Source organism: Diorhabda sublineata, chromosome 9 (genome assembly GCF_026230105.1).
Source record: "Diorhabda sublineata isolate icDioSubl1.1 chromosome 9, icDioSubl1.1, whole genome shotgun sequence".
Classification (NCBI taxonomy): Eukaryota; Metazoa; Arthropoda; class Insecta; order Coleoptera; family Chrysomelidae; genus Diorhabda; species Diorhabda sublineata.
The window spans coordinates 16,362,045-16,485,382 of record NC_079482.1 but is presented as its reverse complement, the minus strand read 5'-3'; the positions used below and the strand labels follow the sequence as shown (position 1 = coordinate 16,485,382).

The 123,338-nt window shown below is 32.0% G+C and overlaps 1 protein-coding gene across 2 annotated transcripts; it reads right to left on the bottom strand.

Moving 5' to 3' along the window:
• Positions 1–25,633: 25,633 nt before the first annotated feature.
• LOC130448703 (uncharacterized) lies at positions 25,634–115,983 on the bottom strand. Of its 2 annotated transcripts, none has more exons than XM_056786180.1 (5): positions 115,845–115,983; positions 48,185–48,313; positions 44,408–44,530; positions 33,380–33,652; positions 25,634–25,913 (listed from the first exon to the last, which is right to left on the bottom strand). In XM_056786180.1, the coding sequence occupies exons 2-5, from the start codon at positions 48,237–48,239 to the stop codon at positions 25,726–25,728; spliced, it is 639 nt and encodes a 212-aa protein (XP_056642158.1). In that variant the 5' UTR covers positions 48,240–48,313; positions 115,845–115,983; the 3' UTR covers positions 25,634–25,725. The 2 variants fall into 2 exon arrangements, with proteins under 2 accessions (XP_056642158.1, XP_056642157.1); XM_056786179.1 differs by lacking the exon at positions 115,845–115,983 and adding an exon at positions 66,199–66,292.
• Positions 115,984–123,338: the final 7,355 nt, after the last annotated feature.

Genomic DNA, 123,338 nt, shown 5'->3' with positions numbered 1-123,338 from the left:
CAAATCATTGGGGATATTCATACTGAATACACTATTAATTGCCACTACTGTAACACTCTCAATTAACTATCTGACTCTTTTTAGTTTATCTATTGCTCTCTCAGGACGATAACTTGGGTGTAGAAACTTGTGTCTGTTTAATTGTAAGTAGTAATACAGTAGCAGTAAACTGTGAGTTCGGTATGAATAAAATGTATTGAAAAAAAGTTGCAATACAGTCAAACACTCGATTGTGTTAAGTAAGTTTTAGTGGAAAAACTGCCATTGCCCATATAGTTTTCCAAAGGACAGCACCATATTTCACAATCTTTAAATAAAGTGAAGAATCAAAAACTATGCTGGCAATAGTTTTCAGATATTAGGTGCTATTTTTTGTCGAAATGTGTATCAAAAGTAGTTTTTTCTTTTTTTTTTTACAATTTTCAACAAATAAACAAGATAAATATGTTAAAAATAAATAAGGCTGATCTATATTCAAACTACGGTCTACCACTACAGATTTTCTTACATTAATGGCTTTAAATTCTGAATTTCCGTTAGAGTCACGTTTGAATTATATGAAATGGGCTTTTCTAACTTTATCCAGCGTATTTTAAGCTAATTTACTGCAAGTCCTGTAACGGTTACTTTTCTGTTAATAATTGATTGTTCTAAAGGTTTGGTCATTCGGATTAGATGAAATGGCGCTTTCTCTTTACATGTTTTGATTATATTTTACCAATCATCTGGTGAAAAAATGTTTTGATTTTTTTTCGCACGTGACAATAATGGCAAAATCTGGGTGTGTCCACTTACCAAAAATTTCATTACAATTGATTCAGTTCTGATTTCCGTACTTTGAACAAGTTTCAATAAACTTAAGGCGGTTGTAATATTTCTGTTTTGCCCAGTATACAATCCGAATGTGTTATGTATATATGTATAATGTATATATATATATATATATATATATATATATATATATATATATATATATATATATATATATATATATATATATATATATATAAGATCTTTCATATTCTGGCCCAACATTCATGTAGCTTATGTTTTTACTGAATTTATGACATCCAAAATTATAAACATATCCGCTCATAATAAGCTACCGATGTGGTCAACTTGGGAAAGGCTAAAGCTTTTTCCAGGTCAAAAGAAAATATGAACGAACATTTTTTTTCTTCTAAATGAGTTTTCTTTTCAATGTTTTCCATCAGTTTGAGAATTTAATTTTTATTTGAAAAGTTTGACACATATTCTTTGATGGTTGTTTAAAATGTAAATTGAATTGTGTAGAAAACACATTATAAAAATATTTTTCTTCCACTGGTGCTATATTTTTCTTTTCGCATTCTGTGACGTATAGTTCATACATCTTCTCAATATTTGAGTCAGGATTTAAATATTGTCGTCTTGGATTGTGAGCTCTGGTGACTACTGTAGGCTGGAAATAACATTTGTATCATCTATTTTATTGCAACGCGGCCTTTGCGCTGATCAACCAAAGATGTAACTTGTTCTTTAGAGCAACAATCATATATCTGCCCGTCACTTACCTGATAAGTATTTTTAAAATATTTTTTGCAAACGGGAATATGAAGTCTCTCTTTTCAAAAGTGATAAGTAAACGAATGTGATCTTTGTTCTTAAATTTATTTCGTAGGGCACCTTATTTTTATTCCTTTAACTTTGATACAACCTCTCAAGAAAATATTTTATTTAAGTTGACGATGCAAACTATAAAATGCCTTCATGGCAGTCTCTCTCATCTGAAATAATTTTTTGGTTGCACTTTTAACAATATATCGACAAATGTTTGTGGAGGTATTAAATTTCATCCCCTATTCCTGTATGCCAAACCTTTTGTTCTGTTATAATTTTGTAAATTTTTATTTATTTATAAGGATTACGACTTCTATTCTCCCAATCAATGTGCTTGTTGCAATCTGATAAATCCGAGGAAAACGAAAGACCTCTTCTTGAACCAGACTTTCTGTTGATAAATCGTATTGAAGAATCATCATTGTTTTCTTCACCCACATTGTTATTAGTCTCACTCATCTTGATTATAAAGGTATAATATTTATTTTTTAAAAAACAGTCTAAGAGTAATGTTGAAAAGACCAAGAAAATATATAATTCGATTGATATTGGTGAAGTATACTGTAGGGGTGGGTTGGATAATACCGCCCCATAAGAGCTAAAATTTTATTATAAGAGGTTATCTAGCAATCAATTTTAAATACAATATTTATTTTGTATACCTATATAAAATAAAGGAAGAAAAATAAAATTTATGAGAGCGCGGCATTATCAAACTGGTTTGAGAATAGCGTGCCCCGGTTTAATAATACCGTACATTCAAAATAATAGGCGATACATAGGTCAATCAACATTTATTTAGGCATAATTCACAGGCATTGTACATAACTAGTGCTTATCTTAACATTAAACTTATCAGAAGTCGCAGATATAATTTTCTGCAATTTCTTTTCCACTGCATTCTTTGTGGATCCAGGTTGAACAAGAGGAGCAACGAAACCAGACTTCATTATTACGTCCGAATTCACCACATAATTAACATATGTCATTAGTTTTCTCATTTTCTTTGTCTGAGCTTATCTCATCTTCACTGTCGTCATTATATAATTGTGCAAAAGGAATATCCTCGCTGCTTTCTTCACTGCTAGAAATTAACACTCTTCTCTTCACAGATTTTCCTTTAACATGTTTTCCATTACCTTTTTCCTTCTATTAATCTTCTCTTTCTCTCCTTATCTTCTAGCTGTCCTTTTGGTGGCTTGGCGGTCAAAATTTGCGAGTGTTGTTTCTTTGAACGTCTTTTAATTTTCTGAATTTTTCGAGGTACTGGGCTCAATATTCGGTTCGGTTTCATTTGCAACATGTGTAGAGAGTATTTCCGTTGCAATGTCATTGTTGAATGAATATTCGTTTCGAGTAGTTAAGTCTTCAACAATTGGGTCTGATATAAAATCATCATCATGAAACACGTTGGGGTTTATTGGAAGAATGCCAGTCACTTTGAAACCTTTTACTGCCTTGTCCATCGAAGCTACTCTCAAATAAGCTTTGATAAATATTGAAGCCAAAACATCATGAGTAATTTGTTCATATATATATATATATATATATATATATATATATATATATATATATATATATATATATATATATATATACGTTACACTCTTTATGATAAGCTATCTTCAATGGACCGTAGAAAGTGACATCCAGCGACTGCATCCTCTAGGAAGTGTGCAAAGATAGCATATGGATCCCGTTTTCCCGGCAAAAATGATAAGCCTTCAGTGACAAGTGACTAGCATGATTGTCAAGAATGAGTAGAGTGGGGTTTTCAGCTGTTGCAGTAATATATTTGGCAAAGTGACGAAGTCATTTCTCAAAAAGTTCTTCGGTGATCCACCCAGATTTTCAACACTCATATTCTGCTCCAATAGACCCTCCAATCTTGAGACTTGGTTTGATTCTTTGGCGTGGATATATAAACATGGGTGGGATGATTGAAGTTCTCGATGCATTCATGGCATAGACAACTGTGACATTTTGTCCACGTTCCCCGCTTGTAATTTTGCCAACTTGCTTAATTCCTTTAGATGCATTTTGCCTGCAACCATGTGGGCCAACTATACACCATTGATCACATAACCTTTCTGCCTTGTATACCACATAAGGTGGCAGTACTATCACTGGGGCAGTAAAAGCGAACATGATTGATATTGAGCTCTTGGTTGAAATCATTATCCTCTCTGAATATTTTGTCCCTCGGTGACATTTGTTTCAAGATAGTTTAGTATTCGTTCAGGTGAAATATCTAGAATGTGTGGCTATAAATTGTCAAAGTAGTTGTTTATTTCGTCTTTTGTTTTTTCGGCCCGACTTCTCTTAATATTCTGACAAGTCCTGTTTGCAAACCACCGTTTGTGCGTTTTAATAAAAGCCAGACACCAATCCTCACAAGAAGTATTTTCTTTTTAAATTTGTCTATAGATATTCCTTTCAAGTCCAAATAAGATTTTACAACTATGCGTAGGCCCTACATTGTCAATTGGCTGCCGTATTCTGCTGCAGCAATTGATACAACATCCAATGTTCTCTCCATCACTTGATATAGACTTGTTTGACTACCATCATATTTAGGACTGTAGTTCACGTAGCATCGAGAGCCCAATTTTCTTTTATATTCCTTTGACATGGCTGAAATAAAAAAAATACCTAGTACCAAAATACCATACAACATATTTGTCGGCTTAGTTTTTGAGGGAAATATTAATATTATGTAGATATATACCTAAAAGGCACCGTATTATTACATTTATTGAAATATATATTGAAAATGTGGGGTGAATTTACCATCAACGATTATTTAAAATATTTTAAACATGGCAAACATGGTAATGGCTTCAGAATACAAAATTACATAAACTTATAAAAATACAGCTTGTGATTATAACGCATGTTACCGCTATAAACCTTACTAATTATTATTAATACATACTATTTTATGGTAGCTTATAAACTTGCACAGTGTTTAGACACAATCCAGTTACCGTTCGCTCCAAATCTCCCGACAACATTTCTGCCAATTCTATAAAAATCTAAACATCTATAAAAATGTAAACATGTAAAAAATGGCAAACTTAACCACTTAAGCAAAGTGATTCCATTTTACGGTATGTAAGTACGAATATAATTTTCTATTTATCTATTTTCCTAGCTAAGTTACGAGAGCATAGACTAGTTCATATTTTATAAATTATGGCTCAAATATAAAAGTAAGTTTTTGGAAACATTTCTGCATATCCATAAGTGAGTAAAAGTCATAGATATTCATCTACAGGGTCGAATTAAGTATTTAGTTTTTTCGATAAAATCTGTAACCAGATCCAGAGCTGTTCTATTCACTTTTCTCCCAGCCCAAGCAGCACAGTGTCGTTACTATGACGTCAATTATAGGCCATTGGCGACCAATGGGAACGTCTAAAAAGACGTCTAAAATGACGTGATTATGACGGGTTAATGTCACATCCTACAGACGTCAACTAATGACGTACCTAGTCCGGCTGGTGAGACGTCAAAATGACGTACTTACTTTTGACAAATGACGTATAAGTAGGATTAAAAATATAAAAAAATGCGTTCAAATTAATACCAGTTTATTACAAAATCTTAAAAAACTACATACTATTACCCTTATAGAACATAAAAGTTGAAATAAGGAATTACTAATGATGCAATAATGAAAATGACAACCATTCCTGCTTGAAAGGAAAAACAATACATTTCGAAAAAACTTTGTGGCAGTGCAATAACTCGATATACTCTGATAAATTTTGGATGCGATAAACATAGAATTCTTTTGAGTCGACAGGGTATTTGTAAAATGAACGGTAATCCTGAAACCTCCTACCTAATATAAAAACTGCTCCATTATTATCCACTACTATATTTTCTATTTTGAAAACCAGTCCTTCTAAGGTAAGACAAAAACAATTTGCTTCTGAATATGATGCAATAGAAAAAATAAAATCTTTATAATGAAGCTTTTTATACTGCTTGCAAGAGAAATTTGGCGTTGGTCCTAAGAAATGGGACAATTCACATTTACAGAAGTGTTCATCATCAGGTGAAGTAGAGTCATGTTTTTCGTACACTGTCATTTCAATTTCTTTTAAGCGTCTATTAATCTGTTGTAACGGTTTATTCGGAGACTGAACTAACGATTTTAAATGGTGGAGATAATTTTCAAATGGAAATGCTGACGAATTGTCTAGTGGCCCGAAATTTTCAACGTCATCTGCCAAATGTAATAAGGAATGTACATTGTAAACTAAGAACTCTAATCCGTAGATCTTTTCACTGTGCGTTACGAATAAATGCAAAAGTTGGCGCGCAAATGGAACTCCGAATTTTTCAATATGGCGTTTAGAAATAAGTATCATAATTGAACAATGAAATAGCAAAAAATGCTCATATATTGCCAAATCGACATTCCCATACAAAGCAACTGGCCCAATATACAGTAAAAATGTTCGAAATTCCGTTGCTTTCCAATCTGCCAACTGAGACAAACTGCGCCCTTTCCGATTGAATTCTACTGGAATACATTTACTGAGAAAAACAATTTTTTCAGATACATTTTGAAATGCAGTAGAGCTCATTTTGGCTCGGCTTGCGCGTCCTGTCCAAATACGCAAAAGTTTTTTCATTACACCTAGACATATAGTCTAAAGAAAAGACATAGATCAAATCTATAGGAAGAGCTATTAGAGGAGATTCTCCATGATGATGAGATACATCAATTTTAGTCCGAAAAGATTCGTTGTCTCTCTTGTTAAAAGGTAAATTTTTGAAAATGACACGTCCCAGGTGTTCTCCAGAGTTATCGCACCTTTCACAGGAACTATACCCTGAATGGGTCTTCACACATTTCAGATATGCGCGCGCAGGAGCATCGCAAACAAAGCTGTGAACTTTTACTTCATGGATATTATTATTAATTTCAATGCCCGTGGTAAGTAAGTTCGATAACTCAATTAAAAAATCTTCTAAAAACGCTGACAATAAATTTGGTTTGCCACTTCCTAAAAAAGAACCAACAACAAACGGCTCACTCTTAAAATTTTTTACAAGTGCTAAAATGGGCCAGAGATCATGTTTCTGACCATTTCTATAAATGGGCAGTCCATCTACATTAAATGAAATGTTGATAATGCTGTACTGAGAAATATTAGGCACTGACAATAACTTTAATTTTAAAGCGTTAACAAGTCCAAAATGACAATATTCGCCATTTAACAACGATTTTGTTTTCGTTTCTCTGGGCGTTTTCAGCAGCGTTCGACTGTCTAACGGTAACTCATTATGGTATGGATGCAAGATATGCAAGAGATGAGTAACTACTGTACGTCGAACGTACCTTGAAGCTGCCCAGTTTGACAATTTCGAATGCAAATCGCTAGGCGGCGGTTCATTAGAAAATAAATCGTTAGGGGGCACGTTACTGGAATAGGAAGTCAAATGGTTGTATAACGTCGCATCATTGAAGAGCAAATTTTCATTAGGCGAGTTTACATTAAAATCTAAATCTCTTGAGGAACAGGTGTCATTTTCACTTTCACACATTGAATCAGCAAAAAAAAACGGATTCATTGGAATCATTATTAACTATTAAAGATGTATTATAACATTTCTGACTCACAGGTGCTAAATTTGCTTCTGCCACCCTTCTGTAGAGTTGTCTTTGACTAACAACACTTTTTTTCTTACGGGTTGCCATGCTGCTGCTTTTTCAATTTCTCTGGTGCATGTTTCAACCACACCTTGATGGTATCTTCTATTTCTTTCTGACTGACTAGAGGGGAGCTTTTTCTTACAGCACCTAAAAATGTTGTTTCAGATTAATAATAAGTATGCACCTACAAGTGAAAACACTTACCAATAATCACATCCTTTACGTTTAAGTTTTTAAAAGCCTTTTTCTCACCTCGTTTGCCACAAAAATTCCAATTAGTTGCAAGAGAATAAGTGAACAAAAAATTTAAAATGCGGTTTGTATGTCCAGTAAAATCTCTCCCTCCAAAAGTCGATAGATATGCCGACTGGAATCACATAATTTAAATTGTAAAATACATATTAAGTGGTACAGAACACCCACCAAAGCCAGGCAATTATTTTTTTCACTCAGGTATGTTTCCAATTTGGTAATATCCTCTTGAGAATTCAAAGGAAACTGTACGCCTATATCATCTGGTAAATCTGTATTACTGGCGTGATTGCCACTGCGATCTTGTTTTCGGATCCACTGCAAAATTTGATTGTTCTGTTCTCTAATGGTCTTCAATAAAGTGATTACATCATCTTGAGTGTTTGCTGGCATGGACAAAATATACCTTAGTACCAAAACAGTTTTTACATTATTTTTTGGTTTTTACCTCCATTACTTTCCACTACAGCTCTGATGTTGCTCTGTACATCAGTTGCTTTACTACTTGACGGATTATATGGTGACGAGTTCGAAACAGCAGCCTGGCAAAATGACTGATTTGACGCAGAACCTGTAAAATAGAGAATTAACAAATTCTCCTAGTAAATAATGGACATAAATAATAACTCACAGTTTAAAGTATACATTTTAAACAATTCATGCAAATGGACAATTATATTTTTTACCTCTAATAATTTGTCCTGAAGATTTAGTCAATTGAGTATCTTTTGCTGAATGTTGAGGTGGCAAATAATAAAGTTGATTTGTAGAATCACTATCCTCAAACGACCTTTGCGATTGTCCAGCTGAAGCTAATGGAAAAGTTTGAATTGGGCCAGAATAATCTAAAACAGTAGACAGTTAATAATTTATATGTGCCAGATATCTTTAAGTATAAATCTCATTACCAGATAATATGTTTGTAATAGACTTCCGTATTATTGGTTTTGGTCTAGGTAGGGGTTTCTTGTTTTTTGGAAAATCATCTTCTGATGATGACAGCACTTCTTCCTGCTCATCATCAGTGGAAAATTTCTTTGGACGTATTTTCCTTCGAGGTGAAATAATTGCTGATTCCTCAGCATCTGTAGTTAAATCTGAGGTAATTTCAGCCTTTTTAATTTTTTTCTCCGCAATCTTATAGTCGTCTAAAAACAAGTAATAAATACGAGTTTTTTGAAAAAAATCACAGATATTTAATAGAAAGTGATAAAGCAGTTTAGGTTTAGGCAGCAAAACTAACCAGTCTGGAAAAAAATTCGCTTAATTTGGTGAAGTTTCCAGCTGTTATCCTGGGGAGGCTCTTGTCCAGATTTTAATAATTTTATAAAATTTCCGGTTGTCTGTTTTGGCGGCCAAAAGACTTCTCGTTTAAGCGGTGTTAACCAGGCAGAGTGAACAAGAGAAATTCCACCATTGTTCTGGAATTCAACGCCAACGTAACAATTCATCTAAATAATAAAGACAGTTCCCAACACCAAAATTGTAATAAAATAATGCAGATTTATACTCACTTTGAAAAATTTGTTGCCACGGCCGAAATTAACAAGAATCACCCCGGAAATGCTAGAGTTACTTTTTGCTGCCGTCCGCCATTACGCGAACACGCGTTCACACCAGTAGTCCAGCACGCATGCGCCTGCACGTCTCGTATCGTATCGTGGCATTTCGATTAAAAACGCGCCAAAATTAAATCTTGGTCGACAGCCTCGACAGGAATCGATGCTAAAAATAATTGTTTCCTACTAATAAAATAGTTAAATAATTGTTAATTACAACATTCTCACTTCATCTTTAAATTCAAATTGCATTTCCACTTAAAACGTCAGTTTAGTATTTTCATTGCTAATTAATGAATTTATATTTATATCCATATTTTAGGTAAACAACAATTTAAAATGTACAATTTTTTATAAAGCACGTATAGGGCGCTTAGTTTTTGTAATAAACTTTCGTTCTAATTTTTTTTATAGTTGATTAAAAAGCACTTAAAACGACCGAAAACAAACGTACGAAAGACGTCTCTAGACGACGTCAAAATGACATCTGAAATGTCACGTCATATGGACGTCGCTTATTGGTCTACGACGTCGCCGACTAATAATGTCCAATAATTGACGTCATTATAACGACACTGTGCTGCTTGGGAGGTGTCAGTTATGATACTTTGTATTCAGCTAGTATGTAGATAGATGTTTCCTCTCTTAATCTAGTCGTTTTCCTCCTCTTGTTTGGGTTTCATGGGGTATCTATTCAGTCTTTAATAGCCTGATTGCTATTTTTTTACAAATGCAATTTTCGTTTATTGTTACATATTTATTATTATCTTCAACTTGATTCAGAATACCTGTAATCTTGTAGCATTACCATTTCTTAAAACACTTTCTCGTCTCCTAACCCTCATAATATTGATTTAGATGATAGCAGATACAAAATAACTCTCTGATTACAATTTCAATAGTGAAATTATTAAACATCAATGTTTGAATTACATTATTGGGGTTTACGAGTCATGCGGGTTGCATGGGCGTCTTAAACAAGCCAAAATGAGCATAGCACCATACATCTATCTGTCAATTATTTTTTTATAATTATTGAAAGTTGCTGAACTGCGCTGTAATGAGCTGTATTCATATGACAGATACATATTTTGTCAGACTAAAAAAAGTCGTGGGGCGCGTGAAATGTCTATCAATAAACCGACCGTTGGTGCAGAAAACTAGGTACTCCAGTATTCCAGTACTCCTTCCTCCATATCTTCGTACCGCACTCCTCAACTTTCTTCTGATGGCGCTCACAGTCATGACGAGTCAATTTCATATTTTATCCCCTCAAAAAAGCAATACTTTATCAAACAATAATCACTAGTAATGGCCCGGTATGTTCTCTCTCCTCGAAATGCATCAATAACATGACCGACCCCTTGTTGTCATGACTGCTCAATAGATGGTGCTCGCTTCGCTCACCCTGCCTAACCAAGGATAGTTCTTATACTTTGGATTTTATTTCCTTGTTGACTCACTAAAAATCATAAAAATTGATAAAATCTCTTTATATATAACATTTTATTGTGATATCACTATGCATTCATCATAATAAAAATTTGTGTTTTTATGATCTACTCCCTCTAGCTGTAATTCTGAAAATAATTTCCAGTAGATCCTCTTATGAGGCGTTTGTGTTCACATTTTCCCACTCTTGTTTGGAAACAATAGTTCAAATTTTTATTCATCGATCTGGAGTATTTTTGCCAGTTTGCTGTCGTCTACTTTTGTGACCCTAACTCATCTAATGCCCTTTTTGAGTATGAATGTACTGGCAAGTTTATTACATTAGCTTGTAACAGCTTTGTTCAACCGTTCACCTGATTGTATCTGTGGTACTATTATTGTAATTTGTTTCTTCAATCCCAAAGGTCTTGACAGTTTCACCCACAGATATTTTGAATTTGTTTTTCATGGGATTCACGAAGGATGATAGTCCCTTGAGAATATTATTTATAAATAGCTTTAACTTAAGCTAGGCCACTTCGTGTCACTCTCTCGCCACGCTGTCATAACGATTCATACCTTTGTCGGCGTTGATTGTATGTTCAAACTGCTTCGTCTTTCCCAATGTCAATCAGTGAAGTTCGCTCCGTTTTTTGCTTTTTAAATGCAAAAAAGTTCGTCTTGCTGAAATTCACTGTCGATTTGTGTTGGAGATTATGACTGTGCGTAAATAGTGTACGCTTCTCATGAAGGAAGGACAAATATTCATGATAAAGAACAATCTGAACCACCTAGTGTCATGAATAAAGATTTTACACAAAAAGTTGACTAGGAAATTCTTATAGAGTCCCGACTTACCACCTTCAGACTTTCGTGTATTTCAAAACTTAAACTGATGACAAGTGAAAATAAACTAATTGGTTTAACTGTTAGGCGGAAAAGTTTTTGATGATGGGATCTAAAAGTTGGTGCCAAGATATGACAAATGTTTGAATGTTAATAGTGACTAAGTCGAAAAAAGAAAAAATGTTCATATTTTAGTTTGTAATAAAATTCATAACTAAATTTTTTTCTATTACATTAAAAACATTTATCATATAAAAAGTTCGTATATTTATTCAATAAGATAAGCAGGGGTAGAACATTTGAAATGTTTTGAGTCAACAGACATCAAATATAAAAAATGTAATATATTTTGAATCAACAATTCTAAATATTTATTATCCGATCAGTAAATACGTATTTGCAATAAAATATAATGTTCTTACTTTTGTTAATTTTTTTGAGTGGCGTGTATATTTCATATGTTCTTAGACAGACATGGATTTTGATAGGTACAAATATTTATTCATATTGTCCTGTGTAAAATTATATTTTTGCAAGTTTTGTATTAGTACTTATTGTTTACAATGCTATTTTTATATAAATTCGTTAGTTTTGAAGTGATTTTTTTTGTCTATTTAAAAATTTCTGTTGTTTCATAAACCTAACCAAAAGAGGCCCAAAAAGTCAGTCCCAATATGTACTTTAAAAGAAACTTGGAAAATCTCAAAATGTTCAATAACATGGAATATTTTTGAACAAAATTAGTTAATAAAGACCCCCAATAAAACTTCCATTCTACATTAAATACTGACTAATAATATTGTGACAAATATTATCCTTGTCTTCATCACCACTATCGTTATGACTACTTCTAATTTCGACGTCAATGAAATCAATACTTGCTTCTTGAATTAATTGGAGGTTATGTTAGTATTGAACATTTTCAGTATGTTCCAAAGGGTTTCTTTGAATTATTCATCCTTATACAAGGGACAGTCTTAAGTGCTGGCACATATTCGCATTGATAGCTGTAAAAAAGTCAAACTGAAACATCTATAGTTAATAATAAGACGAATTGTGTATTTGAACTTATCCACAATTTTAACTGTTTTGTGTAGCAGATACTTGATATTTTACATGCTTCTCTATCTACAACAGATCTCATAGTGAATGTTCAAACAATCCCTATTTTTGTAAAAAAAAATTCCATTTGAACATGGCTTTTTAAAATGTTTTTTTTTTATTAACGCTAGAAGTACTTGAACTTGGAAGTAACACGGAAGGATGATATATTTAATTAGATGATCTGCCGTCTATATTTTTATTATTTTCCAATTTCAGTGTATTGAAAAAAGCATTGTTTTTATCAAATAATATATATTTCAAATTCCGCCATCATTTGAGTTGTCATGTTAGGAATTTTTGTACCCTAGGGCCTCGGTAATTCGGAGAGACCCTTTCCGTATTATCCGAGCGTCCGAATTATGGTATGCCATATTTAATGGTAATAAAACACATGTTTAACCTTAGCTTCTTTAATCAATTTTTTACATTGAAGCATACAGACAAAAATTTGCATGTACATTACAAAAAAACATTAGTTAATTCTTCTTGACTAAGTCTGTTATATCTTCTGTTTATAATTTTCGCACCTCATTTCAAATCCCGGTCTCTAAGTCGAAGCAGAAACAACTTCGTGGCTATCAAATTCATTATCTTCAATCCATTTCAAAGCAATGTTTAAAGCTCCTACTTCTTTGAATTACCAACTTTTTGGAGAGGAGAATAAGTTTGAGAATCGCGAATAACTCTAAAACTACGTAGAATTCGAAAAACAGTGCCGAAGCCAAAACTGTAGAACACAAAAGTCTGTGAATATTGAAATAATAATCAACCGAGAACGATTATAGTGTTCTTGATGCGTTTTTTACAAGTTAATTAATTTGAAACCAAGAAGTAGTTGATGTTTGTTATATACATGAAAATATTGATAATACCTCGAACAACCAATTTCTCGTTGGATTTGCTTGTTTATATGGAGAGTGATGAAATATATCCATTGAAACGTCAAGTGCTTATTTGATCAATATAACTCTTCATCTCGCATCTCGAAAATTATTCCAGCTTACCCGAGTAGAGAATAGAGATCTTAACAATCATGATGCATTTTGATTTTGTGAAAACGAAGTAGTTTTCCAATAGTTAGAGCAGTTTCCATGTGCGCCTGGAACGTACGTGGAACGTCTTGAATTCGCACTAGCTGGAATTCGCAAGAGGATGTTCCGGCTTTCGGCGTTGAGGGAGATTTCCTCAGAAATAGTGGCTCCAACGTAAAAATGAGCTGAGACCTTTTTTGTAGAAAATTTTGTGTTCTACATTTTTTTTGGGTTACAAGTTCCAAAATTATGAAAACCCGTGCCCGTAATTTTGTTAAGAATTGCTAGGCTTATTCAGTACCCGAAAACATCTGATAATCTAGAAAATCAGAAGCGCTCAATTCAATTTCAGGTTCAATCCATTTTACCTGTACTAAAATGGTTATCGGATTACCGAGGGTCCACTATCACTTTTCTTATTCAATTCCAAAATCTCCCACATTCTTCCAAGTTCAAGGTAACTTTTGATAAAATATACTATCTTGTTTTCATTTGGTGTGAGATTACGTGAAAACTCTTAATTTTTGCAAATTATTTGGACATATACTTGTAATTTCTCGCGAAAATTTAAGAAATTTCACAACTGTTTTATTACATTTGTAATTTCGACCAAGACAATTTGTACATAAATTTTATATACTATAGAAATAAATTTGTATAAAATCTACAGATGGAAATTCTCAAACTATTAAAAAATAGAATAAAAGTCATTCATCACAACCAATTTTTTATATGGTGATTATATTACCTCATGTCATCCCCAAATTCTATTTTCTTTGTATATTTCATATCATTATAAAAATTCTGATTTTATAATCGATTTAAGGGTTTATTGTAGTTGACATACTAAATTCTGCCCCTAGGCCCTAGAGCGTTGATAGTCGAATTCAGGATTCTAAGGGGGGCGTGGAGCAAAAAAGGTTGAGAACCCCTGCTCTAGGAGAGATTCCCTGGGTTAAATTATGCCTATCGGGAACTTATTTCTTCAAATGCATACTTTTCACGATACGAGTACAGGATTTTAAAGTTACGATTACGAGTTTTTGTCGATTTATTTCAAAAGGTGTGATCGGTTGCTATTGAAACTTTTTGATAATTATCCGGTTGATAAACTACTTGTTCTAACATGAATAGAAGATTTCTAGTTTTTCCCAGAGGCATGAAGCAGGGATCTATGACCTTTTTTCAACCTCTGAATTCTCTGCTAGTGGATAAAATGTTATTACTTTTTTACTAAGGAATGATGGTAGAATTCAAAAATAAAAAAATCACATCATCCAGTGGAATATACCGTTCTACCCAAGGCAACAATTCGCCCATAAAAGGTTAATAGGTCATAAAAATATATTGGAAACTTAAACAATAACAACGAAACAAGGTACGTTTTCGAATACAGAACTTGACATTGCCGTAGAAATGCAGTCAGTTGTGCCTGAAATGCAACCATAATTTCAGGGAAAACTGCTCGTTCGTAACAAGTCTACAGTACTTAAGATGTGCCTTCTTCCTGTAATTTTCCCTTTCAACATCTACGGCCTTTTTATCTTAACGGAAAGGGAATTTCAGCAATCGCAAACGTAGACATTATGGGTGGTACTTACCCATAACCTTTGAGACAAAATAATCCTCCAAATACCCCCCAAAACATCACGGATTTGCCATGATAGGGAACAACATCTCCGGAACAATTGAGTCGTTCCTGTCTACCTGGGCCTCTCCAGACCCTTTCTCGTCGATTATCACTGTGGGACTCGTCGGAAAAAAAACGTCACACCATTATTGTAAAACCTAATCCCTGTACTCTTGAGCCCATAAAAGACGGGCAGCTATGTGTCGTCGCGAAAATCTAGGTAGCCTTAAAGGTCTTCTTGCCCTTAGATTCGATGAATGTAATCTCCTTCTGATGGTACTTCTCGAAACTGTCCTTCGGTACGTTAGCAAAAAGTGGCTTCGAACGACCGTTACCGTTACAAAACGAGTTCTTCGGATGAAATTAGATATGTAACGGTCTTCCCTCTCTGATGTAACTCTGGGGTGACCCGTGACCAGTCTTCGCGCAACGCTACCAGTTTCCTGGGAAAGGGCCACTACCCGCCTCACCAAAGTCCATGATATATTCAGGCGAAGGGCAATGTGGTGATTAGATAAAACTTCTTGATGTAAGACCACTATTATTGTTCGATCAAACTCAGATATCACATTACCCAGTATTTTCAACAAAATTTTAACGAACTCGCTGTCAACTTAGAAGTTTACAAGGGAGGGCCAAGACACAACAAATGAACGTTAAGTGAACAAACTATTAGAAATTAAAATGTTCAACCCCAATACAGTTAAGTTGGAATTTCTGGAACCGTGGCGATATTCATACTGAATAAACTGTTTACACCAACATTCACAATTACACTGAAGGTAAACTGTTTACCTTCAGTCTCTGAAGACGATAACTTGGTTAGCGAAACGCGCGTCAGACAGTGTAATTGTGAGTGTTGGTGTAAACAGTATATACAGAATTCCAATACAGTGTTCAGTCAAAATGACAAGCGATATAAATGTGAGACAATTGACCTAAATATTTAAATTTTAATTCAGTTTTCGAATATTGGCACTAGAGAGGAAGAAAGGTTTACTAAAATCAATTACTAAAGACCGGTGCAATCGTCAACAAGATAAGCCCTCCTTAAATAATTAGACAGGCTTACAAAATCTTGGCTTATGTGTTAATCGGTGCAAATGACCCCAAGATATTGTAATAAACCAGAAGGCTTACGTTATTTCCCAACACAAATTGAAAATAAACAGAAATCAAAGCTTATAACTTTTTATTTAAAATTATGACTTTTTTTTAAATTTCCTTCCTCGTGTTGTGCGTACCCTTGAATCAGTTCCAGAACATTTTAGAACACCACAAAATATTTGCTAATTGTGTAATCTTATAGGCAAAGGCTCATAGACCAGTTATATTCAGTTGATTCACAACAACAATATTTCTTCTGATCAAAATGACTCCATCTAGGTATCTTAACATCAGTTAAGTTTTAGTAATAGCGCGAAATTTGAATGCTATTTTATGGTAGTTCATACTACTAAATGGATAATTTTAAATTTCGACAATATCATTCAATTTATCAGTCGAATTCAGTGGTTCTGAACACCGAGACCTTTTGCCTTGGTATTACAACCGTTCAATTGCCTAGTGGGAATGTTCGAATCTGTGCAATACGATCCAAGAAGAAAGTTTCAAACGACGAGGTCGTATCAAGAATAAAGGTAATTTATGCCGTCCTCGAGCTCTAGTTGTTGCCAAAGGGAACATTAATAAAAATGAGGAATTTAAAAGAATTTGAAACGAAAAAATACAAAAGATGGGAGCCATTGAATTGATAGAACGAAACGGTGTTGCTATACCCGATACAGGCTGCGGCGTTTTAGAATTATAACAATTTCAACGTTTCTTTGAAAACAAAATTGTTGTTTACGCATATGGGTCCAAGGGTCGCGATGTAATTTTTGGAGAAGAGGGCTATAAACTTACTTTGAATCTTCTTTATAAAGATGGACATTATGTAGTTAACCGAGGCGTTCGCTTGCTTATATTTTTGCGTATTCCTTTTGAACACAGAAAAAAATTCGTGTGAAGGAACCTGTCCTGGATGTCAATCAGCTTGTAAAGTGATGGTCACAAAACAAAGGAATTTTGAGTACCTACTAAATCCAAAAAGAATTGTTAATTTTTATTGCTATTCTCATAATTATATCAAAATATTGTTGATTTGACCGGTTTTTCATAGTGATATGATGATTTTTTGATTAATTTTAATAATAAATACAACAAAACATTAATGTGTGAAATGGAAAGTTAAAAGAAGAAAATATATTTCCAAATAAAATATTGTGAATAACAATGGTGAATTCAAATATTACATATAAAATGTTGGGACCCTAATTCAGTATTTATATATATAATACCTCAACAGACAATTTCACTGAATAAAATGTATTTTCCAAATCGATAAGGATAGCGTGTTCTTCATCTGTAAAAAAATAGTCTGAATTTGAACTGAGCAAGAGGTCAACTAGGTTCTTATCTACACACTGTTTTACTCTATTGTGTGTACTTGTCATGTTGCATACTTGACCAACGTGTCTTGCAATCAAGAACCAGCTGAATTATTCTGGCACTCTTTTGCTGAATGTAATTCTGAAGCATATCATTCTTGGTAAGAGAATTCCTAAAAAATTTGACGCATTTCCGTAGTTTCGATATCATCATTTGGTATTCTGTGGATATGTCAACATTTCTTAAAGTTAACGAAAAATATAAACCATCATAATTATCCGGATTGTCGTTGTCCAGTTCTTCTTCCTCCTCCACGCCTCGATTTATGTTCTGTTTAGGGTCTTCCATTAAGTGGGCTGACTCTTAATGACGGTGTGTGACATTAACATTTAAAAAGTTCCGATTTATTCCAAATGTCCATTCGTCTAAAGTGACTGCAATCCTACAGTCTTTATATAATTCTTCAACTTTAGAAGATCTTCCTTTACTTTCATTTTGAGCGTCGTTCCATAATTCATCACAATAAGCTGGCAAATGGCAAACCATTAACTCTTTTGTTATGTTGGAATCGGATGGAAAATAATCACTGATTTTTTTTTCTTATTTGGTGTTTGATAATTTTCACGATCATCTAGTGTAAATTGAGCCTCAATATTAACAGGTTACCGCGCAACTGACGACGACGTTCTGGTAGACGCTAACGAATTTGAAGGTAGATTCCCGCATTCGATTTTGCGGCAATTTTATGGATTGACATCATATAGACATGTAAACCTTTTGTAGACCCGGATGAGGTTTTAAGAACAGCTTTACATAACTTGCATTGAGCAGTCAAATTATTAACTGCTTTCTTGAAATATCTCCATACTGCTACACGAATGCCAAACTCCACGTGCACTTGATCCGAATTATTGTTCGACATTTCAAGGTTTTAATAACTTGTGGGAGTCCAGTTATGTTTATTTAACTCACATAAACAATAAACAACGTGTTATTTAAGAAAAAAAAATAATAACTACGACTGCACAGTCAAAACAAACAATGGCTGCCTGCCCTCACACATGTCACTCTTACTCGTCATAGTTCTGTATTACGTATCTCGCTCGTCACCTGTTGCTAATATTCGTGAATAGTTTTCTAACGCTTTCTGGCACTCCCCCGGCGACCGGCCGCCAGTCAGCATATCGCTCGCGCTCCGAGTGGATGTGTGTAGCGTCGTTAACCGCTGCCGCCCAAACCCGTCAATCTTGAACGAGATCTCTTCATATTATGCTTTGGAATTGATCCCGAAAAACAACACGGAATCCCGCGAGATCGGGATTACATTCCCTAGTTCGTATCCAGTAGTCAACTTGTGAAACCTTTCAAATTTATATAATGATATGGGAATAAATGCATTGTCAAAGCGTAATAAAAAATACTTATTTTCATAATTACTAAAAATACTCAAAAGAAACTCATTCATTCAAATCATTAACCAGTTTGCAATGAGTAACAACTGTTGTATTTGTATGGGGAACTACAGACGGGGTAAATGGTTGCCAACTATTCGGTAACGTGCTCCTAACCGATTTAAATAAACTCGACCTGTTGATTTGTAGACAACTTGAATCACTCACCTTTCAAAGGTTCCAATGGACGAGGTTATTATGTTTTAAATCTGATCACAACGTGAGTTTGTCACTTCAACAGGTAGTAAAATTACTGTCTTCATCTTATTTACCTTTTGTTTCTTGGAATTAGATTTGTTATTTTTTATGTAAAAAGTAAGCACAAGAGGGTTATTACACTCGAGTAGTTCTAGTGGGGCCGGCCATGGAAAGATGCCTGTGGATATTGGTCTTGATGTGGTATTCGGAAAAGACGTGTCTTGGTAGCTTATTCCACAGTCTTGCACTTCTCTAAAGGAAGGAGTCACGATAAATTAATATTCTGGGCGTCTGCAGGCGAACTCGGTGTTCATGAACCACGTTTGCCTGTCAGTCAAATAGTCAGGTCCGTGATATTTCTTCTATGCTTTAAGCTATCTAAGCCAACTCTCGATACAGAGTTGATCAGAAATTTGGACAGCTTAGAGCATAGAAGAAAGGTTTCTAACCTGACATATGCTCTTCCGAGCTATCTAACATAATTCCACCTATTTGACAGGCAGACGTCTGTAGAATCAGCTACCAAGGCACTTATTATCTTCAGAAGACAGGCACCATTCGAACCACTCGAGTGTAATAGGATTTACCCTTTTGTATTTACTTTTTACATAAAAAACATAGATTAGATTATTGTTAACCACGTAGAGGAAGAAATGACGACCTCGAAAAAGGTTTGTTTCATGTAATTGAATATACTAAACTCTGGGCATAAATAGAAGATTAGTAATCAAATGCTAATCATTTCCAAATGGACTGTAGCTATTTTAACTTTTGTTTTAACTAGTATTTTGACGCTTTTTCTCGTAGATTTTGGTGTGTTTATCTAGTTAACTATTTTTCTTCAGTTTTTGTTTTTCCCTCCAGTCTCTATAACATGGTGATTTAGACTCGTGTCAATCCGATAAATGTTAATTATTACATTTTTTTCTTTATGGATATTTGAACATACTGAACGTGGGGCATGAAAAGAAGATTAGTATCCAAATGCTGTACTTTCTTGAATGGACTGTAGCTGTTTTCAATTTCAAATTTTAATTATTTATATTCCTCCTTTTTATCGTAGATTTTGATGTATTTTCATCTTGTTGCGAATTAATTTCCAATTGTAACTTTTCACTTTGTTCACATTGTTTAATTTTTTTTTCAAATTCTTGATAGTCGGTATTGCTTCCATGGGCACGTATACTTACTTGATACGCACTTTGTCACATCTTTATTAAACTCTTCCACTTTTCTGGTTCATTTTGAATAATAGGAGAGATCATTTCGCTTTTTTTATGTGAGTGTTAAGAATATTCTAGATATGCTCTATTATATTGATATCTAATTCGCTGGCCACCAATATTGCTGTACCATCTTCTTTGCAAAAATGATACTGTTTAATGTAGCATTGCATCTGGAAATAAAAATCCTACAGATTCCAAAGCTTTGATGTAGATAGTATTTTTCTCAAAAAAACTACACGTTAAACATTTTTTATAAAAATATCAGTGTTTTGCGAAACATATGATGACTGAAATAACTAATCAATGTGTGTGAATTCAAATTATAATACAATATGGTCATTGCATACTTTTTTTATACCTTAACTACATTTAGTAATTTTTATTTTTTATGTAGTATATTATTTCATACAAAAAATAAATTTAAATACCTAAATGATGCGCCAAAACTCATTTGTTGCCACATGACTGAGTGTGACGTAGAAAGTAAGTAAACAGACTTAATATTATTACACTAGAAATGGTATGCACATTAAATAATATTTTCTGTAGACATGCTCAACATGAATAATGATAATTTTCTTATTAATTCGAATAAAGTCATCAGGAACACAGAATAAACCCCGTTTCGTATTAAATAAATGCATTTGCAGATGTATTTGTGCTTTACACTTATTTGGAATTAACCCAACTTTTATATATAAATTATATGTTTTTGCACTTGAGGGACATTTTATTTCCACTACATATACTACATATTGATCATTAATAGCATCTGGATATGCTCCTAAGTAAGTATACTGGGGTGATAGTAGTAATTCTACAGTAATTTAATTTTCATTTGTGCTTCTATGATCGGCAATATTTTTTCTCTTATGTTTTTCCTCTTTTCATTGCTACAGTTTCCTTTATTTTTAAACTGCTTCACTAACGTGCTCAATGGTGTTTTACATCTTACAACTTCATAAATGCAGGATGCCGTAATACGTCCATAACGAAGTTGATGCTACAACTTGTTATAACGGTTGCTTGTGACATTACAAGCTTCTCGACAGATTTCTTCACTCATGTGGCTTTTCGCATATTCCAGGAAAGCAACTGTAGTGCTGCTTCCTTCTGATATAAAGCCCATCAGAAGCTGGTGTACACCTAATTTACTACAGGATGTATGCTTTATAAAATCTTTTAATATAATGCAACTTAAATTTTTCTTCTTGGTAGTAGAAACAAATATTGCAGAAAGTTACCAGAGGTTGGAACTGGCAACATGCTAAGTTTTATTTTGCCAAGCTCCTTCAATGTTACATGTTTAATTTGGTTGCCTACTCCCAATAATTTTGGTTTAGTCCAATAACAGGCCACTTCAATAATTGTAGCTTCCTCAATGCGTCTATGCACTCACATAATAAACGCAACAACATGCTTGCAACTACCTAAAAAAATTGACATTAGTAAAATAAAGATTTATAAAAGTAATTTTCTCTTGTATACCTAAAGACGCTGCACAATCATCACATGCTGATTCAATAATGCTCTTATCTTTCTTATTAATCTCGAGGGAAACAATATAATCTCGGTTGCGTACTTTGTGCTCAGGACTTATTCTGTCTTTTACAATACAGAAAGCACTTTCGTTTTAATTGGACGTATCCAATGGCAGCATCCTCAGAAGTGCTTCAACCAGGAACTGAAAGATAATACAAATGTTTCAACATCGAAAGCTTTAACCAAAACATAACCTTCAAAGCTATCATCTTTATGACTACATTTTAATAAAGTTCAAGCAAACAAATGTGATAATGACTTATGAATTACTATAAGAAAGTCTAATTAGTAGTACTTACGTATCTGCTTTTGCTCCACGTATTTCAGTCAAAGTCAATAATTGATTATTAGCAAAGAACGTAGCAACCATGAATGCATCTACCTTAGGTAGATTGTCCCATCTTGCTTCGATAAATCTTATTCCGGCCGTCATTGCAATTAGAATAGTATTATAAGTAAGAATAGTAATATAATCGCACTAAACAACCAATTACCTCCACTCACAACAGAATGGCGTTTGAAAGGCGACACGCGGCGGCCACATTTCAGTTTTCAGTATTTACTTACTTTCTACGTCACAACTGAATTAACCAATAGAAACATGTTTTCTGTTACGTGTTATTCAAATTATCACCAATTTATATTTGCGATTTACAATATTTTAAGTTATAATATACACTTCAACCTAAATTCATGCATAAGAAATGTCTAAAACAGTTAAGCATCTTCATAAATTTAGTAAGCTTTTGAATTAGAAGAAGACGGGGATTTTATGTAAAAATAAAACTGGAATAAATCAAAACTATATCATAATAGCTTATCAGAAACAGATAGTTTGTTGTATAGTGAGAAAAAAATATATTATGTCTTTCAAACTGAGTGGTAAAATTACAACACTACATAGTAAATTTACTGAGTATCCTCATGGTAAATATTTGATTTAAAATGTATGTAGTAAAACAGCTAATCAAATTTTCTACTACCTCTTAGAAAATTTTATAAAATGTTTTATGATGTTTTCAAACTGAATAGAATTATTTTGCTTAGTGAATTTACTAAATTGTTTTGCGCTAAAAGCAGAGATGTGCAAAATAGGTTATAAAATGTATTTAAATGTAAAATGGAAATACTTTTTGTATTTTGTTATTTCAAATACAAAATAGTTTTTCATTTTATATTTAAAATACTAAATACAAAAAAAGTAATATCATTATATTGTCTATGTCAAGACTAAGATTATGTAACAAAAAATATCAAATTTGATTATGAAATAAAATTAACATGCTACTCACTTTTATATAATTTAAAAAAATTGTAGTTGAAATTATACTTCCATTTCTTGCAAACAGCCGATATATTATTACTCTCACTTCCAGCATAATTTTTTATATCTTCAAAACAATGCTTCAATATCAATGGTAAAGAATTTTATATTTTGCAGGTATATCTATCTATAAATATAGGTAATTGTTTATAAATCGGATTTGGTGGGTAGAGGGTAGCTAATGAAAAATAACATAATCACATGAGATATAATCATTCATTTTATGTACTTATATATTTTCAAGTTTAATTTACTAAGAAGGTGGTTACCAAATAATTTAATTAGTAGGTTAGGTTAGGTCACCGGTTAACCGAATTTATGATCGACTTGCAAACAAACTAGGAACAGTTTAACAATTATTTGGTTCTTTTTTTGGTTTTGTTATTATTTTATTCGGCAACCTAAGCGGCCTGCATAGATTACTACTATATGCGGCCTGATAAGAAAGCAGTTCAATTCAGTATTGCCAAAATGAGAAAAAAAGTACCATTTTTCATCACATTAATTATTAATTCTTTGATGTTTACAGAAGTTAGTTAAAAGTATTTTGCTTTGTGCAAATACAAAATATGTCCTAAAAGGTACTTCAAATAAAAAATAAAATGCTTTGTTAAAAAAAAGTATTTAAACACAAAATAGCAATAGGTATTTTGTATTTTGCATTTTAAATACTGTTATTTTTAAAATGGTACATCTCCGGTTAAAACTTTCTACACATTGTTGGTTAGGTTACCGAAGAAATATTTAACAAATATATAACGTTGCCTCCTTGAAATGAAACACATGGTAGAGATTCATTATATCGGATTTGTCGTTCTGAAGCCCTCCAAACAAGTGTACTGCGTGATTCAGAAACCAGCCCTATTTCGGTTTCATAGTAATTCCAATAAAAAAACCCGATTCACCATTTTTCTTATGCCCAACATACTTAGTACTGTCTTGCACTGCTTATTGCAGTACATCTTTTTCATCGATATGTTGCTTCTTAAAGTCATTGGTCTCTTGAAACTTTCTATTGATTCACGAAACAGAAGTTTTAGTCACTTTTAATTAAATGAATCCTTTATAATAACAAAATAATAATCCCAGAATAAATCTGTTGAAATATGATATTACACTCTTGGGCATTTTGAAACTGCTTTAATTAATAATTTAATAAAGCATTATTCACATTTCGGTAGCATTGATAAAACATTGTGCCAAAATCTTATTTGTTATTATTTTAACAAAATAATATTTTTTGTATGTATTAAATAAGGGTGTACAATATATTTAGTCATGTGATTTGATATCTATTTTAAATATTCCAATTTTGTGGCCAAATTTGTATATGTATCTTCAAAATCGGCTTCATTTGTTAGAAAATATTTGGTTAGCGCTTTTCATTTTGATAACTTTGATTATTATACACAGTGTTTTCCATTTGTAACACATTTCATAATATCTAATGCCAAAATCTAATTGCTAACATTTTACTATAACTGCTTAATTTCACAACGTGAGGTCACTTTATTTATGGATTAATTAATGTCTCTTTATTGAATAGATATGACGAAATGTGTTTTCTTTGAAATACTGTATATATTTAATAAACGCTATTAATTGTATATACGTTTTTTTTATCAATTTTTATTCAACTGTATAAATATAATTAAGTTATTTATATGAAATTTCTAATAAAGTGATTGTTTTTACTTTTCACTTTTTCATTTATTTTCCTTTTCAATTTAAGGTCCTATCCAAGGCCCTTACCAGAAGTATAACAAAAATATCTCATAAAACCTTTTCCCCAGTTTTAATCCATGAGTATTTCTGTCTTATGATTGTGATTTGAAGTTCTAATCATCATGGCCGTTAATTCAGATTTTTGATTGGGGGCGGGGTAAATTTAAAATATGGCAATAATATGTTATAATAAAATAAAATATCTTAATCTCATAGTTTCAAATCAATAAGCAGCATCGAAAAAAATTGTAGCATGAAAGGAAGCAAAAATAACTTGTTGATTGCGACAATATAACTCATAAATAAAAATATTTATATTCTAATGCAAAGAGGCATTAGAAGTATGACATGTTGTGTCATCTTGTTGAAACCATGTCGTACGAATATAGGCTTCAAATTGTTGCAGTTGCAAAAAGAAAAAATCCCTTGACATAGCTATGTACCGTTAAAAATTTACAGTGACAGATTGCCCCTGTTGGTTTTGAAAGAAATAGGATCCGATAATTCCGTGCGCTGATATGGCCGCTCAAACGGTTACTTTCGGCAAATAATAACAATTATTTCGTTCCTCCGAATTTTAAAAAAGGGTATTCATTATTTAATAATTAATAAGATAATAGAAAAAATGGTTTTATTAATATAATATACTTATTTTAAATTAAATCTAATTAGTCTATTTGTACATGTATGAATATAATCCAGTCAATTACACATATATAATTATTATTAATAAATACGAAGCAAACGAATATTCCGGTCTTAAAATAATGGATAAAGAGGTAGAGATACGTGGTAGAACTTGATTCTGCTCAGCTTGATCAATTGATTTATGTTTGTGTACTGTCGCAGTAGTCAAATTGAACACATCGGGTATATCGATATAAGCTGGATCCTCTGCAAAAGAACAATACATGAAAATGTGAGGACAAAATATAGAATGATAGGCTGAGTTGATTGTGCTTATTGAGTACAAATATTCATTTTCAGAATAAAACTGAATAATTATAAAAATAATCGTAAACTTGAAACACGAAGATTTGAACTAATACTATGGCTGGAGAGGCATTGTCAGTCCTAGTTACCTGGGTGTTTTATTTACACCCCCTTGGTTACCCTTATCCAAGCCCATGGAGGCTCTCAAGCAAGCACAAGAGTAATTGCAGTGGTGCCTGCCATGTGGAGATGCCTGAGCGAGCTCCAAATGTGCGAGCAATATTCCAAAGATGGAAGAATCTTGACCTTGTAGAGGATTAGAAGCTGTTGCGGAGTATATAGTTTTTTGGTCTAAAGTTAATGTGAAGCTGCCTAGGCTAAATCGGCCACGTGACGTGACGATGCCACAACATATTGCTTCCAATCTTTACACTCAAAAAGCGAATTTGCGGTGATGGTGATATTTTATGTCCGGACAGGACCAAATGCTGAGCTGCAGCGTCAGCCTTCTTTGTAAAAGTAGCAGCCTTGGTATTTACTGTATTAAACTCGTATTAGATTGCTGCCAACTCACTTCAGAATATCTTCAACATCGGTATTGATGGTGGTGAGCTGTTGGTACCTACGGATTTGGGTGCCAAATTTAATGGGGCGATTGACTTGAACGATGGCACAAGTGTGCTATCGTCGGAGAAGCTATAAATCGAATTTGCAGTTTTGTCGAGTAGATCGTTGATGTATCGGAGAACGACAGTAGGTGACAAGATGCATCCCTATGGAACATCAGCGTTGACCTCAAACTTTCCTGAAATGTGTCCATCGAGAGCGACCTGAACGGACCTTTAATAAAGCTACTAAGCCAGTCGATAAGTGAGGACCACAAACAGTACGATGTTAATGTGTTTAGAAGGTTGGCATGCCAAACTCTGTCAAAACCCTTCGATATGTTCAGTGCAATTGCTTTGGATTCCCCATATTTCTCTAGCTTGATTCCATACGTTGGTGCTGCGAAATTGATCTATGTTTACGGAAGCCGTACTGATGGTCGCTGATGATGTTAGCAGGCTCAAGAAATCTCTGGTTAATGACTTTCTCCATGACTTTAGCAATAGCTGTGACTAAAGCAGTCGGATAGTATTGGGAATCGTCTTTTCCTTTTTTGGTATGGGTTAAACCCGAGCAATTTTACAATCTGTAGAGAAGAGCCCTCTTTTTATGATGGAAAAAAGAGTTTGCACAGCGAACTTGTTAGTTCAGTTGCGCAATTCTTCAATTTGAACGGTGGGATTCATGTGTTTTCATAAGAGTATGATCGCTGCAGAGGATGTCTATTATAGTTTTCATATGATCAGACCTACCAGAGTCTCTTTCTTCCGTCTACTTAGTAATAGTATTTGTTCTACCTGAGGAATTTGTCTCACTAATGAAAGTTTTGTCTTATCTACAGCCTTATGATTGGATCGATGCTCCTTTGTTTTCTCCTGTTCTCACAGTTTGCGTTGCTCCTTAATTCGAGAATAAGAGAATGCAATTGAAGGTTTGGGTTCTGTCTGCTGTTAAGTGACTTCAATCATGACCAGGCCATCATTTTTTTATTGTCCTTTTGCAATAAATAAATTATTGCTGTGTTCTGACATCAAAATATAAGTACTTGTTTGGTTAGTTTCTTTCAGACTACGGGTTAGTTTTCTATCATCGTTGGTAATGTAGTCAAGCAAATGAAAATATTTGCTTTTTACTGATTTAGATAAGAATTTGCGAGATATTTACAGCTAGAGTAAAGTGCCTACAAGACCGTGAATATGAATCTTTGAAGATATGTTTCATAATATAATGTATTAGTTACCATCCGATTCCAATTAATTAATGAAGAAAACATTGTAATTTGCTGTTTAAGGTGTCAATAAGCACACTTTAACACATAACGATAAAAATGTAATTTATGTCCAAAAACATACACATTTGGATGAAACGTATTTAATTAGGATAGTATTTTGCTGTTTTAAAAAATTTTTGATATTAGCTCCCATCGAATCCCTAGCTAATTACCGCATCATACACTATACAGTACATCAAAAAAATTGAGTGTTTCCTCGAAGTCTCAATTCTCAATTATTTTTTATTTTTCTCACTGTATATTGAATCTACGTGTATTGTATAGAATCATGTGCATACGTCTTATCGAGTTCTATCATCAGCTCTAAATATAATCTTAATTTTGATAATATGGAATTGCTCTGAGATATTTATGATAGTTTTTAATATGAACAAAGAATGAGAAGGCAAACATTCAAACGGTTTCTGTTTTCTTTTGAGCGAAAAAGATTACATTTGAAAGTGGATAGATACAAGGTTGAATTAAGAATAGTACGTATTAACTTGTGATACATTTTTGGTCTCAGCCCAATCGCAAAAAAATTCAAAATATCCTAAAGGTTGGAAGATGTTTCATTTAAAAAATTATCAATTTCTCAAATAGACGATTATCCATCTTTTATGGATAATTTTTGTAAAAAATGTCAGAAAATAATTAAAAACGATCCGTTCCGAGATTTTTCTTCCTTTCGCTTATTTGGATAATGAGTAATTGGAAAAGAATAAAGATAACTAGCGATTTCGAAACACAGTACATAGTTGCTCATAATAATTTGAAGTAAAATATTCCTAGAAAAATTCGAATGTTTCCACTAATATTCACCCACATATTATATTCTAATATAACGAGGATGGTCATAGTCTGGCCTGACCTAGAAATGGCGGTAGTTGCTTGAAAAATACCACTGTATTAGAAAGTACATAATCTATACATTATAAGTTATGTTTCAAGTTTGAAGATGCCACGTTATTTAGTATTTGTTTGGTAATCATCAATAGTGAACGTTTTCAGTAAATTTGTAAACATGGAAAAATTGATCATCGTTACGTGATACAATATTTTATTTGAAAAGTCTGAGCCCAACCAATATAAAAGCTGAACTATATTCTACTCTAGGTGAAACTGCTACTTCGTTATCAAAAGTAAAATATTGGATAACAGAGTTTAAACGAGGCTTTATGACCTGCGAAGGCCAGCATCTCAATGGTCGACCAATTGAAGTGAAGACTCCAGAAATGTTAAGACAATCCACAAAACGGTACTGGATGATCGTCGACTGAAAGTGCGCGAGCTAGCAGGCATAATAGGTATTTCAAAATGTGGGATACATCGCTTTTTAACTGAAAATTTGGACACGAGAAAGCTGTGAGCAAGATGGTTACCGAGTTTGCTCATCGTGAAGATGTTTCCATCCGAATTTTTGCGCCATAGATAAACCGTGGGTCCATCACTTTACACCCGAAATAAAAGAACAATCAAAACAATGGACTGAAAAGGGAGAACCGGCTCTAAAAAAGGCAAAGACCGTTCCATTTGTAGGTTATGGCGTCGGTTTTCTGGGATACGCGTAGGATAATTTTGAACATTGACTATCTTGAAAAAGGAAACAATATCAACGGTAAGTTGCCAATTTATTGCAACGTTTGAGAAAAGAAATCAAGCAAAAACGGTCGCATTTGGCTAAGAAGATGGTGTTGTTTCATTAAGACAATGCACCAAGCACGTATCCGGTATGGCAATAGCCAAAATTAATGAATTAAAGTTTGAATGGTTATCTCATGCACCCTATTAGCCAGATTTAACGAGAAAAAATGACTTGTTTGTCAAAGATTTTCTAATAATGAAGAGGTGATATCGGTAGTTGATGGCTATTTTTAGGAGCTTGACGATTCTTATTGTAAAAAGAGTATCGAACTTATTGATCATTCATCACTGAGGAAAGTGTATGGAGCTAAAAGGAGATGACGTTGAAAACTAAATATATTTTTTTTCCTAAATTGTTTTGCTTCCTTTATAAACCCAGCTACTTTGTGGACTGTCCTTGTATAACAATCTTTATGCATTGATAGTCATCATTTAAATTTTGCACATTGGTGAAGCAATTTCAAGGTAATGCGTGAAAATAATGTTCCATGAAATTTACGGGAATGGAGTAATTTCGAGCATATTATATATATATTATATCAAGACATAAACATAAAGAAAAAGAGGTAGTACAGAGTTCACAATTATTTACTAAGAGTCATGAACACAAAGAATAAATTATTTCTTAATTGCAACGTAATCTTCTGTTAACTTTACAGGTTTCGTTTGCTCCTCAAATACTTAAATTTTTAATGAGTGTCACGCTTAATAGTTGTAATTATTGTGCATGTGGCTGGGAAATTTTTCACTACATAAAATAGATTGTTCAATAAAACTTATACTTGTTTGAAAAATATCCGACCGCCTGAGTAAAGATGCGGATGACAATAAAACAGATGACTTGTTAAATTGATGGCTTCAGCTTTCAGGCGTAAATTCAGCGAAAGTATTATATTAATTTTTATAATGTATAATCCATATAATCGTCCATATTGTTGAAGAATCCCGACTCTACGGATATTTTTATAACGGCTGTCGCTCGTGTTTTGTAATTGTTTCAAACGCTAAGCTCGATTTCGTCTAGATAACGGGAAAAAAATCGAATCACGGAAAGGTGCAGAAGATTGTTGGTTGGTTGGTTGTATGGTGCGGTCGGAATTGTTGAAAGTACCAGGAAAAAGAGTGAGTTTTTTTCTAAAATGCCAAGAAAAATAGAAAAGGCAGAACTCCAAGAGTATAACAAGTCTGCACAAGCATACATAATTTCTCCATGCGTCAGCGAATTGCATGTAGGCTGTCAGCTAAGGAAGCATGGGACATTCAGTATAGAATGAGATGATACCGAGATGCCCCATAATTTTTATTTTGTTTGAAAAATCAACATCTATGTCATCTTATTAACACTCGATAACACCATAAATCGTATCTGTCTGGTTTTGTTTGTATTTGAACATGAAAATCACATCATATATATCACTGTTAACTATGGATTTCAGTAAAAGCTTGGTTTCTGTTTTTCATTTCTATAATTACATTTCCCAGCAAAATTTGTATTTTCTCTTTTTCCGGCGTGCTTAGCAGACAAAGTAACATTCCACTAAATCATGTCGACCACTTATTTTTCTTTATAATTCAATTAACGAGACAGACAGTTAGTCCTATTTAGATTTTTGATTAGATTAGATTAGATTTGCTGATAATAAACACTATCACTACACCAACATCACAATTACACTGTCTGTCGCGCGTTTCGACGATCAAATTATCGTCTTCAGAGAATAAAGGTGAACTGCTAATAATATATATATATATATATATATATATATATAAAATTTTTCATTCATACACAAAATACAAGCTGAAACAACAAAGAATCTATAGGACTCTTAGAAGGAAGTTTCATTCCAGGTGTTCAGGTTTGTAACTATGTAAATGTTGGAAAATATGTTAAAGAATAAGTTTATCTACAGCTGGTCATTTTTTGTTGGCCAATGCATCTTATCAAAACAGACTTGTTGAAAAAATAACTACATCCAGGACCAAAAAGACCGAACCTTTTATGTAACTCGATAAAATTGTAATTCGAGTTATATCTTCAACTATCACATAATCTTTAAATTACTATGAGAGTATTGACAAATAATGACAGCTCTTACTTCTGTTAATTGAATATGATTAACAATTTGACTAAATCCTATTATTTAGTCATGTCAAAAGTTACGTCAAAATTAAATCATTGCATTGCTTTATTTGGGCGCAAGTAGGTGATGGGAAGCTGCTAAAACGACATTTGTTTGTACTAACATTAATTTTGTCATTTTATGAATTTATATCTTGAGTTCTGTATGTTTCATGTACAAGATGATTACTACAACTATTACAAGTGCTTCTGATAAAGTAGATGTGCGTAGCAGTGTTCTTCATAACTTATAAATTGAAGAGGAATTTAAATGCCGCATAAAAGAATTTTATGAATTGTCAGTCAACAAAAAAAGTCACTTATTGTTATTAGTACTATTCGATACTCACATAAACTACAGGGTGATTTATTTGAAAAAAACTGATAAAATATTGTATAAGCATTTTTATTCACTCTGTATCAGATTCAATGAATATTAACAAAATTAATTTTCGCTACTAATCGAATGCTTTGGATGCAGCTGATCTCCATTCTTGAATTTCTCTTAAATAGTACATATAACTTTTTGTATACCACGTAAAACACATCACAATCGTATATTATTGTAATGGGGATATCTGATTCAAAATATGCAATAAAAAATATAGTGTTTCATTTAAAAAATGTAACTATGATTTGGCACAGCATTCTAGAACACAAGAAACTGAACGGCTGCCATATACAATAGCTTGTATCGTGAAAAGAAGAAGAAAAGAGAGGAAGCCACCAAAGGATCGTCAACAACCAAGTTTCCACCTGTCATCAAAATGGTATGCCATATTTGTGTTAAAATTATAAAAAACAATGGGGTCACTTGCGATTCTCTTAGGAAGTTACTTCACCAATCGTGCATCTCACCAATTCACAGACAACATATTCCAGACTCTGATGATAACGATTCCTCTCTATGTCACATATGTTATAAGAGAGAATCCGAGAGTGACAATGAAAGTATAGAAGAAGAAGAATAAGAGAAGGAAAAGCATATCAAAATGCAATTAATGGAAATGGAAGGAGTTAACTAATCGAAGGATGATGTTGATAGAATAATAGAAATTGAGTAAGTAGTTAAATAGAAGAAGTGGAATAAGGGGTCAAACAATCGAATAGTGATGTAGGTAGAAGAGAACTTGAACAAGGGGACATACAATCTCGAAGGACTAAGGAGGCACTGAACTTTATCACACTAATTAATCACCATGTAGAAGATTACAACGGAGTGCTTATAGTCAATATAGCTGTCACCAAAACTGACTGTTATTGTGAACGATTAAAATGCGCTGGTGTCAGAAAAGGTGAGAACTAGGTTGAAAAAACTAAATAATTGATAGGTATATGTAAGTTGGTCGAGAATGAAATATTTGATGTCTAGCCAAATTCAGTATCTGAGTAGTGTTAGGGGAGTGGTAAGGGATGGGCAATAAATAAGTGACTTACTGAAATTCCAGACGGTGGTCCAGTGTGTAAGTGATATGGATTAACAGATTAACATAAAAATTCAAATCTAAAGTTCGATTGCTAAAGTCAAAATAATAAATGAATAATTCATTGATTCCAACAAGATTTGAAGAATTTGAAATATGAAATAATTATAAATAAAACTTTTATGTGTCGATCGAAATGATTGTTAGATATAATAGAAATAAAAGACCGATCAGTTGGCGACTACTACTATTATGAGATACATAGAGTAAAGTTAATAATATTGGAAAGCATAAGCACGAAGAAGTCCAGTACGTATACTATTATGAATTTGAAAGGAACCATCAAAATTTGAATGAATCTTACCCATGCATCTTCTGATTTTATATGGTTTGTGACCTGGTTTACAGGTGCAACTTTTGTGAATACAAGCAATTTTTGCTTGACATTCTGCCCCACAATAACATTGATGATCATGTTCGCATTGGTCGTGTAAATCTCGATTTTTTACACACTGTCCTTGGTGCAAGTGGTGGAATGGTTTACAAGCACATTGATTCTTCTTTGTACACATACTGCGTGGACCTAATAGCTCATGGCACTCTTGTTTTTTGGAACAGCGTATTGCTGGAGACGGTACTGAAAAAAAATGTAAAAGTTAGAATACAAAGGAGAGGAAGGAGTACTTTTAAAAAATATTGTAATCACTTCCAAAATCGATTAAGTTTATTTTATTACGCTATCATAGTGAGTGACCCTGAGCTACCAGATAGTATTAAAAAACTAATTGTACAGGGTATTCAAAGTGTAACGGATTCACAAGCGATATACATTATAAATAAATAATTATTTCTTTTGAAGACCCTGTTATTATTTAGTGTAAGCTGTAGATACGTATTCTAACGGGTCCTTTGTGGAAATACTACAGGGATTGAGTTATAAGCTACTGTTTCCTTGTTAGAATATTTTGCATGTAGAAGAATCTCATCATTAATGGAATCTTACATTATTATAACGAGATCGTACATTTTGAATATATTCTCGATAAATTTATTCATAAGCAACATTAAACACATAGTATATTCTGCCTTTCACACTATAAGTAAAATCTAAAATTCTGTTATTGCTGTCTTTAAAAAATTCTATTACTGATAGGATTGTTTGGAATTATGTCTTCATAGACGTGACAATCACCGCAGAGGACGCTCAAGATTCTACACTGGGACCAGATCTCTGGAACGGTCTATATGATAGTCTGTTTTTGGCGCGCTACTCGTTGCTTACGCCGATAATGTGATAGTTGTGATTACGCGCAGTTAAAATTGAACCAGACAATGAGACGGGTATGGGGATGGTTAGGTTAGGTTGGGTTAGGATACAAACCACAGACTTCTACTCGTTAAGGAAAAAACTTAATTGATAATTCTCACAAGGAAACGAATAGAGACAAGACTGCCAACTGAGATCGGGACAGAAGAAATCGAGTCCAGATGAGAAGTAAATACAGTAAATACTTGGATCCGAAGATTTCTTTCTAGAAAAACGCTCGTAGACAGGGAACGTAGTGACGACATAAGGCAAAAATACAGAGTGGAAAATATTAATGAATGGGTACTGAGTAGAAAGCGCGAATGGGACGAACACATAAGTAGAATGAGCGAGGAAAGAATAGTAAGAATAGCACGAGATGTATGGGAAGGCCACGAAAAAGATGGAGTGATAATCTTACCATCAATTGAGGCAATAGGCTTGCTGCGAAGAATGAACAGGCTATCTGCCTAAAATGGAGTAGGAAGAAGAAGATCGTAGATGTAAAAAGGCGTTTATCTAATTCTAAATGTGTGTTAGTATCAGTTCGAGGTTAGGTAGGAGAAAAAGAAGTAATTCAACTATAGAAAACAGTTGCGATTTCTTTTTGTACAAAACTTATCACAGTGAAGGTTTTAGAATGTAATCTTACTGGTTTTTTCGAATGTTGTTCGAGAAATAACAAAAGCTTATTCAAGTTGAAATGACTTCTCTCTAAAATTGTTGATGTTTAGCAAAATAGATATAGGAGATACCTTGAGTTGAATTATCTGTTTGCTTTTGATAAAGTAAAGGTAGGCGCTGTAAAACAAGTAATAATAGTTGAAATGATTCCAAAATCATCTTAATAGCGTTAACAAGAATTATTGAGCAAAATCAGCGTGTTAATGACAACCAATTAAAAATATAGTGGCATGATGATATAGAAAAAATTGGAATTTTGAAGAGCAGCTTCTAACAGAGTGGCTGGGTTTCGAATTCCATATTTTGCGTATCATCAGAAGTAGATTAGAAGTATTCCTGAATTACTGCCTTACTAGTTAAGTTTCCAGTTTAGGTTTGAGAACCATATTAGTTAGTTGGAACTTTATGGTACTAAGAATGCTCATAAGTACTTTAATGAGCTCCAAAATAACTTAACAACTCAAATTGAAGACATGAGTTCAGATAAGATTGAATGTATTTTCTAATTGTCATACTAAAAAGTAAAGGAATGAATGTCAGAAAATAATTTCCAAAATATCTCACAATTCTTTTCAGAGAGCACCCGTCTTCAAGTAATTTGTAGTGGTTCTGCCGGATGTGACTGCCTTAGGTTGGTTGATAGTATGCGGAGAGGAATAGAAGCAGTAATCAGTCGAAAAGATTACTGAGAAGATAACCTTACTTCCCCGGCAGGAGATTCTTCCTCAGGAAGTGATATTCAGTTAAAGTATATAAATAACTGGTACTCAGATGGGGTGAACAATAATAATATATAATATTAAATTGGATGCCACCAGCTTTTGAATGAACGACGTTAAAAATGTATAAGTAAAAGTTGGAAAAGCTGGAAACACCTTTTCAAATAAATTAATGATAACAATCAAACAAACTAAAATCCCCGGACACGATTATCCAAAGAAACGGGAACTCAGATGGAAATTCTTGAAGAAAGGACAGGTAGAAAGAACAGTTTTGATTAGAAAGCAGCTTATGCTTTTGTTCTGTTTGTTCTCTAATAAATAGAAAATACGAATTTACATGAAAACTATTATATTTGCTTAAAACACAAGAAAATTGATAAAAATAATTGGAATTTTTGTGAGCACTATGATAAAAAAGGTATTTGAGTGAATAAAAAAGATTATCACCACAAATTTATTGATTTACTTGATATTAAATAAATTTATTGGTACTTTGATATGAATACTGGAGTGTAGATAGGTAGAGGACGATTTAGAATACATTCCGAGGTTTTATTGAATTTCTCGATTGAAGTGGTAGATCGATAACAAATTATTTTCTTCAAAAGCTCCAATGTTAGAAGTAATAAATCCGAAATGACTTTGGTGCCACGTGAAAAAAGGAATATCAAAAATGATTGAAGAAAAACGTAACAAGCCGATTAGCATGTCACAACATGAAAACACTCGACGAAACAAATAGCGGAGAGTATAACAGATTTTTTTTATTCAAGGAAACGGTTACTCATGCAGTTTGGAAGTCAAGTTATATTATATTTGCAGCGAAGTACTTTTGAATATAACTTTTTCCAGTCACTGTTCATTGATTCATTGAATATAAGGAATAATGCGACTATTTGAAAACGAATTTCAGGAGATGATTTCGCATTATTTTTTATTATTGTTCTTTAGTGGCATCAACCTCAATAGTTTAATTAAAAGTTATTATCTGATAGTTGACTTTGTAATGTTTATGTATTTAAGTCGAGTGATTACAGAATTACATAGTTACAGTGTTTATCAAGAGTGAAGTCGTATTTATTATTAATTTATTTTGTAATTTTGTCATCTTGGTACTTTAAGCAGTCAACCACGCAATTTTTGTTTGTTATTAAATGTTGGAGATGCTGATATAATCTGTATTTGTTTATCCAAGAGTTCATTGTCGGTTTATTTTGTGTGATTGTGTGTAGAAAAATGCATTTTGTTTTGAAACAGGCCTTCTTATTTCTCAGTTGCTATATAATATATTTTGCCCATGTTTTTTCGCATTTTCTTGTTGGACAAAATTTAAAAAACCCAAGTGGAAAATATAGAATTGGAACATCGCAATGCAACGTTGAATCTTCATACTGAACTGTTTACAATAACACTCAAAATTACAATGAATCTTATTACCAGTCCCTATCTTTGTTAAATTATTTTTTCTGTATATTAAAAATTAATATCAATGACTCCTTCTCTACTTTATCTATATTCTATAATGTGTTTAGCACTTTAATAAACAAAAAAAAAACAGATGTTCGGGTAAAATTATGATTTACCAATTCTGACGATAAATGAAACAGTTGTATTCATGTAATAAACAAGACTTTGATTCAACATATATGAAGAGCACCTTCCTGCCAATAAAACGATTAGGAGGACTGTTTCGTTTCGCCCCTGATCAAATTACTGCGGCAGTGGAAAGCCTTTTAATAATTCAATTGGTGAGTAGATTAAAGAGATCATAATATAGTTTATCGTCACATCAATTACGTTAATTACGGTTCGCTGTTCTAAACAAGTGTCTTGCAGATTAATAATAGTGAGTTCTCTCGATAGTCTAGGTAGTCTATTATGTCTAGCATTCCGTAAGGGTTTGTTCAGTTATAATGCATTGGATGGAAGGATATTTGTTGAAAACTATTGAAACATTTATGACTTGTAGAAGATTCAGAAGAACTCAACCTGAACATGGAAATTTTCAAATATGAATCGATAAAATACTAGTTGGGCTATTTTATTATGAATCAATTGAGAAGAAATTATCTATTTATCTTTTAGTTTCCACAGTTTATTCATTGAGGGCAATTATGTATATTTTGACAAACCACGAAACTGGAGTTAAGAGCTGAAAATTTGTCAATGCTACTATCCTTAAGTAGCAAGCTTTGACTGCATTCAAGTCGCTGCTATCACAGAGAAAATAGTGATACATATGATTTACCATCGACATATGAATTTATCGATAGAACAACAAGTTCAGTTCAAATGAACAACGTCTTGAACGGTTGCAAAGCGTATTTGGTGATGAAAATAATAACGTTTCGCTAGTATAGGAAACTTAAGATGAGGCAGATATAGTTTAGTGATGAGGCACGTGATTCAGTTACTGTTGGAAGCGCTGAGAGAGTGAGACGAATTATCAGAAAAGATCTAAGCGATTGAGGCAACTTGGTATTGAAACCGCAGCAATCTTCTGTAACAATTTTTACTTATTGCGTGCAATGTTTAATTCTAGCGAACGTTATGTTAATTTCAAAATAGAAACAGGTATCCAAGCATACTAGTAGATTTACCAACTACAACATTAACGAAAATGCTAAGTTTTGTCAACAGCTTTCTTTTCGCTGTATAGAATTAGTTGTAGCAAATAGAGCTCTAAGATCAACGTATAATTACATTTACATGTACAACACAAAATTTTCGTAATACAGTCAATATTCACGGGTTGTATTGCGATAAAATATCGTAACACATTGCATAACAGACATTTGAATTTTTTCATGAAAATAATAGTATTTACAAATCCACTCTATTTGTCTGACTCGGCCCTTTGCTTCTGTCTTTTTTAACTTGAACAAACATTTACGTTGTTAACGTTCCAAGACAGAAACTATTTGAGAGTATTTGAAAAGATGACTAGCCTCAATATTTTAAGATGAGGAGGTTTCGCATTGATGTAGGTGATGTTTACTTTAAAGATAAATAAAATAATTTGTATCTCAATCTCTTTATATAGCGTCACCCTGGTATATATACAAATCATATGGAAGCTTATACAAGAATAACATACGAGATGTGTTCATTTTTAAACTTTTCTCGCATAACATGTAGTTTCTAATGAATCGAAGATACAAAGTTTTATTTTAAAGATGAACATTTGAAGTGAATACTTTGAAAGAAAAAATTTTCCTTTCAAAACTACATGATTTTCAAAGAAGCATTCTAAGCAAAGTAATTTGTGAGATGAGCTAACTTTTCATACATTAACGGCTAACTAAAAAAAAATTGTACAAACAGGTCGATGTATACAAGAAAAAACATGTTCAAAGCCTAATTTAAAAAAACAATTAAAATTACTGAGTTTAATATAGGTGGTTATACTAGCATATATCAGTAATTATTGTAATATAAAAAAAGTTTTTGGCTCTGATGGTCAATTCCGAAGTTAATGGCGGCAGTCAAAGTGTTATTTTGTAATATCAAACATTACAAGTAATATTTCGTTCATTGTTACTAAACATAAGTGAAATTTGTTCTTTCAATATCTTTGAAAAAAAGTGTCGCTTGCCATAGGACTCAACTTCAACTTTTGGTCATTATCTTGTGACGATGTCTTTGACTAATACGTCATCGATGATAAGTAGTTGTGGGCAGTCGGCAACTTATGCCCACGATGCAACTGTGTTGAAACAAAGGCTGCAAACTAGTTGATCTTGCAACGGGCTGGCAACCTCGGAAACGTATAACAGCGGGGAACCACACACGAAGTGACGTGAATAAAATTAGTTTGCAATCGTCGCAGTTGCGTTGCAGGTGTTGTTTCATTTGATTATCACATGTTTATTTTATTATTTTCAATATGAGTATTCAAGATCTAACCCCAAATTTTTGGGAGAAGTGAGAAATAGTTTTTTATTGACATGCGATAAAAAGTTATAAACGTTCTATCTGTCTGAGACAGCTCTTGTGCTGCTACGAATATTTTGACTCTCTATGGATGGATCCAATATTTTCTTTGTAGCCTGCGTTTCTGCGGTATTGATAATAATCAATGATGTGTTCCTTATCTGACTCTAAATACATTGAAAAATTACGTTTCACGTATGCGCTCCAAAGTTTTATTTTGATTGCAAAACTGTTTGCAAGCTTTGTTTCAAAACAGCCGCAACGTGGGCGGTCGACCTAAAAGTTCACGTTTATATATAATGATTTCAAAAATTAGAAATCAAAGGGAAAGTTTTGAATTGCATCGTATAAATCCTCGTATTAAAAATGTTAGAAAGGCGCGTTAATACTTCTGTTTCTTGTATATAAACATGTTTTGGAGATCTTAAAACTGGATAAAAATGTGAAATGAATATGCTTAATTTTATAGAGATCTGTTTACTAGTGCCATATTGAATGCTTCACGCAGACATGGTATTTACGTTGGATTGCATACGGAAGTAAGCTTTACATACTTATAAATAGACATACACATCTAATATTATTTGTTCTATTCTACCTTGGTACGAGAGTTTATTTGGAAATTCCTGGCATATTATATGAACATTTCCAAAAGTTATTTTCAAATGTGTAAAATTTTTGGAAGAAGATATCTTGAAAAATTTATTCTACTTAAAGTGACTGAAAAAATACGAACCGGTGAATCCGTTTTTCAAAAATGGTTTTTGTTCAATTTGAGATAATGCTATCATATATTTTAAAACTTTACATATCGTACAGTGAAAAATCTGTCTTCAAAGGTGCAAGATCAAAACAAATTCAATATTCACTAAGAATTGATACAAGCATATAAATAATCTTTAATACGAACAGTATCAAGATGGGGGTAGCTACAGAAGTGGTCAGACAAGTCTCTTATACGCTGCGTGTTAAGTATATGCATCAACACCATAACATGCATAGCACAAATATTTCTCCAGCATGCCCGATTAAGCAACAGAGATTTAGTAGAATTTTTATGCATCATAATATACAGGAAGTTATGGGACTTGATGAAAAAAATTGGTGACTGAGTAGATGACGTGAGAATAATGCTGTTATAGGCAAAAAAAAACTCTTATGCGAGTTATCAACGTTCAAAGTTGCAAAATCAGAACTTATAATTCTACACTACTATCTGAAGGCCAGAGGTGGCTCATGCCCAATGGTTAAGAATACGGCCAGGGACAAACTATACAATCCAAAGATAGCAGAAATGATTTTCAATCCAAATCAGTGGAATTGTCAACTGAACTTTTACGAACAAGGTATACTATGGAAAGTCATTAAATCTGACTTTTAATGAAATAAATAAGTGGTTAGTGGAAATTTAGCATTGTTGAATCCATAATCTAATTCGTAACTATTTATCAATAAAAATGAAAAATGAACAATTTTTTCTAGATCCTAACATTGCCCAATCTTAACGAATAAATCATTTACTATACAGAAAATGGAGAGAAGGAATATTTTCAAATTAGCAACTTCGTTGCTTGTGTTCATATAATACAAAGAGGACTGTATGTATGGGGTAAATTCAATTTTAGCGTTTTTAAAATATGTGAAAGAAACCTGAAACAGGTCGATTATTATTGTTGAATAATGAAAAATACCACCCTTACAAAGTTCAGTTAGTTCAGCAGATAAATGAAGACGATCCTGATACAATTCTGCGAATTGATTATGTACATACTGAACGCAGATTTAAAGTTCATAAGCAAAATAGTTTTTTCTGATAATGCGACGTTTCATTTAAATGGAACGATTAAAAAATCCTCACTGGATATGTGAGGCTCGCTCTCAATATCCTAAAAAGTGACCGTTTGAGCTGGTATCATTAAGATTAAAATCATTGGCCCTTATTTTTTGAGCGCACAGTTAATGTGTACGTACATTACAAAGACTTTTTCCTGATATTAATTAATCAAATGAGATAGATACATCTATTTAGTACCAACAAGACAGAGCTCCACTGCATTTTGCACGTACGTTAGAAATTATTTGAAAAAGGTTTTTTCCAATGTGAAATGATTGAATGGCCGGTTAGATCCCCGATTTGACTCCTCTCGATTACTTCTTAGGAGGTTATTCAAAATCTAAAATATATTTTGAATTTTTGAACTTTTATTTTTGAACTTTTAAAGCTGAGATAACGAAAGATATTGATAAAATAACTCCTGAGGTCATATAAAATGTAAATCCAAAATTGCCTCGATTATTAAGTGAATAGTGATCATTTTATTCAATTGTAATATGCGACATTATTATCTTCATTCTACGTGAAGTTTTGTGATGGAGAAATTATCAAAATTTTACTCAGTTATGATTGCACCAAATTCAGAAAGTTTTATATTGCTAAACAAAGGAGTAAAATCCCTTTCCAACAAGGTGCTACACGACCCCTTTTCTTGTTTAAAATTTTCGAGAAGGTGCTTATAAGTCAAAGGTGGTGCTGGAGGGGAATTATATTTTCATACTGTAAAATGTCAATTCAAGAATGAAAATCGACCTGATTCAGGTATTTTTTACGTAGACAATAATGACAGTAAAATCTATTTGTTTTGGAATTTTGATTTGCTTCTATGTTTACATTTCACCAATTAAAGTGTGAAATATAAGTATAATTTCAATGCTCACATCAGTAATTAATTTTTAAAAGTAAGCAATCCTATTCACCCCAACACTAATTTGTCTAATATCTGAAAGAATTACAAACTAAATTTAGAACATATTATTATTCAACAAATCAGACAAGAAAACTTATTTTAAACCCTGGAGTGTCACCAGACTCGGTAGGTGTCTTCGGTTATTAGTTTATTTTAATCCATTACAGGGAGAGTAACTTTTACGGTGTTGGCAGCCTAAGAGTCTTATCATACTAGCGGTTTGCGACCGGCTGCGGGGCGGAGTGGGCCCGCAACAAATGTGTCGCGAACACGCCGCGAGGATGTCGTGGACGCGTGGCAGAGATGCATCGTTTTCGTTGCGTGTTTGTAATATACCAAGAGCTAATGGACCCTCCGAGTAACGGTGTGTCTGTAAGGCTAGAAATTCTTATGGTGATGAGTCATAGTTTGCTAAGTACATACGTCTCAGCCCTGCACGTCATCAATCCCTATATTTTTGAAAGTTTAGGAAACATTTGAAAAAAAACTTGTTCCTGTAACCTTGAAATTTTTATACCATTTTGTTTATTCGTTATAAAGTTCGTAAAAAAATTGACAGGCGTATTCGATAAGCACAAGTACCGCACGAGTGAGCCTATGTATTATGTATAAATTAAAATAAACTTTATTCTGTGAAGTTGAAATTAATAGACATGTTTGTTTAAGCGATTTAAATCGATTGGTACAATGACAGGCGGTTCTGGCTAGCATAAGTTCTTGACAGGTGAGGGGAAAGATGCTATGGGAGTGCGAGTAAGAGGCGTAGCATAAAAACTCATATCATATAAGACACTCTTTAACAAGGAGGAAACACTACTGTTGGCTTTGTTACTTCGAAGACACTAGAAACGAAAACGAAACATCGACGAATTTGGTAGGAGCCATTATCATTTAATGGAATGGAGAGACAGCGACTACTTTTTTGTTATTTTGCAAACGAATGAAAAATAATCCAAAAAAAATTCGTACTAACTATCACGCGAATATCAAGATCTACATTTTATGAGTTGTTGCATCTGATGCAAACTGACTTAAGACAAGAAGACACACATTTAAGATTATCAGTGATACCTGAAGAAATGATCGTAATTACTATAAGGTATATTTTTAACATTAAATACTTAAGTACACAGTATAAAATGGCGTCCACACTGCTATCCGCTGGAATCTCGTTGCGAGCCCGCAACGATTTCGCTATGCATGCGCGGCGTGATCGTTGCGCGCCCGCTCTGTTTTGAAGAAACTCGCAATCCGCTAGTACGACAAGGCCCTAACGGAAACCTCATGTAAGCGCTAGCTCAGCGGCTACAGAGAAAAGGAATATCATCTCCGAAGAATTTTATGCTGTGTGCTGCTTTTAAGAGCGTATTTAAGAGAAATTAAAAGAAACTTTGTTATGAACAAAATAAAAGGAAGCGAACGGCTGTATTTGTACAATGGACTATTATATAATAGGAATGGAAATATTACAATAATCTTTCAATTTCATTTCCTTTACAAAACTTTCTATTAACAAATTTTAAATAATTCTATAGAACTAATCGGGATATTTGATTGATTTTACAAGATTGTTAAGGTCACTATAAGTTCCGTTATATTGTAAACTTTTGACTTGATCATTGGGTATTACATGAATATATATGAATATATTCAACAGGTGATACATGCGCTACCAAATAAATGACTTTTGAAGAAAATGACACGATAGTGAACTTACCTGAAGTCCAAGAGGTGGATGTACCTGGTTTATGGATATACCAAATTACGGTTTTGTTAAATATTTTTATCTACTTATTACAACTGATAAGAAATACATTTAGTACCAAGACCAAAATAGTATATAAAATTTGTATATTTACTGTTCTTATGGTACGTGGACTGTATTAACTTGAAACTTAGAGGGTTAGAAACTTTTGTGTGCAAGTTAAATCTTATGTTGACCACATTGAATTAGTTTATTATTATATCAATTTCGAACATAAATAAATTAAAAAAATACTTACGTTCAATACAACTGTCGTACCACACCGAAAAATTCTCTCTGCACACACATGTTTGGTTTCTACAATAAGTATCTATAGTTCCACAATCTTCAGTTGATAAACAAGCTCCATGAAGCGGAGAACCTTAAAAAATGGTAAAGTATATGAATTTATTTTGTGTATTCCAGAACTAATTTATATCGCTTCAATTTATCGTAGTGACAGGTGATCACCAAAATACGCAATGGGAATAGAAATTAAAAATAATCTGTATGAGAGAATCGATAGAGAATACAAACCCTCTAGCTCTATGAAATCTTTGCAGTAATCATAGTTAAACATGTCGGATTCTAATGGGAAATAAGACAAGCACTCATAACAGGAGTCATTGAATTTTAGCTAAACCACTTTCTGATAATATTAACATAAATTTATAAGCAAAAATAGACTTTTAACATCATTAAATCACAAAATTAAGAAACTTAAATAACAATGTACGACGGCGGTTTGAGGGATTTTTCAATAAAACGGTGAGTTCACCGTAAAAAATATGTTTTCTTTCAACATAATGTCTGCACTCTTCAGCAAATCTTCATGTTCTTCAAATCAGTCATAAAATTATCTTTTGGTAGTTTCGCAAAATAGGAAATTATTTCTGCTAACATCTTCTAATTCGTCTGAATTCGCTTTCCACAATGTCATTTTTTCAAGTATTCGAACAAAAAGTAAACGTTAATGAAGATGGAGGGAGAGGCAATAAATTGTCATATGGTTCAGCTATTTTTCTGTAACAATGCCGGATAAACAGGTAAGTGCAGTGTCGTGGTGGAGCAAACATCTAATTAACTGTGATAGTTGTTTTTGAGTTCTTCATCAAAATGTATCAGCAATTACCTTTCTCATAAATAATCTATAAGGATTATATCCTGGAAATCACAAAATAATATAGACATTACCTTATTTTTCGACACTATTTTCATTTTTGAGGTATAAATGTGTAGTGAAGTCTTATGTGATTGAGCTTTTGATCAGCAATAAGCAATCGTAGCAACAACCTCAGAGAAAAATTTTTCATATATACTTTTATTGTGATATATTGCATAAACCTGTTGAAATGAAATATTTCCGAAACTTTTCCTCGCTTTCTAATGGATTTGTTATGTAAGAAAACGTTAAATTAACAGTTAAAACTAAATTTTCCCCATAATACAATTTTCTTCGGTGGTTTTTGAGACCAAATGAGTTAAGAAGAAGTTATGTAATGATGACCTCTTGAGCATATCGAAAAGAGTAAGATAGAGGATAAACTTTAACGAAATGACACCGTTAAGAAACTTATTGTCTTAGAATTTTATACTAAACATTCATTTATAGTAAACAGCTGTATGGTGCAAAGTTCACCATTGTAATTCTGGGAGCTCGATAGTAGAGCCAACCAACCCAAGTTATCATAAATTTTTGAAATAAATTTCTTTAAGTAGAGTCTCCTAGTAAACGGAAGATTACTTGAAATTGATTCAACGTTGGCATGTGATAAAACTCTTGGATAGTTTATTTTGAGTCCTCAACCCTCAACATCATTCGAAATTATATACAACTTAATATTCTACAAACAGAGGGCCTAGTGGAGAGATGGAGAGATTTTGGATCGATAAATTTATAAACTAATAGCGCTTTTATTTGGAGGTACAGGAAAACCAGCAATAGAGCTTAGAAAAACGTAGTTAGCCTCTGGAAGTTGAACTAATGGAAGCCGTTTTTCCATTATCACACAATTATGAAGAAAATGAGAAAATAATAATAGGCATGGATTATAAGGGTTGCTACTTAAGTTTTGAGATATTGTGACACGATGTAATATCGCTGCTGTGCGTAAACCAATATTGCAAGATAGTCATGTGACATACCGTGAGATTGAGGCATACTTAGGCATTTGTTCCACTCTCTTACATTAAATATTGCATGAATATTTAGCTATAGAAACAATTGTATGCGTTGGATAGCGCATAATTTGACATTCACTCAAAAAAAGTTCGTGTCGATTCGAAAAAAGAAATGCTGAGAAAATTCAATCGCGGTGCTTCAAAAGACGTCTATAAGATCATGACAGGCGACGAGTGATGGATCTATGCATATGAATCCGAAACTAAACAACAATCGACTGTATGGGTCTTTCAAGACGAGCCAAATTTAATAAAAGTTGTTGGCGCACGAAGCACTTCGAATTAAATGGCCACTTGTTTTACGGAATAATACGATTACCGTTCCATTAGAACAGGGTAGGAAAGTTAATTCTGAATAGTAAACAAGCATTAGTTTTCCAGAATTGTTCGAAGAAATTAAGGGAAACAATCACAGAAGACGAATCATTCTCCAGCACGACAATCCGAGCTCTCACTCAAAAAAAAAACGTTTTTGAACAGGCAATACATCAAACTGATGGGTCATGCGCCGGACATTTTTTGTTTGAAACCCAATGATTTCTTCCTATTCCCGCAAATTAGAAATAAATTGCGAAGTCAACGTTTATCGACACTTGAAGAAGCAGTTGATGTGTTCAAATGACATATTTTGGAGGTATCTCAATCGGAATGGAAAAAATGCTTCGACAATAAGTTAAAACGCATGCAAAAGTGTATTGATCTCAATCGAGAATATTTTGAAATACAATAAAGCCATATCCAATTATAAATATTTGTTTTCATTTGCCTATCTCAAAACTCAAGTAGCATCCCTCGTATGGTATAATATAAATATTTAAATATAAATAAATACAGTACGATCGAATTGATAGGTATATCATGAAATAAGTACAATAGTTCAGTAAGCAAAATCAGCTACTTACTTGTATTGACATCAATCAATCATCTCTACAACTTTTTTGATTAATTTTTCTTATATCCTGATCATTGATTGAATATTCAACATCAATGTCCACATTGATATAGTGAAATATTGGAATTTCATATATTTATGCTAGTTCTCGATCATGCCCCAATTTTGAGTGTTTTTTGAGCGGTCTAGGTCAGGTTAGTTAACACTGATATTCGCTTACTACATTTATTTACTAAACTGTCTAAGACAGAATTTAAAGAATTTACTTGAAGCACTGAGAGTTATAAAAGATTTAAATAAGTAATTCGATGTTAAAGTCTATTGGCAAAAGAGTGAAGAATAGAAAACCCTTCGCGTCTGTAAAACAAAAGCAATGGAAGAGGAGAAGCACATATTTTTGAAAATTAATTGTTTTAAGAGGGTTTGCTAAATGTCATCACCACACTGATATTGAGTACTTTTTGCTTTTCTTTTCCATACATACCTATATTTATCAAAAACGTCTGATTTAAGAACATTCACCATTTTATTGTTGTTCCTCTGATAACCATGCTTACAGTTTACAGGGCATATTATCTATCTGGTATCAAATAATTTTTTCCTACAGAAAAAGATCAGGAAGAATCAACGGCAACTTTAGTTAACTGATTTAAAAATGACAGCAACGTAGTACAAAATACACAATCAGAATTTCTAGAGTAAAATTTTAATTGATTTATTTACAAAATAGTAAAAGTATTAAATCTATACAGTTGCAAAAACACAGGATAAAAATAAACAATTAAATTCGATCACATCATTCAAAAAAAAATTATAAGAGCAGAAAGAAATATATACTTTTAATGAACTTGAAGTGGCATCTGATTCTTGAAATAGATCACGAGTTTATTGATCGTTTTGTATTGAAGGTTATTGACATCTCTATCAATTCGATCGTAAAATTATCACACAATTATCAGTTACCTGCATTTTTCTGAACCAATATACAAGTAAAAAATATCGATAGCCGTAGAAACATTCTCTCTTTCGCAAGAAGTTGATAAATCTCCTTAATGAACGATCATATCCTGTAGAGTTTTTGTGCTGCAGTAACTGAAAAGAAAATAAATTGTATACTAAAAATTGCGAATGATAATAGTTAAAAAAATGATACTTGTAAAATTTCATTATTCCAAAATTCTATTATGCAAAATAATTTCTAAAAAATTGAAATTATGCTATACATATTGACAAAATAACAAAATAACAAGAATTTGCATTTTTATATTTTCCAATGTTCTTTATCCTGTCTGTGAAGCAATGTCACTAGTATAATTCTAAATATAATATCAAAGAATTATTGTCGAACAAACGCTATGCATTGTTATCAGCGCAATTCTACAAAACTTTTGGTCATTTTTGACACATTTACTTGGTAACTATAACATCCTGGTGGATGGAAATCTACAATTTTCAGTATTCTATTCATAATAAAATAAACTCATGAAAATAGAAGTTGTGGAAATAGTACTTCTGGACCAAAATCAGAACATTTTGCTGACACCTTCGACAGCAGGAATTAATACCAACAAATGTACAACTGTGCGGTTAATATTCATAATTTTAGATAAATAGTTCGTGCTAGGTTGTATAAATATTAATCCCATCGCTTTCATTCACAGTCTACGCTCTCAAGTTCAACTACATGGTTTTATAGTCATTCCGTGATCGATATCATTCTTCCAAGAGTAATGAATTTGATTTTTTTTTCTACCACTATTTCTTTGACTTGTTTTTGAGTTTTCACATACCATTAATAAATTGAACGCTGTATTGTGAACAGAATAAGACTCTAAATGCACAAAGTTGTGAAAAAACACATAATATATTATAATTTATGTTTTTGGAAATACAACGTGATGTAACATTGATTCCTTTGACCAAAATACAGGAAAAGATTGCATAATCAGATGGTATCAGCCAGAGTACAGTAAAATATATTATCAACTTAACGTAGTAAGAAAACTTTATTGCTTCTCGTATATTGAAGCTTTCTTATTTACAATTGTTAACTTATATTTGAACGTTCTTCACTTTATAAAATTATTGGTATATATCAAACAGTATCTTCATTACGAATAAAGAAATTTAATATCGAAAAATAAATATATAAATGTATTCATCTATACCTATGCCTCAATCAAAGTGGTATTAGATAAGGTATAAGTACCGTGGACAATCCTCATTTTTGAAAATTCTGACAGCCGGAAATGAATTATGTTCTCAAGATTCCTGAGATTAGGATCAGATCCATACTTTTCCTTTTTTCCGTCCTCGGTGAATATTTCAATTTTAGAAACCCATACCCATAATTTGGAACAAATACTCAGTTGCCAATTATACTCTGAAATTCAACTCGGTTTTAGAGTTTAGATAGTTAAAATTATCAGTACCTTCTCTGTATAATCATACTCCTCGCATTACATCCTCTATAGCTAAGTGCACAAGCTCTTCATCTGCTGGTTGAAAGCGAAATTTTTCATTTTTATTAAGCGGGTCAAATAAATTCAATATTAACTTGTATGAAATGTAAAAAATACGAAAAGAAATAGGTCTTCAACAAATTGGCAATAGACTTTACTACCAGTTGGAGTATACGCGTACGATAGTTGATCTTATCAATATTGTACCCAATATTTATATTTACAAATTATCAAATCAGAATTATGATTTTTTTCTAGATCAGAAGTGAGAAATTTTGAGAAAATTTAATAAATAATTATTGCCTCAAATCTATACAATCTCCTCTAAAGACTATATGAATATTTGGTAATTATCTAGAAATCATCCTCCACCTCCTATCGGCTTGGGGTTGTGGAAGGTGTTAGAGAGAGGTAATTACAATATATGGAAGTTTGAATCAGCTGTCGGTCATTGTCTTTGGGTTAGGTTAGGTTAGGTTACGGTAGGGTAGGGTAGATTAGGTTAGGTGAGGTTCTTCTCAAGAACACTTGATCCCTTTTTACCCTATCTTACCATAAATCAATAGTTATTGAATTTTCATTTTTCCCATATGTATTTTTCTATGGTAAAATAATAATTACTTATGGTTACGTCAATTAACAATTATAATTGTTCATAATTCCACTGAATTAATCTCATATATGTTTCACATATTATTTTCACTATTTAGCTGTATTTTCTGTTAATATATTTTCAAATAAAATTTATAATTTGTAAACCCACGTAATTCCGAAAATGTCAAATTTTAATTTTTTAACCCTCTCAATTTTTTTAACAAGAGGTGAGCGACGGCTGCAATAATTTTTTTGTGTTCAGTACACTTTTCTTCATTACCCCTCACAACCCCAAGTCGCTAGGGAGTAGGGAAGATTTTTAGATAATTACGAAATATTTTATTCACTTATACACACAACCTTCATGTCACTATAACTCTGGAAACGCATAAAGACATTTTTCCATGTATACGAACTGCTTTTACATATTTTTTCTCATATCTCCATAATTTAATTTGACCTCGGCGTTTATTTATCTCTAGTTGTCCAAGCAGGTGTTACAAATCTCGGTAATAAACATGTCTAATTCTACCAGTTTTTCCAATACTTTCAACTGATATTCGTATATATTATACACTAGACAATACATCGTATACAGATACGAGTATCGTCTTATTACATGGAATTCGCTTAACAATACGTCTCATTGCATTTTAATTTAAAACGTCTTTACCTAGGGTACATTGAATAAAATATTGTTACTTGTAGATAATGAAGGCTCCACCCAGTCCCTACGGACACAAATGAACCATACGTATTCTGAATGATACTGGTTGTTGAGTCGTAATGGACGAGTAAAATAATGAACTGATAATAAATCAACTTGTGATGAACTGGAACAAAAACAATTTATTGTTTTGAATATGTTTCTTGTTCGAGATAATATGGCATATTCTATTTTCGGAATATTTCACTTACTTTTAAAGCGTTTATGCACTTCATAGATTGAGTAAATATAAAGAAAATGGGTTATTGGAAATTTATTTATACAGGGTGTCTACTTAAGTTGGAACCATACGGAAAACTTTTTGTTAGTGTTTTACAATTCAGAAAAATGTTATAAAGTAAAGTTGTTTTGAATTAAAAGTTATATTCAAATATGCAATTAAAGCCATTTATTATTAAAATTGAGGTTTTGGGATTATTAACTAATATTGTTGATGTGTATAACATTACAATAAAAATAGCTGAAATACTAAATCAAGAAGAAAAAATAGAACTTGTGTTAATTGTTGGAGACAATTACAAAACACATAGAGGGGCTGCAAATATTTTTAATAATAGACATCCGTATAGAAATATTAGGCATTCAACAGTTTTACAAAAATTTTAAATAAATTTAAGGCTAGTGGAAATATATAAAATAAATTTAAGAATAAACGCCGAAAACAGGTTGCGAATGAAGACACTGAATCTAAAGTGATGCTTTCCGTCGTAGAAGACCCAAAAATGTCATGAAGATAAAGTGCGTCTGCAATTCAAACTACTTCAGTAAGTAAAGATACAGTGGCAAATATTTTGAAAGGTAATAAATATCATGCATACAAACCGCAATTTATATACACGTTACTACCAAGGGATTGCAATATTCGTTTTGAATTCTGCGCTCTGATCCAAGGAAAGTTGGACGAAGACCCGTTTATTACAAGAACAATAATATTTTCGGATGAGGCAATATTTTCTTCAAACGGAACTTTGTAATAAATACTCGGATCTAATATTCTTTTAAGACGGACGTATGATGTGGTGTGTAGAAAAATAAATTAGTGGACATTTTTTTTCGACATTCCTTAAATGCCGCACCATACTTACAATTATTAGAAAATCAAGCATTTGATTTTTTGCACGACCTTCCGTTACAAGAACGTATGACAATTTGGTTCCAACAAGATAATACTTTCATCTATAGTACATTAAATGTTAGAGTACTCCTTGAAAATATGTTTAATGACAAGGTGATTCACAGGTATTCAGATATTTTTTGGCCTCCTAGGTCTGCTGATTTGACTCCCCTTGTTTTTTTATGGGGTTATTTGAAACAAAAGGTTTATCAGCGAGGACCATTTGATGATATAGACCCTTTGGAGAGGATTATTTCTGAAGCATGTCAAAAAATTACTTCAAAATGATAGGGAAAGTAATACAAGAGTTTGACAAAAGAACAATTAAATGTTTACAAAGAGAAGCTGGATATGTCGAAGCTGTGAAATATACTATGTATGTATTTTTAAATTTCTACAATAAATAATCATTATACATTAATTTCGTATGTAAATTGCAACGTTGTTTAAAAACAGTGATAAATAGATAGGTTATCATATTTTTAACAGGTAAATTGTATTCAGCCAGAATAATTAATACGGAATGATTAGTAAATAATCCCAAAACCTCAATTTTCATAATGAATGGCTGTAGTTGCATATTTTAATATAACTTTCAATTCAAAACAACTTTACATTATAACATTTTTCTGAATTGTGAAAAATAAAGATACTTTACTCTTGCACAAAATTCAAATTTTTTGACAAACCTCGTATACTGTTTTAAAAAATTGATATCTGATGGTTGTATTTTAACTTATGGACTATGCATAACTTTTTATGAAGAATAACTTTTTTTCATAAAACCACTAATAAAAAAGTTTACCATATGGTTTCAATTTAAGTAGACACACTGTATACACATACATAGTATTAAAAAATGGGTCGACCCATTTTTCTAAATATTTTTGTAAGCATGGAGAATAGTTCAGTCATCGATGATGTGGAGAAAGAAAGGGAAATCGGAAATAATAACAAGCAACATGAGCCCAATTTGAATAGTACCAAACAATAACACAGAAATTTAAGAGGAGGAAAAAACATTGGAAATGCAAGCAAGGCGACAGTAACCATAAAAGCGATGTTAAATTTCAAAATATAAAGATCAGTGGAAACTAGAATTTTTAGTCAACCCAACTGGACTCTACTACTCTGATTCACTGATATGGAAAGGGGTCTAAAAAAGTTTGGAAAAGAAGAATGAAAGGGTAGGCAAGAGATAGGATTAAATGGCTACATCTAGTAAAAAATATTGAGCAAATAATATAAAGAAACTTTGAAGCCATAGGCAGAAGCGGCTTTTTACGCTATTATATTATTTTGGGTCTTGCTTCCACATCTATATATACCATAGCCCGAGATAGCTGGCGTCTTTCTGGAAACCTAATAAGATCTTTTTTATTTTTTAAATTTTGTAACAAAATGAAATAAGCCGATTCTTTACCTGTTTAAATATAATTGCAGCGCTGCTTCGACATTTTCGTTAGAAAAGTTTAAATATTTTATTACATCCTACTTTTAAAAATTTTGAATTACCCTATTTCCACCGTCAGCGCCACCATTATTGATTTGTATTGACTGTTTGTGATTTAGTTTCCATGTGTGCAATAAAAAAACATTTTTATGATAACTATTATTAAAAAACAAACACGAATATGGACTTGTCTAATTTTTGAGGTTGAAATTTAATAAAAAATTATATTTTAAAAATGTTTTCTCCCCAATCTTAAAAACAGTGCTCTAAAAAAATTTTTAAACACTACCTAAAAATATCAATTCTGAGTTTTAATTTTTTTTTAATATCTTATGGAAAACCTGAGAAATAATCCAATAATCCAAAAGTGAACATTTTTGATTTTGCTCTGTATTTCTATTATATCAACTACAAATGTAGTTGATATATTTCTGTTTATGGCTTTCAAAAGTTTACAAAACAGTAATACAGAACATTCAAGGGTATGCTTTTTCAGAGCTGTAATAATAAGATTTGCCAGACCGGATACTGAAACATCGACCATTGGAATGTACTCAAGGAACATCTCTTTGAGTCTATGGTGTTTATTATTTGTAAAATCAACATATCGAATACATAACGAGACATTCTACACGTCCGATGTCGGTAGTTTCGTTAGCCAGAAGCGCAAATAGTTTGGCTTTTTTTACTTCTTCAATTATTTTATATTAAATTAATTCACCTCAATAGTCAATTATTTGGTTTTAGATCTGAGGGCATTATCTCTATCTCCAGACTCATCCTCAAACCGCAACAGGGCTCTAAAATTACCATCAATCTTCAGTGGTTGTTCAGGTTCTGGTGTAATTTGTATGCGCCCCGAATTGTTTTTACCTCTCAAAGAGATGCCTTTATTGCTTTTACGATGGGGATTAGTTTCTTTCTATTCTCCTTTTGTTGTCTCTTTCTATCAGAAGACAGCTGTTGAGTGACCCAAAAAGCCTGCGAAGACATTACTTTTAGAAAGTTATCTGCCTGTTCTTAATTTCGCTTGTGGTATCCCGAAGTTCTTCAAATATTTCTAGGGCATTTTTCCATTTACAAAAAGTTTCGATTACCAGCTGTCCGATCCTTTGATGGCCGCCTTTACCTTCATCAAGGGTACGTCCCATTAGTACGCAAACTTTGTAGTATGTTCCACTTTTATATTCCGAATATGAGAACTAGGGTAATGTCTCCATCCATTTCAATTGAAAGCGCAAGTTTTGTGTAAATAGGAAACTTATAATCTCTCGAAAGGTTCCATGACGTTTTTAAAATTTGGACTTTAAAATATTCAATCAATTTTTTTTAATCCCGTAAAAACCAACATTGAACTAAGCTACTTTTGTAAAAGATGAGGTAACAGGCAAGTAAGCCTATTGCAGACTAGATGTAGATTCGGCAGTTGAAGATATCGAACAGGACAGGACACCAGCGACATGGCATCGATTTCGATATTCAGTATTGTGATTGAGTTCGAGGGCCCGCTTGTCATCGCATCGCATCTTATTAGCATGCAAGGTAGCTGAAGCTTCTATAGCTAAATCCAAATTTGTTTCTTTATTAGAAACCCCTTGACTACATTACTTTTTCCAGTAGTCTATGCCTTCAAGTTTGTAACCCTTCCTTTTTATCTCTTTAATTTTTCGACGGTAATGATCTATCCTTAACACTGTCACCGATTAACACTGCACTAAAATTCTTCACTTACACGACACACTCAATTCTCTTCATTATTAGTTCATAACTTTTCACTTTTATTCGCTTTGAGTTCGCATAGAACAATACTGCCATTAGCGCGGTCACGCGCCGATAATATAGCAGCCTAGTAGGCGTCCAGAAACTTCCACAAAGCTCCACTCATTCCGACCGAGGGCGTGGCGAATAATCGAGAAACAGCGCACAGTTTCCATAAAATACAAAATAGTTCAGCTACTCGATTAGAGATGACGTTATTGTGCGCAATGTCCACTAGTTCGGCTGCAACTGCGTATGCATCTCATGAAAAGATAGCGCCAGAAGCTACTTATATATTCAAATGTAATAATTTAACTCTTTACACTCCTCGTATTTTTTCTATATAATATTATAATATTTTGCTTATTTCGGGGGTGAGTGGTTTGAACCTCAGAAACCCTCCCCTTGGCTACGCCCGTGCACCCTATATATCTACACATTTCCTTCTAGATGTTGTTATGATTTCAATATTTTCCTATAAACTGAAGTAGGTATTTCAATTATCCTAACGAGGTTTTGAGTACGTGATAAAATATATTCTTTAATCAACAGCAATATAATTAAAAATAATATAATGAATAAGTTTATCAGTTTTAGAAGTTACTATTCTTTCTATAAACATTTTGATTCATTGAACTAATTTCAATATAAATTTTCATTCTATGATAACATTCGTAAAAAGTGTAAAAAATTTTGATAAATATAATTACTTACTTCATAATAATAACAATATAACGATATCTTTTAAATTAAAAGTCGCCCAACAATTACGCTTCATATATTTTTTTCCTATGTTGAACACATAATATTTCATAAATTGAGAATTCTGCTTAGGGTACTTTTGAATATTTCATATTATTCAACCGCATTTTTTGTTAAATAATATATGGAAGGCTCAGAAGACTTCTACATCCATTTTGGATTTTGTGGTATTATACTTTTAAATTTCTGAAATTGATTTATATCTACATTTGTATAAGCGTTTTTATAATTTATGAACATATGGGAAATATTGTAGAGTGCAATAATAGAGACTGTGAAACAATAAATTTTGGAGAAATATAGTCGAGCTGTACAACCCCAAAATATTCACTGATTAACGTGTTTGATTAATAGTTGATGGAAGAAAAATACCGTGTATTACAAAAAATGTGATTCCCAATATTATCGACACAAAAGGGTAAGATTTTGAAAAGTACAGTTTGTATATGGAATTGCCATCTTATCAGCAGTTTGAGATTGGTTGGAAGACACCAAAATCTGGTAGTAGATAAAACAATATATTTCCTCTCACCAGTAATTCATTCAAAAACTTCAACAATAGATATGAATAGATTATAAAAATCTTGTAATATCAATTTCAGAGCGTATCACCCTTTATATTTCGACTCCTATAGAAGATTGCTTCACGTATTTGCAAAGCCATATCACTCTTATTTATAAGGGGGTAAATTTTTGACAAATAACATCAACTTTGTTATGAGGGTGGAGACAACCACTAAAATTTTGAATATAGTGGGTACTACAAAAATATTCAAAAGAAAGTAGGATTGGTTATAAAAATAGCGTACGATAGGAAGGGAGTAAGTTGATGGATATTTGAAACAAGAACACGAAATTTGAAGTCAAACTTCATGAACCTTAATTATTGTTGAGAAATAATGTCAAGCCATAGTATGTTATAACTTGATCCAAGGGCAGCTAATTGAGAATCAATTTGAGCTATGGTTGACTAAAGATTGCAATTACAATTATTTTGGGCTTCTTAGGAGTCATACTAAATCAGCGGACAATTTGACACACGTTGGGTGATTTATAGCAAATCTATGCAACTAGTTTGGAAAGAACTATTGGAATATGGCTAGGGCAAGAGTTTGTTACTATCCTATTTGAGTCCTCAAAATAAATAAACGATACAAAGTACAATGAGAAATAATTTTATTAAAAGGAAATTCCGAATATACTAAAAGCATATCCAGTATACAATTAAACAAACTAATAAAGTATACGAGGTGCGGCTATTAAATAACGAGACTGGTTACGAAAAAGGGTTTTATTATAAAAATTATTCTACATCCCCTTCAATGCACTCCCCTCCCCTAGTCACACATATTTCCATACATTGACGCAAGAGCTTTTGATCAAGAGTCAGATTTTTTGGCACCAACTTCGCACAGACTTTTGTCATTGTAATTCCTCGTGTATTGTGTATTTTTCTAACCGTTTTTTATCGGCATTCACAGTCTGGACAATCATCCGGATGCTCATTCGACGATCTGCACGCACAATTTGGTTGATTTTGATCACTGTTTCCGGAGTTGAAACAGTCCTAGCGCGACTTAGGCATCGGTCATCTTCAGTGCTATCTCGGCACGTACTAAAGCGCTTACACCATTCAAAAACCCGCGCACGAGATAGATAATTGTCCCGTATGCAACAATTTATAGCACTCGGCCGGAGTTTTTTCAATTTAACGAGAAATTTGAGATTGATACGTTGCATCCGGTTTTCGTCACATGTGGTTTTCGGGACGAGAAAAAACACGTTCATTTCAAACTGCTATTGCACAAATTCTATAACAGTGACGGAAACGTGTTTTAGGACGTGCATGACGTGCATATACACGATATCTATATACCCAACCCACTACTCGTTTTCTATCCCACCCGTCTCGTTATTTAATAGCCAGACCTCGTATGATAATAGCAAATCTTAATAGGAAATTGGGAAAAAAGATTGTGGATAATGCCATTCACGTTGATTTGCGTAATCTGGAAATGGAGATCACTAATAGAACAATATTCATAGCATCTTTATGTCTATATAAGAGTAGTGTAGGAGATTCCGAGTAACATTGATAAATCAAATAAATAAAATACCTTAACCCCTTTCGTCCCTAATGGTACAAAGCTGTACCAGCAATTTTATGAAACACCTAGGACACCTATTTTAAGTTCTAACTATATGAGATTTTTACCAAGCCGCACTTTTGAGTTGCACTTTTGAATTGCACTTTAAGGTAAATATTAAAAATTGCAGCGTTGCAACGCGTTGCTGCGCCACTGCTCATCTAATTACGGGCAAGTCACTCATATCGATGATTTCTGTTTGTATGTGAAATTAGAATAGATTTTTTAATCTCATATTACATGTAAAAGCTTCCCGAATTTTGATATGTATGCAATTATTTTGTTCATTGTTATGTGGTACACATGTGTTTTTTGATGTTACATATGTGTACCAGCAAGTTTCACTGGATTGTTTTTTTTTAGATCTATCTAAAAGTATTCTGCACAATACAACGAATTCTATTTTGATTTAAGTATCAAAATGTCGGAGAAGAGCCGTTTTCTTCGAGATCTAGCTATAATATAATTATGAGCCTATTGACGCTGAATTCAGTGGTACATCCAACTCCTCAGATTGTCTCGACCAGTCATCCCTATCATTGCAAGAGTCTTCCGATTAAAATTTCAGGCTTTTGAGTTGAGAGGGCGAATAAAATTAATATGGAGTGATCTACCAGACACATAGATGTAGAGAAAGCGGTTTATGGAAGAAAATGAACAGATCTGTACAAAAGTACATACACGATACGATAATATTAGAAAGTATGAGAGCATAATTAGGAAAATTGAGTACAAAAAAAAAACAATGTTAACATAATAATTGAGGGTAACAAAAACTGTTACAAAGCTGGATGGATTTGTAGAGAAAAAAGTGGTGAATGGAATTATAAAGGCTCAACTAATTCAGAATTGCAATGGAATGATAAAGACAAAACGATATGGGCCTAGATATAGTTTTAATAGAAATACTAGGAAATAAATGATAAGACAGTAAAGGCTTTCAATGAATAGTGAATATTTATTTAGTTAGTGAATTTGGTACAATTGTGTTGAAAATATATTGATAGGAATGCTATGTGAAACATAATGAATTAATATCAAAATTAAGAGCTGATAAAATAAATCGAAGAGGTTGTAATCTGTCTCTTATGCTGTTCAACGTATATAGTGACAAAACGAAGGGAATTATACCTTAGAGAAATTACCACAGTGATGATATTGGAATGAAAATGAATTCCAAAAGATCCACAATAAATTTCAGAAAACAGTCACACTACAGGTTATTCTTATTTTCTGTATAGACCACAGGAAGACATAACAAACATATTTGGGAAATTTTTTATACTTCGGCTATATAATAGAAAGAGGTCACTACAAATATCCGAAACTAAAGAAATAAATAACAAGGCTATAGATAGAGAATTATAAAATAGTTTGTTTCGTGATTAGCTTCTAATAATGGAGCTATAACTAGGTTGATTTGGACCTCCACTAAGAACAAAGAAAATCTCTAGGAGAAGAAGTTGATTGGAAATTTATTGTCTATCAAATGGGAACAGACAAAACAGAATTTGAGATAAAGAGAAACTAACCTCAAGTTGAAACATGAGCTATTTGCAAATTCGGGAGAGTAGTGGAATGAAATATCGACTGAACTAGTTGAATTTAGTTTAGAAGCTGAATATTTGAGATCAACAATGATAATTTTGTGGGATAATTTCGAAATATAAGATCAGAGTTCTAAATAGTTATGAAAGCAAAAAGTTATAGTGACTTAGATACAAAGAATGTTGAGATCGTAACTATTAGATTCACACGTCTCTCTAAGACACTTCTTTGAAATAATCTCCTCTACAGCAAGTTTGTCTCTCAATTGGTATTTACAATCTATTCACATTTTCAAATGTCTGGTATTTCGAATTAGGTCCAATGTGTTGGAGCGTTCAGCAAGCATTTACGCAAAATGTACCACTAATTATCTCATCACTCCTGATGGAAACCATTACGTTAATTATATAGTTAAGTGATTCATAAGTCCCTTATTTTTTGTCTTACGTTAATGTGACTGAAGAATCACACATTTCGCTTGTCTTCCGAACATTTCTAGTTAGTATTGTTTACGTTAATATTTATTGCTTGAGGCAAGTTGTACACTGACCACTCCTAATAGGAACCAATCTCATATTTAAGTGATTCCAAACGTACTTTAACGGTCATAAATATCCATTTCTATGATTAGTTATAGCTATTTTTTGCACTAGTATTTAGGATTTAAGACTACTTGTACACGGATACTGGGTTCTTAATAGTTTGACATTCGTCAAGTACAATAGAATTATTGGAACCAACTTTAATTAAATATTTTTTTTCTGCTTAATGATTAGTTTTTATAAAGTTGTTAATTGAGTTATTCAACTCACGTAGTAACAAGAGCGCAAACATCTGCCCGGTTGATTGTTCCTCGACTAAACGTATTGTCTAGAGCTCTACATAGAGTCGAAAGCAGGTATTGTGCTCTCACATATGTCGTCTAGAATTTGATCATGCGTGATTTAACTTGAGGAATTCCTTGGAATACTACTATTTGAATTAAAAAAGAAAACACACACACGCAAGAAAATCATTTATGGTAAATCGTACCAAATGAAACTAATATAATTTGAGGAAAGAAACAAATTAATGATAAAGATAACATTACTTGCCGAATCACTTTTCCTTTTTTTTATTTTCCTTTATTAGAAGCTGGGCAACTAGATACTGTCTATTCTGACAGAATTTATTTTATCTTTTATATAAGGCTGCACACGAAAGGCCTATCCATGGCGTTTTCGAACAAAAATTATCGAGAAAAATGTCTCAATTGTTCCGAGTTGTAGCATATTTCAGTTTCAATAAATATTTTTCGCTCATTTCTTCAGAGGAACCAAGTTCTCATTGTGATTAAATAGATTAATAAATTGTTTGAATTCATCTTCAATAGATACTGTTGATACTATATTTTACTTATATCCAATTTAAAACTATTAGATGCATTTAGAGAAAAATTCATGCAAGACTTCAAGACATTGTATACCACTCTTCCGTTGTGCCATTTTGAGAAATAGTGACAGAACTCCAGCTTGTTTCTTATACAGTTGCCTAATTTTCCATTTTCACACGGTCTTAAACCATCAGCGTCGTATAATATAACAGTCAACATCTTTACATTTTTTTTTTTCCGGGTATAATACAAAATAAGTTAGTAAAAGTTCTTGAACAACTACTGTAGTATTATTTCTCTACTATGCAAACTTAACAAATGCGACAAAATTGTAAATTTGCCATGACTAAGAACAATATCTTTGAAAATAGGAACACATACAAAAAAATTATAGGTTTTATGACTTTCTCTTCTGCTTTGGCATCATTAGAAACAATTAACTGCTCCTTGATGTCTGCAAAATGAGCTTATCAATAAGTATATTGAAATTTTATTGTATTTGTATCTTTATTTAGTTATTTTTGTGTTTGTTTTTTAGTTTTTTCAAGGTTTTGTCTATAAATTGTAACAATTTTTTGACAATAAAGAATTTCTCTCTTTCTATCTCATCCTTTCTGTCACATAACCATCTATATTGGCATCTAGTTCGAGCAGGTCACGTATAATATGAGGGTAATATGTACTTACCCTATCCAGACAAGAGAAAGAATTCCTTTTTAGTGGAATTACTTAATAGGATCCTTTTAAAAACTGTCAAAACATGTTTTCTGTAGATGTACACAAATGAAAGCCGTATTTATGTGAAGGGTATCTTAAATTACGACGAGCTGAAAGGAACTATCCAATAAATTAATTTAGTTATTTACTCTTAGTTAATACCTCTTCATCTACAAACTGAACATTGCGTGTAAAACTCTCGACAGGTTTAAGGTAGTTAGAAAGAAAGCGATGAGGGACTTATGTATTGATAAGTATATTTGGATTAGTATATCGTGAAGTTTTGGGTAAAATATGACAGCGGAGGAAACGATGGTGTTATAAGAAATTTTATTTTTGGATCTTTAAGATAGGAAATCTGTTAGTTTCGAGTGAGATGTGAAATTTTATATCAGTAGTTTGAATATGTGTGGATATTAGGTATCACGAAACCTATATAAAAATTGTAAATAGAATTGAAAACAATTGTGAAAACACGAACGAAATTTCGTAATAAAATTGTAATATATGAGAAACTAGATAAGTAATTTAAATAATAAATTTTCAATGTTGAAGCTCAATTTTGGCTGAAGCTAGAGGTATTTTGTTAAACTAATATGCATACGAAACAGCTGTACAAAGTTTATAAAATTGATAAATATCGGAATCAGTCGACTTATACCATTTGCCAAACACTCATACATTTCAGTGATTGATGCTGTCATCTGTGCATACTTTTCACTAAACACTAGAATGACGATTTAATTTGTCATTCTTGTGAATGTTCTTTCACAAGTCATAGTAGTTAAGTGCAGTGGTATAGCGTGGAATAATATAGACGTGGGCAAAGTCGTATAAGTGATGCCAATTTTCTAATAAATTTAACTTAACAAGGTTTGATACGACAACTCACTCTTAGTGAAAAAATATAAATGAGTGATAAGAGAATATTGAAAATCTTATAGATTAGAAAAATGGTTTTTATTTTGTAACTTGAGTGACTTAATTTTTTATAAAAGTAATATTATTCGGCTTTTTGCTTTACTGAAGTCCTTGAATAAGGATTTGTAATTAATTTTTGCTACTAAATCTGCTTTGATTGAGAAATAAACCAGATAATTGGTTCTGCTTCATATTGCTTTTCAAATAGTTTTCGATAATTTTTAACTTAGAAAAACTTCTTTCTGTGGAAAAACATAACTCTAATATCAATGTAAACATTAGAGTAAATATCTTACTTGCGTTTTTAATGGGATTTGGATGATTACGCACTAAAAGTTGCAGTTCTTCGTGAAGCTTATAAGATGTCTTTGCTTTATACATCTTGAAATGATTCAAAAGCTCGATATTTAGTAAAGATTTTAAATTATTTATGTCGTAAACAAATACAAAATTGTTGTAATATTCAGTGAGTGCAGTTAATCTTGTGTTAATGTGTTGTATCTATGCAGTCAAATAAGAGTGGTCTATAGAATTGTATATAGAAGTTATGTATGTAGAATTGAGATTATTACTGTACTCCATCCTACAGCTACGCAAAGAACACAAATTCTCTTTAGCAGCCTAAGCCGACATTAACAGGCGAGTCAGTCGGGAGTAAGACGTAGATGGTAAAGGTTATGCAACTAAGACGACTGCCTAATGAAGACGATCTCCCGCTCATGCTCATTCAACGTACGACATACACGAATATTCTCTTATTCACATTGGCAAATGAGGCACATGAGGCAAATCTTTATTTACATTAATCTCCGGAGTCGGCATAAGGGGTAAGCGTTATCCTTCAACGTAATCATATACTACAATGGATCTGGTGACTTTCTACCAATCTAGCTAAATCTGATAAATTTTTTTTTATTTTTCATTTATTTGATTTTGAAAGGGCTTCTTTGCTCTGTCAAAATGTTCATCTTTAATTTACTTTTTAAGTTGGTTTTGAGACTTCGTCAACCACCCAACTCAGTTTTTGTTTATGTTGCGAAATTTTATTTCAATCACTTCAATAATATTTTGATATAGAATTTCCAGTGATATATTCACTCAGAATTTGACAGACATAATATGAATTTTCTGTACTAAAACATTTACGTACCATTTTCATATTAGAGGCCGTACTTTGAAATGAAAGTTAGTAATTGAATTTTCGCTATAACTCTCTTGAATGTTGACTTGATTTAAACCAGAAATAAAAAGTATTACAGTGAAAATAGTGGCTATTGTTACATTACGATTGGTCTGAAAACTTTGTTTTTACTCACGGACAGATGGACAAACTAATAATTATAAGTTGCAGGTGGCTAGATAAGTCGAAAAGACATTAATCAAATTAGACACAATCTGCTATGGAATATGTGGAACGCAACTAAAAGATGTAGAATAATAGCAACAAAGAATTAGTATAAATTATACAAGATTGCGCATTGAGAAACCGGTGAAAATCAAGAGCAGAGTGTGAAAACTGCTGCAAAATTAGTGCAAGACAAATATTTTGGTGAGTACCAGTAAAATATTAATCTTTCAAAGATATAATATTCAAAAACTGATTTCATATGGGCGCATTCGAACTAGTTTGGTAACTAAGTTTCTTGCATGTTACATTTTTTCAAAGAAGAATTAGTTAACAAAAGCTGTTTCAGAGATACAATTGGATATTTCCTAAAATCGAGTAAAAACTTTGGAGGCACCAGTTGAAAATTTCGGGTGAGATTATTGCAATAACCGATATTGAAAAGGGGAGTTATTACCAACAACTCATTCTGACGGCGAATGGCAAGGATAATAAATTTATGATAATAGTAACTGGTACATGAATTATTTGATTGCCATTAATACAGTTTCATTATGGACAATACAACCTGCAATATAGGTCTCTTATAGATCTTTTGTGATTTGGAATATTTGGAATAAAGCTAAAGCTTATTTTTCAGATGAGATGGATATCATTTCTAGACGCGAAAGGTCAGAACCTGTACTAACAGGACGCATCACTTGATTCAGCTTCACATCAAGAGTATCCACCGATGGTAGACGTGGGGCTTCTCAGGATAATGAAGATTCAACAGACCATTTAAATGAAACTCCAGGTGACCACATATCACCGATAAACAATTAGCTAGCAGAAGCTTTTGTTCGAAAACATATTTTAAATTATGTTGTTTTTGGTTCATTATCTCCATAGAATATGGGAAAGGAACGAATGAACTCTGTAAAACCCAACTTTTCTTCAACATGATGTACAATATGATTTGTGGTGCAGCCTGCATGGAGATTGACTATTACATAATGCCACTACATAATTACTGCTAGGGAATACGGCGTACGAAACCTCTGAAAAACTGGATATATCAGTTTGATGATGGAATATAGGTGGATCGTTTCTTCTGTTTTCTGTCATTAATTTGGGTTTTCAACTCTTTCACTGGACTGGATATATGACTTAAATTATTTTTCAAATTTCGCAAATCTTATTTTATCTCCTCGGATAAAGATTTGTAGATAGGATTTTTTTTTATTTCTACGCAATCATCGAAAAACATTGAAGATAAATTGAAAAGATTGTGTTTCATATCCCGTACCAATTTAAGCAACAAATCTAGCTTAAAGACAGTAAACTTGTTGGCTATTTTGTTGATATCACCTATCTTCTTTGCAATAAAATTCCATTTAAATTCGTTTTCTAATAACATATCGTATAGCTCAGTAATAGTTGGTACGCTATTGGTTAACTGATTTATACGACCTGCTAGCGATTAGATTAGATTAGAAGATTTCTTCAGAATCTGAATCTGAATCTGAAAAAACCCAAGTTGTTAAACTTCTGGGAAAGTAGAGTTTTTGTAGTAGCTTCGTTAGGTCCTGTACATTCACCGCTGCATCGAAGTTTATTAAATTTATCGTTTTTTAAAAATTGCTTAAAGCAATTGCCACATTTGTACCCAGTCATATCCAGATTAAGGTCACTGCCAATATTTAATAAGAACGCGCTGCTAGTTAACAATAACGAAAATGAAAAATATCAAAACAAACCACAAACACACGTATTAAGTAGTTGAATGGTCGGATCGCGAAAAGGAAACAAAACAGACATAACCGAACAGTACGACAGTCAAACGAAACAACATAATCGTAAGATTGTAGTGAGTCAGTGTTAGTGGACACACCATCAAGCTATAATGACAACAATCTTTAATACCTGGCGTACTGTTAACATTTTTTACAATTTCACAATTTATATTGATTATGATTAGGCATTAATCATGTTCAACAAGCTGAGTATAATGAATTAAATATAGCAAACAATCAAATTATGGGGTAAATTCAATATTATTAAATCTTTGCACTTACTCAGTCGAATATAAAGTTTTTCACCTCATAAAATGTAACTAAATTTATCTGTCTCAAGTTTTTATTTTGTGAATTGCTGATAAAACAAACTTGGTTTCGTCATGAACAATAAAACAATTACTATTGATGATAATCGGAGTTCACAAAAACAAATTAAAGTAATAAGCATTCATACTTATAACTCTCAAATAATTTAGTCCTGGCACATTGTACTCTAACTATCTCACGACAAATACTTGGAATTTTAGTGTAGAAATAATGAATATTGAAATATGAGTAGAAAATTTCACAGCTTTCTTTTACTAGCCACTGGGAATTAAAAAGTACTTGACATAGCTCAGCTAGTTATTTATTCCGTCGCTTTTTTACGACCTAATAAAAATATTACAAAATGTGGATTCCAACTTTTAAAAAGTGAGAAACTTTGTTGAAAAAATAAAGCCCTTGTTTATTATTTTAAGAATACAAAGGGTCGCTTATAAGCAGATGGCATAAATTAATTTGAAAATGACTATAAAATAAAAACGAAATTGAAACTAGTTTGTTTTTACTATAAAAATTACGTTGCTGCATACAAAGAGCCTTTTGTCAATTATGATACTGTTAAATGTTACACATATACACTAAAATAAAAATATCCAGTTTCCCCCTTTCTATCTCTTAAGATTTTATGTGAAAAAATATTTCAAGCAATAAGAAACTTAGTTTTTACGAAAATTTAGTTCTTAAGGCCGGTTGACATGATGCAAGACAACGTGCAAGAAATTGCATACAATTTATTACCAATATATTGCGGTTTAAAAATGAAAATAACAAAACTATAGATAAAGTAAACAAGAAGAATGTAGTCAGTGCATCACTAGCATTAATTATAACTTCTCTTACCCAATTAGGCATAGTTTTCTACGAATATCTCCCATTATGTATTGGATAACTTGAAAATCAATTTTTCTTGTCGCTAAGTCCAAACTATTATATAGTCTCCAACATGATGTTAGCGTATAAAGTCAACTAATTTACTGAAGCAGTTTCAGAATCTACAGCTCACTCCCTTACTGGACCTATATAAGGCCTGGATATATCTCTTGTCGAAATCGCACTCCGGACCAAAACTCTGTCAGCAAAGTTTGCTTTATCGTTATAATTTACATTGTTAGGGTACTCTGCTATAAAAACCATTGTTTCCTTAGATTTCCGGATTGGCAAGTGTGAAGTATTTTTCATATTCCATAACACTAATTTGCAAAATGTAGCCGTCTCAGTTGTCGACAGCATCTGTGCTAATTGGTTTGAGGTATATTTAGGGCACTTGAATTTTTCTGTAGTTTGATCATCTCTTGCCAATGGACGCGATACGATCTCTTTGAAGTATGGTATTCACACGCTAATTTTCTCACAGAAACTCCGACTCTGTTTCTTTACCAGTCTTTCTGCTTTTTGTCTTTTTGGCGAATCGGGAGGTTCAGAAATCGTCCCATCCAGCTTTAGCATGATGAATGCTTCTACTTGAAATATTTTGGTAATGAAACTAGTTAACTATGTCAGCTTAAGGATTAGTGCAACCACATTATAAATGTTTTTTTTTATTTTCAACTTATAAGATATTTTTATGCAAATGATATAAAAGAAAAGTAACTAATGTACATAGACAAAAGTAACAGCTGTGCAGACAGTCTTAGAAGAATATTAACATCGAAAGAGATAACCATGAAATTTATACAGTTTTCAATGAGGCAACAATCAGGGCGTTTATAAAGACAAAAATATTACAATGACTAGGTCACTTAGAAAGAATGGACGAAGACAGGCTTTTGAAACGAGTTAGAGAGAGAATTATCTAGAGCCGAAGGGAAAAAGCAAGAAACCGAAAGAAGAGAGAAATCACAAGGCTATGGACCTAGGGACCTAGATGGTCTGCATATAAGCCTATATATAAACACTAATGTTGAGAAAATTAACAATTTTTTGTGTACAAAGCCATATTGATATTGTATTATCACAACCTATTTTTAAACTCCTACACTTTGTGCAAAAATTATTGGGACATACATTATTTTTTTTTGTTCAAGTATATATTCATACTAATTTCTAATTTTTAATGTATGTGTTCCAAATGTTCTAAAAACTAATACATTCAAAGATATATTTAACTCTAAGAAAACTAACGGAAACATTTCAGTTATTAATCATATATACAAATGATATATCTTCAAAAAACAAATCATCCTACACATGGTTACATGCTTGTAATTCAAGTGATACCAATTTCTTGTGATGTGATGTCATATAAATCGTTTTTCATTCAGAAACAATAAACAATAAGCAATCATGAACTTAGATAGTTTGGAACAATTGTACATTAAATTGCCGGGAGTTTTGATTTTTTCCTCATAATAACTGACATACGAGACAGCGTTTAATGATAGAAAACAATAGTTTTTATCTGCATCGCCCAAGAAGTTTGACACTTAATCAAAACATTAAATTAAATAGTGCTTTTTAAAGGTGCACGGATATCATTGGTAGGGTTTTATTATTGTCACGTAAAAAGTTTGAACGTAAACTACACAAAATAAAAAAGAATTTACTAAAAAACATGGTAAATCACATTTACAGCTTATTTGAAAATGATAGCACAGTTTTTATGGGCAAGCCTCATATGCAGGATCTTGAATCACAAAAAAAGTAAGTGTATATATATAATATACCCAATTATCTGAATTTTTACTAGATTTCAGTACAACCACTTCAGGGAAGCTCAAATACTACCGTTGCTTGGAATGTTTTAGACCTAACAAAGAAACAAGACATTTTTTCCATAATCATTTTTATTTTTGAACAGTCTACTTTAAGTCTACAATTTCCAGCAATGCAAACTTTTTAAACCTTCCAAATATTAGTTAACTTTTTTCTCCTAAAAATAGGATGCAATAACGCCCTCGTCTGATGAAAATCTTGATCTCTAGAATGAAACTTGTAGGTTGAGATACAGGAAAATGATTTCGGGGTCCAGTTCTGGTGATTACAGTCGTGGTAAACTAATTCGAAATGCATATCGTGACGAACACCGAAATTTGGAGAGGTGAGTTCTCTTGATAAAAAAGCACTTTCTTTTTCTTCAAATGCGGTCGCTTAGTTGCAATTTCTTCCTGCGCCACTTTTTGTTTAAGCTGTTAATATTCGATGAACACAATCCCATGATGATATTGATGATAATTTATTTTGTTATGGTTTTATTATAGTCTACAAATAAATAAGTTCAGTTTTTTATTTATTTTCAGCACCTAACTACCACCTACCCACCAAAATGGCTTAAAGGATGCCAAAATCATTATTTGCACCAGTAGCCTTTATGGGGGACCTGGGTAGAGGAACAAAGTTGTGCTGGTTTTTCCTGGAACGTGCTACCATATATCGGGGAGGATTAGATTATTCGCATGCCGCAAGGAGATTAAGAAGGTTATAAAAGAAAAGTAATTTGGAATTTTCAAAAATGGTAACTTGGAATTCCTTGGTTCAGGCAAATAGCGAAGAAATATTGTTTTATTGAGGAAGGAAGGATGACAATATCTTGAATGAAAGTGTAGTTAAATTATGTGTTTTTAAATGCAACGGAAGGGATGCACATGGAGTGGTTGCTGTTGAATACTCTGTAATATTAAATTTTGATTAAGTACATCCAAGTACTTAGTTTGTCGAAGTAAATGAATATTCATCATATAAAAACAATCAAATTAATTCCCAACAAAATTTCCCAAATATTAGATTAAGAAAACATCATTCTGTTTGTAGTTAAAAACATAAATGGTTTAGAATATATTTTTTTTATTCGTGTTTGTAGATGAGCGCCTCCATCATTCTGTAGAAAACGGCCGTAGAATTTTTCAATATAGAAGCCTGCTTGTTACCATTCACTTCATCTTTTGACTTTCAAATGAAAACACAGTCTGAGTCTAAGTAGGAAATTATTGTGTACTTTGAAATGTATTCCCAGATTTTGTTTTTTTGTCTTCTACTACATTTTCTGTTTACACCGAAACGTAAGCTTTTAAGATTCGGGTAGACGAACTAGCTGTGAACTTGGATCTTCCGATCTAATTCATTTTAGACAATCTTATAGACAAAATAAAAACTCATTAATGTACTAGTAAAATCATAGGATAGTTGCACTGTCTAGGATTGGAAGGCGTTTATTATAGGCTGGTTCCAACCCGTTAAAGAACCGTCCTTGGTATGGTGACGATTTTGCGCAGTAGTATTCCAACAGGACAGCTACCTTTATACGAACGATTCTGTTTTGTGTTCCAACCGACTTTGACATCGTTCGTGAACCGTTTCCGAACGGTCTTTTGGATACTTGGTTGATAGCAAATGCTACCGAAAATGTGTATGGCCGGAGATTGCGCAGAAATGACATTTAAACTTTTCCAAAAATTGTTCCGAGAGCGGTTCATATTAGAAGGTTGGAAAAAAATTTATGTATGCTCAGATGTTTTACACCGATGCGTTAGACGAGGCAATGTTATCTGATTGAAACTCAATATATAGAATTCATTTTAGTAGTACTGAAGAGTAAAGAACAAAATACAAGCAGTAGTTTGTGGAGTGAATTGAAACCATAATTTCTGAAAGTTTGACCATTTTGAGGAAACTATATGAACTCCCTATTTCAATTAATTTTCTAAATTTTCTCTGATTCGTTCTCCTTATTTAATACCACAATTACCATATTTAAATGTTTTTTCAGTGATATTCATTTTAAGGATGTTACTGATTGATAATAACATTATTAATGAAATATTCATACATAAAAGTATAATTTATGTATGTATGAAATTTGCCCTTGTAAAATATCAATTGATTTCTTCAGTATCCGTGAGAGTGCGATTGCTTACGAAAAAAATTACGGTAAACACTGTCTAAATTATACCTTCAAGGGGTGAATTCTCTGAATAATTCATTCCACCGCTAGTTTATATGGAAATTTAATAAGACACAGATATGATACACATTTATCCAGTGATTTTTTCTCATGAAAAATGTATTATTACGCGTATCAATCATTTAGTGCATCAAAATGGCTCTGAAAGTGTGATAAAAGTCAGATTAACTATTTATCCGACCACATTTATCATTTCTTTCTCGTGGGCTATAAGCATACATATCATTTTTTATGATGGCAGACGTACATGTAATGCATCAGAATGTACCTTATAGTCCAGTAGTAAACAGCGCAATTTGAGGAGAATAATTTTCAGAAGAATTAAATTAATTACTCATAATTTAGTGAGGAAGGGTTTTTAATCACTGCTTGAAACAAGGATCTTATAGTCTAAAATACATTCAATTCCAACAGTTCGTGACGGAGGGATCTGAATTATCTAAATTAAGATAAGATATAATTTGAAATATTGGTTGTTGTTTTATAATTGACGAATGAAAAATTTTTATACTTAACAATTTTTTAAATGATTGAAACGAGTTCATCAATAGACTTGTTAAATAGAATTTCTTCTCATTAACTAAAGATTCAGAAATATAATGTAAAAACATATCCAGAAGCAGTCATTTCGGGACACTCTGGAGTAGATGGAAATGAAACAGCTGACAGAGTTGCTAAGATAGAAGCTGGTAAACCTGAACCCTTTTGTAGTAACAGCTATAGAATAATAGAGAATTCACTGATAAAGAAAGTGGATAAGGGTAAAATCAGTTACTGTAACAATCTACAGGAGTTGAGATAGGCAAGATACTCCTGAAAAACAATTAACCAGAAAAGATTTGTTAAATGTATCAACTAATTAAGAGAAATCTACAAATACTTGTAGTATTTCCGCCTCAATTGATAGATTGATAGCCGAAGATGCTAAGTATATCAGAGAGTGGAATGTGATTGTCCACAATATCTCGAGGTGTGAGAGACGGAGGAGCTCCAGAGCATTGCACTTGGGGGCTTATGAAATAGACGTCGATCTATAGTAGCTGGAATCAACCTACATCCTCAACTTTCTAAGAGTGAAATTAATAGATGCGCTGTAAACATTAAGGATCATTACTGCCATTGCAAGTAAAAAGGGACACATTAGATCCTGTGGATCGCAGTGTACATAATACCCTATTCACATACATAAAATGAATTTTAAACTGAAAAGCTGAATCATGCTTCCTACCCCACAATAACCTTCCTATGATATAAAACAATTAGAGGGAGAGGATAGAAAAAATGAGGAAAATAACGAGGTCTATTGGATAGGCCCTTGGAGAAAGACGGTGATATGGAAATGGACGGAAAGCGAAAGAACTAGAGAAAAATATTATGAATCCAACTTTAACAAGAAAATCGAACAGAATATACAAATACAAACATAGGAGACGACTAACGGAAGCACAGCACAGCATTAGACTCAGAAAACAAAAAAGAATTATGGACAAGTATATGGAAAACACCTTCAAAGATGCAGGGAGCATGAAAAGATTGAATTGAAAATGCAACGATGGATTTCCTATCACACCTCATGAAGTCAATTACATTGTTATGGTTGGTAAGGAATGGATTACAACAGTGGATAAATTCTTATGGACTGGGAGATATCGACCATTACACAAACATTCAAATAATGTGATTCAAAGAAATGTGACCTAACCACAGAATTATCAGCCTTTTGAAAACTTTTTCATAAGTGATACATAATATGATTTTATGTCTTTTATAACTGAAGCTTCGTTTCAAAATAGATACAAATTCTGACTTTTCAACCTATTGCGGTCTTTATCAAAATAATGGGTACAGAAAAAAAGCAGACATGTCACTTCATTTTCAAATTGAGTGAATACCAATTTAAAGTTGAAAAGGAAATATTTTTATTCTAAAATTAGAAATAATAATATAATGTAACTAAAGTTACATTATAGCAAAATCTTATGATTATAGTACTAAGCTTTGAGAAATCTTTTAACGAATTTGTTGCCAAAAAAACAAAAGAAGTTCATGTTTTCCAGGGAAGCTACGTCATCTAAAACAACAAGAACCATCCACGTCACAATTATATTTATAATAAAAAATATCTGAATAAGTGATTCCTTTAACAATTATTTGCTTATGCTTAAAATTTATACTTGTAAGTATTTCAAATTTACTTTTTAGTTATGTGCCTGGTATTTGAAAAATGTCACCGTTCTTGGACTACAAAGCCGCCTGATGGTTATCAGGTCTACAAAATTAGGCTTCGCTAGCGGTAAAAGACCTATGAAGTAACAAAAGATTTGAATATTTTTACATTTCGTTTTCTTATTATTCCAGATAGGGCTTGTCCGTTGTAGGTGGAACTAGTAAATAAGACGGTCATGTCCAGGTTTTGCCACTATTTTCTTTAAAACTTGAATTTTAACTGGACATTTTTTTATGTACCTATATAAAGTCTAAAAAAGATTTCCAATTCATAATAATGTTTTGTGAAACACTCATTACGATGAGAGGCAATGGTTTGCAGCGAAAGTTTCTCATAACTTCTTCTGGGATCTCAAAGGAACTTCTCAAATTTCAATTTTGTATATTTTTGTCACATCATTTTTTAGCGATTCCCTCGTGATAAGTATAAAATATCGACTGAACAGAATAAAGAGTTGAATGTTAAAACATATATGGATAACTGGGTTTATAATATACGTCATTTGTGGCAATTTTCAGGATGGAAATATTTTTTACAAAATCAATGCAGATGGTTTCTTTTTTTTTTAGTTTTTTTGCAGCTCTTTTTGCTCCCCACTTTCGACAATAAAACACCTCAGCCTTTCTCTTAAGCAGATCATTCATTAAAGTTAATTTTCTAATCTCATCCGTATACTTTTCAGCAGACATGCTTTTAATTTTAATCTGAAACTCGTCACATGTTGCGCAAATATCAGTTCGGGAATATCCAAATGATATATTAAACTTATTAAAAATGGTTCTGTATGTTTCATACGAGACTCTAACAATATTTGGATGCTTTTGATCAAAGTGTTTGAACATTTTTTTAATTATAAGCTCTTCAGGCAAATAGGTTTTTTTTGTATTTTTCAAACTATAATCGCTCCAACGACACTCAAAACTTTTAATGTGTTTACATACCAAACGTCTCGTTAAGTTGTCTATGAATTGGACTATGATTTCCCCGTTTATCTTTATGAGCGGCACCAGTGCATTATAGACTTTCTTTTATGTAAATCAGCTTAGTTTCTGTTATTCCATCAATCGAACAAAATACAGGAATACACGATTTAGGACGCCCATTCCGTACGAATAACATCATGGAGGGTAGCCGTGGATTCATTTTGACGGGGCCTTCTTTGTTTGACAGGTACCACCGTAACTAGTTGAGCTAGATTTGAATTTTGTTCATTGTGAGAAAGCAGAGAATTCAAATGTTTTGATATGAAGTTTGTTTGCTCCTCGTCAATCCCAACAAAACACTTTAATATTACTGACAAGCGTCCGGTTTACTTTTTTTTGTCCATAATTTTGTGTTTAATGGACTCATTTGAATCACTGCAAGCATATACGCATAAAAACAACAACACGTTAAAAATAAGGCGTTATTTTATTTGATATCGCTGGTTTTTTACCTGAATACTTGGACAAAGCTGTTCCTTTTCCTGTACGCTATAGATTGATTATCAATTATCTCAGGACTAAGCTAATTTATTTACTTATAGACTGATCTAAACTAAGCATCATTAATCGGAGGATTTAAGTGCGTCTATTCCTAAATATTGACTTTCATTTAAAGGTGTCTTTAACTCGAAAGCGACAGTCTCTGTGAAAAACATATTTATTTTATTTGCTAAAAGTATGAGCACACATTTGCTTTATAATAACCTCGGTTACTTAAATTCAAAACCATACTTATGTACGTATATTTTGCTTTAGAGATATAAATTTTCTTTGCCATTAATTCAAATTTATTATCGCATAAACGATATAACAGAGATGCATAAAAAATTCAATCCACATATTGATATCTCTCCTTGACCACAAAGCTATCTGCATAACCCCTTTTGTTTTTGTTTTATAGATTTAAAATGTGTAAATACAACATGACATGAATAAAGATCCACAAATTCACTAAAAACAAAAAGTGAAACGGGGGATGTATTATTAAACCTCATAATCAATTCAGGTACAAACAACAAATCAGGACAGGAATTTGAAGGTTATTTTAATACTCAGATCATGCTTCTATAACCGTCTGCAATATGTCGAAGAAAGAAGATTGAGTTGAGAGAATAAATTTTAACAGGACACTGATAAGATATGGAGGAATATGAATAAGACAGAGATATAAGGTGAATAAGTATAATTATAATATAAATAAACAATATGAGAGTGTAAAAAGTATTAGTCAATCGATCAATGTGATTGGATATTGTATCTAAATACCTTAGTCGGTAAATACTATCTGAAAATAAGGAATAAAAAGGGTACAAGATGGAAGGATGGAAGGGTAATAGATGTATAGTAAACATGTGTTTCATCATTCCTTTTAAATCTAATAAAGTCTACAAAATATCATTGTAGACTGTTGTTTGTGATCCACTATATATGGCAGAAAATTTATTGTTGAACAAGCAGGTTATAAAGTGAAATTTGGGTTAAATATACTTTGAACAACCGAACAAATATTCTGTTCACTACCTACACCAACCTTCACAATTATCGTCTTCAGAGACTGAATGTTTCCTTACATTATCTGAAGACGATAACCTGGTTGTCGAAACGCCCATCAGTCAGTGTAATTGTGAGTGTTGGTGTGGTGGTAGTGTGATCAGTGTGTTTGGTATGAATATCATTAACAGTTCCAGAAATTCCAGCTCAACTAAAAAAAATATACATAATTTTTTTTCCGAAACAAAAACGATTTGCATGCTAATTGCTACTATGGTTCAAACCTGTGATGTATTCCAAACGGATCATTTTGGAATACTTACTTATGCTAGAATCACCTATGGGTACAGAATTACTTATTTTGAACTATTTACCCTGATATTCTCAAGTGAACGAAAATAATTGACCATATCGAATTATAAACAAAGCAATAACAGCTAATACATCAAATAGAAATAAAATTGGAAGAGTTACACTTGTAGAGCAAGGCGCCAATTGAGACACGTATAGCACGTGTGCTGTAGCATGACACGAGAGATATGATTCGTACATGCTATACCTGCTATGTGGTTATCCGCGTATTGAGACACGCGTTTTAAAATAGGAAACGGTGGGGTTTGGATTTAATTGGCATTTCGCGACTAGCCAGTATTAAAACATGTCTGACATTTTTGACAATCGAACAAAACAATTGTTGTTATTGAACTTAAGTTCTGAATCAGAGCCCGATGATGCTGAGGAGAAAATGTTGTGTTATTACTTGTTGAGGAAGAAATTTGAATCACCCAATAAATTTCTTCCATAGCAGTAGAAAATTTACAATTCACAGTTTCATCTTCATGTAATCACCATTTTTTGTATCGTAAAGCTCTCTGTGCCCCCTTACCGCCCTATTAACTTTTCTTGTATCATTTTTTCGTAAAAAAATATAAAAATACTTGCTAGTTACCCACACGTGTGACACAACAAACTATGACTGAACTACAGCGGGACACGCCTGTGAGCTCACGCGTGTCGCATCAGGTCGCGATGCGTGGTCAATTTGCCAATGTATTCAATCTTGAAGATTACAAAACTACATGCTGTGCTGCGTCACCTCACACGTGCTATACGTGTCCCAATTTGGGCCTTGCCATAAATCATGCTGAAGGGTAGTAGAATAGGACGGTTTTACACAACACGTTCGCTATGGTGATTATATTATTAGTTTCCGTCATGTTCCTGATGTCATCTGTTGAAATTTTATATAAATCTGACTGATAAATGGTTGTTTAATAAATGTGAATAAATAATAATGTCAAGTGTTAATTAAACATTATTTGTTACGCGGGAAATCGATTAAAGGAACCAAAAAAAAAATATCCTGTACATCATTCATCCCATCCAATAATTTGTAAGTAGACCTCTGCTTTTAAAAGTAGCTATATGAATACGGATGATGTTGAAGTCTGAACACGGGACCGTTATTTTCTGTAACTGCTCCAGAAACTTCGGCGTACCCTCGTAAAATAATTGAATGAAAATACAGCTAATGAAGAATTGAACAAAGCGAGTTTGTGAAAAAATAATATGCAAAATTAGTGCAATTCCTTCAAGCTCCTTCTTAAAATGTAATTCGAGTACATTTTCCCGTAAAATTAAAATTGAGTGCCAGAAAGAAAAATACAATTGGAGTTATGGACTCAAATAATTTGAGGATATATTTACTGGACAGTGCCTTCTACTCTGTAAACAACTTCTATTCTAATAATAATAATATTTAATTCCGGGTATGCTGCATACTGGTTTATAATTTGCTATGGACATATATACCAGTTATTACCTATTACTATTACCTATAATTTTGTTACTCAATGTGGTTTCCTTTTGAATATTGAAATTTTATTTTATTTTTTTTATCTCTACCTAGTCAATTTTATGTTTGTTTTTCAGTTTTTACAAGCTTTCTTTCAAGAATTGTAACAATTTTTGACAATAATGACAATAAAGTATTTCTCTCTCTCTCTCTCTTTCTGTCTCAAGGACTGTACTTCTAAGAAAGCAGAAGCCGTTCTTTGAACCATTAAAGTCACCGCTTTTAGACATGTAATGCCGACTAAAGAAAAATGACTGCTCTTGTTGAAGTTAGGAGTTTCCATTAAAACAACGTCCATTGTTGCAAAAAAATAGGCTAATGACGTTACGATTTGTTTGTATATTCCCTTAATTTGAAAACCTCCCAATAACTTACGCAAGCTGAGAAAAATGGCTCGGTGAAAAGTAATTTCAGACGAATGAAGAGATGATGACAGACATGAACGCGTATTTATATAAAAATAAAATATTTTCCCATAGTAAAATATTTGTTTTATTAAAAATTCACTCCGGAATATCGCTCTCATATAACGTTATATGGTTATGACTGTATTTTGTATATTTGTATCTAAAGTGAAAATTCCAGAAAAAACAAAAGCGAAATAGTTGTTTTCAAGGGACAAAACCCTCTATATTTTTAATGTATGAATTGGTCTCTTTCTCGTCATAAATGTACATTCTTTCTGCATGGTAGAGAATTTCGAATGCAACTTTAGATATCATTTTTTTACTGTGTGCATCCATTTAGAGCGAAAATTTAGGGGTGGTGGTTATTTATTGATAATTTTCTCAATTATTATGGCTGGGTACAATTAAACGTAATCTAATATACAATGACATTTTGTCAAAGAATGTCGGTGAGTTTGGTATTTATGAAATTACAATATTAATTGCAAATTGATTGAAACTTTAAAGAAATAGAAATTGTACAATGGTAATTCTGTATATTTTGAGATGACTTGAAACTAGAGCAGAATTGACAGTATGGCATTTTTAGATACTACCATCCTTAAGTAGTTAGCTCTGCCTGCTATTGCACAATCTACAATGATTTCAAAGTGAATAGTCTTAAACGGCTGCAAGGCATTTGTTGTTGAAGGTGCTTCAGGATCAATAGTCCTCAGTTGGTATATCAAAGTTAAAATAGAACGGATATCGCTTGATTATAATGAACATGCTGTTACGCTTTTTTCTTCAGTTACTGTCGGAAACATTAAGATAGTGAGACGTATGTATTTTTAAAAATAAGTAATAGATGATGCAAAATTCATCCTATTTCCTGATATTCCTACATACTAGGAGAGGTATGTTCAGAAAGTTATGTACGCAGATTTCTTTCGTAATACAGTAATAGTTGAAGCAATTAAGCTTGGAGATTAACGTTCACTTACAGCAAACTGGCGATAATGCATTCACAAACCCTGTAGAGTAGATGATTGAGTTTTAACTTGAAAATAAAGTAACTGTAGTTGAACATTCACTCGATTCGTCTGGCTTGGCGTAACTCTTTAACCTGAAGAAATATTTACGTCGACGTTTCACGATGGAGGATAGATGAAGAAATTTATCTATTTTTTGAGAGCAGTCCAAAAAATGAATGGCTTCAAACTTTCAAGCTTCGATTATAAAAGTGCATTTATGTAGGTTGTGATCACTTTGAGTATAAATAAACATATTTCCTTAAAAAGATTTACAGTTTTCTGTTGTATATCAAAATATATAGCATCATCTTTGTTTCCATTATTGAAAGTATATGTAGATATATTTGCTAAATATTATTCAATTTTTTCATGCCACACTTCATTTGATACAGATTTAGTATGCATTGCAGGAGTGAGTTTAGTCCATATCCATACTTAGTATACACTTCATAAAATTTGACATTTCAATCTTTCAATTACGAATCTTTAAATATTTTTATCAATATCTTTGATTGATATTTTTTTTGATAAAAAAATAAAATCGTTAACAATGAAGAAGAACAAGACAAAATGAATATTCATAATAGCTTCATTTAAATGATAACATATTTTTTATCTAAAACTAATCCTTGATTATTTTGATTTTAAGTTCTATTTTGTATATTTATACTTTTATACAATATTATTCTTTTTATCCCAGTATCGTAGTAACGTCTTGTTTATCGTGACAGTTTGGAATTGAAATTAAAAAACTGAATTTAGAAGATTCTAGTGATAGTGATATTTAGAATACGTCAAGGACGAACTCTTCATCCCGGCGAGAGAAAAATAGTTTACTAACATTTTGCAAACGTTACAGGAGAGCAGTTTTAATGTTAAATTTTCCTTTTTATTGTTGTTCACGGTTTTCAATGATAATTAGAGGTCATCAACTTGTAATGTTCCTTGCTATTATTATTCTAACTGAATAGTAGTGGATATCACCATATGAGTTCTCCCGCCCAATTTCAGAGGGAGCAGTTACGACTTTTTACTTCTAACAATTTTATTATGTCACAAATCAAATTTTAAATGTCATAACTTATTAAATATTAGAAGAAAGTTATAAAAATTCATTTTATTATAAGAAAATTGTTGTTTATTAAACTGTACATACAAAAATATGAAAAATCCTTAGTGTTAGAAAAGAATAATAGTGCATTAATAATAATCTTCATTAATTTCGGTAAACTAGGGCAGCTGCAGAAGAATGTATGTTTTTATAAAAGTGGTGAAAACAAGAGCCCATGTTAGTAGTTTTTGTAAATCCTCAAATTTAGTTTTCATGATATGCCTAGACTTTGTATTCATAACTGGTAGTTCTGTAGGCCACCCTTGATGGGACTCCCTCCTCCGGCGATTAGTTTTTAGGTCCACAATTATATTCTTCTTGAACGTTGGTTTTATACAAAAGCTTATATGGTTCATATGATCTACTGCTTTACTTCTTAAAAACTTTTCTCTGTTGGTGTTAGATTTCTTGTTTTTATGAGGTGCTTTGTTTTGTTCATAAAGTGACTTGAATTTTTTAAAGTCTTTGGGGGTAATGTCATACACCTTTATCAAATCTTTGAATCGCCACTGGCGAACGAATTCCTGCCAGTCCAATGGCACCATCATTTGTGTCTGACCAATCAGCTTTTTGGCCCTTTTAATCACGGAATGAACCCCACCGACACTGCATATGGGTATGCCCTTTTAATAAATATTTGTGAGTAATCACTTTTAACGTAGGCATTGTTCTCAAAATCCACACGTAAGCTGATACTATCATAAAATTTCGATTTTGACATGCGCAATTATCTGACCAAACTGTCAGCTCCACTATTTAAGCACCTACATTTTCTTGTGCCCATTTAAAAATGTACGATGTTATTTCACAACCACCACGAGCACACACTCTTCCATCCCACATTGCGCAGTGGCTTTTTCATTCATTTTAGAAACAATAACTCAGCTGTTTTGTTACATATATCAATCAAATCATAAATAAAAGATTAAATAATGGATAATAATTATTAATATTTAAAGTTACTTATTTGTAAAACAAACCGGAAATATCATAAAACATGTGATCAAGAAAAGTAGTAGCAATTCCACCTATAACTGTTACCTTCTGGACACATGTCAGCTTTTGACACTGTGACCTCTTTTTCTAGGGTGTAAATTGTCTTAAAACACTTGCATCTCCTTCAAAATCAGTATTTAATAGAGGTATACAGTTGTTACTCAAGTTACTTGAGTTTACTTGTATCATATCATGACAGATACATTAAATTCACATTGGATATGACGCCATTCATTAGCTGTGTAGATACAACAACTATCAATTCAATAATATGCACCTCGATAATGCAGTTACATCAATAACCCCAAAATCGAGAATTTTTCAGTCACGACAGTTTACTCCTCAGGTATAGAATTATTACATGAAAAATCAAACTTGAGGTACTTACGAAATTATTTATAATTTATCCATGAAATGGATCGATCTAAAAAAATGCGAAGAATTATTACGGAGGACATTTTGGCATATTTGGCACAAAAATGATGTAAACATAGCCACATTTGGGAAAAGTATCAAATTTCTTAAATTTAAGAACATTGGATATAAAGCAAAGACAGAAAACAAATCAACAGATTTATTGGGGATTGCGACAATGAAAACTACTTAATGCTAAACGTAATTTAATAAAAAATCACAATCGTAGGAAAAAAGTTTCAACATAACTTGTTTTTAATTCCACCTAGCATTAATTATTGGCTAAACGGGTATGTGTAGATTGAAAGAACTAACATAGATGACAATTGATCGTATAAACGACAAGAAAGACATTCTGCTAATAGAAATATCATATTCGAAAATACACATTTCTGTGATTGGACAAGATTGATATATTATACAAGCAAATTCGTCATTACGGCCATCCATACTCACATACACAACAGATTATTTATAAGAAAGGAAAATGTTCAATTTAGCCTGCTGGTATTCACAGTTTTGGTAATTTGGGGTTAAAGATTGCAGAAATTTTAAACTACCATATCCTAAAAATTATACTGATCATTGTTTGTCGAACTTCAGCGACGTCATTTGATGATAATGGTAAAAATATCACAAATATAAAGAGACCCCGTTTATTATTGTTCAAATTTTATTATAAATATTAATATAAAAAAGAATTAGAATATAAGGATTAGAATGTTACTAATTTTGTTCTATAAATAAATATATGTTTCTAAGTGTTCTTGATTTTTGGTCTCTTCTATTTAAAATTAGTTTTTTTCAATAAGTTTTGAAAGATTTATTAAAAATTGTAGTTTCGACTTAGAGCTAACTAACTAACTAATTCTTTAATTTTTCATGGTTCGTTAATGCAGTTCTATTTTTTTATTGATGACCTCTTAGTCTATTTTCTAATTACTGAGATGTCTGCCCTATGTAGACAGCGTCACAATTAGTATAAGGTACTTGATATATAATATTACTTCTTTTGTTTTTCAGAATTTTTGATTTTAATTTAGTGAAATATTTGGATTAAGTCTTATGTCCTTTATGACTTATACTAATATCATATTTATTGAAATAATTCGATAATTGTTGGGAAAGTCCTTGTACGTATGATAAAGAAAAATGGTTTATGTTTTGATGTTTCGGTTCTGTTCTGTTTTTTAATTTTTTAATAAATATATAGAGAAATTGGCTTTATTGTTTTCATATTAATGTTAATAACTAATCCACACGGTTGTCGAAAAAATAATATAATCAACACGACTGGAAACTGTTTTTTCAGAGTCTCAGACTTCCATATCTTCATTTACTCGACCTAAAAAACAGTACTTTCCAGACTTTTTCGGCAATATGACTCAACATTGACAAGTGGATGAATTCATAATCATTTGCTCCATTAACCAAAGGTAAAGGAAAATTAAATGATAACGTGATGGGAAAAATATAATTAATTCGGATTGTAGAGCTAACTCATAAAAGCAAATAAGAATAGTTGAGATATTCTTGACATAAAACTAAATAAATTTACTGAATGCCATCGAAACAACACAATTATGATTTCAATCTCAAATTACATTTCGATCAGAGATATTATATTTATGTTTAATTCAATAATATGCTCTGTCATCGTCCGATTGAATTCTTTGAAATCTATAATAATATATTTCTCTTTAATTTTCTGAGAGATCCAGATAAGTGTTAAATGATGGAACGAGCATTTCTTCTGAATACACTCACTATAAGTCTTCTTGTAGAATTCAGATCGGTGTTTGTATCTATTTTTCATATTTATGCCTTCATTATCAACGAGGTAAATAGCAATTATAATGTCGATTCCGTATTTTTCCTTGAGATCTCTTTTTCCAATTCTTCTCTGTCGTAAATATTCCAAACATCTCCAAAATGATTGCCAAAATAGGCAAGATAAGCACGTTTCAAAATTCAGAAATAATTTTTTTTTCTTATTTATAAGCCACATATGTCTGCTTGCACTTTAGAATACTTACTAGACCGAGTAGCACAAGAAGGGATCGCAAAATAGTTGAAAAAATGGATGAAAGAAGGACGAGAACTGAAATTCCAATACTCTGACGTTTGAAAAGACATGAAGATTTCTATAGACGAAGAAGAGAATACTTTATGATAAACTAACTAGAGTACCTAATTACGATTTTTTTTTATTTTAAAAGTTAATTGTTTTTGAGTAGTTATAGGGGGAAAGGTCATAAATATTTCCAAAAATATGGGTTTGAAAAGGATTTGTCTTGTACGGGGTTCTGGATTTTAAGGACCGTTTTTTATCATTTAATTGAACTGTGTGAAGGAAATATGAATGGTTAGTAAACCATTATTTACTTCAAATAGAAAGAACCATTGAAATTTCTGTGACAACCAGTTCCTATCGTTTTAAGTAATTAATTAATTAAATAATTAATCTAACCACTACAACGCATAATCAGAAAAGAATATCGTTCCGAATGAATTTATATATTTCCAAAATTCTTCTTCTTCATTTTAAAGTACAAGTTTCTAGATGATAGGAAGAAACAGAGTATATTCTTGATAACGTGTGAGATATCAAATAATTTTTTATTTTATCATACAATTCCAGTACATTTACAAATATTTTAAATGATTGTCAAAATAATATTGATTAATTAAGTAATATTTTGCCATTGTGATCAATTTTACAAATGAAATATAGTTGGTTACATTTTATTTCACTCTCAACTACGATAAATGACTTCTAAATAGCAGTTAATTAAATACAACAACACAACGTCCAAGTTGTAATGCGATATTTCAAAGTTAACATTTTAACGAAGTGTGAAAATGTCATAAAGTCATCGTTAACTGCATATTAGCGCCCAAAACGTGTTAAAACTAATCTGAAACACCCTATATTTATTGCCACAACTGCCGTTTTGAAATGTTTTAAGATCGAAAAAAGTTAAAACAACAAATATAATTGATATGCATTAACACGTCTGACCCATTTTAAAATTCTGAGTTGACGTATTACTTAAGATTTATATCAGAACTTAGGACAGGTGCCTAATCAATTTTCTTATTCTTTGAATTCTTTGTTGTATATTAATTTTTCATTTTAGTTTAGTTGGATAAAAATAAAATAAATTGAATAAAATAGAGTTAAACCTTTCAAGTTGTACAACTCCCTATGTTGTACGCATTTTGATAGAATCAAATGAAATACTTTGACTCTTATGGGAGAATTTTTCTGTATTCGTTTGACCTCTCAAGTTGTACAAACCACCATAAAAAATGACAAAATCCGTAATTACGCTCAGAGTAGCCAAATTATATATCACTATTTTGTTGCCAGTATGTCAGTATTTCACTGTCTATAATGGATCGTCGCTGATCCACGTAAGAATTGAATTTTTTTTCGACATGGTTCATATAATAATAGGAAAGTGTGGGCGATTATGAGGTTTAAAAAATCTGTATATCTTTTACAGGTACTTACCTGTCTTGAAGTATATCGAAGTCACGAAGTTTTGTTTACACTTCACGGTCTGTGATCGTGGATAATCAACTATACAGCAACTGCAATATGAGTGCAGAGCGTAAAGCTGAGGCCGATTTGAGCAGCAAGCACATTAAAGACTCCGAATGAATTTACCGTCGACAAGAAAAAACAGGTTATCGACTTTGTTGACCGGGGTATGAGTTATAGGAAAATTTCTGAGAATTTTAGCATTGTAAGATAATTGCTCGGATGTTATAAGGCAAATCAAAATAAATAGATTTCTATATAGAAATAATATTACATTTCGAATTCTTTGTGGAGAGGCTGCAGTTATTGACCTCGAAGAAGCAAGTGATTGAAAAAAATTCCTGATTTGCTGAAAGCTTTTCATCCAAAAGACTATTTCAATGCTGGTAAGACAACTTTAATATATCGGCAGTATCTGCGGAAGACTTACACAAGAAGAAAGACTGATGCAAAGGAAGCAAGTTATAGAAAGAACGATTGAGCGTCCTATTTTGCTGCAGTTCGACAGGTGAGAAGTTGAAACTACTTGTGATTGTGAAAATGTTTTAGCATATGATTTTTCACGCAGAAATCGAGTCAACCCCGCGAGTTTTTGTCTCGATGGGTTAACGCTGTTTGGGATCAAGTTCCCACAACAACGATTGTAAAATGTTTCCTACATGTAGTATTTGTCAAACTTGATGATAATTTAATCAAACCACATAGTATACACTTTGGTCTTCACGAAAACTCCAATGACATTGAACAATATTTACCGGTTGATGTCCGACAAGATTTATTTTCCCTCGATTATGTTGTGAGAGCTGAAATGAACTTTGCTGTCCATGAAAGTCAATAGGCGTATCAAAAGATAATATGTCGTCAATTATACAAAACAATGAGAATGATCTTACTGACGACGAAAGCGAACGTAAGATTGAACAGAAATATGACGAAAAGATATCAGAAGTGCCTGCCTCTGTAAAATTCGAAAAGGCACTTTCTCTCATTAGAGAAAACTTGTTTCTGATATACAGCCTTCTTGGATGCCGTATATTTATAAAAGGAACAGTGAATATGAGGATGGTATATTTAGAAAGAATATGATACAAGTAAAAGTTAATGCTTTAAAACTGTTAATTAATTATTCATCTGTTGGAGAATTATTTTTTTTGTGACTATAAATTGGTTTTTTGTAGCATTGACATTTTAATTATTTTTATAAATATGAGCAAGTAATCATTTAATAAATAACTATTGAAGATAAAAACATGTTGAAATAACTTTAATGATTGCATACCTCCCACCCTTATCCCTCTAAATTGTACAGAAATGTTTGGTGCACAAGATTGAGAGGTTTCACTGTATGTGACTGCTATTGATTAAAATGATAGGCAAATTATATTACTTTTGACATATCGCGTAAGTTTCTAGGAATACTAACCAGCTGTTTTTGAGATCAGTATGGTTTATCAAATTTTTTCGTTTTGCCAATAATTTCTGACAAATATTTATATTATCAAATTATTGAATAACTATTGTAAATCATTTCAATATCTAATTAATTCCAGTTATATTATTACTTCAAGTTTAATGAAGTGAAAATAAATAATATTAGTCAACTACATTATCATTGCATTAAAACGTTCATTCAACCGCTTGATGACCATAGAGAAAAGTATTTCTTTATTTACGATTCATAGATATTGATATATATTTTGCAGTCAAACAGTTGAAGTTTGATTACTGGAGGATGATAATAAGAAATTCATTTTGTCATAGGGAAAAAGGAGAAGGTGAATACTTAGAATAACAACGTGATTGGAATACTTAATACGAATTTTTGGCAGTGCGTATCAAATGAAGATGAAGTTAAGAGTTATCGCAAACCATCAAAACTTCAATCAATCAATCAATAAGAGCTATTAGTGCTATTTGGTGAAATATATAATATTACAATATCAAAGCTTCCTAAATTAATGTAAATTGTAGTTGTTAGTAAGTTAGTTACTATTTAATAAGTTGCGCGCATGCTAGTTACTGTTTGCAATGTTTGAATACAACGCCTGCTCAGGCTCCACACACTCCCTTTACCTTCCCTCCTTCTACCAGTCGCCTACCAATCCCTACTTCTCCCGCCAGGTCTCTTAAAGGCCTCTTGATATCATCGTATTGGCACAAGCTCTTGGCCTCCATTGATCAAAGAAATGGGATCATACAAAGAAAAATAATTTCATTAAACACAGAAACTCAACTGATTGTTAACTGAGTGGTAGACCCTAAGAGATTCATGGGAAACCATCCTTAACGAAGAAAAGCAGTCGGCATTATACCAATTCTCTCTTAAAAGAAAATCTAATGCCAAAATATGCCCCAGCAACTTCAGTAACAAGCTTCACAGGATTTCAAACTTTTTGTTGTCTTTCCTGTTTTGGATTTCATTATAGCTGATTTGAAAACATTACTTATAAGCTGTGAAGGAATTTGTAACCTGTTTGCTTCAGTTCTAGTGCTCATGGATCGAGATAACGAGGGGCTGAAGCTTAAAACTGCCAATCTCGTTGCATATTACCCCTCAGATTTTGCTGATCCAGACGCGCTAGTTGAAGAACTCTTCATATGAAGAATGTATTGAAACAGCTTTCTAGTCAGTAAAGGGCCCGCTAAAGCTTCTTAACTCAATATAGGAGAAAAGCCTCCAGCCCATTATCTTGAACCTATGCACAGCTATAAGACTTTTCTGTACTATCCCAGTTACAGTTTCAACGGCTGAGAAGTCTTAGTAGATTGTCGAATTCACTGAAAACTTAACGAAGCACAACTGGCCGTCTAGAAATTTTGGGAATTGAAAGTAAATTGGTCAAAACTGTTGATTTTTCTAACGTCAAGAATGATTTTAGTGTAATGAAAGCTTCTAACTTTGTCATAATTTTATTATTTTGTCAACTTGAAATTTAATCTTCGTCAGTAATGGAAATCTATCTCAAAATGGAAATTTACTTTCAGTAGACTAAAAATGAATGATTTATTTTATGTTTGCAACAATTTTCTCAATGAAGTTTGATTTTTTGATTGAACTGATAGCATTAATTGTTCCTTACTATCAGTTATTATCAGTTTGAAAAAAAATTGTGATGGGTTAAGAAATTACCATCTGATTATTGAAACATACCATATCGGTAGCATGCTAACATAAAGGAGCTTGATCTCCTAATCTTAGCCGTGAAATCTTGCGCGAACAACTGCACAAACTTTAAATTTGCTTTTTCTGCTAAGTGTGGCTACCAAGCCACACACACACTGGAAAATACATTATATAGATTATACCCCCATACATACATTCACATTTCTAATCTTTCAACTGTTTTCCTGAACAACTACCTCAATAAAATAATTTTTCTCCATCACCCGACTGACCAAATTCTAAATTGTCTTTTTTTGGTTTCACTAATAACATTTTTTCTATAAGCTCCCAACTGCATGCAATTGAGCTAATCCTCTAAAATATATCTTGTACCAAGTGTCAGAGTAAACTCACATTGATGCCATAACATCTTGAATCGACACTTATTCGTGTCTAGCCGCGCTATGCTGCTGATAGAAGTTAGGCACGCGTGGGGGCATCGACTAAACTAAATTTGTATTGACTTAAGTTTTATGGCGGCCTTCGCCTTATTCTGACATCGAAGTATTTCTTGAATATATGAATTTTATGGATTTGATCGAACTTTGCTTATTTTAGAAGTGGCATAAATGGTCAGATGACAATGAAAGTTACTACTGATAGAATACTGTAGGTATACGCGAAAGTGTGTTAGTATCTGAAGAACCACTCTCTATCATCAAGCATCAAACTGTGGTTTCAGTTTTTTTTGTAAAGTGTTGAAGATCAGTCTGTTTTTCTACTTATAATGATCGAAAATCTGAAATTCAATAATCGCTGTGTGATAGTATATAATGATACTGCAACTGAAAAGGAGGAGAAGGCTACTACTATGAAGACTGTGGTATCAGAATTCATCTGGTGATTGTGATTTTGAGAAAAAATGTTTTTTTTTCTAATAATCACGTAACTACAAACCCTACACGATTGATCTCCACTTTTGTGGCGTCTTATTAGAAGAGCAGTTTTGTAATTGTGTACCGCTCACGGCTATTGCACATGAATAAAAAAATTTCAAATTAAGTGCTGGAGAAGTATTTCCTAAAGATAATTCTCATCAAGCAAATTTTCATAAAGGAATTATAAATGTGAAATCTCACAACATACCTTCTTATATTGACGTATTTATATTAAATTCTTTCTCAAAAAACAACTCAATTCAATTTGTACATATTGTCAAATGCTGGATGACGAGACAATAGTTTCCAAAAAAAATATAGAAATAGAAAAAGTGAAAAACTTTTTTGCCGGGCTGGAAATGATTAAAAATGAGCTCTAAATGGAAAAAGATGGGAGTTGACAAGTTTCCAAATCGTAGAAAATGGCGGGAACTATGATGGGCCTCAGGTCTCCGAGGTTGCCCGTACTGGCCTAACTCAATCTAGCCTACATATTAATTACAATATTATTAAATATATTAGTTTGATCCTTAGAAAGGTGAAAATTCGATTTTTTTTGGAAAGTTTCTGTATTATGCATTTATGTTGACTCGAAATAAGAGTTATAACTTCTGCGGTTCGACATTTTCGACATATTTTTTAACATTCTACGATAACACAAAAAATACACACACCAAAACTAAATGAGTGACAACTAAAATTGAAGGACTTTTTGGAAACTATAACCCGGGTTCAACTAGATCACTTATCAGCTGATTGCAAATCGTAACCCATAACAAGATTAGGGTCACATTTTTCGAACATCGCGTTTAATTGTCGGTGAAATTTTAAAATAGAGACTTTTTATCCTCAATACTTTTTTGAGCATTAATTTTTCTATGACATTAAATAAGTTCTATAATAGATTCTAGATATTTTATTATAGAGTTTAGACGTCTAACAGTAATTATCAAGCATTTATCAACGATTTACTCACTCATCCGGATTTTGTACTAAAGTTTAATATTCAAAGAACCATAGACAAATGAATCAATGTGATCGCATTTACCCATTGGTCTGCTAAAGTAGAAAGAGTCCTATCATATGATCTTACTAACTCGATAAGTATCCGAACAACAATTAACGTATTCTGGGTTAGTTTCCGATGATGATCAGGCTAACCCGATCATATTTTCAGAAAAGTCCTTATGATGTCACAGGCTCATAGGAATCAGTTGTCGACGTATTTTCGGTACTGAGTTGAAGGGTTAATTTTTAATAATAGTTTTTAATTGTTGAGCTAAAATAGTTTTGCTTTAAATTCACAGATGATCTTCACAATTGATGCTTCATAATCAAAAGATAACTATTTGATCATACATTTTTTCTCAGTATTATCCGTCAACGCTATTATTCATGTGCCATTAAGTATTAATTTATTCTGTGACACTCTTGCGTCTCTCCACAGATTTTAGATTCCCAATTCTTGTTGCAATATTTTTAAGCACCCGTAATTTATCTTTTCTTGGATTCATATGTACAGAGTGAGTTTTATGTACATTATCTATTTACTTCAAAACAACAAACCATGCGAATTTTAAAACTTTGCAATACATTCTGCAAAATCCCGGACTGCTCAATTCTTCGTATCTCTGTGGTAATCCTATCTTTTGATTCCTGAATATTGGCAGATTTTGTTATATAAATGATGTTTTTCAAGAACCCTCACAGTAAATAGTATAAAGGATTTATGTCGGGATAAAACCACGCCTTCCAATCTTCTGAGGAACATTATTTAGGTATAGCTTCACCACACACGCATAGTTAGGTAGGGCACAATCTTGTTGCAGACATTGTTATTGTCTGAAAATTTCTAATAAGGAAGTTTTTTTTAATGTAATTGAAAATACATACTTGGATTTGGAAATATCCGAGTCAACCCAGGTATAATACTATTTTCCAATAAATCTAAATACGCCGGGCGATTTGAAAAAAGGGACCAATTATTTTGTTGCCTATTATTCCAGCCCATACATTCAGTTTTTCGGGATATTTGGTGTGGGATTCACGCATCCAACGAGGTTTGTTACGTGAGCAGTATCTACAATTATGCCGAGTTACGTTTCCATTAATACAAAATGTGGCCACATCGCAAAACATAACATTACTTGAAAAATTTGGAGCATCTAAATATTTGTTTTCAGTTGATGCAGTTTTTCTGCGCCCTGGCTTAGATGAATCTTTTACTGAGCCAGTTATGTTCACTGATAGTAGATCTTGTTATGAGATTTCGGTTAGGATATAAATTATTAAAGATATTACACATTTCTTGTTGAGTTCTACGCCTATCACCATATCCTAATATCATTCAAATATTAATTCGTTCTTTTCCAGATAAACTATCCATTGTGACTTTCAATAAACTTTAAAAATAATAATTTATTGAAAGGTCAAATTTGTTATTGCACCAGTCACCTAAATGTATTTTGTTAAATTCGGTGGAGATAACGCAAATGTAGCTATAACTCCGAAAATATGGCATTTAGGTTTCAGGGAACGTTAGATAAAAAATAATAAGTATTTCTTAAGGATTTCGAAAAGTGAAAAATATACAGGGTGATCCATTAGAAATAAAAAAATTCATTATTTTTCTAGAAAAAGGTAAGGCAACAATGTAGATAACACCATAATACCGGCCGTATTACAAGACACGCAGAAAAAATTATAAAAATTTTATATGTATGTTTAGTTATATGTACAATTTTTTCCGTATCCTTTACCTCCATAATTTTTGTCCTTATTTTTCAATCCGTAATTGTTCTCTCTACCCACTTTGCCTTGAATTTTTCCACGCTAATCTGTGTTTCATCCTCACATCAAACCGTTCTATCATATTTTCTGATAATTTTAGTACTTACTGTCCCTTCTAACTTAATTTGCTAAAAATACTTAAATTAACCCCGCCATGACATAATCCAATTGTCGGTATTCCCCATATTTTTCCAGCGTAAGAAAAAGAACAAAGAAGTAAGATTTATGAAAAAAAAGGGAAAAAAATTAGCATCGATAAAAATGTAAGCCCAGTGCATATCCAACTCTGAGTAGACAAACTGAGTGTTCTCAACATTGCACTAGTTTTTTGGACACGTATACAAGAGAAACGAGGAAAATATATTCAAGATATGCTATAAAAAGAGTTGTGAATGTATAGGAAGCATATATCGTGACAGTAATATCGTATTTTTTAATGAACATCATGAAAGCGAGAAACAACTTACATAAGTAAATACATCGATCTGTTTTTTATCAAATATATGTAAGGTGGTATTTATTTTCTAATGTAGCTATAAATTTTAGGCGGCAAGTCAGATGTGAAGCTTGTAAATATTTGGACAGTGTAGTGATTGGCATTTTTATTTCCTCATGCTTTTAGTTTTTTTAATTTATTCATAAAACACGATGTATATATCACACGATGCTATAAGTAATAAAAAACGGTACAATTTGTATTGGATAAAAAAATGTTTATGCACATCAACATATTTTAGTAACGTATTCGAGAAATTAAAATCATAGTTAGATTGAGTTAACGACTAGTTATTGGGCAACATACTGCCCAGGAAGAGAATGTTTTGTTAGCGGTAATTTTTAATTGGTTTCAATCAAAAGCTGATAGCTGATTGAATTTTGTCGATTCATCAATAACCGTAAATGTATAGAATTTCATTAATCTTTGGGCACCTGATTAAAATTTTTTTTAATATATTCTATGGTGAAACTGATGAAGCTTATGCATTAACAGGTTGACTGTATTTCTGAAATATATAAGCATACAAGTATAAGTTAGCCATTGATTATTGTAGTTTGGAAAAGACAATTTGTAGAAATTTTATTAAAATTTAAAGAATAGAATAATGAGATAATAAGAAAGCTACTAGTATTTTCTTGTATTCTCGCTTTTAAGGTAATAGAACTTGGGAAATAAGAATTTATGCAAAAATTTATTTCTGAAACATTTTTTCAATATTCAATGATAATTTTTTCAATTGTTCAAACTATTTGTCAATTACATCCATATGGCAAAGTTAAGAAGCTAAGTTCTAAAAAACTATAAAAATAGTGATAAATAGTGATCATGTAATTGCTTCTTGTACTTTTTTAATATTGTTTTTATGTACTTCTAATAATTTCAAAAGTGCCGTGCATCTTTAGTACCACTATAATTTGATGACCACTATTAAACTGTCAATTTATTTTGTTTATGTTGAGTAATTGGGGCATCCGATGTTATTTATTATGTAGTTAAAATTTCAAAATACTTTGAGTTTATCTACAATTATAGTTATTCGAAAGAAAGAACATATTATAAAAAAGGTCTCATTAGATAGTATATTTTCGATAGTTATGTTTCAACCATTAAGATAAAGTTCATTTACAGCGTTTTCAGTTGATATGAAAATCTGAATTTAATGAGTAAAAGGATCACCTAAAGATATTTCATTCACAATTTCAGGACTTTTCAGAAGTAACTCTCGATAAAGGTTTGAAAGTGCACTAAAAATTACAAAATATGGTCAGGATAGAGGTTCGTATGACGTCGGAAGTTGGTAATAATAGAGATTATTCTATAACAATACCAAAAGTATGGTCGCTAAAATTTTACATATATATATTTAATAAGTATCAGAGATCATTACAATAGAAATTAATGCATATGATGACTATCGTTTTGCTAAGATTATTATTAATTTTTAAAAATTACTACATACAATGAAGTTTCAAAACTTAAAATATACTTTATTGAAATAAAAAAAAAACGTTAAAATATATTCATCGGTGAAAAAATAAATGATTTTGAATTGTAACAATTTAAAAAGATATAATAGATAATTAATCTAGGATATTTTTGTAGGCTATATTATAGTTTTTCTATCAGGTGCAAATATGTGTAAATTCCGGGCATTATACACTAGGGCTGGGCAATTATTAAAAAATATAATCGATTATCGATTATATAAAATAATCGATCAATCAAAAATAATTGTTCAACCGAAAATAATTGATCAATCAAAAATAATCGATAAATCGGAAATAAAACTTCAAAAGAACGATTGTGGTTTGATTCCTACAAAAAACAAGATAAAGAGCGAGTATACCACTAGGAACAAACAGAAGACATTATGGTTTGATTCCCAATAAAAACAAACCAAATAATGAACCTACAGAAGATATTTGGAAGTAAGATTCTGATATTGAATTATGTTGAAATAATTATTCAGAAAATAAATTTTTTTATCGTTAAATTGATTATTATATTATTTGATAATTTCAACGATTGTACGAAAAATAGTGTGTATGCCATAGTTGCGAAACTTTTTAACGACCTTGCTTCGGCCGCAAACGGACTCGGCGATAACTGGTCTTTCGGTACGTTAAGAAGGTATTTCGCAGCCTAAGCAAACAAATAACTATTTCAGTCTTTTATTTTGTAATAAAGCCACTTAAAAACTCTCTTTTTCAATTAAACTGCACCAAAACCATTATGCATTTTTGAGAATGAAAATAGGCAAGAAACATTGTATTTTATAAAACCAAATTCTCACAACAGTTGTCCACATCCATTAATCGATATTTTCCGATTAATCGATAATTTTACGATTAATCGATTATTTTGCTCACCCCTATTAGATACACGCGAACAGGCTACGTATATTTGATCATGAGAGAAGCATGGCTTGTCTAAATGTACTCCCGTTACCAGTAATGTCTGCCCTTGTGCTCTTTTTGTAGTAACAGCAAAGCGAAGCTTGACGGGAAACTGAATCCTTTGGATTGGATTTGAAAATTGAAATCATAATGAATAGCATCTAACCTCAAAAATAACTTATTACAAAATTCCTGCTGACACTGTAGTGAATTGGATTGGATATTGAGACGACCGTCGGTAATATAGTGTAACGCGGTATTGCAATACTCTGGGTTGGAGCTTCATCACTGGAATGCATTGAAGAACGTAGATTTTTAGAATTTTTGACAATTTATGGTGAAAATTTTTTTTTCATAAAAAGTATCCCAAGACTTTTCAACCTTGTCCGCCATGATTACTACCCTGTCTTTTTTCTTTAGTTTCCAGGACACTTTTAAAAATTTATAAATTTAAAGAGCTTCGAAAGAGTTTTTTCATAATGAATTATTTGGCAGAATTCTCATTTGAATAATAACAATTAGTCTCACACGTGCTTAATAGTTAATTCCAAGATTTTTTTTTTAAATAGTTATGTCCAATAATCAATTATGATTACTTATATCAAAAGTAATTGTTGAAAATATTGTAATAGAAATTTGTTTATTAATAGTGCCTACTATTTCCGGAAGGTGTATTTGTTACTATCTATAGGTGAAATCATCAACAAATTTATGGAATTTTAATTAATTGCCACTAATTAGTCAATTAATTCGTAGATTTCTCAATTGATTCATATATTGTCATTGGGAGTGAGTAAGCAAGCAAAATTTTAAGTTGATTGTTTGAAGAAAGTTAGTTAGATATTGATTACAAAATTAATACCAGACAAAAAATGTGAATTGAAAAAAGTGTGGTAAAAACGACATAAATTAAGCTTGGACGTAGACGTATTAGTTTTTGAATATTTCATTCAAAACTGAGAAAAATATGTTATAAGAGAGGTAGACTGCAGTGTTTTTTTGGACCATTCGTGATGCTTACAGTGTAGAGCTGAAGGTTTTTTCATCTATCTCCACAGAGTTGTTTTGCAAGCAGACCACTGAGATATAGTTAAGTAATCCAAAACAACCCTTTTCATAGCAATTAATTATTTATTATTATGAACTCTAGCTTCATTAAGTTATCGTTGCTATAAATTTGTCTGTGTTTACTCTTTCTATAATAATATAATTTCATAATTATTATTGTAGAAGATAAGAACTAAAATATAAAGAAGCCTGTAAAACTAATATTTCGTTCATTCAATTTGATATTCGTCTAGTACGCCAGTCAGATTGGTGTAACCACTTGTAACATTAAATTGTTAGTTCATTCAATTTGATATTCGTCTAGTAGATATGCCAGTTAGATTGGTGTACCTCTTGTAACTTTAAATTATTAAATCGTCAGTTTGCTAAATAAATTGTTTTTGAAAAGCAAGTTGGAGAATTTAGTTATTTAATTATATGTTATCCTTCCGTTTTACTTGTTCCAAATCTGGTGAGCACATCAGCCTCGTCGACACCCGAACGAACTGGAAATACTAGTAATCATTCGCCAAATCTTGTAGGACCTTCTTACAACGTTTCAGTTGATTTAGCTCAACTTTCTTAGCAGAGAAAGTCATTTTTGTATTTGTCATTTTAGAAATTTTCACAATTTTCTATTATTACGTTATTTCGAAAATATATGGCTCCAGAAGGTTGTTCAGCGCATTTAATCCCTTCCTTTAATATTGAGCAAACCGCTTTATCGCCGTTAATCAAAAGTTATAAGACTACTTAAAAATTAATTAATTTATGAGCAAAAATTAACTGAACCAAGTTATTAATGGAAACAAAATGGGAATTAATGAGGCTATTAGAAATTTTGGGGTACCGCTCACTACCCCTCGAAGAAGAAAATCAATAAAAAGTAAGAAGCTAGGTCCTCTTGAACCCTACTCTATATTAGGTAAAACTGCCTAAGGAAAGTTGGTCAAATACATCTTAAAAAATAAAATCGGATTTACTCCTACTCGATTGGATGTACAGAAACAGGACGAACGGGATCGTTTCAGTGAGGATTCAAGATTGGCTGGTTTTATGTGACTCCAGTTATTTTTGTAGAGAAATCCAAAGCTGTCAATAAGAGAAGCAGGAGGAGCTTCCACGAATGGATTAAAGGAGACGTTAATTAAATAAAATAGTCTGGAAAATATTAAAAGTAAACTAAAAAAAATCTAATAACATTTCAGATTATCTTCAGATGAGGATTTGGAAAGACCAATATTGGATGATCTTAAGATTATATGGATGATGGGTTTATGTTTTATCTTAAATGGGGTTTTTTCATGAACAAAACAAAGTGACTTGTTGGAGACGATACCTTTTTTCTAGTTGTGCCATTTCACCTCAGCAGTGTAGGGTAGAGGCGATGGCGAACTATTTTTTTTTCTATAAATTGTAAGTTTTATTTACTTTGGATTCTGAATAAATGTATTCATTACTAAGTTTAGTCTCGAAAATTTTAATTCGATACCTAAAAATATTCCCCTTCGATACCTGAAAACGTAAAAGTAGAAAGGAAAGTTTTTATAACTTTGTCATTTCATATATTTTACTAAAGAATGAAATTTTTATATAAGGTAGCTATCCAACCTTGACACCTTTAGAAATAGCCATCACAATTACAGTTTTCGCTTTCAATAAAAACAATGATGATGTATATGAAGAAAAAAAATATTTTTTGAATTATTGAAGTTATCTTATTGCAGACTTTCTCTGTATATTCAAATTGAGACGGTGGAGTATTATGTTAGGATATTATATCATTAGTATACTGTACCGTATAACTGGATTCAATAATTCCTTGTTACCTCCACGCCTGTATTATTATGAAACGAATGCATTTATTTCAAATGGTAATTGATACAAAAAATCTTGATTGCAATAATATACATTATAAAATCAATTATACATGTGGTTTTCTAGAAAACCGATAATTACTCCTTATTTCTTGGTAAGATATACATATTTATACATATTTTTGTAATTTTATACCAATTAAGAATATTTCGTTCAAACTATTCCATTTATTGTAACATAAAAATTGAATTTAGTTGCACAATATAAACTTTGATGAATGCTTTTTTCTAGTTTCCTGTATTTAGAATTTGTTTTCCCATATTACTTTGACTCTTTATTATCACTTCCTGATTATTGTTTTAAAAATCCATCATGTTATATATATATATATATATATATATATATATATATATATATATATATATATATATATATATATATATATATATATATATGATGGATATACTCCTTTTAATTGATCAAAGAAAGATCAACCTTAGAATGAAACATAAACTTATATCTACCACAATTTCGTTGTTCTGCAGTTGCCTCAAAATATATCGTTTCTGTATTTTAATATAATAATTAATAATTATCCGGAAAAAATGATAAATTAAATATTCAAGAAAAGAATAAACACTACAATCAATTTCAAAACAAAACATCAGAACATTTTTCCTTACCATTTGTACAAGGACTTTCCCAACAATTATCGAATTATTTCAATAAATATGATATTAGTATAAGTCATAAAGGACATAATACATTATCCAAATATTTCACTAAATTAAAATCTAAAACACCAAAACATAAAAGAAGTAATATTATGTATCAAGTTTCTTGTACTAATTGTCACGCTGTCAACATAACGCAAACATCTCAGTATTTAGAAAATAGACTAAGAGGTCATCAATACGATAAAAAATAGAACTGCATCAACGAACCATGATATATCAAAAAAACATAAATTCAATTATAAAGATTCAAAAACTCTTGAAACGGAATCTAATACGCGAAAAAGAGAATTTTTAGAAATGGTCCGCATTCATAAGAACGAAAAGCTATAAATGATAAAAAAGATCTAAATAATTTAAGTAAAATTTATAGCTCTATTTTGAAAATTTTAATAAATTTAATATATTTGAGATGTGGAAACCAAGGAAAAATTAATTTTTCCTATTGGAACAAGTTGATTTTATCCTTATCTTGATATTCATGATGAAGGTGATCTATAGATCAATATAAATAAACAGTGTCAATATCAAATTTTGATAAAGACTTAAAGAAAAGTCGAAACGTCAAAATTTATCATTCTTTTAAAAATTATAATTTTGAAATAGAAGAGACCTAAAATCAAGAACATTTAGATGCATTAATAATTAATAATAATAATAAAATTGTACTTTTCTGCAAATATCTCGTGTAGTCATGGCCTTCGTTTGTATGGGTGCTATTTTTCTTTTGCTGTAAAAATGATCTACATAAAAATAGATTAACGGATTGTTGAGAAATTTCAAATGAAACTTAAAAAATCTGAAACTAAAGTAGCGCGACTCATGGAGGAACTATCAGAAGAAAATGTCCTGCACTGTTTCAAATAGTGAATGATTCGTATGGAGCCACATAGAAATAGATATGGTGTATATGTCGAAGGTGATAGTAAATTGATATACATAATATCAAAATAAATTATTTTATAACACCAATGTCTTTATTGAATAGCTACACTACATAAGTTATGATAAACAGAGTCTCTATTTTTAGTTATTATTGATAAAAAACTAACTTTGTTCGTGGGTCACAACTATAACCGATTCTGAAGCAATTTGAAATCCACTCAGTATCGAACTAATACGTATACTTTGTTATGAATCGGTTCCGAAATTTATGAGAAAACTTCTTTGTACATTTATCACATGAAAATTGGAAGGGCTTCTTTTGTATACATATAACGGTTCATAATTATGGATAATCCCCGTACACAATGCGTCAAATTGACAAACAAACAAATAAATGTATGAATTTTTTGCCTAATTCTCGCAAAGTGACTCCCAGTTTTGCGTAAGCGTCTTCAACCAAAGTTTCTCTACTCTTCTTTGATGGCATTTCTTTTCTGCCCGAACCTGACTTTCTTTCAATCGAAATATTTGTCTTAACATGCCCCAATTGTTTGTCTGGCTATTTCTATTAATACAAAGTGATTAACCATGAACGATTTCTTCAGATCTTGATTTTGTTTATAAAACTTTGGAATTACTTTATGTCGTTAGCATAGATTTTTTATACTTGAAACCAAACTTATAACATAGACGTGATGTTTATACTAACATTTGACAACTGTCAAATTACGAGAAATAATTATTAATTTGTTGTCCCTTTACCTTTACTAAGGCAACTAAGGCCACGTAGGATCAAGTCCCCAGGCATCATTAATTTTAAATAAAAAACAATACAACACCGACATATTTCTAACAAAGCTCGAAATAATTATAAGAAATAACGTACAGTTGTATTAAATTGATTTGCTTTGTGTTATTTCAGATGAAAATCTTGGTGATATGTGGAATATATTTTTATTGGAAATTGGAATTTAAGAAAGTTTACAGGGCATAAAGAGGTGTATAAATTTGCGTAGATACAAACTGATTGCAAAATACTGAAATGAGTGAACGAACTAGTGTACATCCATTTTCAATACAATAAACGTATCAAAAAAAAAACAAGTGAATCAATTCAATCAAAACTTGTTTTTAATATCATCTTCGACAGTGATATCAGTAATTGTACAAGATGCACGTTCGATCTTTGCCTTCTAGATTGATTCGATAGCACTATTAGGAAAAGAGTACAATTCAAATCGAAAGTTATTTGTTTTTTCAAAATTATGATTGTGTCTGCACTTGGAAGAGTAGGATGTAACCGAGGACAACAAACAGTTGAATATCTACAAATAAAAATATTAAGAGATCGACAAAAGATGTAATATCCATCTCGTAGACAAACCTGGTTGTATACCTCGGCTGCACCTCCACCTATCAATTTTCAGGCTCAACTGTACCTAATTAATTGTTTTTCGTCCAGGTTATATAAACACTATTATTTTATGTCAAAGTATGAGCTCAACTGAATCCATATAAAATCGACAAAAAATATCATTTAAGTGATACAATTCATACAGGACAATTATTCAACCTGATGTATGATTTTGAAGAGGATTTATTTCATTATCACTGCACTTGCATTTATCTCCTTTTATACCACCTAATCTAAAATAAACTTTGTAATAATCAGTATTCTAGATCAAGCGGAAGAGGAATATATATTATAAAAATCAAAGAATTTGATCAAGAGTTAATTTGCATATGATTAGATATATATAGTCCTTTAGGCTCATAGATTCGATCAGAAATAATTTACATATTAAATCAAGATTCAACAGAATATCCTCGATGTGTTTTTATTCCATGATAATGATATAATATATAATATTCGTGAATATATAGGAAGACTAAAAAGTATTCTCGTTACTGCACATGTCAATATTTGATTGTCCTTTGTCAACTCATTGTGTACTTGTGACAACAATATCTAATATTATTGTGACTTCTAGCAGCAGACTGCCAAGAGCTTTGGAAAAACTGAGTTGAATATGAAGAAGAAGATGAGTATGTGGTATCACCCTCTTTACAACCCATCGTGATTCCGTGATTTAATCAAATGATAACTCTAGCTCAGACGATTCTGACTACCATGGTTATTTACTTTGGAATTGAAATGTTTTTCTTTTCTTTTGTTCTATTTGGAAATAATTCATTTTTCTATATGGTTTTTGCTTTGAAATTTCTTTTTCCATAAAAAAATCTAATGGGATACAAAAGGGCTCAGTTCACGTCTGGTATCCTGTTTAAACCAAACGCCTTTACAGGCAGGTACATTTTACTCGTCTATTTACGTTTTATAATTTAATATTCAGTTGTAGCAAGTTAACGACGCATAATAATGATTCCAAGTAGGACTAAAATTAAGTGCATCTGTTCAAATAATGGATATTGGAAGAACTGTACAAGAGATTTGACTTCACATTTTTTTCGGCTTTGTAGCAGGTTTTAGAAGACAAGAAGATACAAATATAGAAATAAATTTAATATTTCTTTTCGGATGCATTTTAAATGCTATAACTGCTATTTTGCGAATATTGAAAAATTATAATGACATTTTGCAAATTTTTTATTGTAAGGCGGTTAGGATCGTGCGTAGGACCTCATGTTATCTCTGAAGTTAGGCATTTTTGAAATGTTATCAATATAATGAATAAACTATTCATATAATTTCGAATTATCGCTAGATCCTTTACAAGAAACTTATTTTCCCAAATCCCAATAACTTAATATTATATATATGGAACATAATAAATAGCTTCAAATTCTGTGATATCCACCATCACGAATGATTATAAAATTTATATTATTATAAACTCATATTATTCATAAATTGTGACATGGGAATTAATATTTGTTCACAAAATGGCATCCTAGCTTTCTCATTAGATTTAATTAAATATTTGACTATTAACATATTTGAAGAAATCGTTTAACATTGAAGAAAAACATGGTTAATATTCCGTTTCATAAAAACATGCAAATTTGAGAAACATCACTTAACCAGTCATTGACAAAATATAAAAGTAGAATGAGATAAGTAGTAATCTTCACTCTTTACTTTTTATTACACTCCCTAGCAAAATTAACGGAAACTTTTTATTCAGCTCAAATTTTTAATGCATTTTCATTAGCTATCTTTTTTCAGCTTCTTAGAACATGTCAGTACGTAAATTATGGGTGTCCCAAAATTATCTCAAGATTCCAATTAAATAGAAACATTTTTTTTTTATTCAATCATAAGGTAGATAGGATAGTGTTATTCATGGAATACCACATCCGACAAATGCTTTTCATGACTTTTTTGCATACACATACACACTCGTTTATCCACGACTGGTTGTCGGCTTGTTGACGTAGACCTGTGATTTTAAATAATCCCATAAAAAAAAATCTAATGGTTTTAAATCACACAATCTTGAAGGCCAATTCTGATCACCGAAACGAGAGAGCACACGACCTGAAAATGTCTTATGCAGTAATTGATGTATTTCATGTGGCACCGTCTTGATACCATATATTGGCTACATAAATACCATCGAATTTCGGCAAAAAGAACTGTGTTATCATGTTGTGGCTAGGGGTGGGCAAAATAATCGATTAATCGATATATATTTTTAAAAATAATCCTTAAGCGATTAATCGAAAATAATCAAATAATCGAAAATAATCAAATAATTGCAAAATATCGATTAATCGGAAAATATCGATTAATGGATGTGGACAACATCCTGTGAGAATACAATGTTTCTTGCCTATTTTCATTCTCAAAAATGCATAATGGTTTTGGTATAGTTTAAATGAATTTAAAAGAAAGTGGCTTCATTACAAAGTAAAAGACTGAAATAGTTATTTGTATGCTTAGGCCGCGAAATACCTTTTTCACGTATAGATAGGACAGTTATCTCCAAGACTGCTTGCGGCCGAGTCAAGATAATCTTGAGGTCGTTAAAAAGTTTCGCGGCTATGGCTTACACACTATTTTTCGTACAATCAATAAAATAATAAAATAATATAATAATCAATTTAACGATTAAAAAATTTATTTTCTGAATAATTATTTCAACATAATTCAATATCAGAATCTTACTTCCAAATATTTTCTGTAGGTTCATACTCGCTCTTTATCTTTTTGTAGGAATCAAACCACAATTGTTCTTTGGAAGCTTTATTTCCGATCTTTGAATAATCGAAAATTGATTATTTTCCACTAATCTATTATTTCCGATTCATCGATTATTTTGGATTTATCGATTAATTATTGATCGATTATTTTCGATAAATCGATTATTTTTGATTGATCAATTATTTTCGATAAAACGATTATTTTTGATTATTTTCGGTGAATCGATTAATCAAAAATAATTAATATTTTATATAATCGATAATCGATTATATTTTTTGATAATTGCGCAGCCCTAGTTGTGGTACCTATCACTAGTAACAGTTACTGTTTGACCAGCCTCATTTTCAAAAAAGTATTGAATCAATCAAGCATCGAATTATCGTCGAATTGCAATCCTCCCAGGTTATCTGAGATTATAGAAAAATTGGTTAAAAAGAGGCTTCTATAATTTCTGTTTGAATATAAAACACAACCCATGAATTTGGGGTTTTAAGTAACAAATCCACAAATGATTCTCTCTCTCCCTCCTAAATAATGTCTACTCTAGCCCAAACAGCCATCACTCCACTGCAACAAGTTTTTGTGATTTTTCTAAGGCTTTCGATTGTGTTAATCATAATATTTTAATTAACAAATTGCAGTACTACGGTTTCACGGGAACACCTCTCGCAAGGTTTAAGTCATACCTTACCAACAGAAGTCAGCTTGTAAGGGTTGATACAACGAAGTCTTCTTGCAAGCAAATAGAATGTGTGTCTCAACGTTTCTAAAACTAAAGTTTTATCATACAAAAATACATTGCTGCACTTTTTATTAAATAACACAACCATTGACGACGTTGAATCTGTAAAATTCTTTGGACTTGTTGTGGAAAATTCCTTGAGATGGGAGTTACATATTGCCGTCTCATCTAAAAAATCAAATTTTCCCTGTTTTGCGTTGAAATCAGTTTTCTTTGACATTCGACGTAGATTAAACCAACAGCAGTGTGACAAACAACTCGCTTCGACATTTCGAGGCACCGTGTTTTGCTGGTTTTTCGAATTCAATAATGGTGGCACGTCGCTATAGGATTTTTGTCTACCTTAAAAGAAGCAAGCCTCTTAGATTCTCTGATGAGAAATTGTTGGAGTGTCTTGACATCATTATCAAGCTGAACTATAATTTCTGAAGGGTTGTTGGAAATTTCTTTGGCGTTCCTATTTGCATATTTCTTTCCAGCGACTCTAGTGTGCTATAGAAGCCAGATATGATAGACTATTATATCATGAGAAATTAGAGCTAATTAGATGTGTGATATGCTTTGAACTTTGGGTGATCGAAAATGATTCTAACTGACCGTGTGGACGGAAGAGAATCAATAAATATACCGAATTGTTTTTATGAACAGGCGATAAATTAGCTTCAACATAGACGCTGGCGGTAGTTTTCAGTATGTCTGTATAATGAGTAGTCCAAGGAACCAATCAAGAATCAATAAAATCCAGGATAAACCACTGAGACAATTACTTACTCCACCAGTCAAATGGCAAATAATAGGGAATAATACAGCCGAAGTCAGCCGCTTATCCCCATTCTGGGAAGAACCGTTTGTTTGTCGGCTGTTCCTTTATTTTTCACTATTCTTTTGTCTTTCGTTCTATTGCAGTACAGACCACTGTAATATACTACCCACCGCAACTTCAGTTCTGCAGAGAAGTATTTTCTATATTAGGGCAGCACAGTTGTGCAACTCACTCAAAGCTAATTAATTTTTTTTTGTTCTATTGATATCAATACTGAAAAGTTCTAAATGCCTTATGTGCAATATTTAACGATCTATTTGAAAATACTAATATTGTTTTTTCTTCAATTAGATAAGACAGATATTTAGAACTACTCAGAACTCATTTCCCTCTTTGACATTTCACTAATAACAAAGTGAATAAATTTGATTACATTTTTTGAAAGGCAATAACAATAAATAGCTTTGCAAATAAATTGATAATCATCTGGTATGATTATGTGTAATACGAGGGCTTAAGTTTTGACATAAAAAGATAAAAACAAATATTTATGATTGGATATGGCTCTATTGTTTTTCAAAATGTTCTCCATTAATATCAATACAGTTATCCATGCGTATGAACTAAGTGTCCATTTTTTCCCTTCCGATTGAGATACCGCCAAAGCATATGATTTGAATGTATCAACCGCTTCTACAGGTGTAGAGAAACGTTGACTTCGCAATTTATTTTTGATCAGGCAATATAATATGAAATCATTGGGTCCCAAACAAGGCCTGTACAATCGATGTTTTTTCTGTTCAAAAACGTTTTTATTAGATGTGTGAGAACTCTCATTTTGTAGTGGAGAATGATTTGACTTCTGCAATTGCATTTTTCGAACACTTTGATGGAATGGTAGTGACATGTCCAGTTATTCTCGTAAAACAGGTGACCATTTGCTTGAAAATGCTTCGTGTTCGAACAACTTTTGTTGGATTTGGCTCATACTTAAAGATCCATTTAGTCGATTGTTGTTTAATTTCAGATTCATATGCGTAGATCCATGATTCGTCGCCTGTGATGATCTTACTCGTAAAGACGACTTTTAAAGCACCGCGATTATATTTTTTCTGTATTCCTTTGCACCAATCGACACGAGCTTTCATCGAGCGAATGATCGGCACACTGCTAATCGTTTAATAGAGGTGCAAGTATCTGTGAATAACTCAAGTAGCATTCATATTTCAACAGGTTCTGAGTATATTCATCGTTAAAAATACCAAACTTTATAATAGCAATGCTAAATTTGACATATTCACATTAGTGTTGTCAAATCTAAGAACTTAAGTAGCAACCCTCGTCAATTCAAATTGAGAGATCAATAGATATGTAAAATTTTAATTGTACTGTTAAAGTTCAGAGTTTCTATAATCCAGTACTATCAATGTAAATTAATTCCAAAATATGGATTACTAACCACATTCCTCGAATGATATACATAAAGAACACAATACATTTTCGTGCCTGCACGATTCTTTTGAAGGAAATACTTTAGATATAGATATCAAATAATCCATCAAATCCATTCAAAAACTTCATTTGTTTCTTAGATTATTGTCTAAACAGCTCTTAAACATTTAGTCTACCCTTTAAAAATGCGTCTAATTTTAGATTAAGATAGATACAAACGAAGAAAGGGTACTTTAAAAAGTAATATTGGGTGTAGGTAGATATTATGTCGATTCTCATTGTGAAATCTTTTATTAAAATGATCTGAAAGTATAGAATTGTTACGAAATATGTACCTTAAGCTATTGTTATAATGGATGCAAATTCTGACAAAAAGGGGTTCAGTCGCGAAATCCTCGTCAGTATAAGGCGTTAATAATAAAAATAATTAAGTTATTTTTTTAAAGGCGGGAAAATAGTTATCTCTGTTGATTTCTTCACACAACGAAAAATGTCTCTATTGTGATAATTTGTGCAACTGCTCATGCTTCATAAATATAACATAAGATTGAGAAGTCTGATGAGTTTTCCAGGTGATAGTTAAAATTGTATGAAAAAATAGACGAAACACAGACACATGTACGGAACAATAAAAGAGTTTGAATGCGCGTCTTGCACTTTCAACGAAAATACAATGAATGAAAATGCCAGCCGGTTTTCCCGAACGAAAAAATTGCCTAAAAACCTCATAACGTGCGCGCGTGAAACTTTTTCATTAGGTTTTTGGAGTCTCCACTAAAAGCGGTGTGAATCAAAAAGTATAACCAGAATTTTTAAAAAGAATTTGATCAAAATCAATTGATAATGAGCGCAGTAAAAGAAGTAAAGTATTTTGCGTTATTGGCGGCGGCTCGAGTAGGTGGAAAATGAGTAAGCACTATAAAATTACGCGCGCGATAAAAAATGATTATATTTCAGTGAGTTTTCATCGTATCCTGATGATTTATTTAAATTTCGGTTAGCTTAAACAGATATTTCGAATAGAGGCATCAAAAGTAATTGTCCATTAAGCCGAATATACCCCGATTTTCTTCAATTTTTCTTAGGTATTTTTCGGCCTGCAGCTTCTAGCGCTAGTACACCGCTCTTATTTGAGATTTAAACCCCATATTACAGAAGGTTTCATGCGCGCACGTTACGAGATTTTCTAGCCAATTTTCCCGTTAGAGAAAACGTGGTACACGCGTCAAACTTTTTTACTTTACTTTTGGAGTCGTAACTAAGAGTGGCGTAATAACGCCAGAAATTTTACAGGTCGGAGAACCTCCGAAATAAATAAGGAAAATCGGCGTACTTGTGAAATTGAAAACCATTGTTGTTGGCTTCATTGGAACTATCAGTTAGCGCTAAACAAAATTTAAAAAAAATTATTAGGAAACGATGAAAACTTCCTGAAATACAATCCTTTTTTCATGCCGCTTACTCATTTTTGGCCGTTTCGTGCCGCCACCGCCAACTTTGCCGAAGCGAAAATGGACTTCTAACTTTTTTTTGGAAACTCATTTACATCGCTAATTATTAACCGATTTTCATGAACTTTTTTTGAAATATCTGGGAACAGTTTTATCTTTGCCAAAAGTCCTTCAGTAATGTTTATCGGCTCATGGCGCCCCAAGAAACTTTGAAGAACGTTGGGGTAAGATAATGCTCGTTTCTCAGAATTTTATTTCATTTCGATTCCTTTTTTGCACGCAATATAATAATAAAATTTGAGCGGAAAGCTTGAAGTTTTCATTTTCACAAGTACGTCGATATTCCTAATTTTTTTCGGAGGTTTTCCGACCTGTAAAACTTCTGGCGTTATTACATCACTCTTTGGTAAGACCCTAAAAGTCAAGTAAAAAAGTTTGACGCGTGTACCACGTGAGGTTTTTCGGTTGAATTTTCCGGAACTTTCGGTCGCTTTTGGCGAGGGTTTCTCGACCTGCATAGCTTCTGAAGCTGTTACACCGCTACTAGTTGAGAGTCCGGCCTCATGTTCCGTAAGGTTTCACTCGTGTACCATATCGGGTTTTTCGGACGAGTTTCCCGGCACTTTCGGTCACTTCTGGCGTTATTACAGCATTCTTATTTGAGGTTCGGACCACTCAATCCAAAAGTTTTCACTCGTGTACTATATGAGGTCTTCCAGCCCATTTTTCGCCCGGGAAAAACCGGCTGGCATTTTCATATCCGACCTGTACAGAGTGCCAGAAATGAGTTTGGTGATGTACTACTTACGGGTCCCCCATTTCCAAGATCAAATATCGTGTACCTTATCGATGCTGTTTTATGTAGGCAGCTCCCCGTCTAGTAGCCTTATATTTGAAGCATATTAAAAATCCATATAATCAGATATTTTGAAATTATCTCTAGGTAGACATAATGATTTTGCGTTGTTACATACAATTCCTTGAATAATGGCAAATTCGGATTGTCACATTTTTGTGGACCTTTTGATATGTACTGTTGTTACTTTTCTTTTCATGTATACGAGGTGAAGGGAATATTTAACATTTCATTTTCATTCTTTCTCTAGCATAGCACAAATAGAATCTTGGTAATGCAACTACAGAACGTTAATTTGCCCACGACCATGAATAACATAAAAAACGTTGTTATAAAAAACTTCAAAAATGTTACCACCCCGAATGCGATGTAATACGAGGGCTCCCATTTAAAAAAATCGTGTTTGTGCTTTATAACGCAGTTATAAATATTCCGTATAATTCCAGATAATTTTTAAATGTGGACTTCAACAGCATACATCATATTTTCATTAAAAATTTTTTGTTGTGGGATTCATTGTCGCAAATATTGAGATTAATATTCAATTTTGGAAATAGTTTTTATTCGTTGAATCGAATCATCACATTTTATTGGTAAATCAGAGGAATAGTCTGAAAGATAAGTATTAGTTATTCTCATTATTCGGTTCACTTAAAATGTTTTATCAAATCAATCGAAGCATTATATGCGGGGGAGATCTGAAAAATAAGAGGATAATTTGGAAACAAAAATTCAATTTCACAAGAAAATGTTAGTCACACAAAATACCCTCTCTATAATTAATAAATTTGTCCCACCGTGGATCTCACTATTCGAAACCTTTTTATGTACTCATCTGTATAAATAGTTAATAGATCCTTTCTTGTTTTTCATTTGACCTCTTCATTAATTGTTGTGGAATCGGTATCTCGGTGTGGAAATAATAAAAGATCACACGGGGCCAGGTTAGACGAGTAAGGTGCGTAGCGCAGTATAATCATGCCATTTTTAGACAAAAACTGTTAGATGACTTATTTGCAGGTGTATTGTCATGCTGAAAGAACAAATCTCTCGTCCGCCACGAATCGGATCTTTTTTGACGAACATTGTTTAAAACTTCCTGCGATAATGAGCTCTTGAATTTCTTCAATATTTTTGTCGATTCCAATCAGTTCAATCAATTACATATTTTGTCATATTTCCAAATTGCAACCCTTTGTATATATTATACATTCTTTATAAAAAGTTGAAAAGTTGCGATTGAAAATACTAATCGATAGATTTGAGTATTTGCAAACATTATTTGGTATATAGGATTCACTTTAAATTATATACTCGTATTTGAGAATTTGTAGATTTCACCTCGGTGGCAAGAAGACTTGACAAATTGTTTCACAGGGACTTCCTTAAGCCCCATTAATTTTTTTCAGGAAACATAATTCAGCGACAAAACTATCAGTTCATTTATCAATTTGACAATCACATTTGTCAATCCCTACTTTCGTACAGAAAGTTTCAACTTTTGATTTGAACAAAACTTTGAAATTCCATCTGTCTCCATAATGGAAAAATGTTTATCATTTGTCAGACTTATTTTCTTTTTCTCTCATAACAAACACAATAAGTATGTCTCAAATATAAGATGTATTTCTTGTGACAACGACGAATCAGAAGGTTTTAAATGAAAACAATCTCGTCGCTTTTAAAATAATATTGATTCACTAGAGACGAGAGATTGATATTAGATCCAATTTTCATCCTCGCTTTATTTGTTGTGTTTGTTTTTCTTTTACAGATCCATTTTACTATTTTAAAGGCGTTAATCAATAGGTAACGAGATCCATTGAGTTGGAAACTGATTAGGAAAGAATATTTCCTAACGATTCCAGTATAATTCATTATGAAAAGTTTAACGATTCAATTAATGAGGATTTTGTTTTTCAGATATATTGGATTCATATTTGGGTGGAAAGTTTTAATAGCTACGTCAAGGGATGAAATTTAATAAGCCATTGAGAGGTAAATGATCAATTTGATTTTATTATAGTCATGTTAGTATTTTTGTAAGTAGAATAATTATATTTCACAATGATTGTTCATTAATTATGCAGGTGACAATAATAACTTAGGATAATCTAATATACAATTTTAACTTTGTTTATTTCTACTTTATTTTTTTCATACCTCGGTCGAAAGTACGTACTTTCGTCCCTAATATTAGAGATCATGACGCGTAGGGCCGAAAATTCAACTATCGGTCCTTTTAGTGTAATGTACTTCTCACAGAAGTACACAAAGAAGAACTTTCGTCTCTGCACGTACTTTACACCGAGGTATGAAGAAAAATCTGCCAAAAGCTGAATTCTCGGTCCTGTGCGTCATGATGCCGTCGGCTACGGCCGAAAATTCAACTTTAGACTCTTGTTGTGAAATGTACTATTTTAAATAGTTTATTATTCCTACATTTCCTAATTTTCTCACTTACTAGAACAGGTCAGCTCAAGTCTATCACTGAAGATCTTTTATTTAAGACAGGAAAATACTAAAAAGCCTAATTCTCAGATCAAACACATGACTCGCCTTTATTATTTCCATTCTTAACCATATAATGAAATAAAGTTTGAAATAAATTTGGTGACTTATGCACAAACCATGGAAACTTTTTTCATATTATTTCTAACTGGTAGCTCGGAACAATGCATGACATAATCGCTTAATGCGGGATGCGGACAGTTTACAAAGCGGGACGTACACAAAATATCCAGGAATTTGCCGTTTAATCTGGAACTTACCTATGCCATATCGTACTCAACAATATAAAATTTTTAGACTGGAACTTTTGAAACTTTACGAATTTTGCCAAATATCAGTTTAAATTTATCACTCAACCTAGCTTTTGCTTTTTTGCTTCTGGTAAAATTAGTAAACTTTATTTTAAAAAATTTGCACGCTGAAAAATCAGACGGAATAGAACAATTCAAATTCCACAATAGATTAGGCAAAAATTATTCTTTAGCAAGTTTGTTGCATACTCTTATATTCATCAAGACCATGTTTTCTAAAAACTGTTCTTTAGGATGGAGATAAATGAAAAACGTGACAAACATTTTCAACTAAACAGGTCTTGAATATTTTGGTATTATGATTTCAGAGGATGTCGAGGATAAAATCATATATTTTTCACAATACTTTTGTCAAAACATAACGTGGAATGAATAATAATATTAATCGATGTTTTTAATTTCCATAAAAGTAAATTGAAATATTTCTAAACATGCATGTGATAATTTTTCAGATTAAATATTCCAACTTCTATGTGAACTAACAATTTCTATTAAAAAATTCAGTTCCAGCTTGTTAGCATTCAATATTTCTTTTGAAAATAATTTTTCGATATTTTTCTTTTCTGAATTTTCCATATTTCATTTCCCCATAAATTTATTCAGTGACGTAATGAGATGGATTGTTGTATCTTTCTAAATCAAATTTCAATTTCTTCTGCGAATATATGTTATAAGTATAGTTTATTTATAAATCTAACGAACCAATAAATCAATCACATGACCAAATTCCATGGGTGTCCTTGGTACGAAATGAAAAATCGAAATCGTAAATTTTTCTGTTACGAATTTTCAATACTACTTGCTTCTCAATAATTATTATTATATCGATCCTGGTTGCCTACCATAGATTTCGCATATCTATTGTATTTATAAAATAAATGGCTTAAATAATTAAGAGTTTTTTATCATATTAGAGAGAGCCTCCATCATAGTCGTTATCGATATCCAGCATGCCTTTGACTCCATATGGATTGAGGGTTTGATTTATCAATTGATAAATTCACAAATTATTTAACGAACAAAAAAATTTTACGTTAAAAATAATGAAAGCATGGCGGTACCATACCCCATAAATGCTGGAGTTCCGCAAGGGTCAGTTTTATCACCAATGTTGTATTCCCTTTTTACATATAACCTACCCACTTCCCAACAAATCCTAACAGCCATGTATGCTGACGACACTTGTTTTGTAGCATCGGCGAAACATCAGGCAATCAAAATTATCCAAACACATTTAAACAACAAAATTTCACCGTATTTTCAAATAATAAACAAGCTATAAATGCCCCAAAAACAGAGTACTTGTTACTCAGACGTATAGCTAGGTAAAACAGCTCATTGAAATCGTAGCTAAACATTAACGGACAAACTATCCTGCAGAGCAGTATCCTAAAATACCTGGGGTACATTGTGCAAGGAAACAAAAATGCTAACGCCCACATCACTAAAGAAGTACAAAAAGATAAGATTGCAATGGGCAGACTTTACTCTTCATTTGTAAAAACAGCAAACTCATCACATAAAACAATTTTTTTTTAATTAAACAAATCATAAGACTCAATTTTAACATATGCAGCCCCAGTCTACTACACAGATACCAAACAAAATTTCCGCACCTTGTAGGTGGTACAAAACAATTGCCTCCGTATGGTTATTAAATATTCATGCTACCCAATCTAGAACCTCGTGATTACATAACATTGATGACATACCTACTGTTAGAGACTTCGTCACAAAAATTTCAACAAACTTTTACAATTTTTGTCTACCAAAAGATCTTCGAGAAAAACTCCAAACCGCAAATCGCACAGAAGATATCCATGACAGTGGGTGTAAGCTTCTGCATGGTTCACTAATCACATACTTTGATTGAACAATCCTTCCAAATTCAATTAATATCAAAATCATCGTAAACTAAAACCACATATCAATACGAATGATAATCAACGTCAGCAATCATCATAATCATGTTGCCTTCTCGAAAACTAAAACCCCAATCCATATTTGAAACCCATATTGTTTTTTAGCTGCTTTTCAGGAATATTTCAGCCGAAAGATGCTGGGAGTCATAACTATATACCAGGGACAAAGTAATTGTACCTACAAAACTTGTAGATAATGCCCCGTTGCAAGGAACCACAACATTGCATCCAGACGTACACATGTCCTCTACGGATCGCCAAAACATCGGCTAACAGATTTATTTGTGATTAGGAAATAAAAACAGAAAATAAAAACATGTTTTAATAATAAATAAATAAACCAAATTAGAAACAAACAACAAATTTACAGAATTCAGTTTTATTCAATACGTTCAAATAATAATAAGAAGCTATCTTCTCAAAACAAAAATTTTCTTAATAATATTAATTGGATTTATCATCCTGTTAGAATTTACCAGCTGTCGCGAATTTTTATTACCTCACCGTGTATATATAGGTGAAAGGTAGATTGATTTGAGGAGACAGTGCTTGATAATAATTTTTGAAAATGTCAAAACTTATGTACCATTCTGCTTTCATTTCCCAGAATAAAAGAACGTATTGGTACACTGTAAGAAAATGATATATGTCCGTAAAAACATAAATTTCAAAAAATTTGGATTGAGGCCTACCCTTTATTGTAATTTTTGACAAAATCCACTCTAACCGGTCGATCGTCGGGCTAGAGCTCTTGGACTTGTCTATACTGAAAAGGATGTAGCTGTTGTTCTTTAAGTATCCTCCGAGTATATGAAGAATACGTATTTGTTAGTCTTGCCACATTCCTTACGCTAAATGTTGGATTTTGATCAACTAAATTTAAAATCATATTTTCTTTATTAATCTTGTCTTTTTTTCTTGGCCTACCAGAATTTATTTTCTTGGTTTGACATTCACAGCTGCCTAACGTTAATAATATGTCAGTTCATTCAAAATTTGAGTAAATTTTGATCAACAATATCTAATTTAACATATGACAAGGTTTCAGATATGTGACTTTTATTGACCCAACGTCATAACTATCAATGAATGATAGTTTTCCATGGTTCCAAGTTGAATAATTATGGTACGGTTATTGATGATCATCAAATTGTTGTTAGTTTCATATTAAGGCCTCCAATAGCTCAGTGCCCATACTTATTGAACTTTGAAATACAAGATTCTATACTGATTAGACTGGATTTTTGTGAAACGTTACAAGAAACGAAAGTCCTTAGTTTTTATATGTATCCGTTTTATTGATGAGGTCTCAATAAAGCGAAAAAATTTTTTTAATTATATATATATATATATATATATATATATATATATATATCGATAATAATAATAATTAATAACTTTTATCAATACTTCATCGGTTATTTCTTCATAATTTTCAAATCTAAATATTCCAAAATCAAAATATGTCTGAGATCACTTAAAATTTTGTTAAATAAATCTAATATTGGAAAAGTTATGCTCAATAATACTTGGTACGAACCGTGTAACTAGCGTCATAAAAACAAATTCATTGGCTGTATCAGCTTCCAAAAGCGTAAAAATTGTAAAAAATATGTATAATGGTTTTTCTTAAACCCCCTTTATCTTGAATACGGATGGAGTTACGAAGATCTTTTATTTAGCAGACCCCAAATATTTTTCAGTTTTCTACCCATCCTAGAGACGGGACGACCTTTTTTTCAAACACCCTCTATTAAATATGAATTACTATTATTACAGAAAAATTGTCCGACTTTAGTTAAATTATAAATAGAATTTTTTGAAAGGTGATCAAAATTTCCAAACACGCGGAAAGTACCTGAGAATTGTTGATAACTAAATTGTGGCAACAATTAAAAAAAAATCAAATTAATGCTAAAAATATATATTTTTAATAGCATGTATTTGGTGTCATCTGAATGTCAACAGAAGATAAGTTTACTTTAATATCAGATTGAATTATTTCTTATGGACATTTTTCTAAAACAAAATTATTGATTTTACTGATCAAAATCATATTATACATAATTTTGAAAACACTCAAAAAAATATTGCATTTAGAATCTTGGTATTTAATATTATAATTATCTTATTATATCAGTGGACAGATATCTATAAAATGACATTTTTATACTGTTTATATAAAAGTACGTTAACCTAACGAAGATTATTCCCAGCTAAGAAAACTGTGCAAAATTAGTACAATTATAATATATATATTAATAGATGAACACTTACCGGTTGAATATATAATTCACATATAAAACTTTTAAATTGGTTCCCGGCAAAAATAATTTTCGAAGTCGTGCGCTCTACGTCAACTAATAGTCAGCCCCGCTCCACTGTTACAAGTTCAAGATACAAAATACGACTGATTGGCTCTAGCCGTAGTCACATTCATTCATAAATGGTATAAACTATACTGGCTTTAACTGGGGATAGAATAGAGTAACTTACTATGTATCTATCTATGGAGGGTTAGTACTAATTAAATAATTCTCGATAATTCTATTCAATCTTGGGACTTAGTTTTTAGCAATTAATGATAAATAAATTCACTTTTTTATGACCGAATAATGAAACTGGTGAAAAATTTAATATTATATTTTCAGAGAATTAGAGAAAATTAAAAAGAAGTAGAAATGATTTAAATTTTGGATATAATTCGTTACAATATTTGAAATTTACTATATGTGAATCGACAATATATTGCAAATAGTAAGGGGCAGTACACATCGTAGTTTGCAATTATATTGCTCGTGAAATTCGATATTCTGATTGATTGTTGGTATAGTACTACTTCTATTCAAGTTTTTATTGTGTTTACAATTATATTGTACATGAAATTCAATATTCTATTTGGTTGTTGAAAAAGTAATTATTTGGCTTGATGACCAAGAAGTTAACAGGAAAATTAATTAGACAATTAATTCATTGAGACTATTGGAAATGGATACATTCAAAACTAGAAATAAAACTGTGGAGGCAGTACTTTCAACAAATTCAAGATAAACAAATGTCTGGGACAAGGAAACCCCCATTATCCAAGTATTTTCAAATTAGCTCAAGAAATCATACTAAGAGAAAATAGTATAAAAACGTTTGATTCATAGAAATAACGATCATTGCCCAGCATATTCACATATTCATGGTAAAATCCAGGAAAGAGCTTGAAAGTAAAAATGCAACTATAATCGGAGCTATCATAGTTTTTTTTTTTTTTTAAAAACAAACAAATTAGTAGTTACGAATATTTTCTAAACACAACTAGGGCATATTTTAACTTGGTGTTCGCCAAATATTAGTTTTTAACATTTTAAACAGCTGTTGACATTCTCTTCTTAACAGTATTTTCTAGAACTTTTATCAATGCTTTCTTATCTTTGATCTTCAAATTGTTTTCAAATCATTAGTCATCTTTGTTATCTCTTGTAATCGACAAGTTTAATGAATCTCTGATAGTCCTTTATGTAACTCCATCTTGTACATTAGTCTAGTTATAGGCTTTCCTCCTCGAGTGATAAAATTGTATAATTCACATCATCTTTCCATTTTTCCATTTGAACACATATTTTGACATATCTGTTAAAAGTGTCTACTGTTCCTTTAATTTCGTTATACGTGTGAATAATTTCTGTTTTCTTTTTGTACCTTTCTTGATAGTTACAGATAATGTGTGCAGTGTGGATAATAGAGTAAGTATTTTGTTTAGTTTTAGGTTTGTAGGAGACCACCAAAGTGCTATTGGTACTGTATGGAAACATCGTTGTTTGCAGGCATGTTTCCAATATTTCTAGATCCTCTTCCCGCAAAAAATCTGGGTCGCATAGGCTATCATTGGATTCACTATTTGTAAACATTTCTTCGCTCTCAATATTATCTTCCACTTCACTATCACTGCTTTCATAGTTCTTTTTGTTCGGAATCTTAAAAGTAATCACTATAAACTGGACAAATTTATGTATTAAAATGTCGTGCGGAGATTGAGAGGCCAGAGCACTACCACTTGGAAAACTGTATGCAGAACATCTGTAATAAACTGTGAGGAGAGCACTGCTAGCGACTGGAGTTTCAGAACAAATACGTAAACGTAAACACGTACGGTGGTATTGAAAATATGGTCTAGTGATCAAAGAGGGAAAAACAAAATGGAAATGGAAATCAAGGACAATAGGAAAACTGATATAATTATAAATTGTAACGAAAATAACAGCTGCGGAATAGTAAACAAACAACAAAAATAAGAGACGAATAAAGAGAAATAGTAAAAGGCAGTCAAGTAGCAGGAATGGTATAAAAATGTTGAACTGAAAAGATGTATCATCAACATCTGAAATAAGTGATACCATACAATAATGAGACCCTCACATGTGAAACCTGGACATTCAATGAAAAAGAGCGAAATAAACTAGAAATACTGGAATGCTGAAACAAATAGAAAACTATTAGTATTGTATCAGCATTCAAGTTTAATCTACATAATTAAAACATAGATAAGGAGATGGTTGGGACCTATATGTATGATTTCAAAGGATAGTTAGGTAAGACAAGTGCTGAAAGGTGAAACGATGGGGAAAAATGTAGAGAAAGTTCAAAGAAAAGATGGTTCGAGTAGGTTAGAAGAGATATGAGAACAGTTTTTTACATATGAGCCGAATACATACTAGTACTTTTATTTGAGATTTGTTCTGAGAATTTACCTGTTATATTTGTTTGGTCTTAACAATTACGTATTTAGGGATCATTATAAGACAATACTCGATTTTTATTGGAGTGAAGACGAAATATCTTGGAATGAACTATAATGAACGCTAGAAAAATAAACCTTGATGGTTTTAGGTACTTGGGGACAGCAACGTCGTAAAATTATATTGTCTACGGATGACTGTTGAATCTGTATCTGCTGAATATTTTTTTTAATCAATAGCTATCCTGCTATAATGGCTATCAGTCCATAGTTTCTTGATAAAGTGAAATCTTATGAATATTTCGTGATGTGTTTGAATGTAAATTGAGATGCGGGAACAGATGAATTTTCATATTAGAAACTACACTTTTTAAATCAAATTATATCCTGCTCCTAGATCTCTTATGGATAATAATTCGATATAAATTGGAATCAGAAGCGCATGAATAAATCAGATGGGGAAATACGTGTATCAATCAAAAACTCATAAATTAAAAACGACTTGTAATTAAGAAGGAAACCTTTATTGTCAGGTCTTTTCCTTCGCAAATTTTTCAGTACTCCAATCGCCAAATCGCAAAAAATATTAACTAATTTCTCATTTACATCTCAAAGTAGAATGTCTTCCTGATTGTTCCTCGACCTCAACTGACTTTTTAAATTGCTCATACAATTTCGAAATCACATTATTAAAATAATTAGTTTTTGAGTTCATTTAGGACTTTTCGAAAAAAAAATTGTTAATGCCTTGTCTAAGATCCATGTTTCACGTCAAACAAACTATTGGCAAACTAAACTTGTCACTGTTTGTTTTAACATTTGATGATATATTGGGATAATACATTAGTCTTGACTTGATGTCAATCCATAGCAGGTGATCTACTCAAGATATCCTTTAAACTTTGGTCATTACTGTAAAAGGAAACTCTTGTCTGGACTATAATCGTCTTGTATTTCTTCCCTTACTAATTTAAAAAAAGTGATCTCAGCGCAAAACAGGAGAAACTTATATTTTCTAAATAAGACTGCAATACGTAACTCCCATTTCAAGGAATTGTCCACTACAAGCCCTAAGAATTTTACAGATCCAATGACGTCCTTGGTGGTGTTATTTAATAAAAAAGGCTGCAATATATTTTTATAGGATAAAACTTTGGTTTTAGAAACATTAAGACAAAGAAGGTTAGAATCACACTATGATTTAAGTTTGATTAGGTCACTAAATATAGTCCTATGAAGTGCTGTGATATCATGGGTGCTCCAAGAGAAACGAACAAAATAGGGCCTGGTACTGGGCGATGAGGCACTCCAAATTCTATTGGCTTGCAAGAAGACATCTTTGTATCAACCCTTACAAGCTGACCTCTGTTGGTGAGGTATGACTTGAACCGTGCTAAAGCTGTTACCCTGAAACCGTAGTACTGCGATTTGTTAATTAGAATATTATGATATATAAAATCGAAAGTCTTAAAAATATCACAAAAAGTTGCAGTGGAGTGATGACTGTTTAGGCTAGAGTAGACATTATTTAGGAGGGGAGGGAGAATCATTTGTAGATTTGTTACTTAAAACCCCAAATTTATGGGTAGTACGTATTTTATATTTAAACAGAAATGCTGAAAGCCTCTTTTTTACCCATCATCCAATGATCTTACATAATGTGGGAAAGTGCAATTGGGCGATAATGTCTTAAAGCAATTGGGAAAAGTGCCATTTTGAAATGAAACGGTTATAATCCTTTAGTACCAGATGAGTATTTATTTTTGGTGTTATTAATTGTACTGCGAAACACTGCGAAACTACGGGCATAAAGTGAAACTGCGTAAGTTAGTATTAGCACCAGGGAGATATGAAAGCGGATCATGAGTTATGATGAAGAAGCCTTATTTCTTAGATCATTCACAATGGACCATGTTTCTCTAGAGAGATTACGAGAATTGGCGAGTATCTTATTATAATAAATATCTTTGGTAGCTTTTATTGTCTTATGATAAATTTCACATAATTTTTAAGAAGACACTATGCGAGAATTTCAATAGAGGAAATAAATTTCGCATGATTTTGCAGATATACGTAAACCTTTAGAGGACCAGTGTTTATTTAGCTTATTCTTAATACACCTGAGGTAAATAGAATTGGATGCCAGACTAGTTAGTGATTCTATGAATCTAGAAAATTCATTCTAGAAAATTCACATCACGCGATAGCATGTTCCACTCAGTTAATATGCAAAAAAATAACAAAACAACAGAAATGAACTTTCAGTCAATTGAATTCACTTTATTCCACAATTTTTATGTACTACCAGCTGACCAGGCGAAATTCGTACAGCTTAACAATCGATTCTGTAGTTTTTTAGTTTTCTTAATACTTATTCTGCTATTAGGATTGCTGGGTCTGCTAATAGGGTTAAAAAAAGAAGAACAATTAAGTCAACAATTAGATTATGCCATAAAATAAAAATTATAGAATACCTATAATTCTTCTAGTCAATAAAAAATTCAAATGAAAATTACATTTTCAATTATGATACCCACATTTTCGATTTCATGTTATTCTTATTTATTATAAATTAAATTTTATTTTCCTTGTTATACTTCATGATACACTGTATATTTTGTTTGATTACCTGGCGCGTAAATAAACAGAGCAGATGATTTTTAAACACGGGAACAGGCAACATACAATGGGTATTCTAGATTAATACCGCAAACACTTAATGACTGCCCCTGGGAAATGTTTATATCATAGCGAAAGCAAGCCGTGCTGAAAACTGCAGTTCGTAAACTCAAATCAAATCAAATCAAAGTATTAAAATTCGTCCGCCGCTTTGTAGGAGTGACGTCGAATATAAATGAGTCACAAACACACCATACTTTTCTAGTTTTATAGAAATTTGTGGCTTTTAGATTTCGTAATATTATAGATGTACATCAAACAGACGTTCACATTTTATCAGAGACAATTCGTCTTTGACTAATGTTGACATTGACATTGATACCAACTTAACTCAATTGTTTTGTCTTTATCGGTCATTCTTCATTTGTCTTCTTGTCAATCGATTCAGCTTTTCTCGAGACTTGCGCTTAATAACTCATCCAGCAATTCATTTCCATATATATGTATAATGAGATCCAGATATTTTAATACCAATAATATTTAAATACCAACCAAGTAGAGCTAATTATTGGAGTAATTCAACTGAGTTCTACATTCAAATTTTTTTTCATTTGGCACGTCCTTGACACTTCAACCAGAACCTATTTGTTTGTTAATGGAAAAAGTAAACTGTTAATTTACTGTTTTAAGAGATTTTTTAATTAGATATCTGATGATTAGACGAATAGTTTATGACGAATAACGTTTATGTTTTAAGAATATATTGAAATGTCAATAAACTCATTAATTTCAAAAGTAAACTATGTAATTATAAATAGTTCTTTTTTCTAAAAGTTTTGGTCCCGTATTTTTATAATAAGTTAATCTTCATTACTTTAATTCTTTTATTACATTTCAAGAAAAAACAAGTGTGATCTTTAGCTCTATCGTGTCTGTCATTCCTAGTATCTACTGCTCGTGGAATATTGTTACCCATACTAGCAATCTATCTACTTGGTTACTGATGAAAAACAGACAAAACACTAGATTTCAATAATCGAACAATGAAGATAACATATCCAACGTTGGTAAAGTTTGATTTGATTATTTCACATTTTGAGTGGGACTCAAATTCGTATCTAGGACGGAACCGAAGCAAACCCTGGTTGTGGAGTCAATGTAGTATTAGAATTTGAAAATATTATGTGAATATGATCCTGGCAGAGATTTACAATCGTCATTGTGGACATGTTTAGAATGATTTGAGCGTTGAATTTATTTCGAAAGTCTTTTCTGCAATCATAAAGGTTTGTCATAATTTAGATTTTGAAGTTTTTGGTAGTGGCTTTTTTATGTTACCCTGTTAAAGGTAATACGAATGTTTGATTACCATAAGTTGAGATGATTCTCCTACATATAATTTTTTTTGCTATTTTTGCTAATCTGCACACCGCAATCTCAGTTTCTTAAACTTGTTTCATGCCGTGTTCATTTGCGTTTGTATTTGCTTGTATTACCAGGGTTCTTCCTAAAGATTTGTGACAAATAAAAATAAATATTTATGATCATATATGGCTTTATTGTTTTTCAAAATATTCTTCATTAAGATTGATACACTTTTGTATACGTTTAAATCAATGGTTGAACCATTTTTCCATTCCAATTAAGGTACCTGCAAAATATGTTATTCGCATCAACCATTTGATACCTCACTGTCTACACTTCAGATGTACGGGTGGGATCCGAAGAGCGCATCGAGCGCACAGGCACATTTATAAAGCATTTCGGGCATCTAGCGCAAACTACCTATGTCGAGTCCGAAAGTTCGTTCGACGAGCGCACACGAAAACTTGATCTGCCGAAGTGAGTCCTAGAGCTGGGTAAACATATGAACTTTTGAATAATTAATATTATCAAGACAAAACGAAAAACCATCAGTAACATCTAAGACTTTCCAAAATGAGCAAATGTTCAATAAATATTGTATGAAATATTGAACAAAATTTGATACAACAAATTATATTTTCTAAGAATGAGTGCATTTTTGGTATTAAGTTCAAAATATTTTTAATTTTCCACTAAAAAGCCTTTCAATTTAGGGTAGGTTAGGCTAGGATAGGTTAGGTTAGGAGATTATGAATATAATAGCATTAATGAGAAAGTGTTAACTCTTTGTTACTCTGTTGTTAACTCTTTTATAATTTTCACATTTCAAGCTAAATACAGGGATTGAAGGTACCGTCTTCGATACGATGGACGCATTCAGACAAACATTTGATCTGTGGAAATAAGAAGAAATCATTGTGTGCGTAACAATGATTGTACGGCGGATCACCCATCAAATAGATGTTTTGATTCTTCATAAACGTTTTTGTTCGAACTGATGTGTGCTGTGTTGTGCAGTTTCGGATTCATATACATAAATCCATGTTTCTTTGCCTATCACG

Excerpts from the sequence above, each read along its gene's own strand:
- LOC130448703 (XM_056786180.1), bottom strand. The coding sequence starts at position 48,239 with ATGTTTCTACGGCTATCGATATTTTTTACTTGTATATTGGTTCAGAAA. Across the intron at positions 44,531-48,184 it reads ATTGGTTCAGAAAAATGCAG|GTTCTCCGCTTCATGGAGCT; the intron begins GTAACTGATAAT and ends CCATTTTTTAAG. Across the intron at positions 33,653-44,407 it reads GTACGACAGTTGTATTGAAC|TACCGTCTCCAGCAATACGC; the intron begins GTAAGTATTTTT and ends ATTTTTTTTCAG.